Below are 124572 nucleotides of genomic sequence, written 5' to 3' on the forward strand. Positions count from 1 at the left end.
GCATTGATCAACCCCCACACCAAAGCCATGGTTAAATGCTTTGGATTCCAGCTCTGTCCCAGAAGATCGTGATTCTGTATGCATGATCTATGTAGGACAGGAGGGAACCCATGCCTTCACGGCATGTTACTTGTGGGTCCAGAATCTTTTGATGGTCTGGGCATGAATCTGGGTCACATACCTGGCATCTGGGCATTCAGATATAACTCTCTCAGTGGCATACTTATTTGGGCGCCTCAGAGGGGATGAGGGGCGGTGATAGTCACACTTGTGGCTGATTAAATAATGATATCAGGTTACAGCTAGTGAACAAACATTTACTGAATGAAAACTACCAGCTCAGGACACTGCTGTGGCATTGCAGATACAGCTGTGGATAACACAAACCTCATCATTCATTAATCCATCAACGAATACTTATTGAGTGTCCACTGTGTTTTATACTCCAGGAACACAAAGATGAATAAGACATAGTCTGCATCCTCACTCCCAGAGTAGTTGGGGAATTACACTAATAACGGTCTATATAAAGTGCTATGGAATTGAATTTCTGCTTGATGAAATTCAGGAAAGGCTTCAAAGAGGAGGTGACAATTGAGCTGGGTTGTGGAGAACGACTAGGGGTTCACCCAGCAGGGAGAGGGAGAAGGGTATTCCAAGCAAAGGTATGAAGGCACAGAGGCATAAAACATAGGGTAGTACTTTGGGTCTACTAGGGTGGGGTGTGGGGGTAGGAAGTAGTAGAAGATAAGCCTGGGAAGTTAGGGGCTAGATTGTAAAGTGTCTTGAAAGTCAAGCTAGGGAGGTTGTATTTCATCTTGTAAGCAACAGGCATTCATAGAAGTGTCTGAGGCAGTTTCCTGCATACTTCTGGGGGACAGACATGATCACGTAGGGTGAACTAAGTGAACAGACAGCCTTCACTGAGGCAACTTGGCCAGGCAGAAGTGTCTTTCCCACCTCTCTCCTGCCCTCCTCCTGTAGGAAGAGGCCATGACTGACATTCCCACACTGTGTCCTACCCCCCGAAGCCCCTTGACAGCCCTCAGGGGTGGGAATGGTTCCTTCAGCCTCTTCCTCTCAGATTCCTGATGTCCAGAGGCAACAACCTTTTCTCTTCAGTCTCCTTTGTCTGTTTTATGATTAGCGGGGGATTAGGAGCCCGGATGGGTTGGATAGTGCCTGTGGCTTGGCAAGGCAGGATACCTAACATTTTCCCATCCCAAGATTCTCCCACTTCAGCAAAGGTAGCAGATAGAATATGGAGAAAAGCATGGCAACGTATCTTTACTGTTACACCATTCTCCATCCATGCTGCTCACCTATCCCCAAAAGGCTGACTTTGTCACCCCTGATCAGTCCGCCCCCCCCCCCCCAAGTGCATGTGCACACCACCACCAGCATTAGGTCAAGCCACAAGCAATGTTGCCAAACACCCCACTGGGTTATGCAACCAGCTTCCCGAGTAGGGCGGGGTGGGGAGAGGTGGAACCAGGGGAGGGCCATGGGTCCCAGAGGGAGATGGCTGCCTTGCTTGCTTGCCTGCTGGTCTGACCGCAGTGGCCCCAGGGGGCGGGGGCAGGCCTAGCCCTTTATCAGTGCCCTGCAGGGTTGCACCCGTCACCCCCTGGCTTCCTCTCTCAACAGACGGAAAGGGGAGGCAGCCACAGGAGGCAAGGGGAGGGCTGGGCGTTATCCTAGGCACCAGAGCCTGGCGGTTACCCCGGATGGCTGGGGGAGGTAGTGGAGGGGGTCTGGGACCTGGGAATAGTTGAGGCCCCTCTTACTAAAGTAAACGGAGGCCCAGGTATTGGAGCCAGATCTCCTAAGCCATCCACTGGGGTTTTTCGTTCTAGTTTGGCTAAAGAAGGATAAGATTTTTCTTAAAAAGTGTTTGAGGAGGTTGCTTTCCAGTGATAAGAATTCTTAGAGGATTGACTCAGGGATTGAGGGGGGACTGACCCCACTCTCAGACCAAAAAAGCTTGGGGCTTATGGGTCCAGGGACTTGGGTAAGACTGAAGTTCCCAGATTCTGACATCTAAGAGTTATGCCCTGCTAGCAGAGCCTAGCCCTGAACCCAAGTGGATGAAGGCTGATAGATGAGTCCAGAGTAGCCCAGAAGAAATAACCCGTGAGGCTTCATTCTAAATCTCAAAAGAGACGTGGGCATGGTGTATATAGCAGAATAAGGGAGGACAAAATATCTTCAACCTGGGCTTGAGTCTCAGCATTTCCTGCCTACATGGGCTTGGGTTGCCCGAACTTTCTGAGCTTTCTCTTCTCACCTGAAAAATGGAGTTGATGATGATGATAATACCTATTTAGTGGTGTTGAGAAGATGAAAAGAAATCAATAGGAAAGTGAGTCTGTTATTATTAGGAGATGGAAGAAAGCCTGGAGGCCAGAGCGTCTCAGGGGCTTGAGGAAAAAGACCAGCCTATCTGGAGGCCACACTCCTGTGGGAGAGACACTCGGAACAGAACTGCAGCCAGCCAGTGGGCAGCCTGACTCTGGGAGAGATTCAGGCCTCGGACGCAGCAGCTTGTGAGGGCGGGTGGCAGCCAGACTTCCAGGAACTAGCCCTCAGGCCTTGGCTCTCCCACCAGCACTGTTGGGCGGGGCCGGTTTTAGCCACACAATGGGCACAGGGCCAGCCTTATGGGCTTCAGTCACCTTCCAGGAACCCCAAACCCCTACCCCCAACTCCCCATGTTGCAATCCTTTGCAGGGGTGGAGCTGCCTAGGAAGCCCCACCCTCTGCTCCTCAGAGGATGAGACTTGATGCCTGACTATTTTTTTAATGTTCTTTTTTTTTTTTTTAAGATTTTATTTATTTATTTGACAGAGAGAAAGACAGCCAGCGAGAGAGGGAACACAAGCAGGGGGAGTGGGAGAGGAAGAAGCAGGCTCATAGCGGAGGAGCCTGATGTGGGGCTCGATCCCAGGATCCCGGGATCATGCCCTGAGCGGAAGGCAGATGCTTAACAACTGAGCCACCCAGGAGCCCCTATTTTTTTAATGTTCTTAAAAATATTTTATTTACTTATTTTTCAGAGAGACAGTGAGAGAGAGCCCAAGCAGGGGGAGCGGCAGACAGAGGGAGAAGCAGGCTCCACGCTGAGCAAGGAGCCCAAACCGGGACTTGATCGCAGGGCCCTGGGATCACGACCTGAGCTGAAGGCAGATGCTTAACCTACTGAGCCACCCAGGCGTTCCTTTAATTTTTTTTTTTTTTTTTTTTTTTTTTTTTTTGAGTTAAGTAAGCTCTGTGCTCAGCGTGGGGCTGGAACTCACTACCCCAAGACCAAGAGCCACAGACTCCACCAGCTGAGCCAGCCAGATGCCTGACTATTTACTCCTTTTTTTTTTTTTTTTAAGACTTTATTTATTTGACAGAGATAGAGAAAGCACAAGCAGGCGGAGTGGGAGAAGGAGAAGCAGATTCCACGCTGAGCAGGGAGCCCAATTCGGGACTCGATCCCAAGACCCTGAGATCATGAGCTGGTCTGAGATCATGACCTGAACCGAAAGCAGACGCTTAACCAACTGAGCCACCCAGGTGCCCCCTATTTACTCCCTCTCAAAGCCATCCTGCTTATTCCAGCCTTCTATCTTTGCTCAAGCCACTCCCCTCCACCAGAATGCTCTGCTTGGCCCTTTCTACCAGCCTGAGGCAGTATGGAGAGATGTGGGTTTGAGTGTCAGCTCAACACAGCACTGTGTATTTAGGCAAATTATTTAACCTCCTCAAGCCTCAATTTCTCCTAAATGGGGAGAATAGAGCTCCTGACACAGGTGATTGTGAGGGATCAGATGAGACGATGTTATGTACAGTGCTTAGGCAGAAAGTCCATGAGTGTCGGTTCTTTACATGTACCAAATAATTCATAAACCGATTTAAATGTTTTATTTGCAAATCAAGCCACATGATTTTGTGTTTTATTATATTGCCTTGTAATAGTGATGTACAAAACTTGACTCAGGCCCTATAGCACAAAAGCTAAGAGCATAAATTTGGGGGGTGCCTGCCTGGCTCAGTTGGAAGAGCACGAGACTCTTGATCTCTGGCTTGTGAGTTCAAGCCCCATGTTGGGTGTAGAGATTATGTAAATAAATAAATAAAAACTTAAAAAAAAATAAAATCTTAAAAAGTGTTTTAAGAGCCTGAACTTTGGAGTTGGAAATGCCTGTGCTCTGACAATCACTTTGAGATCTCAAGCAAATTCTTTAATCTCTCCAAGCCTAATTTTACCCACTCAGTAATCTGTGGGATAATAACAATACTTACATGTTATTGTGAGAAGTAAATGAATTAAAAACCAGGTATGTGTGTTTAATTCAGTGATTCAGTGCCTGGGATATAGTAAGCACTATTAAATGATACATATGTGGCACATCTAATATTATTATTAAATATATTAAATTATTGCATTAAATTGTTGTTAACTAATAGATAAACTTATTGAGAAGGGTTGCATTTTATGTTTTGTCTTTTTTATATATACCTTAAGGTGTCTAGTTCTGAGTATAAATACTGTCACTCAATCAACAAATATTGATAGAGTGTTTGCCAAATTGCTAAATTTGGAGGATACCGAGATAACTAAGTTGTGATCTTTTGCCTTTGAGCACTCACAGTCTAATGGTGCAGACACATGTATAAACAGATAAATGGATATGGCCAGTGATGTGAGAATAGATAAATTAGTTTTTTGGGGGGAACGCCTGGGTGGCTCTGGGGACACCTGGGTGGCTCAGTCAGTTAAGCATCTGCCTTCAGCTCAGGTCATGATCCCAGGGTCCTGGGATTGAGTCCCACCTCAGGCTCCTTCCTCAGCGGGGAGCTTGCTTTTCCCTTTGCCTGCTGCTCTCTCTGCCTGCTGCTCCCCCTGCTTGTGCTCTCTCTCTCTCTCTCTCTCCCTCTCTGACAGGTAAATAAATTTTTCAAAAAATCTTTAAAAATAAAAAAAAAATTTAAAAAATTAGTTTTGGGGGGAACAAACAAAAAGAAGGAACGGTCTCAGGCTTCAGAGAGGAGGTAACCTTTCAACTAGTCTTGAAAAATGGAAAAATCTGAATTTCCTAGGAGAAAAATGGGAGACAACATTCTGAGCAAAAGAAACAATATATGTAAATGCCCAGTTGGGGGGGGGGGCGCGAATCCTATAAGATTTGACCAGTTATAGTGTATGGGATCCCCACTGTTATAAAAAGAGGTTTGGGTGGAGAGGAAGTTTCCTGAAGTTTCCTGGGACGGCAGAGTAGGTCTTAGTGAGGAGTCTCAGGGCCCACTCCCTGCCTGGAGTCTAGTTGCCAATCAAAGTTCTCAGATAGACCCTTCTCTCCAAGTACCCTGGGGCAAGTTGGGATGACCTACCCTGGGAAACCTTAATAGGGCTTTACTGAAGTTCTTCCAGTCTCTAGGACTGACCATCTTGGCCAAAACTGACAAGGGCTCACTTCTATATATGGAGACACCGGATAAAGGTTGTCTAATTTTCCAAGTGCCTCTGGGCCCCTTCCCGAAGTCTCGTGTTTAAAGCTTCTTCCAAAAAGCCCGTCTCTACACGAGGGCCTCACACTTCGCCTGTCGGCAATTCTTGTCCGTATTCTCTCTGGTTGCAGCTGAAACCATGCTTTTAACCTGCTTGCTGCTACTGCGGCCATATTTTCCCCAAAGAGATCACTCGGCAGAGAATGAGACACCCACAAGGAGGAAGGTGTAGAGCTCCTGACCCCATCTTTCCCCAACCATCAGCTTTCCTTCTACATAATGAGAGAGAGACAGAAAAAGAGACAGAGATCCATAGTGAGGATTGGTGGAGAGCCAGCAGCTCAGTTACCCAGACAAGAAATGAAAAGCAGACTTAATTGTTTCTTACTCTCTGGTGGGAGGAGTGGTGGAAAGAAGAAATAAGGAAGAGCAACGGTTGGAAAAGAAAAGAAAAGTGGGAACAATTTAGTCCAAATAAAATCCTCTGAAATGTCCAAGTACCTTAACTTCTGTTCACCATTTCCTGCCTTTTCTTCTCACACCCTAACACCTCGCCTCCCACCCAATTATCTCTTTTCCCTTAAGGTTTTCTAAACCATTTATACTACCTTTTTATTTTACTTTTTTTAAAAATATTTTATTTATTTATTTGACAGAGAGAGAGCGCAAGCAGGGGGAGCAGCAGAGGGAGAGGGAGAAGCAGGCTTTCCGCAGAGCAGGGAGCCTGATGCGGGGCTCGATGGGATCATGACCTGAGCAGAAGGCAGACGCTTAACTGCCTGAACCACCCAGGTGCCCCTTTATTTTATTCTTTAAACAACCCATCCACTCCCCTTCATATCCAGAACTATAAACCTGCAGACACTGTTAACTTCCTTGACCCCTTCCCCCTCCACTGAAATTTCCCGGGGTGGGGGGAGAAATCAATTCTAGGGTGCCTGGCTGGCTCAGTCTGTAGAGAAAGTGACTCTTGATCTTGGGGTTGTTAGTTCAAACCCCATGTTGGGTGTAGAGATTACTTAAGGAAATTTTTTAAAAATCAATTCTGGTTAAATCCAACAATTTAGCTTCTCCACAGCTATACCTGGGCAGGTAAATATTGATAGAGGAAATGCCATATTCTTGCTGACTAGGATCACTTTAAATTTATGACCCCAAAACTCAACATTGCCTAATACTACATTTCCCTGGTAAATTCTCATTTCTACTGTGCTCAATAATTGTTTCACACCTTCTCTCTTCTAAAATCTCCAACACCCCCTCCACTTCTCTCTCAGCAGATGACCTTACCTCACATTTCATTGATAAAATAGATGCAGTTAGATAGATTGTCTTATTTTTTCAATACCAAATCCACCATCTTACTTGTGTGTATTTCCACATGCTTGGCCTTCTACCTTATTAAGATGAGAGAAGTATCCCTGTTACTAAGGCCATCCCCTTGCAGCTCTGCGAAAAGATGAGAAAATTAGATTCCTCTGAGTGCATAGCTAACGTTCAGCCCTGAACCACAAACAGCAAGGCTGCTCTCTGTACAACTGACTATGTTGTTCCAGTCCTAAGGAAGAGTAATAAAATAATTCAGAGGTAGGGCTGAATTGCAAGGTGGCAGTCGAAGAGTCCATCCAGGCGGAATTCCCACCCACTCTCTTGCATGAAAGCAGCAGCTCTATAACCCCGGAAGCTTCCTCTTTGTGGTCTTGAGTGTCATCACAGTCATATGTCCCGGAGACACTGCCTACACTTCAGAGACAAAGCCACACTACTGTTAGGTCAGAAAGATTCTACCTTCTTCTCTTGTCTCCCCAAGACCTGTTTCACTGTCAGAAAGTACCCCTACTGAGCACCCAAGAATCTCGGTGTCCTTACTAGTCATCTTGTGGAGGGGACGTGCCCATATCTCCAAGTCATCAGCTGTGGCTGCTGACACTCCTCTGTCATTCCCCGTTTGTGCTGTTTTCCCGTTCTGTAGAAACAATCAATGAGTGCTTTAGCAAGGCGCAGAGTAAGCTCTGGGCTGGGAGCTGGAGCTTTTAGCACCTAATCTAGGTGGACTATGTGCAGCCCTAGGCGACCTAAGCACTTCCGAAGTCCACGTTCCACTCTAAAACGGAAAACCAAAACAACAAAAACTCCTCTCACTACCTCTCTGAGTACATGAAATAAGGCTCCTTCCAAGCCTGGGTTGATGTTAAAGTGACAAGAGATAGAAACGTTGTTGGGTTTTCTTCTTTAAGAGGATCTGAGCCTCAGCTTGAATGCTCAGAGGTTGGTTTTGTTCAATTAATTCGTCCTACGAGAACTTATTTATGCTGACAAAGCTCAAGAGAGCATGAAGTAGAAGCCATATGGTTTATTTAATGTTCCACATGTAACTTACAGTGGCCTCGACAATCCTATTGACCAGTCAAAATACTTGACAATTTGGGAAGTCAAATATTATAATTAGAAGGCTGCTTAGTGAACAAGCGAATTAGTTGGATGCTTTCAATGACTAATAGAACTATATCCATCTTCTTTATAAATATATAAGATACTCGTGCAGGCCAAACAGGGAATCTTCTTCCCTAAATGTCACTGGGGAAAGATTCACTTTTTTTTTGGTTGGGGAAGGGGGAGTTCTATGCAGATTATTTCCCCCTTTGTGAAGACAAGGTACAATTCAATTGATTGGGTCTCAGCTCCAGCCAAGTTAATATAATTGATTCTGTTTATGTTCACTTCAGCCATTTTATTAGAATTGATTAGGTTAGAGTTTGATTGTGTTAGGGCTCCAGCCATTCTACTTTAAGTGATTAGGCTGCTAGAGCTTTAGATATATTGATAGAATTATGCTTTCCTGAAACTACACCAGGTCATTTGCTCCTTCTACAGATGGCTAATCTCATCCATTGCACTTTGACTTTTCCTAATTTCACTTGTGGTACACAGTCTTCTGGGGGGTGTCTTCCCATTGCTACTATTCTGTGCTCACTGCAACCTGAAGAACTGGAATGGCTTCCCAGTTGGTCTTTCTGCACGTCATCACTCCTGGAGTCCTTCCTACACACACAGTTGTCAAATTAGTTGTCTTAAAATTTCTCTTATACAACCTACAAAATAGGAGAAAATACTTGCAATTCATATGTCTGATAATAGTCTAGTATCCAGAGTATATAAGGAACTCTTAGAGCTCAACAACAAAAAGACAAACAACCCAATTAAAAAAAAATAGGTAAATGACTTGAATAGACATTTCTCCAAACAAGATTTACAAATGTCCAATGAGTACATAAAAAGATGCTCAGATCATTAGTCATTAAGAAAACGCAAATCAAACCCATAGTGAAACACCACTTCACATCAACCAGGATGATCATTAAAAAAAAAGACAGGAAAACAACAAATGTTAGTTATAACGTGGAGAAATTAGAGCCCTCCTACCCTGAACAGTATAATGGTACAGCTGCTGTGGATAATAGCTTGGTGGTCCCTCAAGAAGTCACACATAGAATTAACATATAACTTACCAATTCCACTCCTAGGCATTTAAGCAAAAGAACTGAAAACAGGTACTCAAATGTTTGTAACGTGAATGTGCATAGCACTACTATTCTATTACAATAGCCAGAAGGTGGAAACAACCCAAATGTCCATCCACTGAATGGATAAACAAAACAGGGTACATTAAACAATGGAGCGTTACATGGCCATGAAAAGAAATGAAATACTGATACTTGCTGAGAAATGTATGCGTCTTGAAAACGTTGTGCTAAGTGAAAGAAACCAGATACAGACGGTCACATATGGTATGATTCCATTTATCTGAAATATCCATAGACATAGAAAACAAGTTGGTGGTTGCCAGGGGCCAGAGGGAGGGGAAAATTGGGAGCGACTGCTTTATGGGTGTCAGTATTTTTGGGGGGGGGGTTAATGAAAATGTTTTGAACCTAGATAGAGGTAGTGGTTGCACAAGGTTGTGAATGCACTTAATACCACTGAATTGTATGCTTTAAAATGGCTAAATTTTGGGGGGTGCCTGAGCGGCTCAATTGGTTAAGCGTCTGCCTTCAGCTCAGGTCATGATCTCGGAGTCCTGGGATCGAGTCCTGGGATCGAATACTGCACTGGGCTCCCTGCTCAGCGGGGAGTCTGTTTCTCCCTCTCCCTCTGCCTCTCCCTCTGGTCATGCACTCTCTCTCTCTCTCTCAAATAAATAAATAAAATCTTTTTAAAAAATAAAATCACTAATTTTTTGTTATATGATTTTCCTCCAGTTAAAAAAATTGCTTCCAGGGTCACCTGGGTGGCTCAGTTTGTTAAGCATCTGCCTTCCTTCAGCTCGGGTCAGGATCCCAGGGTTCTGGGATCGAGTCCTGCATCGGGCTCCTTGCTTAGCAGTGAGCCTGCTTCTTCCTCTGCCTGCTGCTCCCCCTGCTTATGCTCTCTCTCTCTCTCTGACAAATAAATATATAAAATCTTCAAAAAAAAAGATTTAAAAAATTGTTTCCAAAAAAAAATTTCTTCCATAATCTCATGCCTCTGCTCAGAAGTGTTCAATGGGTTCCAACTATTTATAAGGTAATGATAACAATGGTAGAGCATTTAACAGTTTATGTACATGTTTATTATCTCATTTAATCCTTACAACTTTATCTCCATTTTGATATTCTCTTATTTCTTTGTTAGTTTTTAATTATAAACACACGCTTGTTGTAACAAAGTCAAATAATACCGACATATATAAAAGAAAACTATTTAATTAATCCACTCTTTCCATCTTGCCCTCTAGGGTAACATATATGTATATTTAGCTTTTTTCTTTTTAAATACGCCTTTATTTATTTATCTGTGTATGTAATCTCTGCACCCAAGATGGGGCTCGAACTCATGACCCTGAGATCAGGTCACATTCTCTCCTGACTAAGCCAGCCAGGTCCCCCTAGGGTAACATATATTAATACTTTTCTTCCACATTTCCCCCTATGTGCTCTCTTTCTTTTCTAAAGATTTTATTTTTAAGTAATCTCTACACCCAACATGGGGCTCAAACTCACAACTCCAAGATCAAGAATCACACGCTCTACAACCGAGCCAGCCAGGCGTCCCCTCCTCTAGGTTCCCTTTGCTTAGAATGCTCTTGTCCCGTATATCCACATCATTCATTCCCTTACTCCTTTCAGATCTTTTATCAAATATCCCCTTCTTTGTAAGGTCTTCCTTGATCACCCTACTGAATTTCCACCCTGTCCCTCACTTTTCCCCAAGGTGAATGGTACCACTCCAAATTGTGCAACATACCAGAATTGCCCCCTAGCCTCCTCTTCAGTTTTAATTTTCTCCCTAACACTTACCACCACCTAAACGCCTATACAATTTACTTGTTTCTTCAGTTATTGTCTGCTCCGGCTCCCCAACTAGAATGCAAGCTCCATGAGGGTAGGGATACTTGTCTGTTTTGTTCACTGTTATATACCCAGTGCTTAGAGTGAGTGGCTGGCCCACAGCTGGAATTCAATAAATATTTCTTGGATGAATAGAATAAAATAGAATAGAACAGAATAGAAACATTTACAAATATAGTTATTCATGATTAGAGTCTTATATTGTTTTAAATTTTAAAAATTGCAGGGGCGCCTGGGTGGCTCAGCTGGTTAAGCGCCCAACTCTTGATTTTGGCTCAGGTCATGATCTCAGGGTTATGAGATCGAACCCGAAGTCTGGCTCCGTGCTGTGTGTGGAGCCTGCTTGGGATTCTCTCTCTCTCCCTCTCCCTCTACCCCACACCCCCCTCTCCCTCTTAAATAAATAAATATGCAATCATACCTCATAAATTCCTCTGCAACTTACATTTCTCTCTCTCTCTCTCTCTTTTAAAGATTTTATTTATTTATTTGACAGAGAGAGAGCACACATGAGCACAAGCAGGGGGAGTGAAAGGCAAAGGAGAGGGAGAAACAGGGTCCCTGCTGAGTTGGGAGGCCAATGTGGGGCTGGATCCCAGGATCCCAGGATCATGACCTGAGCTGAAGGCAGACGTTAAACTGACTGAGCCACCCAGGCGCCCCTGCAACATTTTTCACTTAACAAGCCTCTTACTACTTCTCCAGGTTAATGCATACAGCTAGAACATATTTTTCCATTAGTTACATATTATTCCACAGTCTGGATGTACAATAATTTATTCAACTATTCCCTTATTTATACACAATATCATTTTTTGTCATTGTAAACAATGTTATGATAAGCGTTCTTGTATTATCATTATATACTGGGTTATGTTTTTATTTCTCTAGGTGAGGTTGTACTTACGTTTAATTTTATACGATATTGTCATAATACTTTCCAAGAGACTGTAACAGTTCCAACACCCACGATCATCTGGTCCCACTACAGCAGCCACCTTGGTTTGCATTCAAGGCATTTCCCAATCGGCCATAAGGTACTTTTCCAGTTTTATCTTCATCTTCTTCTTTATTTCTTTATTTGAATCCTCTGTGCCATCAAGTCAATCCCTCGAACATTTCTTATACAACGGTGAAGACATTATTCTGAGCGAAATAAGCCAGATACAAAAGGACAAGTATTATATGATTTACTTATAGAAGGTACTGGAATAGTCAGATTCATACAGACAGAAAGTAGAATAGTGGTTACTAAAGCCTGCCAGGGGGCCAGGAGGGGAGAATGCGAAGTTATTTAGCTTAATGGGTACAGAGTTTCAGTTTTGGATGATGAAAAAGTTCTGGAGATGGATAGTGGTGATAGTTGCACAACAGCGTGAATGTACTTAATGTCACAGACTGTACACCTAAAAATGGTTGAAATGGTAAGATGTGTGTTATATGTAAAATAAATTAAAATATGTTACACTATTTTACAATTAAAAAGTAAAAAAAAAAGAAAAGGAAAGATAAGCTTTCTTACACATCCCAACCTCCATACCTTTATTCATACCAAACTCTAAACTCTACCTGGCATTTCAGCAACATATGGCTGAAGTAAGGCCTAACTCAACACCTCCTCTTCTCCCAGACCTTGACGACCCCCTGCCCCAATCCTGAAGGATCACTCCCTTTTAATATCTGTGCTCCTTATTAGTCTTTTAATCCTCAACTTCCCTTTGACGCTGTTCATTCCTCTTTGTATCTTACATTTTCACAAATGTTCATTGCACTCAGTAAACACTGTTTGAATGTTACCATTTGAGGGAGAGGGCCTGAGGAAATAAATGAAAGGGACATAGACGGCAAGTCGAGTGCGTGAGATCTATGTGTTACAACATGGCTATAAGTAGAGTCAACGATGGCAACAAAGGGGAAGCGTTCAACTCTACCTGGGGACATCAGAGAAGGCTTCATGGGAAGAAGTTGATTTTGTCCTTTAAAAAATTGCTTATTTTTCTCCTTCTAAATAGCACGCACACATTTTAGAACACCCGGAAAATATGGAAACACTGAAAAAAGTCCTAGCTCTTAAAAAAAAAAAGGAATCTCAGGCAGACTCCCCGCTAAGCAAGGAACCCCAAGCAGGGCTCAATCTCAGGACCCTGAGATCATAACCTGAGCCGAAATCAAGAGTCAGACCCTCAACTGACTGAACCACCTAGGTGCCCCCATTTGATTGATTCTTAAAGGTTTTCCAAGTGAAGGAGATATGGAAGATAAAACTTTAACTCTAGATAGCTCTAGTCTGGGTTTTGTTTTGTTTTTTAATTTTTAAGTAATCTTTATCCCAAACATGGGGCTCAAACTCACAACCCTGAGCTCAAGAGCCTCAGGTTCTATGACTGAACCAGCCAGATGCTCCAGAAGGCTCTTGCTTATTAAGTCCAAGTCACAACAAGAATTAACGTCTCCATCAAGCCAGTTGTCTTCTCCCTACAGCACAGTCACCTAATAGGCTGGAGAGCTAAGAACGAGCCATCTTTTGGAACAATGTCTGATTGCTAAAATTTGTCACTTACTCTATCAAAGGAAGAGGACCCCCCCCTTACACATTTTTCCTCCTCATGGTCCTTATAGCACATCTGGCGCTGGAGTACGGTACTTCAGGTAGGACTGGAATACACAAGAGGCTGTACCACAAGTTAGAAGAGTGGATTGTGGGTAAGAACATGGTTTAGAGGGGCGCCTGGGTGGCTCAGTCATTAAGCGTCTGCCTTCGGCTCAGGGCGTGATCCCGGCGTTCTGGGATCGAGCCCCACATCAGGCTCCTCTGCTATGAGCCTGCTTCTTCCTCTCCCACTCCCCCTGCTTGTGTTCCCTCTCTCGCTGGCTGTCTCTATCTCTGTCGAATAGATAAATAAAAAATCTTAAAAAAAAAAAAAAAAAGAACATGGTTTAGAACCAGACCTCCTATGCTTGAATGTATGGCTGCCAATTAATCATTTTATGGCTTTAAGTAAATCATTTAGTTTCTCTGAGCTCTACTTTCCTCATCCATGAAATGGGAGCAATAACCATCTACTTCATACAGATTTTCTACAAATATTAAATAATGGGCCTTGGGGTGGCAGGCAGCTGGGGGAGAGGGGGTGGCCCTGGAGTAGGGGCTGTGGCGGTGCGTGGGGACCCAGCACGGTGGCTGCAGGGTTGGCGACAAACTACTAAAATTCCCGTGGAAGCAAAGTAGGATTTAATAAGAACATAATGGGTGGAGAAGAGAAAACCTATCAGGGGCTGTGAAGGCCCTGATGCCATGTATATCAAACGGATACCTTTTGATGGTCATGAATTTATTGTATAAAGGGAACACGCACTAACATCAGGACAATAATAGCCATGTTCAGTGGCCCAGGTTGATTTGCAGAGAACAAAACTTTTGAGGGGTACCTGGCTGGTTCAGTCGGTTAAGCCTCTGACTCTTGATTTCAGCTCAGCTCTTGATCTCAGGGTCGTGAATTCAAGCCCTGCATTGGGCTCCACTCTGGGCCTAGAGCCTCTTAAGGAAGGAAGGAAGGAAGGAAGGAAGGAAGGAAGGAAGGAAGGAAGGAAGGAAGGAAAGACGAAAGGAAACAAATGAAGTCAGTTTGAGAGACATCTGTTCATATGTGCTATCAAAAGTATGCATGTATTTTACTTACAATGTTCACTACACTAACAGCTCCACAGAGACATTCCTGAATTCCCAACTGCACCTGAAATTGCACTGGAACTGCTGATGACTGTGAACTTCCTAGATCGTTAAATAAAATAAATTATAATAAACGGCTAACTTTTTTAGTATTTAAAAAATAAATACATAAAAATGTTAAATAATCTATTCAAAGATTTAGCATGTGCCTGGCACATAGTAGATGGTCATTAAATGTTAGTTTTATCATTAAGGTGCCAAGCCAAGGACAACTTTGTGATGCCAGGCACAATGCTAAATGTTTGAATAACTCCCCATTCAGAACAGATAAAGGCTAAGCCCTTACTTGCTCCAGATACGAGGCTTGTCACCGGGGACTTTACCAGAAAAACAATTACCCTCCTTCATACCATATATTAACTCTAGTTTTGTATTGTTCTAGACTTTTCTCTTAGGCCCTCTGGCTCTACTCCTAAATTATTAGAAAAACTCCTGGGTAGGTTTGGATGCTCTTCTTGGAGAGCTCCTGAAGACGCAATTGTCAGAAATGGGAAAAAAACAAAAAACAAACCCAAAAAACCCACTCTTTAGAGATAATATAAGGCAATAGGTGTCCTTGACCTAGGAGGAGTCGGGACCAACGAACCTAGGGGTAGGGGAAAGCTAAACTTCATCAAAAACCTTCCATATTGTGAAATCCCTGCATTCTGTAAACTTCTCTTTTCTCGTTTTGCAACAGCTTGTCCCTACTGGAAAACCGCAGACCCTGTTCCCTATGCCCTTCCTTATCCTGGACCCTCTACCCCTTTGTCCCTCCTACTCTCTCCTATCTAGTCTCCAAAGCTCTAACGTCCCGTTTCATGCCTGGTCAAAGAAAATCTGCTTTAGAAATTCTCTGGCTTCTTGTCCTTCCCTGTGCCCAGCAAAGCCTGGGACTCCATCTTGGGGAGATTGTTACTGTAGCAATTAACACCTGGCAGGCTTGTTTTATCTAGTTAATACGCTAGGCATCTCTTGGCTTTATTCGATGGTTGTGCAGACTTTGTGAGGATACTGAAGGGATCTCAGCGAGTCGGAGGAAAGGGCTAGCAATGTTTGATAAAGCAACCTTGGATACCCAGGGCCTAAGGGGGGCTCTTGGAATGAGGATTAGGGTAGGATTCCGTCAAGAGCTGCCAGTGTTGAGGGCTAAGGAGACACAGCGCCCCCTAAAGGGAGTGCGGATTAAAGTTGCTAAAGCGGACCGACGATATCACGTGTTCTCCTCTCTGCCAATTGAAAATTAATAATCGCTTCCTCTGTTCCCCATGGAAACAACCCCGCCCCACTGACTCTCCCGCCCCAGTCAACTGTGAGGGTTTGGCTTTTTATTGAGTGTTTAAACTGACAATCAAATGCCCGCGCTTTCTGGCTGGACCCCTTGCTTCCTCTAAGCAAGTTAGTACACTGATTGGCCAATAGAGCAATAGCTGGTACGATATAGTCCAATAATCCTCCTCTTGGGCGGGGTCTAATGAGAACGCGGGACCAATCAGCGGCGGTGTTGCTTTTGCGGCTCCACGTCGGCACCAGCTGCGGGGCAAGATGGAGGCGCTGATTTTGGTAGGAGCCGGAGGGGCAGCGGAGATGCTGTGGTGTCCAGAGGGGCCGGGAGTTGGGGTTCAACCTGACTGGGAGGGGGTAGAAAGGGGAATTCCGGGTAATCCTCGGGGACCGAAGCTTCTGCCAGTCCCTGAAATAAGTGTGTGGCCTAGTATAGGAACTGTAGGAGCTAACGCCTCGGTTTAGAGTAGGAAGCTCTTCCGGGGAGAGGGCAGAATCCGTGGAAAGTTGAAGCGAGCACATGGAGTCCTTAGGATGCGTAGGCTCATAAGCGTACTGGATCGGGGTCCTTGAGGTTCCCCCTCATTCTGAGCGTTATGGATGATAGCCTGGTTTGACTTTCTCCGAACCTTCAAACTAGCCCCAAATTGTAAGACTAGACTGCAGGTGTTTGTCATCACCGGGTTCTCCTCATGGCTGTCACAGCTTGACTGTCTTTTGATAATAACGTTACATTTCTTCCAAAAATGGTTTTCCTTTTACTTCGGTCTCATGTTAATCCCCATTATGTAGGTTTGTCATGGTGAATGTATTCCATCAAAGTTCTGGAATACCTGATAGAGTTAGCATGGATTATAAAATATTTTTTCCAGACTCCTTGTTCTGTTCTTTTTTTCTCCCTACTAAGACTTTAGGAATTCTTAGTGCAGGATCTGGGATGCTAAGTCTCCCTCTGGTTTTATGAGAATTTTGGTGGCGAAGGGAGTGTTTTAGATTCCTTGCCCATATTATCCCTTTTGCTTGTTAAAACAAATAAAATACTTATTACCCGTTCTTTGGACTGGACTAGAGGATCTCCCTCTCAAGTGCTCTGTTGTGCAATCTGGGTGTTACCGTGTGTGTGTAGGAATTTAGCTCCCAGCCTCCTTCCTGGATTGAGTGGAATTCCATGATCTTTCCAAAGACATTTTCTTGTATCTTTTCCTTCAGCTCTAATATAGGTGCACATCCCGATTTTTATCAGGTAAAAGAGAATAACAGGTTTGATTTCTTTTCTTACAAAATGGTAAAGATAGGGATAATTCCTTCTGATCGTATGGATTGGGCAAGTCTAGGCAGCAAGCTTAAAATCTGAGGGTTTTTTATTTTTTTAATTTTTAATTTTTTTAAAGTAATCTCTACACCTAGTGTGGGGCTCAGACTTGTGACTCAGAGATCAAGAGTCGCAGGCTCCACCAAGTGAGCCAGCCAGGCACCCCCTGAGTAGTTTCTTTGTTTTGTTTTGTTTTGTTTTGTTTTGTTTTGTTTTGTTTTGTGTTGTCAGAGAGAGAGAAAGTACAAGCAGGGGGAGTGGCAGGTAGAGGGAGAAGCAGGATCGTGACCTGAGCTGAAGGTAGATGCTTAACTGACTGAACCACCCAGGTGTCCCAACCCCTGAGTAGTTTTTAATAAGATGTTTTCTGTACCAGGCAGTTAGCCAATATTCTTAACCAGTTAACAGACTAGGATAAATTCCAGGGAGTTGGTTTCTTTGGAAGTTTTTAGGAGCTTTTACAATGCTGTCTACATCTGTTTACAAGGGAGCCTGCTTAGAGGTGTAGGACTGAGGGACATGATACTTGGGGAGCCCTCTTAGTAAGGGATCTGTGTGTAGTGGTGAGTTGAAGGAGGTATATGTGAAAGTCTCTCACTCGTTTTTTAGTCTCTGCTTCCTCAGTGAAGTCTGTTTCAATCTGCTTCTTCCTTATATCCATTTTGATCTGTACCTAAGATGCCACTTTCACAGATTCCTGCAAAACTGGTCAGGTACCCCTGAACTTCGCTTTTAAAACCATACTGATTCTTTGTCATGAGAAATCTATGTAATGGGGTTAGGGGAAACCAAATTACAGGAAAAAGGGATTGCTCAAGGAAGCACATGTCAAATGAGGGTTAAATTTTGATTCCTCATCCTCCCAGACTGAGTCTTATGTTACTGTAGGTTTTCTCATCATGGACTTTCTACCTCTTCAGTATGCGGAATTGTACTTTTAAACGTCAGTTATATAAAGCTTTTGTTGGGGACAAAGTACTAACAGGTATCAATACGTGTGCTGGTCTCCAGAGTTCTTATGATATTAAACTAGTATTTTCCTTCCTCTGTGTCAGCTCTTTCCAGCATTTTTTTTTTGAGGGGGGCTCTTTACAATTTCATTATATTTTGGGCCCCCAAATAAGAATTTGTATATCTTTCTCACCATTCCAGTCTTTTCTCAACCAAAGTTCTAGGAGAGAATTAAACCCTAAGGCATTCATTAATATAATGAATCAACTTCTCTGTATCCACAATGGTACTAGTTTGTACCATCCTTGGGAGAAACTAAAAAAAAACAACAACAGTCATTTAAATAGTTTTCAGTATTCAGTGCTTCAGATGAGGAACCCTAGTTGAGAATCAGGTGATACTTCCTAAATTTTTATTTCTCTCTACCCTCACAAACTGGCCCATGAAATTTAGCCCCATCAGATTCAGAATCACCTTCCTGCATTGGTCCTTTTTCACCTTATCCCCTCCTCTGTTTACTCAGCGGCATCTGATTACTTAAATTGCCGTCTTCGTTGTGAAAAGTATGAGGAATTCCTGGATCTTACCTTAGCTCTCTACTGAACTAGAGTTTACTGTACCGTGATAATATTGAACGGACCACTCCTTAAAGAGGGCAGACAGCTTCTAAAGTTCTTGTCGGATTCCTCCTTTCACGTTTCTGTTTCCTGGTTTGGCTGGACCTCTGAAGAAATCTGATCAAAGTGTATTCTTCTATCCTCACCTCTACAAGGCACACAGCCATAGGTTATTGAGAAGAAGGGAAGGGTAATCTAGAGGGGGTCAAGAAGAAACATCTGCCGAAGTTTGATCTGATTATGGGAATTTCTAAATACCAGTAGTTTCCCTTCATTTAGGTACTTTACAGTGGGTCACATTTCTTTCTTGAAGTAAGTAATCTGGCTCTAGGTTTGTTTTTTTTTTTTAAGATTTTATTTATTTATTTGACAGAGATAGAGACAGCCAGCGAGAGAGGGAACACAAGCCGGGGGAGTGGGAGAGGAAGAAGCAGCCTCCCAGCAGAGGAGCCTGACTTGGGGCTCGATCCCATAACGCCGGGATCACGCCCTGAGCCGAAGGCAGACGCTCAACCACTGTGCCACCCAGGCGCCCCTGGCTCTAGGTTTTGAGCAGATTTGTCTAATCTTTCTCAGGTCCTCTTGTAGTCTCTAAGGAAAGAGACCCTTTCATCACTTTCCCTTCCCTGTGCTTTATAGTGCTCCCAGCGTGCATCTTTGGACTCAGCTTCCTCTCTCCTGCTGTTTTCTGCCGGGCTCTCCCTTTCTTAGCTGTGAATGGAGAGGGATCTCTGCAGGTCACCATTCTCCGTTAATAACCAATGAAATCTTAAAGATAATGACGTATCTCCCCTTCCTCCTTTCCCCCTTTACCTTTTTTTCTGAAAGCTGAATTACTTTAGCAGTCTAGATCCTTAAATCTTTCCTCATAGGTTTCATTTTTCCTAATCCTCTCTAGATTAACTGTGTTTTTCCATTGTTTTTCCGACTAGACTTAATTCTATCCTTTCTCTCCCCTTAGTAAACGTTTAAATCCCAAATTCTAAGCCTCATTCAAAAATCAGGGCATCCAGAGTGCACAAGAGTATGCGTATTTATGAAACTATGCAGAATACATCAATGACTTAAAGGTTGATATTGCTCTGTGGCCTTCGCTTCCTGAATCATCTTAATGGGGCTTTTGTTAAATTCCTTTGGCACTAACAGTAGAGGTACTTGGCCTAAATGCCCCCTCCCCCTGCTCTGGGCAAAGGTATCAATTACATTAAGCCCCCAAAGCACTCCCGTCTCGTTCCTGGCAGTCCCTTGTGCCCCTCTCCCAGCTGCGTCCTTGTTGGTGCCTGGCCCCTCCATTTAGTTAGGAGAAGCAATCTCCTCGTTCCTGCACTGTGGAGATATATTTCTCAGCTAGGGCGCGAGCAGTGCCAGCACTGCCCCCGGTGAGGTCCCTGGCAGCCATAAAAATTTTTATTGTGATTATGTTGGTGTCGGGGTGTCCATCTGGGTTATTGCACACCTAGTTTAATTGATTGAAGTTTAATTTATTGACACTTCAAATTAAATGATCAGAATAAACTGTGCTGTTACTCTGGCCGGCTTGTTTTAATGGTTGATTGCTGGAAGCAGACCTCGGCTTGAACTAAAACCCCCAAAGAGCAATTGACGCTGCTTCTAACTCTCTCCATGTCTTGCCCTCCAAGAAGACCTCGTTATAGATTTCCGACGTATTTATATATTTTTTTTCCCTCTCCTTCACAGTGGTGGGAAAGAGTTGGTCCCTGGCAAGGTATAAATTATATCAGAGGTCTAGGGGAGCTGTCACATGGTCAAAAGAGGAGGAGGGGGTCTCCATGCGAAGAAAGCCAGATCTTTGAGAAGCCAGGTCTTCCCTGTGAGGCAGAGGATGAATGCAATTATCCAGATATTTGAGGGACCCTGTGGCAGATTTAGGGTCTTTTTCATCTAGATATTTGCTACTGTTTTTTACTCCATTGACACGACTTGATTAGAGTTAGGATATTGACAAGACAACTAGTTATGGAAAGGAAAGGGAAACTCGAGAAGCAAATAAAGGATTGAACAGGAGTAAAGAATCATTGCCTACCTATCCACTTATAGTAGAGTAATTAGAAAGACAGGGCAGAGTGCCCTCAAGCAGCTGACGAAAATGAACTGGGAGATTCAGTCCGTGCACGATATAAGATGCTGGTACTGGCAAAGGCCCTCTCATTCTGTCTTGCCTTTCTCTCAGATAGGACAATTAGAGGAGTTCTCTTATCTTTAGATTTCCTAGCTTTCGGTGTTTGACCACGTCCATCTCTTCAGAAGTCTTTCCTGTGTCACCTAAGTCTCAGGCTGCAGGTGAAGTGTGTGTCTCCCTATCTGGCTGTTTAGTTTTCACACTGTCAAGGCAGATATCCCCACCTACAGTCACAGGTTTGGATAGCTCTACTGATTTTCTTAACTCCTTTTCTATTATTTGTGGACCTGTTAGAGGGACACAGACTGGAGCAGAGGATAGCAGGTACTCCTCGGGATGTGATTTTAAATTTTGGCTTGGTAGACTGAAAGATGAACACAGAGGCTGTCAACTCATTCTCTTAGACTATGGGGCAGCGGGGGGTGGGTTCGGATAGCATGAAACATCATAACCAAGGACTTGGCAGAAATAGATCTAGTTCCATTTGATATTTCCCCTTACTGACTGGTGTTTAAATGAGAGCTCTTGGATTACCGAACTGGGAAGGCAGGAAGTTCTAATGTTGCTCTCAGGCCTTGGGTGTGGAGTACTCTGATTTCTGCTTGTTCAACTCCTCTCTCTTTCCAGTGCTGCTTGGTTTATCCTGCCTTTCTGTAGTTCTTTCACTTTCCTAAGAGTTGGAGAATTGACTATGTGGCCCCTGGGGAAAAATTCTACAGATAGACTTTCTGAAAAAAAAAAAAAAAAAAGTTCTGGGCCCAGTGTGGGGCTCAAACTCACAACCCTGGAACCAAGAGTTGTGTGCTCAACCGTCTGAGCCAGCCAGGCACCAGGCTTTCTGAATATTAAGAGAGGACCTGAGATTTTGCATTCCTGAAGAGTGTGGTCTTGGTTACCTTTGTCCTTCCTGTCTCACAGCCACCAGATTTAGTCATTGAAAGGTGCTGACCTTTGCTCGCCCTGCTGGCTGCGTTAGTTTTCTCAATCATATTCATTAATTTATGAAGGCCACACACACGTATTTATTGAAATCATTATTTGGTGCCAGGCAGAGGAGAGGGGGTTATTTACAAAAGTATCACTCATTTCCCCTTTTTTTCCTCCTCTCTCCAGACCATCTTATTATCCTCCCAGTATCATATTTAATTCTAACTGAGCTCCTTGAAATCATAAATTTGTGAATGTATGTTTTTTCTGGGAACGGGGTCCATAGATTTCATCAGCTTACCAAAGAGGTCTTCTGTAACTTAAGGTATTAATAACTTTAACTGATCTGGATCAGGCCTCTCATTTCTCTGATGAAGAAGCAGAGTCCCACAGAAAGGTAGAACTTGAATTAATGGCTGATCCAGATTATAATAAAGGATTTTAGGAGTTTAGAAACATTTTCTCCTGTAGCCTATGAGTTCTTAGTAGTGACTGTGCTTTCACATTTTGTATCTGTGTCAGATAGGAAGATTCTTCCTAGGTCTCTTCCTGACATCACTTTCTTCCTTCCTAAGATTTGTGTGCAGTTTCCTCTTTATAGCCAGTATTTGGTCTCATGGCATCTGGGTTATGTTCCGTGGTACCTGTGGCTCCTCGTCTTTCCTGACTTGTGCTTGAATCTAAGCAAACCCTTGGGTAGTGTATAAAAACTATGCTTCCTTGTCAAATCCTTGAGTTAATTCTTTTCGTTTGAAGTCCCTAGGCTTGTGGCTGGCAAATTGGAACCCTCAACCCCAGAGGAGCTTTTCATTTTGAAGAAGTTGGCACAGAGGGGCCCTTGGGTGGCTCGGTCATTAAGCGTCTGCCTTCGGCTCAGGGGTGATCCCAGGATTCTGGGATCGAGCCCCACATCGGGCTCCCTGCTCCACTGGGAGCCTGCTTCCTCCTCTCCCACTCCTCCTGCTTGTGTTCCCTCTCTCGCTGGCTGTCTCTCTCTCTGTCAAATAAATAAATAAAATCTTAAAAAAAAAAAGTTGGCACAGAATCAGGGAGCAAAATACCTGCTTAGCCAAGTGGAGCTGGGAGTGGTATCTAGGAATTTTTCCTTCTAGTTTATAGTGTTTTGGTTTTACTTTATAAATAGGGTTGAGGGAAGAGCATCTTGTTTCTTGTTGTTCAGAACCTGTTGCCAAGCCAGGGTACTACTTTTGGCATGGCCATAAAGATTTCTTTATAAGTGGAAAATGAAGAACTTTCTAGGAATCTCAACCGGATTCTTACTTGTGCCCTTTCAGCTCTGTGGCTAACATCCTCTAACTCCATAAAGGCTTCTTGGTCGTGTCCCCTTTCCCCCGTGAATTAAATAAAGTAACCAGTCTTAGCCCTCAAATATCCTGTCTGCCTGCTGCAAAGACTTAACCCCCCCACACCCAGTCCTCTTCTGGTGGCATTCCATGATCTTATCCCAGAGTTCCCTCTTACTGTATACATTGTGAACTGACTTCATTCAGTGCTTTTTCAGAGCCCATCTCCCCTACTTTGACTTACAAGACACAAAAATAGCTTTTATCCAGAGCTGCCTTTTTAGTTATTTTTGCTGACTATAATCGTGAGGAAGTGCTGCAGGTCATTCGAAGGCCCACAGGGGGCAGCACTAGGAATGACTTCCTCCTCTAGTCCCCTCTGTGCTGGGGGCGGGGGTACTGGGAGATGATGTTTTTCACCAGGCTTCAGAAAGCTCTCTGATTGAGATCAAAGACTTCTTTGCAGCAGGCTAGTTGCTTGTTCGGTGTTGTTTCAGCTCTCCTGAGGAGCCCAGTCTAGTTTTCTTGATAATAAAAATATGCAAGAAAATCTGTCTGATACCCAAACTCCCACAAACCAGTCTGCCTACATATCATTTCCAGGCACTATTAGCATTTGAGGTGAAGTTCTGTTATACACTCAGGCTGTGGCTCTCTGAAAGTCAGTGCATCACAGAACTTTGTCTCGAAAGCTTTCTAGCAGCTACACATTCGGGAGTGGGGGGCAAGAATAGACCTTTTAAATCCTTTGAACATGGCCCTAAGCTTGTAGGGTCTTTTTCAGTAATCAGCATTTAATGTCTTACAAGGTCAAGCCTAGTCCATTGTCCAGGAGGCTCATTTCTCAATAGCTGGGAGTTATTTATAAACTTGCCCTTTGCAAAAACTTAAGATGAAATTACATTATCAGTAATGGCTTCTGGGGCCTTTAAACTGGCTGGTTTTATGGTATGAGAGGAACTCTTGGCCTCCCCACTCCTGAGGGGTAAAGGCCCCGGATGAAGTGGAACCGTCTGTAGTCAGGAGGTGGCAGGAGAAGTAAAGGAGAAGCTGCTGGCTCCAGCTGTAGCAGAGTGGAGAATTAAAACAGAATTTAGACTCACGCCTAAATTCTTGGCTTTATTTAGTACGGTTATCCCTTTGGCAGTTTGAAATGACCAGCCTTTTCTCTAGTGCCTTCTTACCTCTTTCAGAGCTGTAGTAAGTCAGATCTGGTCTTCTCCCTGCCTTCCTTTGCCTGTCTTTTATCCTTTCCAGTAAGGTCCACTTCCTATTTTGGGGGTTTCCTTGATAACATCTCCTAGGAAGCCAGTGAGAAAAGCTAGGAGCGGAACCCAGGGATCTGTTTCTTTCTTTGCCAGCAGTTTTAGGCACTCATTCCTTGTTGGCCACAAAGGGCATTGTTTCTCTCCTAGTTGGCCGGTGGCTATAAGGGTTTTTCTTTTCTTTGGGATCCATCTTATTCTTTCTAAGGATGCCAGGCTCTGTGGCTGCAAGAACCAGTTACCTATTGCCAGACCAATGCCCAGTTTAAACCATTAGGAAGCTCTCCAAGATTCCTGTGAATGTGGAGAGAAGAACAGAGCCAAAGATTTCCAGGGAAAAGGTTGTAGAAAAAATTATGTCTTCTAAATTTCCTTCCCTGTGGGCTTCTTTTCCTCTATTAAGGAAACTCATTCCCATTGGTGTCTCCCTTTTGGTGAATCGAGGATCCAGGTGCTATAGAATTGAGTCTGCTTTATGGGAAGATCTTTCTGTGTGGTATAGGAGTTAGGAAACCTTCTCTTTGTGACCTTTTAGATGATATTCTAGGGGACTTCCTTCCACTAGACACAGAGTTCTTTAGTTTGAGACAGAGTATTTACTCCAGGGAGTAATGTGTATGGGGCGGGCATCTCTAAGAAGTGTTTATCAGAGGAGAGATAAGTTGGTAGTAATATCACCCAAAATGGCCACACCAGAACATCTGCCTATATTTGGAAGTCTAATTATTAGAGGGTCCCCTAGATGCTTACTGGTTCAAGAAATTTTACTTTATTCTCAAACTTCATTAATTCTCATAATCTATTCAAATACTGAGAGTTTAGTGTGTGTCACACATTGTTCAGGACACTTGGAATAAATCAGTGAACAAAACACAAAAATTGCTGTTCTCAAGAATTCAAGTGGGGAAAGCTTACATTCTTCATCACCCTGTTGTCAGAAGACTGGGTTCCCTGTACTCTCATTCTTAACTCCCTGAGGCGTAGGGTTGGTTCTTTGCACGGAACCATAAGCCTCCTGGAGCCTCATGGGACAGTTTACCTTTGTAGAGGTTGCAGTTTCTGGATCCTTGGCAATAATTCTTTCATCCTCACTCTTGGGTCTTTACTAAACACACGCTTGGAGATTATATTTAGCCCCTGTGAGGACTGCGGGTTTCCTAAGTAAGGCCAGGAAAGGGAGGCAGCAAAGCAACAGCCCTTTCTCATAGCACAGGGGAGGGATATCAATGGTAAGTAATGCTGATTAGAAATTCAAGGAATGTGAGGGGCACCAGCTTGCTCAGTTGGTAGAACATGCGACTCTTGATCTTGGGGTTGTGAGTACATTGGGCATGGAGCCTACTTAAAAAAAGAAAAGAAATTCAAGGAATGTGGGCCTGCAGACACCTTCCATACACATAACACTGCCTCCCTTTCCTTCCTCTTCGTCTCCTGATTAGCTGGTTCCCTAGAAGTTGCGGGAGTAGAGGAGCTTTTGTAGAGTGATACGTTTTGCAGTTGTTTGAGTGTAACCATTAAGACTGAGGCTTTGGTTCCTTTATGAGAGCCATTATCCTCAAAATTTGATTTTGGGTAGTAAAAGAACACTCCCCTTCTGCTCATTATATCTAGGCTCCAGGCTTCTTAGATCCTCTTCTTTACTACTTCTTAATTCCCCCAAAATTCAGATTGGTTTATGTCTTGGGAAGTTAAGTGGTAGTGGTTGGGGGTATAGTAGAATTGGGAGCGCAGGGGAAGTCTTGGAAGATGGATGTCTCACTGGGCTGCGTTCAGAACTGGTGTATCTGTGAGCATAAGTGTGTGCACACGCATGCGTGCTCATTTCCCTCTGCTCAGTGTGTGTGGGTGGTTTAGGGAAGGCCTGCTTTATGCCTCTGCATTGCTACTGCATTGGGACTGCAGAAACTTCCAAGTACACTAGGGCATTCAACCCTATTTTCAGATAGCCTCGTGCAGTGCCTATTAATTAATCTGGTCACTTTTGATACCTACCTGTGCATGGGAGACCAGGGAAGGAGAGTAATTTGGAAAATAACTGTAGCATAATATTTGGAAATAGCAGCATGACCTACCTTGATTAAATCCTCTGTAAGTCTGGCTCAGAGAAACTGTTTCTCTGATGCTGCTTTGGAGTCCTTTGTTGAAATGCCCCCTCCCTCAATTCAGTTCATTCACCACTTGATCATTCTCAGTGGGAATTACCTAAATCTAACCAGGTTGGGCTGGGGGACATACAGAGGCACCTCTGTATCCCCTTGCAGGCCCAGTGGGACTAGGGGAAGGTGTCTAGTTTGCCAGTGGTGGCAGGAGCCTTCAGGACTGAGTATGTTCATATCTCTTCAGGAACCCTCCCTGTATACTGTCAAAGCCATCCTGATTCTGGACAATGATGGAGATCGACTTTTTGCCAAGGTGAGATTCCCTTTGAAATTCATTTAGGAGCAAGACAAAGACTTATCTGAAATTTGGATCTTGGGACTGCCCCTATTGTCTCATATTCCTTGATACTATAATTTTGAGAATTCTTCCATTTTCCTGTGCCAACTCCAGATAAAACCCAAACTGCTTCGGTATCTTAGTTGCCCTGCTTCCATACTTGCCTCCCACAGATTTCGACCTCCTTTATTGTCAGCATCAGAGCAGGGAAAAGCTTGGGAACCTTGGTTCCCGAACAATACAGTGCCTGGGTGTGAGAAGCAGGCTGCCCGTGCCCGTCACTCCTGTCCCTTTTCCTTCTGCCTTGTCACCCTGCCTGGGTTTTTCCAGGGAATTCTGCATTTCCAGGATCCCAGCCCTAGGTCTGCAGTCACCACCAAGCTTGTACCTCCTGACATCCCCCGTGTGATGTTTCAAACTTTGGATCTAGAAAGAGAGGAGAAAGGACACCCCTCTTCTCTCCATATTCTCCCCCTCCTGTGGAAATTTTTTCTGTCCCTGGTGTATTAACTCCGGGCAAGCACAGCATAAATCAATCAGCAGGTAGAGATTAGTTTAGAATTCACCAGCTGTTCCTCCCTGTAATTGGATGTAACTATGCAGGACACCTTTTGAAACAGTTATCCAGTTACTAAATGCCAGACCTGTCATAGGTCTTCAGCTGACTGCGACGGATTAGCCCCTAAAGAGCAGAGCGATTTAGCAGCCTGTGTCTCCACCCCGTGCCAGGAAGAGCTTGGGAGTGGGCTCAGCAATGTGCTAGATTGTCTCCTGCTTCTTGCAGGTTGCAGAAAAGAGAGCTGAGGTATGAGAGAGATTGGGTAGGGTTTGCCTTTCTTTAGAGGGGGTTTATGCAGCCTCTCCCCATTCCTCAGCTTCATACTGTGAGTGAGGGTCTGAAAGAAGTGTTCTGTGCTTCTAGTGCTTTTTATGTTCCCTAGCACTGCTCCCTGACATGGGGTAGCTCCTACGGAGCATTCGGTGAGAGTAGTCTCGAGATTGCTGTCCTAGAATGCAGACAGGGGCACAGCTTCATCATAGGGCATGTAGGCCTCTGCCCCTACAGTCTTAGAAATGTGAGGTGGGCATGCTTACAGCAGGGTCTTTAAAAGGATTTTTTTTTTTTTTTTTGTATTTGCTTACTCACTGACCATTCCCTGCCTCCATAGTTCTTCCTTCTTCATGTCAGTATTTTTCCCTCACCCCATGCCTTGAAGGAGAGAAATCCAAGATCCAGGGCAAAACACAGACACTAATCATTCTGGGCTCCCAGCTCTAATGACTCAACCCATCTCCTTTCTTTCTGACCAGTACTATGACGACACCTACCCCAGCGTCAAGGAGCAAAAGGCCTTTGAGAAGAACATTTTCAACAAGACCCATCGGACTGACAGTAGGTCATTTTCCTTTCACTGCTCCCTGTGTTGGGGGAACCATGGTGGGCAGCGGGTGGCAGCAGGACTGCAGAGAAAGGATAAAATGACTGCCTCCTTTTTTTCTTTTTTCCTCCTCCCCTCATATAATAAACTCTTCAGAATGTAGTGGGGAGGTGAGTGTACCTCACGCGGGAATACCGTGCTGGCAGGTTGGCTGTTAGCTACCTGTCTAGTCCCTGGATTTATGAGCCTCACTTGACAAATTTAACTGCAGCTCTGCTTATTGTACCGCATCCATTAGGGCAGGTGAATGGCAGTCTGTAAAGGTGACCGCTCTGCATTTTCACCTCCGAAGGATCGACTAGTATCCTGTCTCATATGCGAGGAGGGAAATAAGGGTAGTTGGTGGGGAGGTGGTTAGAGGAGAAGATACATTTTGATTTCCCCAAGTGTACTTCCCTTCTTCTGCTACCACCCGGAAAGAAAAAGCAGGTCAACTTTGATCTTTGGGGGTTATTATGACCTACCTTACTTTAGCCTGAACAGCTGGATGCCAGGAGTTCGTAGTAACTCCTTCTATCCTACTTTCTTATCCCGGGCCACCCACTGTTTCCACCTTCCCCTCCCCCCAGGTGAAATTGCCCTCTTGGAAGGCCTGACAGTGGTATACAAAAGCAGTATCGATCTCTATTTCTATGTGATTGGCAGCTCCTATGAAAATGAGGTGAGAATTCCACCCTTTTTTGCTCTCTCTGATCCCACTTCCTAAACCATGGGCAAGACACAGTTACTGGTTCTGGACCCTATGAGTGCCCCGTCCCTCTGGCTCCTGACTGGGCTAATGAAGTTGTCAGAGATCCCTGCTGACCTCACAAACATGGCCTAGTAAACAAATCAACCTAGAGTGGAAGTTTTCCCTAATTGCTCTTTTTCTTTTTGATTTTTTAAAGTTTTATTTATTTAAGTGATCTCTACACCCAACGTGGGGCTCGAATTCACAACCCCGAGATCAAGAGTTGCATGGTCCTCTGACTGAGCCAGCCAGGTGCCCCCACCCCCAGTTGCTCTTGCTCTTTTATCTCCGTGTAGGAGACACCACATATATTTTAATACATACTAACATATATCAGTGGCCTTCCCTGTATAGAGTTTTTAAAGATGTATTCCTTTTTTTTTTTTTTTTTTTTTTTTAAGATTTTATTGAGAAAGAGAGTATGCGCGCACATGCACAAGCCGGGGGGGTGGTAGCAGGGGGTGGATAGGGGCAGAGGGAGAGAGAATCTCCAGTAGACCCTGTGCTGAGTGTGGAGCCTGACACAGGGCTTGATCTGACAACCCTGAAATCATGACCTGAGCCAAAATTGAGAGTCAAACACTTAACTGACTGAGCCACCCAGGCATCCCTTAAAGATGGATTTCTGAGGTTTGGTCAAGGTTCGGGGGATGCTTGCTTCTGCTATGAAGGGTCCACACTTGACTGAGTTTGGGTCAGTTAGCCAACATTTGGGGTCATGTTGAAGCCATACATTCTGAATGGATCAACTTGAGAAGACTGTGGGTATAGTCCTAACCTGCTTCCTATGCCCAGGAAAAGCTACTTACCTCAGGTAGCAACGTCTAGGAGAGTAGATAAGTAAAAATAAGCCCCCATATAATTTGAAACAAAAGTAAAAGTTTGAGAGAATCAATTCTTCCGAAACTCTTACTACCTTAAGTGCTTTGTAAGGTACGTTGTTATCTAAATCTTACAGCACTTCTGTGAGTTGTGGGCATTAGTGCCTTTATTTTATAGATGAGGAAACCAAACCATGAGGAAAGATATGAAATTACTTGCATATGCACTGTTGAACTATAGACGTGGCAGTTTCATATGGTTCAACCTAATAACTTTTCCAGGGTCACACATCTAGAAATGGCTCAGCTGGGATTTAGCCCAAATCTATCTGACGCCAAAGGCCATGCTCTTTCCACTAACCCTCTGACCTTAGCTATTGTTTGGTTAATGATTTCTTTACCTAAGATATCAGGTAACACATATACAGTTGGCAAAGATATGTAGAGGATTGTGATGGGAAAATTTGAACAGTCGGGTCAAAGAGAGGCCTCAAATTGTGAGATTGTGTAGCAGAATTTATTTCTGTGAGAAACCACAGGTCCTCTTCCTGTTTTGCTCTTACTTCCACCTTAGGCTTTTGGTCCTTTGTGAAAGCCTGTGTCTTTTGATGCTTAATGAATTAGCGGGTTTGTTGTTCAGGTAGCAGTTTTCAGGGTCTTGAACCTTATCCTTCTGCTTCTTCTGTCTCCCAACAGCTGATGCTCATGGCTGTTCTGAATTGCCTCTTTGACTCATTGAGCCAGATGCTGAGGTGAGCAGGCCATTCTTGACATCTGTTTGGGAGAGAAAGTCACTATTCATCAGGCCCAGGGGTTTGTGGGGGAATTAGCAGAGGCTCCAGGGAATTGATTTACCTTGAGAAGTTAGGCTAATTATTTCAGAGTGATTCACATTGATGAGGAGGACTGGATGGAAAGTATGTCCCTCCTGTGGGATAATTCTCCTAAGAAAGGGGACTGGGAGGGAGCAATGTCTCTCTACTCTCTTATTACCCAGTGGCTCTGTCAGAGTTCTGAGCACCATTAAGGTGCTTTCGTAGACTTCATTAGAAGGTAGGGGCAAGGCAAGCATAGGGAAATGTCCCAGATGTAACATAAGTACCTTGGGAATGGAGGCAACACTCCCAGTTTTCAACTTTAGCCCTTAGATTTTCCCTTCTTTAGAACAGGAAGAATACGCCATTTACCCTCTCCTCCCTTTCCACCTCCCCAGCAGCCCTCTGTTCCCACATAGATGGGCAACAGAAGAGATATAAGATACTTTTCCTGAAAACATCCAGGAGTCTGAACTTCATTCCCCCAGCAGCTCCCAAGTGAACCCAGTACAGACAGCCATCCGCCATCCGGAGCAGAACAGCAGGCGCTCTCAGCCCCACAAAATCAGCAGGGCGAATGGCTCAGATTTCCTCAGGAAGGGGATGATTTATTTCTTAGCCAGGTGAATGCGTAGACTTCATTTCGGTGATCTAGTGAAAGAGTCAAACTGACGGATGTGACTGGCCACAGGCACAACCACCGGATCTAAGGCTGGTGGATGAGGGCCTGACCGTTCCCAGCCCCTAGCTGGGCTTCTTTTCAAGGCCTGTGAAGAGCTGGGGAGGGAGGGGGAGGAGGGGGGAGCGGAGAGAGGCCTCGAAGGTTTGTCAGAGCTTAAGTGCAAATAGAGTTTGCACTCAACTCCTCTCCACCTCCTGCCCCTCCAGGTTGAGTTTAGCTGCTTATTCCCTTTCCCGCCCACCGGTGTCAGTGTTCATGAGCAGGGTCGCTAGCAGCGTCACAGTAGGTGGGGAGAAACTAGCTCTGGATAATCAACTCTTGAATAGTCAGACATTGCCTGTAGTTTTTGAATCTCTTTCCTGACATTCCTGATCCTTACTTAGCAACTAAGAGTAAGAAGAGGTTTAGAGTGGATAAGCCAAAAAGTTCTTATTTACCTTTTAGTCTGTGTGGTTGGTGGAGAGAATTGGTACAGTTTTGAGTCCCCAGCTCAGGCAATGTCCTAGGATTCCTTTTATGCACAGACTGGTTTTTTTCTCTTCTTTTGGGGACTCAGGAAAAATGTAGAAAAGCGAGCTCTCCTGGAGAACATGGAGGGACTCTTCTTGGCTGTGGATGAAATCGTAGACGGAGGGTGAGTTTTCTGATCTGCCTGGACCTCCTTGGATTTGGGGTGAGGGGGTGGTGTAATTGCCTCTATCCTAGGCGAGTGGCCTGAGTGACCAGAGTATCCCCACAATGAATGAGTTTGTCTTTCAGGACAGAGCGAATGATGGTTTCTTCTTTGTCTTCTTAGGGTGATCCTAGAGAGTGATCCCCAGCAAGTGGTACACCGGGTGGCATTAAGGGTAAGCAGGAGTGTGCCCCTACATCCCCATCTACTCACGCTCCAGGCCTGACCTGTTAGTGCGTCTAAAGGTCAGGGATTATAGAATACATACAGCCTTCCCCTTTCCTTTCAAATTCTCATTGTCTCAAAGACGGGAAGCAGAAGGAGCATATTTTTGCCCCTTCCCTGGTACCTAGCATCCCATATAGTCTTTGCACAGAGGGAACATTTAATACATACTTAATTGAATCAAAGATGAATAGAAGAAACTTCAATAGTAATGGTTCTGAAACTATAAAGGAACTTGAGGTTGACTTATACTTCCTTTGGGGATGGATCCCAATCAGGTGAGTCAGGAGAGTGGCTTCCTTGTCTTAAAGTCTGAGGACAGCACCTCTCTGTCAGGAAGCATTTATTTGCCAGAACCTCAGTCCTCTTTTGGTGGTAGTAATATCAGAAAGGGGCCTCTGAGTTAACCGTAGAAGCCTCCAAGTCTGCTAGGGAGATCATGGTGGGTATAGAGAGAGCCCACCAGCAAGTGGTGGGGTGCCTAGATGTTTGAGCAAAGCAAATCTCCCCATTCATAGAATGTCCCAGCTCTGACCTCCACAGAGTGAAGGCTGACAGTGTCGGGTAATGGGAAATCTTCTCCCTTAACTGCCATGGGCTCCATTTGCATAGTTTAATCTTCTCCTCTAACATATGTCTCTATGTGGCAAGAGAGAGGGTCCCCCCTCCACCCACTCCCGCCTTCCCCTTCTCAGGCTGCTGTTGCAGCAGTTTATTTCTTCAAATTAACATGCTGTCGTTACCCATCAGGCCTTGCGGGATCCATTAAATTACCCCTGGCTTCCCCTCATCCTTTCCCTAGTGATATTGATATTCAGGGAAGGTCTTCTCTGACTAGGGAATCAGGTCCCCCACCCCCAAGTTGAGGATCAGATAACCTGCTGATTACTTGGAATGGAATAAATCTTTTAAGAAGTCCTCCTGCCTTAAAACCGAGGATGGATGAAATCACCCTTTTCTGCTTACAGTCCCTCTGGCCAAGAAAACTGTGGCTGTACTACCTAGAAGGGACTGAGAAGCCAGGCATCTGCCTTTTGCTTCAGTTTAAAGGACCAGACCACCTTTTCCTTCTCCACTACTAACTTCAGTGAGGTCTTGCTCCAGCTTTCTCCCATGTTAAATGCTTCTCTGTCTGTGTCATAGGGCGAAGATGTCCCCCTTACGGAGCAGACCGTGTCTCAGGTATGACTTTCTCTTTTCTTCCTCTCCAGAAGGACTGGGCCACTAAAGAGGCTAGAACAGCATTCCACCCCAGTCCAAGTTTGAATGAGTCTAGAGACTGAAGGCACATGTTTCTTGGCTCCCTCTTATTCCAGAGAACTGGGGACACTCATACAGCCAAACACTCCCTACCCACCCAACTCCTGTCCCACATTCCTGTGAGCAGTGGCTGTCAGCCTTGCTCTCTACCCTTCAAACCCTCCCTGCCTGATTCCTCATTCAGTGATTTATTCCCCAGCAGAGGCTTGCCTTAAGCAGATGGTCTGTGTGTGTGCACACACACGCATACACACACACACACACACACACACACACACACTCTCTCTCTCTCTCTCCTCTTATTATTCAAATGAGGGCTAAGCTGGAAATGCATATTCTAGAATAAGCAGGTTTTGCAGATCCATCCTGCTACTTTGCGGATAGATTGTCTACCTAATGTGGGAGGCAAGGGAGGGATTCTGTTTTCTACCTACTTGGAATTCTCACCAAGAAGTCCATCTGGATGTGGTAACCCCTCCTTTCTAACATATGTCCAGTAACCCCCAGTTTTTTTCTTTCCTCCCAGGTATACCTCTTCTCTCTTCATCCCCCCAGTGGATTTGAATTTTTTTGGAATTTCCCAAACTGACAGTCCTCTAGGGCCTTAGAGAGCTTCTTCCCACCCCTCCACCCTTGGGGACTTTGTATTTGCCATTCTTCTAAGGACAGGGAAGGCAAGTGAGGGAAGGAGAGCCCCAGTCTCTATCCTTGCCCTGCCCCCATCCGGCCCCTCAACTGCTGCCCTTGTCCCTGCAGGTGCTGCAGTCAGCCAAAGAACAGATCAAGTGGTCACTCCTTCGGTGAAGACCTCACTGTTCCAGGCTCCTCACCCCCTCAAAAAATCCACACGTCTGCTGTGACTTCTCATCCAGTCCCCCAACTGATGCTCTCAGGGTCATCTCGGGGATCACAAGGGATCCTTAAATCTCCATTCTGTCTGTGATTGCTCCCCCAAACCTCCATGTATGCTTCCTATTCTTTCTCACTTTTTTTGTGGTCTGGGAGTAAAAGTCCAGCAGACTCTAAAGGCAGGGTAGGGGAGCACCCTCTTCCTTTGTACACCGGATTACGCTCTCATGCTCTCCTAGCCCCCATATTTTCTTCTCAACTTCTGTGCCCTTTGCTGCAGTTACACTTGAGATCAAAGCAGGAGAAAGAATGTGCTGAGTGTTTTCCTGCCTTTGCCATTACTGGGCCTTCATCCCAACAGCCCATATGTTAGCGAGGGGAGAGAGAGAGAGAGAATTCTTTTCTATAGGGTGAGTGGGGGTGGCATATCCAGTCTCAGCCACAGCCCCACTTACTGGCCTCAGCATTTCCTCCCATCCCTTCTTACTGCCCTGTCCTCTAGCCTTGGAAAAAAGATTGGAAACAGCTAATGGGCAGAGGACAGAGTGGAAGAAGCAGGGATTTAAATTTTATTGGATAGGGCTTATAAAATTCTGTATTTCAGTCACAGCTGCATTCTTTCCCCTGATCCTGGCTTATAGCTTCAAAACTGCTGTGCTTTGTAAGTGTTCACTGTAGGGGTGTCCGTCTCCTGGTCCACTACCTTGACTCTCCACCTTCCCTACCCGTGGGATCTTTGCCTGGCTTGTCCTTGCTGTGCCCCGGAGCAAAGCCAGTCCCTGAACTAAAACTCCATTTTAGTCTTGGGAAGAAGAGTTTTTGCTCAGAACTGGGGAGGGGTGGGATTTATGACTTGGGCCTCTGGGCTCTGTCCCCTTTGCTCCCCCACATGCATCTCACTCCTCTGCCTTGGGTCTGCAGTCTCTGCCGCTCAGCCCTGTCTTCCCTCTGCCTCAGCCTTACATCCAGGCAGTAGGTCTGGGCTCTTTCCCTCCCTAGGTCGCTGGGAGAGGTGCCTTTCTTCAGAAAACCTTCGGGATTCGGATTTCCCCAGGAAGATTGAGGTTGGAACACCCGCTCTTGGGTCTAATCATTCCCCTTGACCCAAAACTTCCCACAAAAAATGTCTAAAAAACCTTCCTGAGACTTAAGCCTTCTGTCCCACCCACTAACTGCCAGTTCTCCAAGACTGAAGTGGGGCGAATACCTGGGCATATTTGAGGGGGCATTTTTGTGTCAGAGATGTATGGAGTCAGGAGATACTGCTTTGTGCAAAGAGGAATAAAACACATTTCTTTTTCCAAACTGCCTTTGTGTGATGTTTCTGTTCCTCTTCCTCTCTTTTTGGCAGCTGCTTCTATTCCTCCAGTGCCCCCCCATCACTCCCCATCTTATAATATTTCTTCCCTCCTACCTCAGAGACTCCCCAGCATTCCACCCCCCATCCCTAATTTACGGGGCTGTTTGCCTCCTTGGCATCTCTCCGTCCCTTCGCCTGGAAATTGGCGCCAGGGGTGGGGTGGGGGTGGTATTTTCTCAGTGGGAGTCCCAGGGAACTGACTGCTCCCCCCACCACCCCCAAAGCCAGCTGCCTGCTCCCGCCTCAGCCATTAGTAACCCGGAGACGCGCACCTGCGTGGGGGCTCTCCTCAGCCCCTGCTCCCTTCCTGCACCTCCCACTCCTGCTCTGAAATGGCGCTGAGCGGGTTATTTATCGGAGCCAGCGCTGCTCCAGAAGGTCAGGACGGTGGTGTAAATAACCTCTTCTCGCCATTTCCCCGTCCCTCCAGAGCCTGCTCCCCTCCCCCTCCTCCACCTTTATTCGCACAAATGAATGTGGCTGGGCTGGCGCAGAGCCTGGCCCTGCATCTTAATGGGGCGGTGAGCTCACAAGATGGATTTAGCTGGGGGTTTTATGGTTGCCGCGGCGACAGGAGAATGCTTTGGTTTTCTTTCCCCCTTCCTCTGCAGGATTTTAAGGAGGGGGGGAGTGTGGGGAGCCCTCCTCTGCACTGCAGTTTTGAAGGGTCTCCTTCTCAGTCACCTCTACAGCTCATAAGATGGGCCTGCAATTCCAGGAGTAAGCAGGAGAGACCACATTAGCACCTCAGGAAAGGATGAGGGAAGGAAGGTAATGGGAGTGGGAAGAGCCTGTCCAGCACCAAGACGTGAGACCGAGTTGTCCAGCGTTGCCTGCTGTATGAGAACCTGGCAATTAAGCTCAGCAGCTGTGGGGCCCCTCTGCCCGGGAACCCCCCTCAGCAGGTAGAAAAAAAAGAAAATGCTTGGGTTATCACCCTTGTAGTCCACTGAAAGTTGGGCTACAGGGGTCGGGTGAGGGCTAGGTATCTTTGTTTTAGCCTGTCTGAGAGGGGAAAGAAGCAGTCTCCAGGCTTACTGTCTACTGACCACCCAGCATTGACCCTGGTTGGGGAGGGCATGTGAATGTGAGGGGGGGGTGCTTTGCTGATCAGTGACAGTGTGGAAAATGGAGCTCTAACCAGTTCTCAAACTTGAAATTCTCTGAGCTTGTTTCCCCAGCCTGGCCTGGTTTGAACTTTTCCTGCCTTCTCGTTTCCCGCGAAGAACGGAACTCTGGTGCCCTGGCCTATCCAGTCTTTGGCCAGCAATTTTCTTTCAGGACTGTGAGCAAACCCTTCTCCAGCACTGACTAAAGCAGAGACTGGGGAGCAGGGTCTGATTATTTCCCTCCACTGGTCTCCGTCTGATTCTGGGCCTCTGGGTCTCTGTTCGTAAGCTTTTCCCTCTTCCCCAGGGGACCCTGGGAAGCCCCTCCTCCCCTCTCCCCCTTCCTCCCCTTTGGCTGGGAAAGTGACTGCAGCCTGAACAGTGCCAGACACCTGCCTGCCAGATGTGGCGATTCGCCATTCTTCTTTCCCCCTCCCCAAATGTCTATCCTTTACCCACCCCACTGAGCTCAGGCAGAAAGAGCCCCCCCACTGGGTGATTTAGTGCTGCAGCCCCTCTTCCTCAAGTGCCCCCCCATCTCGTCTCCCTCCCCCTGGTACCCAGGCCCCCCCCCTTTTTTTCTACCGTGTCCTGCAGATGGCTTCCTGGTACAGCCCCCTCCTACTCCACCCTGGGGTGCTGGCATGTATAAGCCCCAGCTCCTTGGCTGGAGAATGAATGGGTGGGGCAGAGGTGATTGGCCTCTCTTTCACCCATGGGAGAGTACATCAGCAGGGCTGAGGACAGTGGCAGCCAGAGCTGATGTCATTTGGGCTGGTGGTGAAGGGAGGTGTTAAGGGAGGAGGAGGTGAGTGGGGAGGGAACCAGCGCTCCAAGACTGCAGAAGAGAAAGAGGTCTGTGAGACCTTAGGTAGGCGAGAGAGCCCAGAACTGTGGCTGCCTGGTGGACATCACATCTTTGTTTCTCTGGCTGGGTCTCCATATCCTGTTGCTGGATCTGTGTCTCACTATGACTCAGTAGATGCCCCTCAGCTCCTCCCATTCAGACTGACCCAAAATACACTTAAAGGGAACCTTTAGTTCTTACCCTCCTCTCCGTAGTGTTTGCTCTTCTGTGTCTTTTCTCTTTTCCATCCTTCCATCTTTTCTCCCTGGTCATATGGCTTCCCTGTCCCCCCTTCCCATCCCATATCATAACACAATATGGTCCCAGACCTCCCACCAAAGCAGGGCCTCATGCAGAGCCTCTTTTTTCCTTCCCATTACTCTGAGGCTCTGGGGTGGCAGTTGAGGTACCAAGGAATTGTTGGGCTGAAGAACAGCAGAGGCAGGACAGATGGAGAGTCCAAGGAAATGGGGGGGGGGGGGGGGAGTAAGATAGAGAAGCCCAGTGAGAGAGAAAAAGTGACTGAGAGACAAAGAGGCAGAGGCTGACAGCAGAAAGCCAGCATAACGAACTGGGAGAGTAAGAGAAACTGACACAAGTAAAGAGCAGCAAGCCTGGGAACAGGAAAGAATGGAGAGATGGAGATGGTAAAGTCACAGCAAGAGAAGGCAGCTGGGGAGGGGCCAGCCCAGGGGCAGGCTGGCTCTCCTGGGCTCCCTCATACTGACGGGCCATAAATCTTGGATGTGTACATGCATGTGTGTCTGTCTGTCTGAGTGTGTGCGTGCACAGCACATATGTGTAGGGGGCTGGTGGGGGTAAGTCTGATTCTCACAATATTCTCATTCACCCATTTCTTTCAGCAGCTTCCTTCCCGAGGCACCCCACACCAACCCCCATCTCTCAGTATTGCTGATTTCCCAGGGGTCATTCCCAAGGTGCTTCCACATCGTAAGAATCCTGGCTTGCTTACTCAGAATGCTGGCTTGCTGGAATGTGCAGTCAGGATCTGTAGAATCAGGAGGCCCCATCCCCTCGCTGCCCACCCCCAGTGCCTGCTCACCAGCTGCTCCTGTCCATCTTCTCCTCCCACTTTCCTTGTGTCTCTCCCCCCTCCACCCTCCATGCTGACCCCTCCCCCAGCCGCTGACCCCCAGCCGCCTGGGGCCCTGGGTTGGAGGGGGAGACAAAGACAGGATTTATCATCAGGACAGAGAAGCAGCCAGAGACCAGGGCTGAGGGCAATGGCTGACCTCCCTGAGATGGGAGGGAGTGCTTGGCCAGATGCTGGGAGGCTGGAAGCCTGGGTTCCAATGGCTGTGGCTCACAACATCCAACTTTTCTCACTCCAACCTTGCTCTCTCCCTAGTCCCTGAAGACTTAGGAAACAGAGAGAGTATGGCCTCAAGGTGATCTTAGGCCTCTGAAGTAAAACCTGGGAAGAGGGAAGAGAGGGTCTTTCTCTTATGGATACTGTGGAGGATTTGGAAACCAGAGAGCAATCAGGCAGCAGTTGTTTCCAGGACTAGAAAGGAGTTCAGGTTTAGCCCTGCAACAGATGAGCTAGAAAGGGACTTCCTCTAACATAGAAGGACTTCTCCAGAATAGGCCCTGACTGCCAGTAGAGAGAGAGAAATGTCATTATGGGTCTGAAAGACTTACTTGAAAGTAAAGAAAGTCATGGAACTCCCCAAGGGTTATTAACTCCAACCCTTGTGAGAAGGCCTTCGTCCCTGAGATCCCCAACTGCCTCCTAAGAGGTATGAGGAGCAGCTGGACGCTGCCGTTACAATAAATAGACTATTGGCCCGAAATTGTCTCTACTCAGCAGGCAGGGTATTTGGTCAAGGAGAGGGAACAGTATGATCCAGGAGTTTCCGAGAAACCAAACCATATATCTTTCTGTGGACAGCTCCTGCAGCTTCCCTAGCTGCCCTTGGAGGCCCACTAGCCCCTCTAGCATCTCAGTGTGTCAGAGGGCTCCACAAACCCAACTCTGAACCTCTCACACTCATTCCAGCTCCTGGCGCCCAACATCCTACTTCCTGCCTTTACTTTACTGTCCTGGGAGAAGGCTGCTAGAGTTACCTCCAAGTGAAAAGAGGTGGAAGGTGGAAGGAAGAGAAACTGAGGCAATAGGGAGCTTCCAGCCTACTGGCTTCTCACCACAATCCCACCAACCCATTCCCATCCAGTATTTGGTGAAGGAGTCCTTCTTGTGGTTTCCTTCTACAAGCTGAAATTACTACCTCAATTCCTGATGGAAAGTCAAAAATTGGAAATTTTAGGGGAAAGGGGTCATGGATTGGAAGAGGACAAAGGAATTGGGGTGGAGGATGGCACAGGTTAAGGAAAAAACAGGAAAAGGGAAAAGAGCATCTCGTTTTTCCTCGCTCCCCCTTCCCCCAATTGAGAAGGCAGATTTACAGCCTTGGTTTGGTGTGTGTGGGGGGGTGAGTATAAGGAAGACAGATCTGCAGTTCTGCCCTCTGAGTGTCTGGGTACTTAGCTTTAACTCCCCCATTAGCATCAATCCCCATCTTGCTGCCCATCTGTCTTCTGACATCAGCTCCTTCCCCTCTGAAAGCCCAGGCTTTCTGACCCTAAGTGGCTCTTAAAGGGCCAGTCTAGACCCTTCTCTCCCTCCCTTCTCGCACTCCAGGCAGCAGAGTCTGGTGTGTGTGCTTGCATTCATGCACTATGGCTATCCTTGCTAAAGCCATAGTGAATGGAGGGCACAGTGTGTGGGGGAGGGGGCAGCTCTTCTCCAGCTCTCTCTGTTCTCTTTAGACACCCCACCCCCGCCATCCCACTGACCCCTACCTTTGTTCACTACCTACCTAAGCCCAGAGCCAGTCCTCTGACTGGGGCGGGGGTCACAAACACATGGTTCTGGGAGCTGAGGGCTGCAGAAGGCATGTGGATCACAGGACAGATCCTCTCCCTCATTTCCTGGAGGCCCAGGGCAGGGAGTATCAAGAACTACTGGCTGTTTTTAATTCTCAGCCAGCAGTGGGGGTGGACAGGTTGGGGGCTGAGACTCCTTGGAGATGCCCTGAGCCCCACATTCCTAGCCTCCTTTCCCAGGGACCCAAGGTCTGTGGGGGGGTGGGGGATTTCAAATCTTCCTCTCCCAATGAGGGAGGTGACATGCCAGCCAGAGAAACCTGCCTCTGAATTTCCTGGCTTCTCGCCCCTATTTCTCAGCAACTGAACTTAGGGGGGCAGAGGGGAAACTGGCTTCTCCCCATTTCTCTCCATCTTCTGCAGAAATGCTGTAACTGCACTCCAGGGGCTATAAGAATGCCAGGATACTTGGAAAGTTCCTCCCCCATCTGCCTTCAATCCTTTCTGCTGCAAAGATCTGCAGTCCTCTGAGGGGCTCTCCAGGGTAGTCAAACCCCCTTCCTGATATCTGAAACCCATTCCCCACCTCCCTCAGCGCTCCCTTCTCTGGCTGAGGATGAGAGGGAACTGGTGGGTGGGGGCCTTGGGAAACTGGCCACGCTAAAAATAGGAGCCCCCAGCTGCACCCCCCAACCATGGCCCCTTATTTATCACCTTCCAAACCTCACTCTCAAAGAAGCATAAATATTCCTAATTCCTGAAGGCCAGCCCTGAACTCATAAATTTAACTGGGGAGGTGGGCAAGGGGGAGGAGTGAGGTGTAGGGAGAGGGGAGCCCGCCGCAGCCTTGAAGTAGAACACGCAGGGGGGAGGCGCGGACTTGCCCCCATGCAGGCGCCCGTGGGTCTTCTTAGAGAGGAGGAGTAGGCGTTATTTCTCTCAGCAGTTCCTCTGGGGATTCGTCTTTTCTCACTACACGCCCCCACCCCAACCTTAGTTCTGTCTTCTCCAGTAGTTCTCCATCCTTCTTCCCCTTTTCTTCGTCCTTTCTTTCCAGTTCTCCTTCCTTGCCCCTCTCTCACCTCTATTGCGCCTTCGCTCCTCTAAGCCTCTTCCTCTTCAGAGCCATTGTCTGAAGGGAAATTTCAGTCTCTTACGCAGTCTGGATAGTGAGGTTTGAAAAGAAGTCTCCCAGTTCCCGGATCTCCCCCGCTTCAGCCCATTTGCCCCTTCAAATGCGCCCTGTCTTTTCGGTCTCTCCTTTCTTCTCAGATCCCCTTCTTCCCGTCCCTCAGTCTCCCCTTTCGCCCCAGCCTTCGTTTTTTCCCGTCACCCCTTTGATCCCGTTTCCCCTTCATTCTCTCTCCCTCTTCAATCTTCTCTCCCTGCTCTACTGTCACCCCACTCCTACCCCTCAGATCTCCCCCGCCCATGTTTACCCCGCCAGCTCCCATCCTCTGTTTCGGATCCCCCGCCCCTCCCCACCCCAATTCTCCTCCCGAGGGATGAAAAAGAAGGGAGGAGGGGGCTTGAGAAACAGGTACAGTGAGTGCGGTTCCTTGAGGGGAGGGAGAGAAAGAGGAGAAAGCAGGGGAGAGGGAGAAGGAAGCGGTGGCGAGGGGAGGGGCATCTTCACTCCCCAGCGGCGCCCCCCCTTCCCCGCCGCCACTGAGCCATAAATCAGCGCCAAGGCTGTTTGGCCAATGGTAGAGTGACTCGTAAATCGGCCTGTCAAGCTCAGCCAATGAGAGGAGGCGTTAAATCAAGTCCTGTCAGCGTTTGGCCAATGAGAAGCCCTGGGCTGACCATAAATCTGCCTGTGAGAGACAGCGAAAGAGAGAGAGCGTGCGAGCGAGCGAGAACGGCCGGGGCGGGGGACTGGGGAGGGGGCGCGGGGAGAGCGGGGAGGGGAGGTGGGGTGGGGGGAGGAGGGAAAGAGGAGTTTAGGAGAAAAAAGACGGTAACAGAGGTACGAGAGATGAAGGCAGCCTACGGGAGAGACGGACAGATGGAGAGAGACAAAGAGAAGCTGTGAGAGATAGCGTCAGAAAGTCAGCGATAGCGCTCGGGCTCGCGCGGGAGACTGACAGAGATAAAGAGACAAAGAGAGACACTGACTCACACTCACGAGGGCCCCCAAATACAGACGCTCCCCCGAGACACGCGTGAGCGCCGCACCGCGAGGGACCTCGTGCGTGGACACAGACGCGCCATGCACACCCACAAGCGAGAGAAAGCCGGAGAGAGAACCTGGCTTTTCTTCCGCCTCTTTTTCCTAGGTTTTTATCGAAATTAGAGGCGGCTGTGCGTGCGTGGGCCGTGGAGGGTGAAAGGGAAGGGGGGTGTTTTCTTGCTAAGATCTGGCCTCTCTGGTCTCAGACTCCAGGGTTTCCTCCTGTGTCCCGTGAGTCGTTTTTTTCCGGAGACCACTACTCGGGAAGTCCCTCCTTAGGTCTAACTTCAATCTCTATTGCTGCTCCTTTCTACGTGCCAAAACTTTTGAATTGCCTTCAAGGAATATGAAAAGTGAACCCTTTTACAGCCCCTCAGGGAATTGTCAACTTTCAGAATCTAAGAAGGCTGAGCAGGAAGGACCTTTAGGAATTATCTGTTAACTTGATTCTAGGTTTAGAAAGGAAGTTGTCCTGTAGTGGTTAGACATGTGGGCTGAAGTGTGACTCTGCCCTTAAATCATGGTCATACCACGTATTAGTTCTTCCACTTTGGATAAATTGCTTAACCTCTTTGTGCTTCAATTTTTTTCATTTGTAAGAATGAGATTATAATAAATACTTCATGGTAAATTTTGTAACAATTACATGAAATAATATATTTACAGGGTTTAGGACAGCACTGGGCACATGGTAAGATTGCACCCCACTCTGAACTTGGTACACATGATAAAACCTGTGGCCCCCATGGTCCAGGATCCTGCTCAAATTCACAGAGCTAATTATTCCTTGACTGGAACCCTGTCTCTACGCTCTCTGGCTAATGTTCTTTATTGGTCTTGCTGTTCACCCCACCTGTCTGGACCCCTGCCTCAGTAGTCTGAGCTTGACTCAGTTTAGGCTGCTGCGATTTTTGTGGAAGAAGAACTCTCAGAAATACATGTTCTGGATTAGGACACAGGATTCCTGGGACTTGGAAATGTATTGAATGTGAGGACATTGATCTGTCTACCCTGCCTCTGCTTTTTTCTGTCCTTGTCTGAATCTCTCTGGGCTTCACTTTGTTTCCCTCAAACCATGGGCTCAGGAGCAGGGAGGGGACAGCAGGTGGCCAGAGCAGCATTACTGTCAACATGAGCCTCACATTCCAGTGCCTGAACAGTGCCCACCCTGTTCCCCCTAACCCCAGCTAAACAGACAATAAATATCTCATGAATAAGAAACATCTAATTTGTTACTTTTCCCCCTAAGCTTTGGGGAAAAGAGAGAGATGCAGATCTCTGGGTCATCACCGTTGCTGGCTGGGTGGGAGGTGGTCTGTGGGCTCCCAGTCCCTCTGATAACCTTCTTGTCCTCAACAGGGACACCAAAAAGGAAACACAGAGAACCAGCGTCACCTGGTGGCCACAGGTACTTTCTTTAAGTTCACACGTGTGCATGGCTGGGACGACAGGATATTGGCCATGCTAGAGGAAGGGAATGGGGTCTCCCCTCAGCTGGACCCCTGAAGTCTCTTAACTAGAGTCTCTGCTCTGCTCTCGTAACTCAGGATGACAAGAGAAAGTCTGGGGAAAGTGAGGGGCCAGGACTTCAGCTGATTTAGCTCTGACCAGTGTGACTGCTGGGGTAGCTGGGACCCCTCCCTGTCTGCCATTGCTTCAGCTTAGCTCAGTTCATTTCCACAGAGCAAAGAGTCCTCTTCCATGACCATTGTCTTTGGATAGGGCAAGGGCCAGGGGGCTGGACTCACTGGAGCGGCTGTCGAAGCTGGATTACAAAAGTTTTCTGAGCTGAATAAACCCTTTTGTGGGGACGGAGGGGGGCGATCTTGGCAGCAGTAGTTAGGGTTAGGGGCCGTTTCTGGGAAGTTAAACAAAAAGACAGGTGGATCCTCTTAAACCAGCTCATGTTTTATACCTGGAAACCCTTCAGTTGAAGTCTCTGTCCTAGGCCTACTGTTTCCTAACTCTGCTGGACCTAGGTCCCCCCCAAACTCTCAGCTATTAGTTTCCAGCTGCAACCAGTCCTGGCCTCTTATTCCCCAAAGACCACACCTGAGCATTAAAAGGATAGAATTCATTTATTAATAATAATGCACCTTGGGCAGCCTAGAGCTGAAGCATTGATCAAGGGATGGAAAAGCCTGGTTTGGGGGTGGGGGGAAAGTTGTCTGTGAAAATGCCCACAGGTCTTACTTTCGTCTACTCCCTACCAGCTGGTCACTTTAGTTCTGGAGGAGTCAGTCTTGGATTCTGCTGACTGGGGACACAGTTCTGATGGAGCCTACGGAAACACTGGGACCCTCGTTTTAGGAGGGAGCCATAGGCTTGGCGGAACTGGCGGTTCATGGCTGCATAGAGCACGGGGTTGATGCAACTATTGAGCCAGGTGAGATTGGCAGCGAGCATGTGGACAACCCGAGGAGCCTGGGCTTTGACGTCCAGGATGTTGAGCAGCAAGAAGGGGATGTAGCTCAGAGCGAAGCAGAGGAACACAGCAAAACACATCCGAGTTACCTTCCCAAACTCGGATGGAGAGTCCGGAGTTCTCTGGGCTCTTTTAGTTGGCCTGGTCTTGGCTGGTGCTTCTGGATGGCTTTTCTCTGCCATCTGCTTAGCTACCTCCCTGCTGTGCTGGTTCCCCACTTCTGATGAGTCCCATTCCATGGTCTGGGTGGTGACAGAACTGACTGGCTCTGATGAAATCCCCTCACTGGGCCTTTCTGATGCCAGCCTGCTGTCCAGCTCCTGGAAACGACCCGGTATAGCCTCTGTCCCAGCCATGTGGTTGGAGTGGACACTTGGCTGCTTGTACTGATCCAGCGCCTGTGCTGCTCGCTTCACTTGGTGGTAGATGAGGCAATAGAAGATGCCAACGCTGCTGAGCCCCAGCACAAAGTAGATGCCCATGAGGATGGGGGCGTAGGTCTGTTCTTTGCTGCGTTTAAAACTGCAGGTGCAGACTACAGGCACCAAGGTATACGTAGGCCAAAGAGGGGCAAAGCTGGCCATACCCACCACCCAGGTGCCCACCAGTGCCAGCAGTATCCCCTTGGCACTGAAAACTTGGGGAAAGAGCATAGGGTGGGCAATAAGGAGGTAGCGTGCCAGGGCAATAAGGCAGAGGGTGAGGATGGAGACAGCATTGGATGCAAAGAGGAGGAACCCAAAGACCTTGCAGAAGGTGGCGCCAGTGCGCCACTGCAGGTGGAGGTAGGTGTCCACAGAGAAGGGCTGAAGAAAGGTGCAGTACAGGAGATCGGCCACCGAGAGGTTGGCGATGAGCAGGTTGAAGTGGGTACGGAGCTTGGGCTGGACGGCCAAGGCCAGCAAGGTGAGCACATTGCCCACGGTGCCTGTCACAGCTACCACTACCCCCCAGCTAACTGCAATATAACGATAGCCCAGTACAGACGAATGGTAGCAGGAGAACGTGGCACTGGTGTTCTGCATGATGGAGGCTAAAGAGGTGGAAGGAATAAGGGGAAGAAGGAGTCAGAACCTCACCTTGGACTTAGATCTCCTGAACAGCTCTGGGCCCCTGGACACCTGAACTGTTTTGGAAGCTCACCAGCCTCCCGAGCCATTGCCAGGCCTCCGCATCCTCTACCCTTCCTGAGATTCTCAACCCTCTCCTTGGGCTCTCTTAGTCCTTTCCCACTCTCAAAGATTCTATCTAATTCCCCTAAATCCTTATCTAAATATCTCTCAGTGTCTGTCCACTCCAAACTCCAGGCCTCTTCAATATCCATCCAGATATTCTCAGTAACCCTAACACCCTCTGACTTTCTAATCTTTTCCCTTTCCCCTAAGACACCCAGGAGTCCCCTCTCTCTATTCAGGGTGCTACTGTAGTCTCCCCTGCCTTTGTCTGCTACACACACAGGCCTCAGGTTGTTTTGTTTTTTCTATTTTTATCACCCACTACAAAAGTAAAAGTCTACCCACTACAAAAAGTACTCACCTGAGTCTCCCAGCCTTCAATTCTCACTCCAGTGGAGAGAAGTCTAGCTCACTCAAAGAGCATTCTTTTCTGGTGGACAGTCAGGCTTCAAGACATGGTCTTATACTAGACTGAATGAATAAGAAATTCCCCAGTTACCCAACCTCAGCCACTTCCTCCCTTACCTCCCCTTGCTTTGGGTAGTGCAATTTGGGCCTCTCTGTTGAAAATCCCCTGCTACTTACACCAAAGCTGTTTCACTCCTTCCTAAAGACCCAAGCTCTGTTTCCTTCCCCTCTTTGCATAGCAGGACACCTATAAGTTCATTGCCAAGAATTGTCCAGACATGGAGACAGACCATCAGAATATCTGGGCCACTTCTCTAGGGGCCAAGGAGAAAACCAAGTTTCCGGAGCAGCTCTGGACATCCTAGAAGCCTTGAGTTTGTCAGGAGGGAGCACGGCCTTTCTTCTCTCTGGGACTCAGAGATGGTTCAAATCGGGGTGGGGGGGGTCTCATGTGATACCCTAGCACATCTGATAAAAGGAGCCAGATGAAGAAAGGTGGGAAAAGAAGCATCCAGGATTCTGGCTTCACTCCACACAGGGGCACAGGCCACTGTTGAACCATTCATTCATTCATTCATTCATTCATTCATTCATCTGTTCACTCAGCTAACACACGTTGAGTGCCTACTATGCACTGGACTCCAAGCTAGACACTGGGGATAAAGAAGGTATGACACATGGGCTTGCACATAGTCTAGCAGGGGACATAGATTTGTAAATATATAAATGTTTAATTGATTCTCTAAAGTAGGGGTCAGCAAACTTCGGTTTATGCACCGAATCTGGGGTCGCCATCAGTTTTGTTTTGTTTTGTTTTTTAAAGTAACCTCTATGCCCAACATGGGGCTTCAGCTAAGGACCCCTGAGATCAAGAGTTGCATGCTCTACCAACTGAGCCAGCCAGGCGCCCCCCTCCCCCGCCCATCTGTTTTCGTATGGGCCATGAGCCAAGAAGGTTTTTTTCCATTTTAAAATGGTTATATAAGTACCTACATAGTACCCTCCCTCAGTTTTGTCTCTTGGCTGACACAACCTAAAATAGTTACCATCTGGCCATTTAAGAAAAAGTTTGTTGACCCTTACTCTACAGCATATCAGGGGCTTAGAGAAAAGGAGTGAAACTGCTAAGGAAGAGGGCAGGAAAGGGTTCACAGAAAAATATCTGAGCTGGGCTTTGAGTGATGAACAGGAGTTTTTTTGGGAGGAGGTAAGAAGAAGGACATTCTCGGCAAAGGGAACAGGATGCATAGAGTCACAGAGGTTTAGGTAGAGGTGAGCAAAGACTGGGAGGTAGGGAGCAACAGAGAAGATCCTGGAGAAGTGAGCAGGGCAGTGATCAAGGAAGTCCTTGTGCATCATGCTAAGGAGCTGGGGTTTTATCCTGAAGGCCATGGGAAGATTTACACTCAAGTAGCTGTGAATAAGGAGCGGAAGTGTGCAGGCCAGAACTGAGAGACCGGGAACACCCGGGTGGCTCAGTCGGTCAAGCGTCTGCCTTCGCCGGTCATGATGATCCCAGGGACCTGGTGTCAGCTCCGCATCGGGGAGCCTGCTTCTTGCTCTGCCTGCCGCTCCCCCTGCTTGTGCTCTCTCTGTCTCTCTCTGACAAATAAATACAATCTTAAAAAAAAAAATAGAAGAAGTGAGAGAGACCAGTAAAGAGGCACCAGTTCAGACAAGAGTGAGGCAGGGCCTGAGCTGGGGCCAGGACTGGCTTGGTGCGCTATGTGTAATCACACAGGGCCCTGCACTTACATGGGGCTGGGGTTGGTTTAACACTCCACACAGTCCTAAGTTCCATTTTGAATAAGTGGCCCTGCTTTTTCATTTGCACTGGTCCCACAGCCTACGTAGCCAGTCCTGGTTAGGGCAGTGGTTGTGGGAGTAGAGAGTAACGATCAGGATGCATGGGTCATTAAGAGGTCAGATAGGATTTATCTAGTGCTGCGTTGGATGAAGGGTTAGGAAGAGGGAAGACTGGATGACTCCCAGTTTTCCCGGTGGATGGTCGTGTTCTGCGTCAGTAGGATGGGGAATGGTCAGAGCAGCAGGCTTAGGGGAACGGGGTAAATGATGAATTCATTTTTAAACCAGGTTGGAGGTATGTATCCCAGCCCCTCTCACTCCAGTTTCTTCTAGGTGCTGTCTCTATCCCCACATGTGACCCAGCCCCTGCTTTTCACCACCCTCTCTCCTAGAGGGCCACTCTTGCCCCCCAGAATTCTGGATCTCGTCTTTGCATTTTTTTTTTTTAGCTGGATCTGAAAAAACAAAAAACAAAAATCCAACTACTCCTAAACTCCTTGCTGGGTTCCATTTCTTTCTTTCTTTCTTTCTTTCTTTCTTTCTTTCTTTCTTTCTTTCTTTCTTTCTTTCTTCTTTCTTTCTTTCTTTTTCTTTCTTTCTTTTTTTTTTTAAGATTTATTTATTTATTAGACAGAGATAGAGACAGCCAGCAAGAGAGGGAACACAAGCAGGGGGAGTGGGAGAGGAAGAAGCAGGCTCCCAGCGGAGGAGCCCGATGTGGGGCTCGATCCCGGAACGCCGGGATCACGCCCTGAGCCGAAGGCAGATGCTTAACCGCTGCGCCACCCAGGCGCCCCTTGGGTTCCATTTCTAAGCCCACAGTGAAGTCCTACCCCCAACTTCATAATTGACAAACCCAGGAGGCCCCTATTTCCCTCTCCTTCCTCTTTGACAATCATCATCTCACCTTCCCTCCCCCTTTCCTCTGAAAAACTGGGAAGTGGGTGGAGAGGGGGAAGTGAGCAAAGGGGATGCAATTCAGGGGGACCCTTGGGGAGATGCTTGGTTCTGGTCTGGCCTTTTTTGTTTGGCTTTCTTGCCACCCAGCAGGGCTAGAGGGGAGGGGTCACAGTCAATACTGCTCTTGGGAGTGTGTGGTTGAACTGAATTCTGGAGATAATGAGGAGCCCCTTCCCCCACATCACGTGGGAGGCAGCTGAACAGAGTGTGCTTTGCTGTCCCACAGACCATTTAGGGGACCAGGAGAGAAGGTATTCCAGTATATCTGCATATCTGTAAATGGCACAGTCCCAGTTCTTTAGGCGTGGAACATGAAGTCTCAATGAAGTTTTAAGAGAGCCAAATCTGCTCATTTTGCATATGGGGAAACTGAGGTCCAGAGAGGGGAAGGACTAAGTCAAGGTCATTGTTTACATGAGGCCAGCAGTGCCTAGAGTTCAGATTCCTAGTCCCTGCCCCGACTTCTTTCCATTCGTTGCGTGTTGCTGGCGTGGATTCCCCACCAGAGTGAGGCACAAAAGCCTGGATTCTTTCCTTTGTTTGAGCCTGGATCTAGACCTGTTTCCCAGAATCGCGAGACACACCACCAGTCTTAGCTTAGGGGGACTCCTTTTCCATGTCGTTGGCGCCGCCTGGTGGAGTTGTGGAGAATCCTCAGCAGCCGCGGCTGCAATCCTAGACCTGGACTCGAAATGATTCCCTAGGGACAAGTTTACCTTTGGGTTGGGCGGCAGTGGGATTGGGAGCCTCTGCTCGCTCTCCACAAGCCTCGGATCTTGCCTTCTCCCACTGCCGTCTTTCCGCTCCCTCCTCCTGGCCCCCTTTCCCGTGTGCCGGCCCCCCTCACCATACAGATCCATCTCGCATTGGAATAGCTCCCATATCAGGGGGCCAAGATTGAGAGTCTGAGTCTGGGGGACGGAGGGCAACGAATCCAGACTTTATTGTCGGGGAGAGGGAAAAGGGAAGACGTGGGTGGGGGGCCGGGGTTGCTACATCGTCAAGCATAAAGAGTTGATGGGGACGGGAAGGCCAGTGGGGGCCCGTCCCCCTCCCGGTCGGCTGCTGTAAGGGCTGACGATACGGAAACCACAGAGAGGGGAGGGAGGTCACGCCCCCGCCCGAATTGTGCAGTGGAGGTGTTTGGTGGGAGGGACAGCCATGAGGTCTAGGAGCTGGGACGGGGGAGGCTACAGACTCAGCGAATCCTGCGGAAAGGGGAGGGGCGGGGGCGAGGCTTCTATTGCTTTTTGCTCACAGTTTTGCGGAAGGCGAGGCGGGGGTGGGCTTGGACTGGACACCCCTTGCCCCCCTCGGTACCCCTTGGGCGATGGGTGCTGGTGAAAAGAATGGAATCCAGACTGGGGAGGAAGAAGGTGAGGGAAGGGTCTGTAGGGGCATCTACTTGGTCCCACCCAAGTGCCAGAGATGCCCCCAAGTGCTGCCCCCTAAGATGGGCCCAGCTAGACCTGGGGCTGGGGCATGGTGCGGGGCGGGCACAGTGAGGTTGCAGGCGGTAAAACCAAAGTGCTTTTGAGGGACCCAGGATCCCGCCTGCTCCCCTCCCCCTGCGGAGGACGGGGGTGTTCACGGAAGCGCTTCAGTTTGGGGGCAGGGGGCCGGAGTCCCAGAGTCCGCTTATTGCCAAGAAAATCCATTTCTGCCCCCCGGACTCCGACCATGGCTTGTGAACCCCGTTTTGTGCTAGGTTTGGGGGGGAAGGGCTGAATGGACATGGCTTTTGGGAGGGGGGGTGTCTCCAAGGGGGCTCGGGGGTGAGACGGCCCCCCCTTTTCTAGGGGAGAGGGAAGGGCAGGGGGCGGGGTTCCCTGAGATCTGGGGTGTTCCCCCCCTTCTGAAGCCCCCCTCCCCCGCTACCCCTCCCCTTTCCTGGAACCCCGTACCTCGGGGTGGGGGGGAAGGAGAGAGATCATTCAGGGAGTGCCGGGAGTAGGGGCAGGCTTGGAGCCTGGAGGCCTGGGTCCCGGCTGGAGGTGGGGGGGTTGAATGGGAGGGGGTTTGGGGTTCAGGTCAGTAGGGGGAGAAAAGGATGGGTCCGTGCGCAGTTCGGATGGGCCCGGGGGCCGGGTGGAGCAAGGGGTGGGTGATGGGCGGTCCCTGGAGAAGAGGTGCAGCTGGGGCCGGACGCAGGGACAGCGGGGAGCCTGCTGCCGCTGCCATCACCGCAGCCACCGCCAGGGGGCTGGGGAGCAGGCCACCGGCCAGGGACTTGGGCAGCTCCTTGGAGAAAGTCAGCGTGCCCTGCAGGGGGGAGAGGGGCGGGGAAAGAGAGAAGTCATTCTGAGGCCCGAAAACCCCACCTCTCCCCGGGCCCGCTCGCTCCCCCCCCCCCAGTTCCGGTCCCCCCGTGGCCGAATTCTCCAGCGCCCAGGCCTCACCGCCAGCTCCCCGGCGCCCCTAGGCTTCTTGTGACGGCTCAGTAGCGGGTTGGGCTTCCCGGCCACGCCGTCTCGGTGCCGCCGGCTGGAAATGTGCTGTGAGGGCGAGTGGATAGTGGGTTGTGAGCCACCGGGAAAGGAGCAACCGACAAGCCGGTAGGCACACCCCAAACAGCTGACTCCGCCCTTTCTATGGCACTAAGGACAGACCCTGAAAGAAGCGCCCTCACCCCAGCTCGCTGTTCTCCTCCCCACTTAGTGAGTAGAGCTTCCTAGAGTTCCTGGGAAAGGCCTTGGACCCACCTGTTTCAGTTGGACCTCCGAGTTGACCTTGACATTGCAGATCTCACAGTGGAAGGTTCGGTCCTGGGCAGGGGCCTCTGGTTCCCCAGGAGTGGGAGGCCCCAGACGAGGGTAAGCTTTGATGGGGCCCAGCCCACTTCGGGCCTCCAGAATTGTCTTGTGCTTAGTACCTGGAGCCCACAGAGGGCGGAAGGTAAGGGGTGGAGGAAAAATTTTCCAGGCCTACTAGGTGACAAATACATTCCCAATTAAAATATGGTGGGGGAGCATCAAGTGTGGGGTTTTTCCAAGCCCCTTGGGATGCCCCCAGACACAAAGTGGGTCAGGGGAGAGTCACAGGTAAAGAAGTTAGGTAGAGGGGGAACTGAGGAAGAAAGTGGCTAAGGAAGGGGGGACATGATTTAGGAGGGAGATAGGCTGATAAGTCTTGGAGGGTTCAGGATGTTGGAAACCAGGGGAATTAGGTGGTAGGGAGCAGAAGTGGGCTGAGGACAGGGGAGTAGGGGTGGGGGTAGGAGAGTCCATACCTTTGTTATGAGCCTCAAGCTGGGACAGGGAGTTCACTGCCACCTTGCACAGAGCACAGTAGAGCAGCCGCTTGGCCTTTTCCTCCTCTTCCTTGCTGCCCCCAGGCAGGGAAGCTGGGGCTGGAGTCCCCCCTTCACCCTTGGTTGTACCCTGACCAGTCTCCGGAATGCTGGGAGGGGATGGGGAGCCAGGCTGTTTCTCTGGGGATCCTGGAGCTGGACCCAGTCCATTCTCCATGGAAACTGTTGTTAGGGGAGAAACATAGGGGTCACCCCAGATGGTTTTTGGAGAAGATTCTTTATGTGGAGGAAACCCACCCCCATTTCCTGGAGGGCAAGGGCCCAGGAGTCCCCACCCTGTGACAACATGCATGCTGTCATGCCCTGGGCCAGAGCCAGATGTGGTCTAGCCGCTACAGGCTGGGTGTGAGGCTCCAATGCCTGGCTCATTCTCCAGAGGCTGGGAAAGGTTGAGGGGTCCAGCCCCAATGGCTTCCTCTTCAGGGTGAAGCTGGCACCCAGCCTAGCGATAGGGAGAGGCATGGAACAAGGATTCACCCCTCAATGGCCTACCAGCCAGTCTGGGCTTCCTGCCTGGCCAGCCCCTTCCCAGAGTCCTGCCCAGTCCTCAAGGAGGCATGCCAAGAGCTCTAGGAAGGGGCAGAGGCAGCATGAGGAGAGGTCGGGGAGAAGCAGTTACAGACACGGCAAAAGGGAAACAGAAACAGCAGAACCGGAGAGGGAACAGGGATGCAGGCTGCTCTATAATTCATGGCTTGATTAAAGATGCACAGGCCCCAGCCCTCAGCGCTGGGTTCTGGCCTCTGTACAGGGGAAACTCTAGCACTCCCATTCTTGCTCCAGCGGCCGATCCAGTTTCCCAGTCGTGGGGAGGCTGGCGGTGGGGGCGGGGCACTGGTGGGAAAGGACCTTCTGACCCCTGCACGTATGCAGTTGCTTGCCCGTCCTGTGATCTTTCCCTTTACTTCTCGTGCTCATTTCTGTCATCCATTACCTCCGTTTCAATCCAGATAGCACAGCCACATCTCAATCTGGACAGGGCTTCACGGTTTACAAAAGTAGGGCAGGTATCATGATCTCCTTAGAGATATACCAGCGGGACTAACTAAATGAGGTAATATACGTAAAGCACCTAGAACAGTGATATTGAAGACATGTTAGCTACCACTACCGCTATCATCATCACCCCATTTTACAGAGATGCTGCCAAGTTTAAAAACAATGATCAGGTAAGAAGCAGCCAGAGCAGAATTAGAACTCAGCTCACCTGCCCGCCCTGTCTGTGCTTCCCTGTGGGATGTGCGTGTGCGTGTGTTGAGAGTGGGGTCCTGGTTGCAAAGCTGGTGTTGCAGATGCCTGGTTCTCATTCTACTTAGGGTGGGGCAGAAAGGACAGGCAAGGATAAGAGGAGATGGGGATATTCAGTCTCTCTGGAGTTGGTCATGACTGATATCTGATGTGGTAATCCCAGGGTGGGGTGGCTCATATCTTCCTGTCTTGATATTCCTTCCTACCAATTTCTTGGCTGGGAGTATGACTGAAGATGGCCACAAGCCATGAGGGAGAAAGAATCTCAGTTGTTTTTTGTAAACCTGGAAAAGACCTCAAACATCTTAAAGTCTCACTCCCAGGAAAGAAAACTCTGGCCCAGTGAGGTGAAAAGATCAACCAAGATCATCCAGCGAGTTGCTTGAGTTTCCTGAGCTCTCAGTCCTCCCCAAGGGGAACCCCAGAGGGCAGGCCCTGAGGTGTCCTGATTCCCTCCCTGCCCCTCTCCCCAAGATGAAGGAGCCTCTCCCTGGATTTGATGGTTCCTTTTTTCTTGAGGAAGTTTGCCAGGTGGCCTCACCCTAGCCCCTCTCTGAGTCACTGGGCGGTGGGGAGGACAGACAGTGGGACTCTGTCGAGAGGAGCTGGGGCGGGAGTGGGGGTGACAGGATGGAAATTTTGTATCACTGTGCTTGGCTCCAGGACTCACCTTGGGTCATGGTGGGGTAGGGGCTGAGGAAGGGAGAGGAAAGGAGAGGAGAATTCTAGGAAGTGAGGAAAGAACAGAGGAGACAAGATCAGTTGAACAATGTGGGGGGGGATTCAGACACACCTGGACGGGGGGCTACGCCATCCCCGTTTTGGGGGGTGCTGCCCGGGGGAGCTGGGTCTCCAGGTTCCCGGACGCCAGGCTCCCGGCCTCGGGTCTTGGCAGCCTCAATGCCTTTGACTCTTCGGGCATGGCGATTACCCTTGTAGTGTGCCTCAGCCTGGCTCTTTAGGGATGAAGGAAGAAAATGGAATCTGAGATCACCTTTCATCTGACCATTCTCCCCGCTGAGCCCCTTCAGGTCCTGGGGTGGTCTAAGCAGGCTGTAGCGCGTCTCTTACTGTACCAGGGAGATGTAAAGCCCCATGCCAAGGAGTGCTGATTATTCCTGGGGTTCAGACTAGCTTCTCAAGCTTGAGAGTAGATGGGAACCCGGATCGTCACCCAGCCCAGGCTCCACCCTACCACCACACCCAGGGCCTGGCTGCTGACTCGGGCTTCTCACCTGGGTGAGGGACGGTTACCCCAACCTATAATAGAATCCTAAATGGGAGGGTCCCAGCAATCCAGCCAGCCAGCCAGCAATCTCTTGGCCCCCTGGCCTTCTTTGCCTATGTCTCCTGGCCCTGGGATCGAGCCTTCACTGCTCCTACACTCAGGCTGGGAGTCCCAAAGAGCCCTGAGGTCTGGGCTCTATCCTGACTACCCCCCCCCCCCCCAGTTCTCATTTTTCCTGAAGCCTCTGTGGACACCCTGGAGGACCCTGGCCCCAAGCCCAGCTCTGGAGATAGAGACAGCAGCAGAGACAGCTGTCAAAACAGAGCCACTTGGGGGAGGTGGGGGAGGGAAGGAGAGGGCAAAAGAGGGGAGGGCTGCCTACTATTGGCCCCCTGCCCCTCTAGTCCTCTACCTTCCACCAGTGAGTGGAGCCAGGGTTGGGGGAGGGGATGCCTGGGATTAAGGTAAAGGAAAGAACTAAAGCAGGGTTGGTCCTGGCTCGACCCCCACTCCCATGTGCACCTCCTGCTAAGAACATACAATCCTGGAGCCACAAGGTCACCCAGACAGGGATAGAGTAGAAATAAAAAGTGTGGATGGGCAGGAAAAGAAGACTGACAGCCCAGGGGTGGGGCAGTGGAGTGTGGAGCCTGGCATCACGGTATGTGTGTGTGTGTGTGTGTGTGTGTGTGTGGACTGGGTAGAGAAACAGAACATGCTTTATTTCCCCCTACTCAGCAGAATGAGGCTCTGCTGTTTTTCCCCAAGGCTCTCAGAACTTGCACCCCACAGAGTCCCCTCTAGACCCACACAGAGGTCCCAGGGGAGCCTCAGAGGGAGGACAGCTGGGAGGCCTGACACCTAGGTTCTGCGTTTTGGGTGGCCTTCTCTCCAGGGGAAAGTCCCCCATTGGAAAGGGCAGAGAGAGGAGAAAGCCAGGAGGTTAGAGTGAGGTGGCTGGGCCAGGGGAGGAGTTTAGCAGAGGCCATGGAGGGCACGGGCTCTGCAGGGGAGTTAATGACCTAACTCAGCCCAGTGCCCAAGGACTAGTGGGCCAGAGGCCCCTCTCCCACCCAGACACGATGGCTACTTGTGTTCTAAGAAGTTCCGAACCAGGGAGGCATCAGTCACCAAGGAAGGGAGAAGTCAACCGCAGAGGACTGGCCTACTTCATGTTGAAATATACAGCCAGCTCTTGTCCCTCTCAAGTGCCTTCCATCCGCCCCTGCCCCTCCTGCAGTATCCCCATTCTCTGCTCTTCCCCTGATATCCCCTTTATCTTTGCCCCCCACCAGGGCTCCCAGCCTCCACCCGCCCTGAGATCCCCTGGCTATCGCTGCCCCCCCCCCCAGCAGTTAGGCTTCTTACCTGAGAATTGAAGCGGATCTGACAGACATTACAGGAAATGATGGGCCGCTTGGTCTTGAGCAAGGGTCCCCCAAAAGTGTGGGACAGTACAGCCTTCTGCACAGGGTCCATCTGTGGAGGCAGGCTGGGGTGAGCCAGGAACCCCAGCACAAGCTCATGTCCATCATCCCCCACATTGGTAGCAGCTGGGTTGAACCAAAATCCCCAGAACCTCCTCTCTATCCCTCAGTTTGCCTGAGGGCTCTGAGCCTCAGTCCCCTGATTCCCTCCCAGCTGAATCTTCACAGCGCTGGAAGGGACCTGAGGGATCAACTGGCCCCCTGCTCCCATCTGACAGAAAGTAGAAGTGGTTTGCCCAAGGTCACACGATGAGTTAATAGCAGAGCTGGTACTTAAACGTGGACTGCTGTCTCAGTTCATCACACCATGATGATCCAACTCTCTTTTTGACCTACAGCTAGGCCAATCCGCCAGAAGTCCACTGATGGGAAGTCCCAAAGCACCCCAGATCCTAGGTCCTTCAGCTGAGGCCTTTGAACTCTTTTGGCCCCACTCTGGGACAAGATGTCTACCAAGCTAAGCTTCTGGTCCCAGGAGACAGACATTCCCAGCTTCCCATCGGGCCCCGAGTTGCCCTAACACACTCCCTAGACCTCTTTAAGGCAGCAGATCTAAAGGGAGTAAAAGAACTCAGGAGAGAGTATATGGCTGTAGCACATAAGGCTGAATTAGTGGGGGGAAACTAAGAAGCTGGGCTGTCCTGAGGAAGCCGAGAGATCTTCTGAGCTCTTTCTCTGGGGCAGGGCTGTGGGGCTGGGCGTGATTAGGAACAGTCTCTGCCCCCACCCTGGGTCAGCAGATGTCTTTGCAGTCTCCTGCCAAGAGTTCACATGAGGAGGGGAGAGGATGGGAGTTTCTCTCTGAGGCCTTCAGCTATCAGGGGATGAAGCCAGGGGCCTAGAGGCATGAAAACTGCCTCCCTGCACAGTCCTCCTCCCTTCTGGCCCCTAGGCAGCCAGGGAGAGGCGAGACTGGAACGGAGCCGAAGCTGAGGAGAACTGAGTGATGGCTGGGACCTCTCATAAGGATGGAACCAAATTAGAGTTGAAGCCTTGTCTTCTAGGTGGAAAGATCGAGTGCAAAATAGTTGCTGGGCCTTGGGGTTCCTTAGTTCCTCAGCTGAGACCCTTCCCTGCGCCCAGGTCTTCGTGGTTCCCAGTAAGACACCGGTGAGAGACAAGAACATGAAGCAGGGGGAAGAAGGTGGTTGGAATCGGGGAAGTCCACACATCCTGGCTCTCCCCAGTAGTCTCACCGGCTGGTTGGGGGTAATGTCAGGAAGGGGGCTTTAGATCCCTGTGAAATGGGCTGCCTCATTTGGTAGTAGTAGAGGCAGGAGCCATGACCAAGTTCAGATGACTGATCTGACTGACAAGTGTCCCATCACTTGGTCTGCCTTTGGCGGGAAGCAGCCCCTTTCAGTAGCTCACTTTTCACCTCCTGGAAACCCAGGTCCTATTCAAAGAAAAGCCAAACGAGGGAAGAATGGGTGTGCCTGTGTGTCTAGGCAGGCTGTGATCAGTCTGTGCATGGGTGGGGTGTGAAGGAGTGTCCTGTGCTGTGTGTACATCACTTCTGTACCAACAGTTCTGTGTCGGGGGCTTGGCCGACGCCATGAATGGTCAGGTTGTGTAATCTTCAGCTGTGTGTTTATCTGTGTGAACGTATGATGTGTTTGGCAGAAAGAAAGACAGACCAAGTTGGAGACAGGCTTTAATCAGAGAGACAGACGACTGCTCTCAGCTCCCAGTCTCCAGGCGTCAGTCCTCCCTATCCAGAGACACCCCCCGCCCCCTGCCCCAGTGTTCTCCTCAACCCCTGGGCTTCCTCACATGCTGGGTGGGGAATGGAATTCAGCCTAAACAGAAACCCAATCTGGGCCAGGAAACCTAAGTCGATGACAGCAGTAGGGAGAGAGAAGTGGGATGGAGAGGGGACAGCAGAGGCCCCAGTTCTGTCTCTGCCCCAGCCTGCTCCGCAGAGTGCCCTGAGGACGACCTGTGGGCTGACCATCCCAACGTCCACCCGGGGAGAATGGTCCCTGCCCCACTTAGGTCCCTCCCCCAGGATGAGAGCCTTTTCTCTTCCACACACCCCTCTCTCACTTTAAGTCCATAAATACCAACTAGGGGTGGGGGTGGATGGGCAAGAGGGCACCAACCCGGGGCGTGGGTCCTTCCCACCCTCTCCTCCAGGAACTGAGGAGACACCAGGCTGAAGGTGAGGGCTCCTGGGCCCAATCCCTGCGCAGGTGGAATGTGAGCCACTGAAATGCCGCTCCAGGCCAAGGTCAAGAGGCCCTGGTGACCTAGATGAGGGCTCTCTCGGGAGGGGAGGAGGCCAACATCTCCCACAGCCCATTCCACTCCAGAGCCCCTTTCCTGGGATTTTGGCCTAGACACTGCCTGGAAAGGTCCACAAAACATTCCTCTCCTACCTGCCCTCCAACAGCAGACATGAAGGGGAATCACTCCCTGAAGCTGGGGCAAAATGAATCAGGAAGGGCAAGGGGGAGGGAAGGGAGGAAACCAGATCAGGAACACAAAGGGGGGGGGGCATGATTATATTTCCTTCCATTGCCCTTTATCTGATGGAAACTGCCCCTTGTTTGACCACCCCACTTCCCCATCCTCCACACCCCCCCCCCCCCAGTAAAGGTGAAAAGGGAAGGAGGGTGGAATCTCAGGGATGGGAAGACCTGAGGGACAGGAAGAATTGAAATAGGAAAGACAGCGAGCTAGGGGGTGTCTAAAGAGCAGGTGGAAGCTGGTGGGGGAGGGATGCTGGGAAGGGGAGAGATGCCAGGATGGGATAAGAGGGATCTAAGCGGCGTGGTAATTTGAGGGTACATGTAAGACCTGATGGAAGTCTGAATATCTGGGGGACTCCAAGGATCTGAGAAGCAGAGGTGGGGGTATCCAGTATGGTGGCAGTAGTCTGGGGTTGCCAGCTGGGATCCAGAGATTGGTTGGGACCGCGCCAGTTATGGGGGATGGGCCAGATAACCCGAGGACCAAGCGAAAGGAGAGGTAGCCCGCCCGCCAGGGGCGGGCGGGGATGGGGTGGGGGGGCGCTGCGGCAGCGGCAGGAGCCAGGGAGAGAGGAGGGGCCGGGTGGCTTACCCTGCGGGACCCCGGGGGCCGCGACTCCATGGCCCGGGGTGGCGGACCCGGGCGGGGCACCCGAGCCTGGCCGGGCCGGGCAGGCCGGGGACGCGGCGCTCGTTGCCCGGGTGGCTCGGGGCTGTGCGGCCGGGCCAGCCCGAGAAGGGGAGGCGGTGCCGGCCGGGACCTGAGCCCGCCCCGGAGGCGGGGCCGGGGGCGGGCCGCGGACGGGGGCGGGGCTAGGGCGCCTGAGAGGGATGACGGGGGGGCTAGGGTGAAAAGAGGAGAGGAGGGGGTGTCCGTATCCAGATACTCGTTCCAGAGTGGACCTTGTCCTGGCGAGGGGCCCGGCCACCCGCTATTGACCAGCTGACCTCGCCTTCCTGCACTGAGGACCCTTACTGGGTCCAGTGTCCCCACCAATCCTATGGACGATTCTGTTTCTCTAGCTCGGACGTTTCTTCCATCCCTTCCGCCCTGGCCCTCGCTCCCTTGCTGACAACCTCTCCTCCAGGTTCCCAGACGACCCTTCTGTTCCCTCTGCACACGACCCCTTTGCCCTTTTTACATGTCACTTCCCCTACTAGGGAGGGGAAATGGAGCCCAGGTACCTAGGTGTCAGGCACTGCTCTCTCAGCGACTCCTCTGAATGGTGGAGCTGGGGGGACGCCCAGAGCAGAAGCGACTTCAGATTGGGGACATCGTCCCAAACCCCTTCCCACCTCCTCCCCTCGCCCGCCACCTGCTGGACAACCAGGTTCCCAAAAAGCTGATGTTTCGTGCACTTGCTGCCCTCTGGCGGTCGAGTAGGGGCAGCACTGGGGGCTGAGGAGCAGGAGGGCCGAGCAGCCCCCTTCCCCAGACACCTCCTTATCCTCTCTGGACAGGCCTTGGGTTTCCCACACTCCCATCTCTGGATCTCATCCTCTCCCATCCCACCTAGGACAGGGAGATGAGTGAAGCAGGGGACTGGATGTAGAGAGAGGTTTTCTTTGGGAGACAATGAAGGACGTCCAAAGGCAGAGGAAAGCATAATGTGGCAAGGGGTTTAAGAGGTAGGAACTGCCCCAGGAGGAGAGAGATCTGGAGGTCTTAGTCCAGGGAGGGGGAGACTCTGCGATGAATAATAAAACCACCACCACCACCACCACCTACTAATGTTGATTGAGTCCTTGGAATGTACCAGCCTCTGTACTGAGCTCTTTGCATGGAATATCTAATTTAATCTTCACAACCACTATTCAAAATAAGTACTATTATTATCTTCATTTTATAGATGAGGGAACTGAGGTTTAGAGAGGTTAAATAATTTGCCCAAGGTCATAAGCTAGTAAGTGGCTGAACTGGGATTTGAATTTAAACCTGGGCAGCCTGACTCCAAAGCCGTGTACTTAACTGCTGCACAGTACTGCCAAAGGCCCGTCTGCAGCTTTTCTGCAGTCCTCATTCCCCTGCAGAATTTGACACTATTGATGCAGCCCGCCACACTCTCTCCCTTGGCTTCTCGAACTCTACAGGAACCAGGTTGCATCCCCACCCCCTCCAGTGGCTCCTCCATTTCCTTTGCTGGAGCCGCCTCCTGTTCCCGCTGCCTAATTCTGCTTATTCCAAAAGGCTGAGGCCTTGGCCATACTACCTTTCTCTCTCTGATCCTCTCTTAAGTCAAATAATAGCAATAACATACTAATCATAGCAGCTTACACTGAACACTTTGTGCTAGGCATCATGATTACACAATACAATTCTCACAAAAGCCTCGTGTGTTGGTACTATTACTATCTTGTTTTACAGCTGGTAAAATTCAGGGTCAGAGTAGTGAAGCAATTTGTCTAAGGTCACACAGCCAGTACATCTGGAATGTCAATTCAAACCCTGCCAGTCAGATGCCAAAGTTGGTGCTGCTCCGCGCTCCGCTGCACTCGCCGAGCTTGTCAGTGCTCCTGGCTGTAAATAGCTGGTCCCTACTAGAGGCAGTGGAGCCATGGACACTGTGGGAGTCAGAAAGCCTGAACTATCCATCTGAATTGACCAGCTTTGTGACCTTGGGCAAGTCATTTAACTTCTCTAGGTCTGTGTTTCCTCATCTATAAAATGGGGAAAACGATGCGAGACCCAAAGGTAAATGTAAATGGGGTGTGTAGATGGGGGAAAGTAGTTCCAGCCAGCCCCTTCTGCGCTAGTCAAACTGAATCAACTGCACTTCCTCAAGTGCTCTTTTCTAGCCTTTGTTCATGCTATTTGCTTCAGCCTGGAATGTTCTCTAAGGTCCCTTTTAAAATCCTGCTAATAATTCTTCAAAGCCCAAATCATATGTCACCTCTAGGTTCAATCCCTTTTTCCTCTGTTCTCTTTCTCCTTTTCAGCTCTGGTTGGTCCCTTAGGCACCACCTCATTCAGCAAGTCTTTCTTGCCACTCGCTTGGGCTCCCATACAAGCTAAAGCCTCTGACACAGCTCTTTTCACACTACAGGGTAGCTGTTAACTTGTTATCTTTCCTACTAAGCATGAGCTCCCCATGGGCACAGACTGAGTCCTGTACCCCTCACACTTGCTACAGTGCCCGGCACACAGTAGGTGCTCAAAACGTTTTTTTTTGTTGTTGTTCACTTGAACCATTGTCAGTGTCTTTGTCACAATATTTATAACTCTTGCTCTGTTTTGTGTGATAGATTGCTGCCCAGATGTCGATGTTTCTCCCCTGAATATAAAAGGTCTTTCAAGATTGGACCTTATCATGTTTGCCCTCGTGTCTCCACTGTATCTAGAACAGTGCCCTGCTTCTAGTCAGTGCTCAGTTTTCTCATCTGTACGACAGGGATAAAACAACAGCTTCCCTGTAGGGTTGGATCATACCTTCGGCACATACTGTGTCAACTGAGGTCAATCACTAAACCCATCTGAGCTTCAGTTTCTGCCTTGCTGTATGGGAAAGTCCGCTTTGTTGGGGTGTGGTGAAGATGAAGTGAGATCAGGTTCCGAAACACCTACCGCAGCGCCCGGTGTGTATTGGATACTCAGTCCGTGTTTGTAGCTGAGTATGGTTTGATGGTGGGTCAGCTGAATAAAGCTGACTTCCCCCGAACCTTTAGCTCAAGCCCACTCTCCAGGACCCAAATTCCAACTGTGTGCTGGACATCTCTGGCTCAGTGTCCCACTCCTATACCAACTCACCATGTCCTAACGTGAGCTCAGTAGCCTCACCCTAGACCAGCTTCCTCCTCCAAACCCCTGCCCCTGTTAAGGTGACTTCCTCCAGTCACAGAGGTTTGAATCCTGGAGTCAGCCTTTACTCATCCTCTCTCTTCTCCCCCACCCCCAAATACCAGTTGGTCACCATGGCCTAGGAATATTTCCTTGGAAACACCTTGCCCCTCCTCCTTCCTATATACTCACACTGTCCCTGCCGCTGGCCCAGTTTGGACTTCCAGGTTTCCCTGCAGGCCTGCCTTGGTGGGAGAGCCTCTTCTAGCCTCTGCTCCCTTTCATCCAGCTGTCCCACCCACCTTCCTCAAACACTGCTCTTACCCAGTCACTTTCCTGCTCAGGAATGGATAATGGCTCCCTATTTCATACTGTATTAAATTTAGACAACTTTGCTAGCCCCCTAAGCCCTACCCCATTGACCCTACCCACCCAGATGTGGTTCCAGAGAGCTAGAATTTACAAACAGGCAGGCTTGTGGCCCTGCTTATTCCCTCCTTCTGGATTCAGCACCTGTCCCCTTCCCAAGTCCCTGTAGTCGCAATCACCACTCTAGGTCTCATTTCTTCTCTAGATGGTGGGCTCAATGAGAGGATTCATATAAAACACGTAGCACAGGGCTGGCTCATAGTGAGACCTCAGCAAATATTAGCTCTTGTTATTGTTGTTAATACTATACCAAATAGCCAACAATGCTTGTAACCGACTAGAAGTCAGGGAGATGGGGTTCTCAGAAGAGGTAAGTAATTAGAAACAGAGGAGAAGAGGGCAGGGGTGGGTTGGAGGGAAAGAAGGAGCCAGGGTCTCAGGAGGGTAGGGCAGGCAGGCAGGCTGCTACTCACAGTGTTGTAGTTGCTGAAGAGGCCCAGGGTGGGGGCCGGTTCCAGGGGGAAGGGCAGGATCTGCTTGAGGTCCAGTGGGGGCTGCATGATGGGGGGCTGCCGAAGCAGAGGGAGGGGCCCTGCCCGGCTCAGGCTGCCTGAAGGGCAGAGAAAACATTACGTGGGGCAGGAAGATTGAAGCTTGGGAGCCCCACCCAAACCTGTCAGTCCCACTCCCCCCAGCTGGGGCCCCCACACTCAGAAGTGTGACCCCCGTGGTGCACACACTTCCCCTGCTTGCTGTCTCCGGAGCAATGGAGCACAGTGCCCTGTGGGCCCAGGGGAGGGTGCAGACCAGTCCTTCCCTTCTGGGTGGTTTTCACTTCCCCCTTCTCCAGCCTCCCTCCCACAAGACCTTTAGGCATTTTTACAGACCCAGGAAGAGCACAGACCTTCTCTGCTGGATCAGCAGGACTCGGAAGCCCCATGGCTCTGACCACTCCCTTCTTCTGGTTTTGTTTTCCCCCAAGGAATCCCAAAGGCTAGGTCTCACCCCAGGGAGAACAGAGTCAGGTGGGTGATTCATCCCACTCCCCAGAGGGGAATATTGAGGCCTAGGTTTGGAGGAGGGCTACTGAGTCAGGCTGCCGAAAGAGCTGTGATTTGTCCCAGCCATAATTCCTAGTTAATTGTCAACATCTCTGGGGGTAGGTAATAGGTGAGTGGCATTTGCTCTGGGAGGCAGACCGCCTGGGCTCGTTCTCAGAGCCCCTTTCCCCAACCTTCCTGTCTTCCCCCATGCCCCTTTGTCTCACTGGGAGTGCTCAGCTCCAGCCCTGCAGGAGGAACCGCCACCCTGGCCTCTGGGAGGGGAATGCCTGGGTCTGACCCCAAGGGGAAATGAAAGTCCAGGCTAGCCACTCCACTACCCACCCACCCCTGAGACCTTTTTCTCCTCCCCCCAGAGCTATAGGAGGAACCTTGCCAGGCTCCAAAGGGGTGGGCCAAAGGCCCTCAGGACCCGTCTGGGCTTCTGCTAGCTCAACTCCCTTCTGCGACCTAGCTGTCCACCAGTCAGGGAGTTCTGGCTGCCCTTCACTGCTCTAGCAAGCCCCTGCCAACAACAGGGGTTCCCAGGAACAGAGGCAAAGCTAGGAGGCTGCAAGCTTGGCCCCGTCCTCCCTTGACCTTACTGGGGCAGAGGGTACCCGGGGATCCTTTCCTGCTCCCTCCATAGAGTCTGCCCCTTTGCATACCTTCAGTTTCTGGTGCCTGCTGCCCCCAGGCAGTGGCCTGGCCCTGGCCCCCCAGGGGCCTGGGCCTGACAGCGTCCCCTTCCCTTGGTTCTGCCCCCTGCCCCCTCCCTTGCCAGCCCCCTCCCCCCCAGTCCAGTCAGTAGAATCAGCCAATCAGAGTCCTGGAAAAGTGGGGCAGAGGGGAGGGCGGGGGAGCAGGGATTAGGGAATCAGAGGCGAGAGGGAGGGGGTGGGGAGGGCTCAGGCACAGCTGGGGGCAGGGAGCTGGTCCAGAAAGGTCTGGAGGGGTCTGTCTCTTCTGCCAGGGTGGGTGGCCACGGTACCCGAGGTCAAGGCTGCTGGGAGCTTGGGCTTTAGATGGCTAAGGGCTGAAGGAAAGGGCAGGATGCTTGGCTTTGGCCCTTGGGCAGTTGGGGGTCTGTAAACCCTGTGTGCATTCCCTCCTCTGCCACCTCAGAGTTGGGATGGGATGGGGGAGAGGAGAGACAGACAGACAGACAAAAGCCAATGAGAGAGAATGGGAAAGAATGACAGAAGCAGGAGTAAGTGATTGAGAAAAAAGACATAGATACTGAGAGAGAAAGGAATAGTGAACAACCGAGAGATGGAAGAGAATGAAATGAGAGAGAGAAAAAGAGACTCTGCTGAAAAGCTGGACACAGAGCTAGAGACCAGGGTAGAAAGACTGAAAGAGAGCAGAAAGAGCAAGTAAGGGAGAGAGAAGAGAGGGACAGACAGTCTGAGGGGCAGTTTGACCACCTCGCCTTCGTCTGTCCTCTCAGGGCTTCTCCCCTCTGCGTGCACCGCTCCCCCCGCCCCAGCCTGGCACACCAGACCAGGGCAGCCTTAACGAGCCCCGGGCAGCATCAGGAATGGTGAGAGAAACCTGAGCGCTCCCAGAGTCCCAGGCACCCAGCACCCACCCCTACCAGCTGGTTTGGGGCTGGCACTTGCCCCGCCCCAGAGCAGCTCAGCAAATTGACCCTTTCCCCAAGTCTAGACTCTCCGAAGCCCCCACCACTCACACACCCATCTCAAGACAGAGATGAGTTCTGGAAAAGGCAATAGAAAAAAAATGTAGTGTAGAGCCACTGTGTGCCAGGCAATGAGTTCTGAGTATTACCACATTTAATCTCTGAGGCAGCTATGATTCTGTGGAGGTAGCTGATACTATTTTCCCCATTTCACATATGAGGAAACTGAGGCTCAGAGAGCTTAAAAACCTTGGCTGACGTTACATAGCCTGTAAGTATCAGGGCTGGAATTTAAATCAAGATCTGTCGCACTCTGTAGCAAATTCTTTCGCAGCTAATAACCCCGGAAGGACTCTAGTCTCACTTGGAAGGCATGGAGATCCAAGCACAGGCTTCCATCTTGTTCAAGGAGAGGAAGGGGAGAGCAAGGTCCCTGCACTTCCTGGGGTTAGAGGAAAACAAACAGTAGCCATTCAGTTCCCTATGGCCAGCAACTCATCTTTTCCACTGACAGGAGCCCTGTAGGGAAGGAGGAAGGGGAGGGAAGTGGGAGCATGGCTGAAATGAGGCTGGAGTGAGGCGAGGAAGCAAGGTGGGCAACTAGAGATCCATCTGGCTTCTTCCCGATTTGGGGGTCTACTGTGCTATGAGATGGGCAGAGGGGCTGATGACAGCTCATGAGCAGAGTGGGCACAAGCAGGGCTCTCGTTTCAGGTGGCCCAAGCCTCAGTCCCCTCTCCCCTTCTCTGAGAATAATAATAGTTGCCACTTTTTGAGGGCTTACTCTATGCCAGGCACTGGACATCCACGATCTCCCTGAGGAGGAGGGCTCCACTCCTCAGGAGCTGGGTGACTAGCTCATTTGGCAAAAGAGAACAACAGTACTGCCTCCAGGAGTTGTTGAGAGGATTGAACGAGTCCGTGGAAATTGCTGGCATGCTACAAAGGGAGCTCAATGTTTGCTAAATAAATGAGTCCTTATCTAATCGATGATGACAATCAGCTCTGAGAAGGGAGTTACTTGACCAAGGTCACACAGCTAGTGAGGGACTTGAACCTGTCTGTCTGGCTCCAGTGACAGGGCTTTCAAGAGCTACGCTTTTGTGGGTAGACTTGGGATGGGGTGTGGGGGTGGGGAAGGGCAGGAACATAGTGAGGGCTGGGGAAGCAGGAAATGAGGTGGGAAATCCAGGGCTTCTGACATCTGGCTAGGTGAGGGCTGCGGGCAGGTTTGGAGGGGGTAGGAGAGCGCACTGGAGTGTGTGCATGCATGGCACACAAGTCGGGCAGGGCAGGGAGGAGCTTGGGCCTGGCTGGGGCAGGCCGCTCCAGAGGGAAGCTCATTAGAGTAATTACCTCCAACAGATAGCGCCCCACCCAGCTCGTGCAGGATTGCCAAATGCTCTATTAGAGACACTTCCCAATGCACTTTAGAGGGGATGAACTCTCAGACCCTTGGATGGATGTCCACCTGTCCCTTTCTATGTGCTACCTAGCCCCAGGCACTTTGATCCTGCTCAGGTTTCCTCTCCAGCACCGAGCCACAACCAAGCCACATCTAACTCCTTCCATCCCACTGACTTCTGGTCTTTTCCTTCCTCCCTTCCCCAGAAATTTTGGCCAGGTCAGAGTGCGAGCCCCTTGGCTGTCTTAGGTCAGGCCTGGTGCCTCAAGCCCTTGTGGTGAAGAATGGGAGTGTCTGCCCTGAGCTGGCTCAGGGAGTGGTCATGTCTGGTAGGAGCAAGAGTCAGGAAAGGTGTTAGGGTAGGGCCGTGAGTTAGTGTTGGCCTTGAAGGTTGCGCCAGGATGAGAGTGAGATGAGAGAGAGGTTTTGGGATTAGGGTTGCAGGTAGTATTAGGGCCCTAATACTACTTGGGTTAAGATGGGAATTAAACTCTGGGGCCAAGGAAGGAACCGGATTGGGGTCTGGACTGGGTTCTCATCTCTAATCCAACTTTCTCTTCAGGCCTTTGGGCCTCTTCTCCCTCCCCAGCAATGCCTAAAATTGGGGTTTGAGGGGAGAGCCTCGAACCCCTGCATCTTGACTTCTTGACAAAATCCCATGTATATGTTCCCTTCTGCCTCAACTTCCCCCATCCGGACAGGAGGCATGCTGAGGGCTGGAAAAGCTTTGAAGTCAAAGATGAAAGCAACAAGGGGATGATTATGAACAACTACTTAAAACATCATCCTTAATAACCCTAGGGTGGATGTAGGTGGGGCAGGCTAAAGGGAGGAGGTGGCCAGGAAGGGAAGAGAGAGAAGATCCCTGGGAAATCTTCCCAATCTGACAGGAAAGGGCCTCTTTCAATGCCCCCTCCCCCCAAGGGGCTAGTTGGAGAGGACAGTAAGAAAGGCCTGAAACAGGGAATTGAGCCCAGAACCACCATCTGCTTAAACCTAGGCCCGCAGTCTAGATCTTGAGCAGGTAGGCAGGGGCCCCACCTGCTGGTCAGGGCAACCAAGCTCATGGACTCAGTAGACCTCAGCATTTGGAACAGAAAACCTTACTATGGGCCCTGGGGTGTGGCCTGAGCCCTGGCTGGCAGGCTTCCCGCCCCTCTGTTGGCGGGCACAAGGAGGGAGTTAACTACAGGGTCCCCTAGGAGATGTGGTGGGGGTCCAGTTGGTGGACCCAGGCATTTTTCCTGTGGTGGAGTCTTGGTCAGGTTTGAGCAGGTCCCTGAGGTCGTCTTTTGAGCCTACTGACCACGGAAAGTGCTGCTCACACTGGCCCGTTCTGGATAAACAGGACGCTGCCTCTGGGGCCCGTGCCCAGGGTGGAGCCCACATGCAGGGATTGCACAGGCTGGAGGAATGTGGAGCCCGTGCTCTGGGGGCCTGAGTCCAAGATGTGTCGGTGAGGGTCACTTTAGGGTGGGGACAGTCTTCAGAGTTGGGTGAGGAGTCTCTTTGCTGGAGATACTTGCAGGAAGGAGGCAGGCAACCAGTCATTCAAGCCTCCGTTCCCTCATTCATCGAATAGGTATGATGGAGCGCGTAACATGGTGAGAGAGGGAAGAGATAACAGGGTGGGGAGAGAAAGATGGACGAAGGAGGGCGGAAGGGGGGAAAGATCACTGGTGGGAAGTCAACAGGGGTCAAAGAAGGAAGGGAAGCTAAAGAGCCAAGGAGGCAAACAGCAGAGGGACCCAGCAGAGGGCTGAGGCAGGAGCCAGGCAAGCCCTGGGGCGCCAGCATGGAGCCAGGTGTCCCCAGTGGAAGGCAGGGAGTGTGTGGGCCTGGTGTGGGTAGGTGGGGGCTCTCCCACCATAAACAGGGCCCAGGAACCGGCCTAACCAGGGCAGAGGTCAGAGGTCAGAGGACATAGCAGGGCTGAGACTATTGTGGAGGCAGGGGCCTGGAGCCCCTGGAGCTGAGGAGGAGTCCCGGCGCACAGCTAGTCCCTCACCTCCCCCACCCCGGGGCTCCCTTCCGATGTAGGTCATGAGGATGGGGTGGCTGTGGCTGGAGGGTTGTCAGAGCCCCGCGGGGGCTCCCCTCCCCCATCCCTACTCTCTCCATTGCCCCTTGTCTCCTGGTGCCCCCGGCCCAAGGCAGGGGTGGGGGTGGGGGAAGAAGGAAGAAGAAGGAAGCCGGGAAGGAAGGGCCCAGGCAGCCAGAGCAAGGAGAGAGCGGGGCAGGTCCCGGCGTGTTGGGGCAGGATGGCTGCGGAGGCAGGATCGGAGCCGCAGGGGCCTGGGATGGACAGTTTCCCACCCCTGCTTCTCCCCAGCCCCCTTATCTCTGGCCCTCAGGTTCCCACCTCCCACCACACACACCTCGAAGCTACACCCACCATCTTTTCCCCGCCCGCCCCCCACTTCCTCCTTTCCCTCTTATCCTGGGCCCAGAAGGATGTCGGAGTGTCTGAGCTAAGGGTGGGGGAGGGCGTGCGTGTGGGGGGACGGGTCAGAACCTTTCCCTCAACTCCGTCAGGCCCACACCAGCCCTCTCCCCCAGGCTCTCGTAGACCGTCATATAATATTCATGAGCCTCATGAATACGCAATGTCCTCATTATGGGGCGGGGGTCTCGCCGGCTCTGCTTTCCCCTTCAGCACTCCCTAAATTACCCCGAGAAGCGGCAGCTTGGGGAAAAGGGGAAGAGGGGACCCCCAGATGTGGAGCCAGATGAAGGGGGAGGGGGAACCGGTTGCTGACGGGCGGCCGCAGCCACCGCGGTGCCGGGAGACGGGGGGTGGCCTACTGAGAGGGACCCAGGAGCCCGGAGCCCAGAGCCGCAGAGCCCACTCACCGAGGATCATGCTGGGGACCCAGGCGCCCGGGGTTCCGCGTCGCTCTGTCCCGGGGGCCGTTCTGGCCGGGCTGGGGGTACGGGGGGAGGAGTCGGGGGAGGAGCAGAGGCCGGCCCAGGCGGAGCGGGGGCGGAGCCCGCAGCAGGTGAAGACGGGAGGAGGGGGAACCCGGGCACCCTGGGCTCCATGAGGGGGCGTCTTGGCGGCTCCTTGCCCCTCCCGCTTTCTCTCCCACTTGCTGCCCCGGGTCTCCTGGATTTACGGTGTCACTGCAGCCAGGGCTGGGGGAACACGACATCTACAAGGCGGTGTGAGGTGATGGAAGAAGAAGCTGGGAACTGAGATGCCTGGATTCCCGGGAAGGGCTGAGTCTGAGGACAGGAAGTCTGGTCATGAGCTGATATGGGGCGAGGGATCCCTAAATACTCTGGGGAGGGATGGGGCCTGGGTTGGGTGGGACACCTGGGTCCTCTTCAGAAATAGGCTGGGCAGGGTAGGTGTGGAGGAGTGCAGAGAATGTTAAGGTCGTTTGTCTCTCTGACTTTGGAGCAGGATATTTGGGGGCTGGGTTTCAGAGGTGAAATGGGCTGACAGTGGATCAGGCTGATCTCTGGCTAGGGTTCAAATGCCTAGGTCCTTAGGGAAGGTCTGAGTGAGGAGATTGCAATCAATGGACTCAAAGAAGTGGAAAAAGAAGCTTGCAACTGTGATCTTTAGGGCAACCAGAAGATGATTCAAAATCTAGAACTGAGGCTCAACCCTGTACAGATGACCTGAATTGGGGTGGGGATAGGAGCATCCATCAGGCATCAGGGCCCAAACCCAGGGCCTTCCCCATTAAGGTGAGCTTGGATTGAAGAGGACTAGTTGGGGTGTTGGTGAGGTGGAGGGGAGGATGGAGAACAGGACAGAATGTATGGGCTGGGGGGCACCTGGGTGGCACAGCGGTTAAGCGTCTGCCTTCGGCTCAGGGCCTGATCCCGGCGTTATGGGATCGAGCCCCACATCAGGCTCCTCCGCTGTGAGCCTGCTTCTTCCTCTCCCACTCTCCCTGCTTGTGTTCCCTCTCTCGCTGGCTGTCGCTATCTCTGTCAAATAAATAAATAAAAATAAAATCTTAAAAAAAAAAAAAAGAATGTATGGGCTGGGGAGAATGTCAGGGGGCCGTGCAGGACATTAGATGTATTTTGGGGACTAACAGGGTGACTTGATTAGAGGTAAGCAACTGGGACCCCAGCACGAGGCTGGAGTCTGGAAGTCTGTGAAGTGTCTGGGCGTCTGGGGAAGATGCCGCTGCTACAGCCTGGACCTGTCTCTACCTGCCCCAGGAGGGAAGGCGGCAGGAGGACTTCCCAGAATGCCATGCAGCCAGCTTCAGGCCAGGCCCAGCCACAGGGAGAGGAGGTGTGACTGGGAACTAGAACGCTTGGGATTTACGGAGGGTGGAGGCAGGTAGGAAAAGGTTGGTGGAAGGGTGGCAGGACCGGAGTCTCGAACAGTCAAGGAGGGGAAGGGAGATTGGGGACTGGCATTCCCGGGTTCAGCAGGGAAGTGGGACTAGATGGCTGATTAAGGTACCAGAAGTTCAAGTTCCTGATTCTGGACTTCAGCAGTCGCTTGCCTTTACCCCACTGATCTGCTTTGAAGAAAAGATGTTCCAGCTCAAGGGCCAGACAATGTTGGGGGTTCCAATGCCTTGGTCTTGTTCTGATCCAGAGGCCCAGCGATCTCAGGGGACTGTGGCTTTGCTGTCCAAATCCGGCCTTGGAGGAGAATGTAGGGTCTCCCAGCCAATCAGAGGAGGTCCTCTTACTCCAGCTCCAACCTGCCACCACGTTGTTCAGCCATCACAAAGCCTGCTTCTCCCCAGGCCCTGTTATCCAACCTACGTCCTGCACTGCCCCCCACCCGGACTTTCTTGCCTCTTCCTATTTCTTCCCCTCCTTGGTGGACCCAGAACAAACAAGAGTCAACAGTAGGTGTGGCTGATTGGTGATAGAGACCCCCTGGCCCTCCGCTTTGTCAATCCTCCCGCACTGCCCCCAAGGACTCTGAATTAGGGAGGTCTCAGAAGAGGGGTTGCTTAACCTACCAAGGTGAGGCAGCTGGCTGGAGGGCGGGGTGACCTTGCAGGCAGGGCGGAGGGGGGGCAGTTGTGCGGGGTGAATTCATTATTGATGAGTCCTGCACCCCGGGCTACTAATGAGCCCAGGCCGGTTGCTCTAATTGATGTCAAGAAACTTGAGACCCCCAGATCAGCTTCCCGCCTGCCAGCTGCCTCTCCTGAGCCCCCTCCCCCTCCCTGCACCCCCAGCTGCTCTGTTCCCTTCCCGGGCCTCCTTCCCATCTCTGCACAAACAGAGGAGGAGAGGGCTCAGTCCTCCTAGCCCCCTACCCTCCTGTCCCTCTGGATGGCTCAAGTCTCGGGACGAGAGGCAGGCATCCTCTGGAGGGGCTGGGAGATTTGGAAGGGGAAACAGACCAGAGCCTGAGAAGTACCGTTCAGGGGCAGGAAGGCAGGTGCTAGAGGCCACTGTGGCCTTTCTGAGCCCAAGGAATTCCTCTCTTATACTGCGTACCCTCAGGACAGACCTTGTCACTCTGAGAACCAGGGGTACAGGCACTACAGACACACCCATGACACCAGCCCAATACCCCGCACAGCTCGCTTCCCTTCCTCATTTCCTCCTGCCCGTAGTGTAAGAAATCTCAGATCTGGCCCCTGGAGTTTGGCTGAGGCCAATCCCACCCCTCCCCCAAGCAGGGGAATATGAGATTTCCTTCCTTGAGAATTCCCAGTGCCTTGTTATGCATCAGCTGCCATCCTTGGAAACACTGGGCGGCTCTTGGCCTAACTAGGTCTCTTCCTCCTTATCAGTCCCTCTTCATTTACAGGTTCTGGAAAGAAGTTCTGAGGTACAATTATCGAGAAGTCACAGATGTGAGTGTGCAGCAGCCCTGGTCTCCCAGGAGAGGTATGTTTAAGGTGACGCAGGCATTGCTAGGCAGAAGCCTAAGTTTATAAGAATAGCCCAGGTGAGGGGGGAAAGAGGAGATGGACTTCAGGCGCTCCCCGCCCCAAATTCCCATAAATCTGTGGGCATGCTGCCCTCTGGTGGCCGAATTCTGGTCTAGCATGACATAGCCATCTTTGTCTCCAACAATCCATTAGAATTTCAGCACCCCTCTCCTTCCTCTTGTGGCACATTAGGACTGGCCTTGAAAAGACAGAGGACCCCGAGGGGCTCCCTCACTTCGATTTCTCTTCAAAGACCCTAGGGCTTGTTGGTTAAGAATGAGGGCTTTCGCGGTCAGTCAAGGCTGAATTAGACTCTGCTCTGGCACTCACTGGGTGACCTTGGGCGAGTTATATAACCTCTCTGGACCTCAATTTTCCCTTGTGTAAATGGGGTTAACTGTACCTACTTCACAGGATTGATAGAGAAATGAAATAACGTATGTAAACTATTTAACACCCTCTCTACCTACCACTGTACAATGAGCAATAAAAACAAAACAAAACAAAACTCTAACTGGCTTTCTTCTGATTTCATTTTGTGGTTTCTTCTCTCAAGCCATTTCATTATTCTGATGTAGAGAAGCCCAGGTGAGTCTTCTGGACCATCTTCCCCCATCTTCAACTTGGCCCTCCCGCTTTGCATTCTTCCCTTAATGCTTAAACCCAAGGAGAAGGGATTCTTTTTCTTCTCTCTGGGAGGTGCTGGGAACCAAATCTGGTGGGGCTGGATGATGGGCAGGAGTCAAGCCCTCCTTTCAACTCTTCCATCATCTCTTTCTTTCACCTAAGAGAAGGGAACCCAAAATGTAGTTCCATAGTTCCTGGGGGTCATACTCCTGACTCCTTAAGGAAAGAAGCTGTGAAAAACAGACATTTCCTATGCATCAAGCCATCTGGTTCCAGGATGGGTTTGCAAAGAGTAGGTAGGACACAAATTCCAGCTCTGGTCAGTGGGGGCACCGGGCCGGGTTTATTGCACTTGCAACAGAGTTTAAATAAGTCCCGGATGTCCGGAGCTGAGGTGAGGGGAGGTTGGGCAGGGAGAAAGGGGCAGCGTCAGTGCAGCTAGTAGGCAGAACCCAAATCCTGCAGGCCCAGGACAGTGGGCTCCCCTTTTTCTGGGGGACTGGGAGGGCCTGCGCCTGACCAGGCTGAGGTTCCAGATCTGTTACCATCATGGCCCCTTCAGGGTCCTGGGCAATTCCCGACTACTTCCGAGACAGAGGTGGATTGGGCCTCCAGGCCCAGGTCTGCAACAGGCTCAGATGTAGTCCTGGATCTGCCTGGTTAGGTTACCAATGTCTGAGTCTGGGTCCCAGATCAACCCCAGGCCCCAGGTTCGATCTGGCCCCATTAGAGTTCTGAGTCCCCTTGGAGCTGGTTCTGAGCCAGCATGATCCTTGTTTGGGATCTGTCCTGAGCTGGGCCTGGGGCACCATCCACAGTTAGTGTTCCTTGTTGGCCCACCAGGGTGGGGGCCGTCCAGAGCTTCCAGGTCTCACTCCCTGGGTTCCAAGTTCTTAGCTGGGGGCTTCCTGTGTATCTCTGGCAAGACTGAGGATAGATCTTTGCAGGCTGGAGCTGGACAGGAAGTCCTGGTGGCACATCTGGCCCAGAGAACTGGGATTGGATTCCCCAGGGCTGGTTCCAAGTTGTTTTCAGGAAACTTTCTCCAAAATGCAAAGGCTACAGGGAGGCTGGGGCCTCTATCCCTGGATCTGAGTTCCCCTATCCATGAGGAGGGCGTGTGTAAACGAGGGTCCTTCACAGTGCATGGGGGGAGGGGATCCCCAGCTCCTCACCTCCCGGCTCTGGCCCTTCAAGTATGTCTCTAGGCTGGGGAGAGGAGCTTCTCCCTGGCCCTCAGCACCTTCAGGAAGTGCCCAGCCCCCTCCCTGTCAGTAGACTGAGGGTGGGGGGACTGGGTCTTGAGGATTGGGAGTCTGGGATCGGGACGAGTCAGGCATCAGAGGTGGCTGGTGGCTTGAGTTGAGCTTTTTCCATGGCGGTGCCGTATGGGAGAGAGCGTTTGAAGAATCCGAGCTGAGGAGGGGGTAAGGAGGGAGAGTTGAGATATTCTGGCTTCCATTTCTCCCCAGTTCTTATCCCAAGAGGAAATGAAGAGGATTCTAGTGCTTCCAATCTCCCCATTTTGCAAAAGTGGCCTAACCCTGGCTGTTGAGACTACCTCTCCAATAGGTCCAATGGGCCGGGAGAGCTAAAGTGCGGAGTGCTTTCGGCACACAGGGCTCTTTCATCAGTGCTGCAAAGTCGCCCCCAGTCAGGCCAGGGGTGCAAACAGGTTTGAATTCAAGTTCTACATCTGAATGCTTAGTAGCGGCTGCCTCTTGAGAAGGATTCTGAGGCTACTACCAGGGTATGGCCAATTAGTGAAGGCTGCCATTAGTTTTGGGGGGAAGTGATAGCACTAATGCCACACGTTTGCCACCTGTGAGTGGCACTGATTTGCAAGTCTTGGCGAACATCAGCTTGAGTCAAGAGACTCCTTCTAAGCTAGGGGCTGTCGAATGAAGGGCAGGATCCTACAGGCAGGGTCAGGACGGCATGCGAGTGGCCAGGGCAGAGGAGGGGGCGTGTGGCTGGAGAACTGGTCTGGGGATAGATGCCGGGGACTATGCTGGGTTCAAGGCAGAACCTGAGGAGGGAGTGGCCTGGTCACAGGAGGACGTGGCTGACCTTGTAGAGGACATAGATGAGCAGCCCGAGGAGCAGGAGGCCAACGAGGACGGCTAGGATAATGATCCAGAGCGGGACGCCGTGGCTGCCTTCTGCCTTGGTCCACTGCACCGCCGTGGCCACCTAGGGAGCAAGTCAGGAGAAGTCACCGAGAAGCCATTAGTTCTCCCCACCCTACACTTGGCTCCCACTTGCCATCGGACCTAAACCACCTCTCACCTCCCATGTTGGGCTAGCGGAAGTCTGAACTTCGAAATTTAAATTCCCAAGATGTGCATTATTATCTCTTACTTTTGGGTCTTCACACCTGCTAATTCCCTCTCCCCAGAGAATATACCTTTCCTGACTGATTAGTCTGGTAGTTCCTATTTATTCTTCAGGTCTCAGCTGAAACACCACTTCTTCCAGGCAGCCTTTCCTGCCCCTGCAAGACTGAGTTTAAGTGTCCCTCTGATGTGTTCCCATAAATATCCTGGCACTTGTCACACTGTGTTCTCATTGCCCGCTAGCCTGTGAACTCCAAGAGTGAAGATACTCTGTTCACCTTGCTTATTGTTACATTCCCCAGGACCCAGCACAGGCCCCGGCACATGGGAATGCTCAGTACGTGTTTTTTACAATAACGAGGCCAGCCTCCACCCATGTCCCAGTCCTAGTGCCAGGCCCAGTACTCTGAGCCTTAGCTTCCTTGGCCCAGATCTCTGGCCCAGGTTCACCTGAAGTTCCTTTCGGGGAAGTTGCTGCGGCGGGATTCGGTAGGGCATCTTCAGGGCTTCATACACGGCATCACACTGCAGGCTAAATGGCTGGTGTTCCCGCTGTGAATGGGGAAGAGGTGCTCAGGGCAGCCCCTCTTGGGGGCTAGAGGACAGAGGGCTCCCCGTGATCTGGCTCAGGTTGTGATCTCTCCCTATTCTGGATTCATCCTCTCCTGAATATCTGTGTTCCTTATGTGAGACAACAAGTGTGTAATTAAATACTTATAACTAAATAATGGATAATTAGATGGCTACATGTTCAATAAAAATTTTTTTTGAGTCATTAATGTGGGTCAAGCACCCAGGACACTGTCTGGCCCACAGCGTTTGCTCAATAAATGACTGCTCTTTACTATTCCTACATCTGATTGTCTCTCCACTATGGATTCATCTTCCATCTCTCTGTTTTTTTTATCATTCTCTTCATGCTGGTCTCCCTCCAGTTCTCCCTCCTCTGAATGGGCCTGGAGAGGGAAGCTGTCACTCCCAGTGTGGCCACTAGGTGGCATAAAGGACACACAGCCTTGTCTAAACAAGGGTGAGGGAGGGGAGCAGGAGTGGCTGGGTCCCATTCACCAAAGGAGGCGGCTGGGGCAGTAGGGACAGGGAGGGTATGATCAGGCCAGCCTGAAGGTCAAGGGTCAGCGTGGAGGTAAGGCTCCCTCACTTGCAGGAAGGTCTTGGCCCAGACTCGGAAATGCAGTTGCAGACTTCGGCTCTCTTGCCGGTGCAGTGGCCCAAGCTCACAACGCAGCCTGAAACACTCCACCTCGGGGCATTTCTGGGAAGAAAGAAGAGGCTTGAACCTGGAGTTCTGCCGTTCTGGTGGCCCTGAGAACCTAAGTCCCAATCTGACTTACCAGGACCTGAGGTCCTGGGGAGGCTGGGCTGCGGCCTGGAGCTTCCCGTCTTTGTAGCTGGTGGTGCTGGGAACCTTCCGGATCCAACTGGAAGAAGGAAGAGACCATTAGCTGCTTCTCCACCTCGTCACAGCACCCAGGTCAGCCAGTAGCTGGGCTCCAGAGCAGCTTCAGCCTGCTCTCTCTCTCTCTCTTTTTCTTTTTTCTAAAGATTTTATTTATTTGACAGACAGAGAGAGAGCACAAGCAGGGGGAGAGGCAGAGGGAGAGAGAGAGAAGCAGGCTCCACACTGAGCAGGGAGCCGGATGTGGGCCTCGATCCCAGGACCCTGAGATCACGACCTGAGCTGAAGGCAGACACTTAACTGACTGAGCTACCCAGGCACTCCTCCCCTTTCAATTTTAATTATTATTCCCTACTACAATGTAAGCTCCATGAGAGTGGGGACCTTGTTCGTTGTGTCCAGTGAGGTATTTCCTGAGCCTATAACAATGTTCAGTGTAGACACTCATTTACTCTAATGTTGCCAATGCGTAAACAAGCTTTAAACCAGGCATTAGGGCCCAGGGAAACAGGTCTGAAGATGGCTTCCCAGAGAAGGTGGGACAGAGACGGGCCCTAGAAGTCTCCCAGCGCAAGAGGTAAGGGAGGGATATTTCAGGCAGTGTGTAAAGGAGTCTTTTTCCCTCCCGTAGCCTTGAGGTGTCTGTGGTTCTTCTGCCCCTCTTCCAGTCTAGCTTCAGGCACATCCTTTTGGCTCTTCCAGGCCTCCGGTGACCTTTCCCAACCTCCCCAGCCATGGTCCCTCCTCCCATGCCAGTCTCCAGGCCTCTCACCTCCAGGTTCTGTGGGTTGGGGGGGTGACTGGCGGTGCAGTTGCCAAGTCCTGTCACCCTGGTCATGTAGAAAAGCTGCTGACCTTCCAGAGTCCGGGGACAGCTGAGCTCCAGCATGCCCCGGCTAATGGAGCTGGGGCCCTGGTTGATGAGCTGAGGAGAGGGGAACACAACCGTCCTGAGGAGGAGAGGAGGGCTTCTGCCCTACTGAGACCCTGGGTCACCATGGCCCACTATCCCCTGCTGCATGTCTCCTATCTCAGAAGTGAAGGAGGAAATCAGTAGGTGAGGATGAAATCCTCTCTAGCCCCTCCACTCCCAGCAGCCTGCCCTGCACCCAGCCCCCCGGCCTCTACCATTCCTCACCTCATAGACGTGGTGGACAGCAGGGCCCACGTCTCCCTCTTCCTGAGGCTGGTCTCGGGGATGCCAGTCACTCACAGGGAATAGCACGGCCTCAGGCTTGGAGACACTAAGGAGGAGGCGGTTTAGAGGACGGTGGAAGGGATCCTATATGCATCCTTTCCTAGAAGTGTCTCCCTCTCAGAAAGGCCCCAGTGTGCCTGGGCACTTACCCATTAAGGGAGACCTGGGCGTGAGCCTCCACTGAGAGCCGGAAGGAAACCACTTCGCTTTGTGAGTTGTTGAGATTCTTGCTGAGGACGGAGGAGAGACTGAGGTGGTGCTGGAGCCCAGCCAGGGACAATGCCCCCCTGCACCAGGCTCCACCCCGCCCAGTCCCATCCCCTCCCTACCTGAGAATCTGGAAGTCAAACTGGATGGTTTTCTTCGTGTCCCGGAGGTGAGGGACTGTGAACCGAAGGCCACCCCAGATCTGTGAGGCAAGGTGGGGGGGACAAAGGAGCCTGTTAGACTGGGCATTTGCCGCACTCCAATTCCAGCCCCCTTCCCTATTCCACCGCTGTGCTCTGGACAAGCTGTCACCGCCCTCTCGGATCCTCTCCTGTGCCAGACTTACACTGGCTCCTGCCTTCATGGGGTTGCCCAGGTCACACACCAGCAGGCGGCTCTGGTTCACAGCAGAGTAGTCACAGCTCAGGCTGGAGAAGTTCTGGAGGTGGGGTGGGTATGGGTGAGGTTTTGGTGCCCCTCTGGTAGGTCCCCTCCCAAGCCGAGTCTGAGAGCTCTCTCTTACCCCTGGGTTTCTGACGAGCCCGGAATACTCGGCCTCTGGAGGGGCTGTGACCCGAAGCTCGGCCTCATAGGCACCGCCCTCACCCACATTCTGGGCGTGGAAAGTTAGGTTCAGGGAGTTCTTGTCGCCCAGGTACACGTGGTTCTGCTCCCTGGAGGGGAAACACGGGGTAAGGGACATTAGGAAATTAATGCCCAAACCAGGACAATGAGCCGTAATAATAATATAATAATAATAGGTGCCATTTACTGAGTTCCAACTCTATGGAGTTCCAGCACCAGGCCAGATGTTTTATGTAGATTATTTCACTTAGTCCTTTCAAAAAGGCAGAGAAATTGATGCTATCATTCCCACTCTACAGACCAAGAAGCTAAAGCTCAGAGAAGCTGAGTAACTTCCTAAGGTCACACAGCTTTGCTGGTATGTCCCTATTCTCTTTTTTCAGGCGCCAGGTGCTTCCAGACTCGACATGTCCTACCAAGAGATCTTGGCATCTGGAATCCCCCAGCCTGATGTTGGCCTTCACCTACCCAAACACTTCCAGCTGTAGGTCTGGCACACAGATGTTGTCTTCTCCACAGTCCAGCAAGATCTGAGCCTGGGGAGCAGGATAGCCTTGAGTGGGGGAGTTCAGACCTCCTCCTGGGCCGAAGGCTCCCCCCTCCAGGGCCCTGCTCCGGGTACCGGGGGCTCTCTCCTCCCGGGTCTCGTCTCTCCCCCACCTCTCCTCACCTTGTCCTCTATGCGGCTCTTGCTCTGGTAATGTAGGACTGGCCGGAGGCCATGGCTGTCCACAGGGGCTTGAGGGTCCAGCGAGAAGTTGAGGGCGATATGAATCGGGGAGAGCTTATCTCGGAACTCTGACTCATTCTGGGGGGGCGGGGAGAGCGTTCGCTGTATCAGAGGACACCGGGGACCTAAGGGTCCTGCTCCTCAGCCCCTCACATCTCTCTTTGTCCACTCAGGGCCCTCAGGAATCCAGGCGTCCACATTTGACCATTTTCTTTGCTTCCGAGGCCCTGACAGCCTGGTTCCCAGGTCCTCAGAAAGAAGGGCCCCTTTCCTCAGCCCCCAAAGTCCCAAGCCTCTCACTGGGATCTCCCCATGTCTTTTCTTTGAAGAGGGGCCCCAGTTCTATGTGACACCCTCCCCAGGCCAGTCCGGTCCCCGCCCTTGGGGCCGTACCCTGAGGTAGATCTTCATCTCTCTGCACTCCTCCCGAGCCCCATTCTGGATGAGCAGGGTCTGGGTCAGGGTCGCCTGTCTGGAGGCCAGGAACAGTGCCCGCCGCACTCCCCCCTTCTGCTTCTGCCAGTCCAACTGGAGCTCCACCGTGAAGCCTGCAGCCAGAAACAGAGGTTCAGGAGAATCTGTCTCTCCCTCTAACCCTATGCAGGGAGAAGGGAGGTGCCCAAGTCCCCAGTCCCCCCCCATCCCAAGGCCTCAGAGATTCTGGAAGTCTCCCTCACCAATGGAGTCAGGAACGTGTTTTCCAGAAGCATTGAGGCAGAAGCTAAGGTTGATGCTGGAGGAAGACCAAGAGGAAAGCTGGTGTAGCCAACGAGCTGGCATCCTATCCCCCACCTACTCCCAGGCAGACCCAGACTGGGACACCCGCATTTGTCCCCTACCACAGACCTGGTTTCTCTGCCCACTCCCAGGCACGGACTGAGGTATTTCAGACTCACTCCCTGTCACCTCCCGGGCCCCAGCTCACCAAGCCACAGGGCTCCCCTCCAAGCTGCAGCTGCGCTCCTCTGGGTTGAACATGGCAGGGAAGATGGCGAGGGAGGCACTGGTAGAGACAATGGGGCGGCCCCTGCCAAGAGTGGATACGGGGTCAACAGAACTGAGACTTCTCTGGAATCAGGGCACAAGAAGCTGATGCGCAAGCCCCAGGAAGCCAGTGTCCTTTGCACACTTGCCCAACCTCAGCCCTATTGAGAAATTCCCCAGTTCCCACTTTTCCCAGGCCGCCCCCTCGAATTCATACCTATACACCACAGCCTTGTCCACACCGAAGGACCCCACGATCAGATCTGCAAGAAGTCAAGAAACTACCCCTTACAGCAAGCCCCAAATCAGGATCCTTCCTTCCTAACCCCCTTCTGTCATTGCTCGGAGGAGGCCCAAGTGAGGGGACAGCACCATCTGGTGGCATTATTCTAGAACTGTACCCAGGAGCTCAGGAAAGTGCAGAGGAGGGGGAGGGGTCTGTGACCTAGAGAATTCTGAGGTGAAAGAGGCCTCAGCCACCACTCACCAGGGTATCCATTGCCATCCAGGTCTCGGCCTCCTCGGAGCGCAGAGCCAAAGAAGTCCGGCGTGTGGCCAGCCGCCCACAGGGGCAGCAGAACCTGGGATGGCTTAGAGCCCAGCCCCCCAGGACCCCCAGGGAATATAAACACCACTCCCTGCTGGGTCTCTCCACCAAAGGGAGCTCCAATGGCTACATCTGCAAGACACACAACACACACCAGTCAGGAGGCCGGGAATCCAGGAGTCTGAATGTCTACCACCAGACCCCAGAAGCCAGGATCCTCCTTTTCCCCATCTGCTATTCCCAGTTTTCTAATCTCTTCAACTCCCAAGACGAAGACATAGGGATTAGAGTTTACACAACCTCCCTGGGGAGTCACTGGGGGTCTGGGTATCTTAGCTGACAGCCACTGTCTCCTCAGATTCCTTCTGACTCAGGCCCCAGACTCCTCCTCTGCTCCTTGTGCCCATGGCACTTACCATTGTAGCCGTCCTGGTCCAGGTCCCCCAGGGGGGTCAGGGAGCTGCCAAATCGGCCAAACTCATCATGGCCGGTGAGGGTCAGGGCGGGTGTGGGCTCCATGCCAGCTGGGTGCTGCAGATAGACGTACACCCTGCCCACCTCCTGAGGCCGCCCGTCCGCGGTCCGCTCCATGAGCAGAGGAGCCCCCACCAGCAAGTCATCCAGCCTGAGGGGAGGGGGAAAACCCAGGTGTCCCGACACCCTGCCTTGCCACCTCCCCTCCCCAGTCCCGCTGCCCGGAAATCCCAGGCATCCTGGATCCCAGGCTCCCTCCCACCCGAGTGAGATGCCCTGAGGTCTTTAGCTCTCAGCTCTCTCCTTGCTCCTGAGCAAGGGGAAGGCAGGCACTGGGGGAGAATCCAGAGAAAAAGCCTGGAGAAAAACTCCGCTTGTATTTTTCTGTCTCACTCCCACTCTTCAGTCCTGGATCTGGGAAGGGCATCGCACCGTGCCCCTTTCCCGCTACTCACCCGTCCCCATTGATGTCTGTGGCAGCCACTGCATAGCCGAAGTAGGAGGCCATCTGAGGTGGGGGTCAACAAAGGGGCAGCTTTGGGTCAGAACTAGGGGGGTCACGCGACAGGATCTACAGGGACTGTGGGGGGAGGTCAGAGACTCCAGGGAGCCTGAGAAGTTGGGCTGAGCTTACTGGATTAGGGCTAGGACTTGTTGGCAGAGGGCCAAGCTGGGCTGTGTGTGGGGGGGTGTCCTCACCTGTTCCCCTGAGAAGTTGTAGAGGGATCGGATGTCTGAGCCATTAAGGATGGTGACCTGGGGACGACGAAATACACCCATTGGTCCTGGACTCCCAGACCATCCCATGGGTGGAGGACAAATGGGTGTGGGATTCCCCGGGGGGGGGGGGGAGGCATTTGTTAGAGACACCACTTGTCTCCTAATTCCTTCCAGACTTTGCCTCCACGTTCCCACCTCTACGCCAGGGAGCTCCATCACATAGCAACTTCACTAGTTTTCTCCATGTCACTGGCCAACTACAGACAGATTTTATATTTATCTGTCCGTTGTCCATCTCTACCCACTAGGATGTAAGATCAGTGGGGGCAGGAGTTTGGGTTTGTTCTTTGCTTTCTCCCCGGAGCCTGAAGCAGCACTTGGTGAGCAGGAGACAATAACCATTAGTTGAATGATGAACGCACGTGCAGACCTCAGTCATTCCTCAACCCCCAGCCCTCCCAAACCACCAACACTCCTGGCTCCCCTCTGCCCCCTTAGTGACTGGCCCTTGACTCCTTGCCCTCTTCCCCACTCTCGCTGCTCTTACTCTGGTGGGACTCCTCTCCCAGGACTGCTGGCTGGCCCCCAGCTGTCTCCCTGCCTCTCGGCACCCTGCCTCCAGGGCAGCAGATGAACTGATGGTCCCAGAGTGGATGCAGGAGGCACACTTCTGGCTTGGAAATCCACAGCAATTCCCTGCAGCCGTTGCCCAAATTCTCAACTTCTTGCCTGGTCCTCTGAGGCCCTGGGGAATCTGGCCCCAACCTATCTGTTTTCCTCAACCTTTCCTTACTCTCTTCATCCTTAATCAGACCACGAGTCTGCTACAATGGCCTTTCTTTTCCTTTTCTTCCATGCTTTTCATGCTCCTGTCCCAGATGCCCTCTTGGCTCGTCTCCACGGATCCTTCATAGAACCGTCTCTGGTCCGTTCCTGCCCTAAAAAGAGGTTACTCCTTCCCCTAAACTGCTATATCCTCTTAACCACCTTTCTGAAATTTATCACAGTACAGAAAGAAGGCGGACTTTGGAATAAGACAGATCTGGTTTTAAATCTCTCTCCGGCCACTTACTAACTGGGTGATCTTAAACCACTTGCCTGGTCGCAGAGCCTCAGCTTTCTCATGTGGAAAATGCGCATGGTATTTTCTAGCCCCATAAGCTTTTGTTGTGAGGAACTGCTACCATGAGCGGGCAGAGCCTGCTGCCCCAGGGGCTGGGGAGTACTTGCTGCCCCTGAGATTACAGCTGCACCTGCCCCTTATCTTACAGCCTCCATTAGAAGCACCTTAGGAGAGGGGGTACAGTGTCTTATTCATCTTCTCATCTCTTACCTTGCCTTAATAAGCGTTGTTAATTGAATGAACTCCTATGGCGTTCTTATCTATGTCCTTTTTAAAGCACTTGTCACGGGCTAATAATAACAGCTACCAGTTGTACGCTGCCTAAGAGTTCACAAGTGCTGTCACTGGCATTATCTCATTGCAGCCTTACAAGAGCCTTGTGAGGTCAGAACTATTATTATCCCATTATACAGAGAAGAATGAGGCTCAGAGAGGCTAAGTAGGTTTAAGGATTTTACGGAATGAAGTAGGGTATGAATAAATAACAGAATGATTCATCCAGAATAAGTGCCACTACTTGAACCCAGGTCTGCCTCCAGAGCCCGTGTTCTGATCCATTTTTTGAACCCTCACAAGCTGCCATGCAGAGTTCTTTGTGATCAGCGAGGGGAGGGGAAGGGGAGGGAGGGAGGGAGGGTCAAGCTGCGTCTTACATAACCATAGGTGAGGTTCCCTTTGGGCACGCCAGCAACAAAGTCTGCAAAGAGAAGAGAAAGTTGTGGGCTAAGGGTGGGGAAAGGAGAATCAGACAACGAATGGGGTCTCAGCTCCTGTGGCTCCAGGTCCTGGGTCTGCTCCATCCATCCCCTCCCTTGGCCCCAGCCTGGGGACACACTCACCTTCTGTGTCGTCACCACTGAATTCGCCCACAGCCACAGAGTATCCTGGGGGACACGATGAGTGGATGTAAGTGGGGACCCCTCTGCTGTGGCCCATCCCCCAGTTCCTTCCCCACCCCTACAGGGCCTTCATAGGTGGCCTGCATACAAGTATGGAGGAGGGACTGCGGGTGCCTGAGTGGGAGAAGAGAAGTGGGGGGAGTCGGGGCAGCAGTCCCTGAGGTCTCCCCTGTAGTTCCCTCCCCAGCTGCTCGCTCACCCAGGTAGCTGTCATCGTAGATGGAACTGGCCTGGCGGGTCTGCAGCTGCCCCTGCACCAGGTTGATCAGATACTCAGGGTAGTAGGATTCTGCAATCTGTTCCTGGGTGGCAGACAGGATCTGGCCTGGGGAAGGGCACGAGGAGTTGGGTGGACGGAGGAGGAGGTGGCGGGGAAGGGGGGTACTGGGAGCCGACGGGGTGGCGCTGCAGAAATGTGGTTCAGGGAAGGGAAGCTTGTGGAGGATGGTGGAAAAGGATATATACTTTCTCGAGAAAGGGAGAGGAGATTCGGGACAGGGGCAGGAGCGGGAAGGACGGTGACCTGAGGCGGGAAGAGGGACGAGAGGCTGTGTGCCAGGGGACGAAGGGAAAGCAGAGGAAGGACTTACCTTGCCAGAAATAGCTCCCTGGTCCACCGAGGACCACACGTCCAGTCTGTAGGGGGAAGGAGAGGAGTCCACATCTGGTCCTGACCCCTGTGTGACACGACCCGCGGCCACTTCCCTCCCAGACACCCTCTCACCTTGGTGAACTCAGCACTGAAGCCGCCTTGGCAGTAACCCTGTCCTGCTGCCCAGCTGAAATCTGTGAGGGGAGAAGGGGGTGGGAAGGAGCCCAGCAAAGAAGAGAGAGCTTGGGGAGGGAGGGAGCTGGGGGCACCAGAGAAAGGACCTCACTGGACCGACGGCGATCAGAAGGGCTAACTGGGGTGGGGCGGGGACTCACAGAGAGAAGGCAGACATGGGGCACGTGCCCCTCTTGCCCTACCTGAGCGGCAAGGCGCATACTCCAGAATTCGGGTGAAGTTGTCTGTGGAGAGGTAGCAGGTGCCCACGGGGTCACTCAGCGGCTCCTTCTCCGTGCGCCAGCTATACAGAGGAGCACAGGCCTGGCGGGGCCCGGAGGACGGGCTTCAGGCTAGTCCGATGGGGGCCTCCCCTCTCTCCCTCAGGCCTGCGCTCCACTGTAGTCACCCACTGCCCGTCCCCTAGTCACCACACCGCCGAGCCCGCCGGGCCTCACCAAGATGGAGGAGCCGTGGGCTCGGACTGTCGCTCCGAACCACTGCAAGGACTTGTACTCCACAGGCTCCTCTCCCTCTGGGCCGGACACCAACGACTCCAGGATCCGAGAGCCTTGGAGAAGTGAGAAGAGGGGGTCATGCTGGGCTGTGGACGGCTGAGACCTCGAGTGGCCCCCACACTCAGCCTGGGAGCGCCCAGGCACTTGCAAATCCTGAGCCCCACGTCTCACTGGGAGGAGTGGGGAAGGGTCTTCAGAGTCTGCTTTGTGCAGCCTGACTCACCCCTTCCCCAGACACATGTGTGCGCGCACACACACACACACACACACACACACACGTGTACACAGAACCTAGGCTTTCTAGAGTTGCCCCCCGCCCCCGTGTCTCCTTACCCGGCTGGACCAGGGGCGCCTGCGGTAAGGTGCAGGCAGGAGGGTGGCGGGGGAGGAAGGCTATTTCCCTCGAGGGCAGTCCTCTGGCTCCCCGTATCCAACCAAACCGGGGTCTGTGTCTCTAACAACACCTTGGTCCATCCCCTTTCTCGTCTGGGTCTCTGTCCCCTTACGTCTTTCTCTCTCTCTCTCTCTCTCCCTTCATCTGTCTGTCTGTCTGTCTCTCCAAGCCTTAGCTCTGCCTCTCCAGGACAATTTTTTTCTTTCCTTTGATTCTCATCTGTCTTTCAGGTTAAAAAAAAAAAAAAAAAAAAAGGCAAGCCTGTTTCATGACCTTCTCCTTGCCCCTGCCATTGTCTCGTCTTTTTATCTCTCCTCTTTTTGTCCCCTCACCCCAGTCTTTACCTCTGGAGCCAGGCTGTTCAAGTTCATGTCCCCGCTCCACCACATAAAGCCCCACGGCCTTGGACAAGTTACTTAACCTCCGCTTCCCCATCTATGAAATGGGGATAGTACCTCACCCCGGGGTTGCAAGGATTACTCGAGTTAAAGTGTGCAAAGTGCGCCCAACAGCGAGCCAGCACTCTGGAAGCGTCAGCTGTTACTTCTCTCTCTCCTCCGGCTCCCTGCGCCTCGCCCCCACCACCTCTGCATCTACTCCAGACCCGCGAGGGCAGTGGTTTCATCGCGTTCCGGTCCCCGCAGCACGGCCACAGGGCCTGGCATGCACCGTCACTGAGTCAGTGCTTCGTCGGATGAACTGAAAAGTCTGTGGGACTCTCCCTGTCTTTGTCTGTGTTGCTGCCCCGGCCTCCCAGAGTTGTGGGTGATTCAGGGGAAATGAGAGCCACATGTTTCTGAATCATGCCCGCCCTCCCTGGGCTGGGCTGGACTGGGAACGTGGTATGAGTGCCACGGGGAGCCGCTGCACGGCTGCTCCACGGAGCTGAGCCCCCGCGCGCCAGAGCGCTGGGACGGCACGTGGCCACCGAGCCGGGCAGGCTCCACCCCTCGCTCCGGGCGCCGCTCGGCCCGCCCCCAAGCTGCAGTCCCACCCCCAGGCGCTTTCGGAGCTTCCCCGCCTACCCAAGGGGGTTACCTTTACTGTCAAATTCAATGGGTGTGCAGTGTACCCGGCTGGCGCCCCAGGGACAGAGGTAGACAGCACCACCCTGCAGCACTCCTGGCTGGCTGGTGTTAGCCTTGGGCGCTCCCACCAGCACGCTGACCCTGCGGAGGGGAAAGGAGAGGCGTTCAGAGGGACTCCTAGGTCTCCTCCAGTCTCCCCAGGCCTCTGGGCCAGGGGCGGGCTGGGGGTGGGGTAGATGCCCCCTGGGTTGTATTTATATCTCAGAAGATGCCACAGATGCCAGAGGCACAGGCTGGAGTCAGGTGGTCCCCATGTGCCGCTGTCACTAACACAACCACCCCCCTCCACCACCTTCCCTTGTTATTAGAGAGAGGAGGAACCAGAGTCAGTTCTGGGAAGGGAACAGGGGCGGAAGGCCTGTACCCCAGCTTCTCCATCTCCCCCATGGATCTGTCAGGATTGAATACGCAGCCCCTGGAGCTCCGGGGTCCTCCCACCTAGCTTCTACCCTCCCGTCCCAAGCCAAAGCCCTTCTCCGGGCCAAGACCCAGGCATCCGGCTGCCCAGCCTTGGGGCGTGTAGGAGGAAAATGTGAGTCTTGGAAATCAGTCAGTAGAAGTGGAGAGAGGAGCTTGGGAGGATGGTGAAGACAGATTCTCCTGGGCCTGCCTGCCCCTGGGCTCTGGGGAAGACCTCCCCATCTTGGCTAGGTTTCTGCTCAACCCCAGAACCCCTTTCCCACACACCATCCCTACGAGTCTGAATTCAGATCTTGCTCTGCTGGGTCTTGATTCTGAACACGGTGCTTCGAGACAATGAGGAGAAAGTTGCCTTTGCCGGGGGCGCGGGGGGGGGGGGTCCTATGTCACGGGTGGTCATGGTTAAGGTCCTGGGCAATCTTTCCTGCCTTTGGCTCTGCCTCTACCACAGGCTTTGAGGTCCCTTGGCTCCAAGGCCTCCGTGCAGCCATCAGCCCTGCTGGTTTCCTCCTTCAGGGTCTCCCCCAATGACCGCATCTGGCAGCCTGGGGCAACTGGACCCAGTCCCTGGGGTCAGCAGCGTCCCTGCCAGCTTGGCCTCTATTCTCCTGTATCCGCTCTGGCACTGCACCTCAGTCTCTGTCCCTTTGCCGCTGTGACTCCTTGCCTTCTTCGTTTCGGTTTTTTGAGTCCTCTGTCTCTCTCTCGATCTCAGATCCTGGGCTTTTCCATCTCTACTGGTTTCTGGCCTCTTTCAGCTTTCAACATTCCCAGTACTATCTCTTCCCTGATATTTGGGTATGTTCCCTAGCCTTCCTTACCAGGAAAGAGCCCAAGTGGGTAAGTATGGTAGAGGTCCCGAAAGCTAGGGGTGTCTTCCAAGAGGACCAGGTGGGGCAGGGGTGAGAGGCATGGGGTTCAAGAGGAACAGGGGATGGGGCTACCAAGGAGGCAGGGCCACGGGACTGACGTGGGGAGTGTGGAGTGGGCAGGGAGGGCCGGAGGATGAGAAGAGAGGAGGGAGAAGGCAGGGTCCAGAGGAATAGGAGGGGGCCAGGGAGGGAGAGTTCCTGGAGTGAAGGGGGGTGGGGTGCGAGCCCTGGTTACCCTGGGGACAGGAAATGTTTACTGCCTGTGGCTTCCTGTCTGTTTCCAACCTCTCACTTCTCCCTTCGTCTCCCACCCGCCAGGCCCCACCCCTCTCACTCAGGCATTACATCCAGTTGGGGGGTGGGAGCTGGCTACTTGGTAGGTACAGCGACCCAGTCAATTGCCAGGCCCAGTGTGTGAGGCTGGTGGGGGGCAGAGGTCGCACTGTCCCAGGACTGGGTGAGGAGAGAGGGGTGCAAGCCTCCCTCAGCAGGCGCAGCCCCAGAGAATAGCTGTGGTACAGGAGGCAGTGAAAAGAGCACTGGACTAGGAGTCAAGAGCTCTGGGTCTGGCACCAGCTCAGTGTGGACTTGGGTGATACCCTTTCCCTCTCTCTCTAGGTGAAGAGGTTGAACAGTTTATTTTATTTTATTTTATTTTTAAGATTTTATTTATTTATTTAACAGAGGTAGAGACAGCCAGCGAGAGAGGGAACACAGCAGGGGGAGTGGGAGAGGAAGAAGCAGGCTCATAGCGGAGGAGCCTGATGTGGGGCTCGATCCCATAACGCCGGGATCACGCCCTGAGCCGAAGGCAGATGCTTAACCGCTGTGCCACCCAGGCGCCCCAAAGGTTGAACAGTTTAACTGAAAGCCTCCTGAAGCCCTGATATTCCATTTCCAGGAGAGCACAGGGTGGCAGCCAAGAGATCCTGTGCCCACTCCCAGTTTTCCAACACCCCCTGCTCTTGATGAGGACCTGAGCCTTGGATGGCTTGGAGAAGAAGCTTGGAGTCTGGCAGGGCTGGAAGGTGAGAGGGGCCTTACAGAGCCTATGAAGCCCACAGGCTCATGGGCCAGGGGTGTATACGCTGTGCTGTGCGGGAGTGCAGGAGATCTGGCATACGGGCAAGGGACACAGACTCGGGCCCCATCTGGGACTTACACCCGCGGGTGCAGCGGCCTTTGCATCCCAGTAATAGCGCCCTCCTCCATGTGCCAAACAAGTGCCTGGTGTGAGAGCAGCCCCGTCACCTAGCTTATCCTTGTTCCCCCATTCCTAGTTCTTGCTTCCTAAATCCTGCGGGAGTTGGGCTCTCCTAGGGGTCCACAAAGGTAACGATGGAGGGTCCTTGGGCTATTTTCAATATTTCAGAAAGCCTAATGGAAATCGTGCATTCACCTGATAAGGTGGCGGGCTAATTAAAACCTCAAGTGAATTTGCTTTTGGCTAAGATTACATCAACATGTGGGGAAGCTGGTTATCACGTATTGGTCAGAAGCTCTGATTGGCAGCTATAGCTGTCTTCTTGTTCTTTTAGTTGATAAAAAACAGGAAAAAGGAATTAATTATGCCTTACTAAAAGCAATTTGGCAGATAAATTCTTCTAAAATGTAGAGTTCATGGGAAGAAAGAATTGCCATAATTACTTTTGTCTAGAATTGGCTCGTGGAGACACAGGCTACTACAGCTGCGAGGCACCACCGAGGGCAGCCCGTGGTTTGAAGACTGTCCTGTAGATGCCTCAGGCTGGCCACATGGAGTCTGGGGAGGCCGGTTTGGTCCCGACAGTCCTCCCCATCTTCTTCTAGAGCAAGCTCTTTCCCCTAGAATGCCCTGGTAAGATAGTGTCTGAATTTACACAAAAACAAAGGAAATAAAGGAAAAGCTTGAATTAAAAAATTGCTGACTTAGCTCCATGCTCTCATTTTACAGATGGGAAAACTAAGTCCCAGAGAGGTTAAGTAACATGTCCAAGGTCACTCAGAATCCTTCCTGACACAAGGGCCAGAAGCTAAGAATCCTTCTTCCTAGGCCAACATTCTGGTCTACCCTGTTGCCAACGTATCCCCTTCTCTCCCCTCTACTATCTCCCCAGCCAGGCTTCTGATTAACCAAGTTCCTGTTCAATACATGGTTACTGTTTGACTCTGTTGGCCTGGCAAGGTCGGGGGTGGGGAGTAGCAAGTGGACCAGGGCCCAGCTCCGGCAGGTCCTACAGTCGCCCTGGCCAGGTCAGAGGAGGACATCTAGATCCCCCAGTGCATTCCCAAGAGATATGCCCAGCTGGCTGGCGAGGAAGAGTTGTTCTACTTGGGGCAGTGCCGGTACCAGAAGAGAAGAAGGAGCTGGGCGAAGAAAGCTGGGCACCTTTCCAGCTTATGACTTGGGCCAAGTCACTTCTCTCCAAGCTCTGGATTCTCTCCCCATAAAATGATGGGTTGCCCTTGAATGGTCCCTAAGCCAATTTCGATGATTCCTGAAGTTTCAGCTTGTATGTATGTACATAAAAGAGCACAATAGTGTTTCCTATATCTAATGCAAGGATTTTTGTTAACAATCCAATGGAAAAATTGATATGACAGTGTAAGGAATGTGAAGGACCATTATTACTATCAGTACTATCAATAAATACTAGAAGCAAGTAAGAAATGGGGGAAAAGGGGCGCCTGGGTGGCACAGCGGTTAAGTGTCTGCCTTCGGCTCAGGGCATGATCCTGGCGTTCTGGGATCGAGCCCCACATCAGGCTCCTCCGCTGGGAGCCTGCTTCTTCCTCTCCCACTCCCCCTGCTTGTGTTCCCTCTCTCGCTGGCTGTCTCTATCTCTGTCAAATAAATAAATAAAATCTTAAAAAAAAAAAAAAAAAAAAGAAATGGGGGAAAAGTCAGACAAAGAACCAGGTGATATCCAGGGAGGAGAAAACCAGAAATAGAGAAGAGCTATCCTGGAAAAATCAAGCCTCCCATGTACTGATCAGCTTCTATGGACCAGGTGCTTTTCGTATATATTGTCTCACTTAGTCCTCAGAACAGCCTCATAAATTGGGTGTCTGATTTTCACGAAACACCACTAAACACAAAGCAAAAGTAACTCACCCCAGGTTACACAGAGAACAAGTGGTGGGGCCAGGATGCATCCCCCCAGCACTGTCTGACTCAAAGCGTGGCCCTTTCTTACCATGTAACCCGTCTCAGGCTCACCCTGCCCTTTGATGCTGTCTCCGGGCCCCTGTGAGAGCTGTTGCAGGGACAAGAACACTGAGGTCTGCCCTCTCTAGCGATGGCCCCCAGGTCGGGGAGCTGTGTTTGTCCCCTGTGCACAGGAGGGGGCTGAAAGCCCAGCTGTGGTGGAAGGGAGGTCACTGGGGAGGTGGATTGTTCAGAGTCCTACTCTAAGGGTGTATTGTAGGAGAAAATGAGAGGGGAGGAGTGCAAGCTGGACACCTGGGTTCTCTTGGGAGGGGAGATGAGCAGAGGGGGAGGAGGAGGGATGAGAAGGCTGGGTCCTGGTTTAGAAGACTGCTTTAGGGACTGTAGGATCAGCCCAGGGGCCAGACACCTAGGGAATGGGAGTGTGTGAAAGTCCAGATGTTTTAAAGGAGTCTTTTAAAAGGGAGATGACATTTTAGCTAGGTGGGGGTGGGGGTGGGCTATGAGGAAGGTTAAGAGCCAGACCACTGGATTTACCCTGATAAGGGGGGAAGATCCCATCTCCTCCCTGCCTCTCTCTTGTCTACTCCATTAGGGTTGTGGTAAGCAGTTTGAGGGGGCCTGGGGGAGGCCAGGCCTGGCAGAGGCTCCAGGCCAGGGTGATGCAATGGGGTTTGGGCAGGAGGCCAGGGGGGTGGGGTGGGGGTTGGGTGGGGACCTTGAATAGCGCAGAACCAACAGCTGGGGCCTAACCATCTTTCTTTTTTCCCATTCCAGACAAAGGAGAAAATTGCCCCCCCATTGAATTAGCTAGATTAACCCCTTTTCTCCAAAAACTAAAGAAAATGAGTAGAGCTAAATTAACTGTATCATGTATAAAAACAGCTCACCTCTGGCAGAGGTCCTACCAAACCCCGAGACACTATGGGTTGGGGTGGTGGTGGTCGGGACTAGTGGGAAGCTCAGAGCCCAGAGACGAGGAGAAGGAGGATTTCCCAGTTACTGTGGAGGATCAAGAATCTGGCAGCTGGGAGTCCCTGGCTCGGCCCAGGGGCAGCTACCTTCTCCTCTTGCTTCCCAACCCCCCACATTTAAACAAACACCCTTGTTCCAAGGTTGCCGCAGCTCTAACTCCGGCTTCCCCAAGTCTGTGGGCTCCCCATTATCCGGGCTCTCAGGGTCCGGACGGCTTGTCACCCTGCTGAGATGGGAACGAGGACCCTCCTTTGAGACTTCCCCAGTCCTCGATGTCCTATGTTGTGACGCTCTTGGGCCCAGCAAGCCCGCGTCTCCCCAGCTTCCGACCCCAGCCCTTGAGTCCAGTCTCAGTTCAGCTCCAGCCGACAAGCTACAGGAAATCGGCATTTCTCTTCCTCCCAAGAGCTAGAGGAAGAGGGAAACCGCCCACCCCCCTTCACGCGCGCACACACACCCCTCCCGACACATCCGAGCACCCGCCCTTGGCCAAGCCCGCCCTAGCGCCGGCGCCCCCAGGGCCAGGGTCCCGGGACTCTCCCCAAGTTCCCGGGTCCCCTCGTCCGAACGGAGATTGGGGGTGGAGGGCGGAGTAGGGGCCCGAGGAGAAAGGGGAGGGAGCCGCCATCCCCCTCCCGGGTCTTTCCCAGTTTGAGCGGAGGGGGGAGGGGAGAATGAGGCTGGTCCCCATTTAACCTCTGGACCCCCTCAGTCCCCGGCTCCCCTCTTGCTACACACGGCTCACTCTGCTTCGACCCGTCTTCCCTCCGCACAACGGCCCTCAGGGGTCCCGAGGTCCCCCAGCGCTCCAAAAAGCCCTTCCCGGCCTCCGCGCCCCTCTCCGCCAGCATCCGCCTCGGGTCCCGGCAGCTCACAGATCTCAACCAGAGACCCGCTGCTCTCGGCTCGCGCGTCCTCCTCTCCCTTGGCCCCGAGACCCTTGCCCGGACCTCTCCGGCTTCCAGCTTCGTGTCCTCTCCCCAGCCCACACACGTCTCCCCACTGATCTCAAACTGCAAGCGCCCGGCTCCGCGCCGGCCACTGTCCCCTCCCTACTCCCGCGCGGGCCCCCAACTCCAGCCCTAGTCCTTCCAAACTCCGCCTCTCAAACTCAAGCCTTGGTCCCCTCCATACTCCAGCCGCGCCCCCGTCCCCAGTCCCCAGCCCCCCAGCCCCCACCCCGCCGCCAGCCCTCCCCACTCACCCGTCTGTTCCCGGCCGGTAAAACTCCACCGAGAAGCCGAAGAAGGAGCCCGGGGGCCCAGAGAGTACAGCTGGGGCCTCGGCGTCCAAATTGAAGCCCCCGACCCTGGGTGGCGGCGGCAGCAGCAGCAGCAGCGGCGGCAGCAGCAGCAGCGGCAGCGGGGGTCGGCGCCGGGGGCCCCAGCGCAGTTGCGCGGCGTGGAGAGGGAACCCTGGTGCCCGGCTCCCCATAGCGCCCGCTCTTCCCTGTCCTGGGGCCACCGACCCGGAGCCGCTTCCTAAACCTCCCAGAGGCGAATGACTCAACGCGGGGAGGAGTTTGCCAAACTCCCGGCTGAGCCCTCGCCCCGCCTGCCGGGGGGGCTGGCGGGGGGGCATTCCTGGGTCCTTGGAACGCTGAGCCCGCGCCCCCCACCCCGAAGGGGCGTGGGGGGGCCGCACCTCTGCACTCCCCTCTCCCTAGCCCCAGCTGGAGGCCGGTTGTCTGGACTGGGTCAGACTGGGCGGGTTGGGCTCTTCCCCCTCCTTCCCTCTGCTTTCCCCTCCTTCCTCCCCCTCCTTTCCAGATGTACAACGTAAACGCTCGGAAAAGGAGTCGGAAAAAGGGAGCGGAGAATTTCCTAATGAGGAAAGGAATCACCTCTGGAGGGAGGAGGGAGCCTGTATATGTGTGTGGGGGTCTCCCTCATTCCTTCAGGAAGGAGACTTTGGGGTCTAAAGAGATAGGAGACACCTCTGGCATCTAGCCAACTGGGATTCCCCCCTGCCTTCCCCGGCCACTGGGTGCCTGGGTTCCCGGCTGCATTTGGGACCCAGGAGTTGAGGTACAGAGCGCTCCCAGGCAGCCTGATCTGATGGAGGACTTTCCCCAGGGCTCCTTGAGTTCTGCTGCCCCTTCACCCCCTCCCTCCAAGCTGCTGGAATTGAAAACCCAGGAGTTTGGGATCACTCAACAGGAGATTCTGCTCCGGGACACCCCCTGCTTGGTTGTAGGGTATGGAAACCTCTGTTGAGACCCTCCCTAGAATCTAGCAGTTGACCAAGAGCCTGGGAGTGGTTGGGAAGGGGTGCTTTGGCTCCTCAGCGTCTTGCTGATCAAACTGGCCAGATTCCTACAAACCTGAAGAACTGTAGAGTGGGGTAGGGTGGTGGTGGTGTCTTGCAAAGGGGCCCAACCTTTAGGTTCTGGGAGCTGGAACCCAGGACCCCATTATGCCCTGATCCCCTGTGGATGTAGAGGAAAAGGAGTCTTTAGCACGGGAAGGCGGTGACCCCCTGCCCACCCCTTCCCCCAGCCCTGGCTCTGTGTGATGAGATCACCTTTCAGGATTCTAGTCTTTATCTTAGTCTGGGGGAGGGGGACCAAGGGGCCTAGATTCTCTCCTAACCTTTCCTTCCCAGCCCCCTTCCTGCCTTTCCCCCCCCAGGACTTCTCCCCTTCTAGAATAATAATCCCCCAAATCAAACCCTGCCCCTTCTCTTCCCCAGGCCCCTGCCCCACTGTGGCCTGAAGGACTCAGAATGAAAGTGCCCAGAATCAATGCTTTTTCCTTCCACACGAGTCTCCTCCTCATTCTGCTACTCTACTTCCTGTCTCAAATCAGCCAGCTGTTTTTTTAAAAGCCCCTCTTCAGAGCCAGCTGCAACCCAAGGGAGAGGCCAGCTGGTCAGAAGGTGGGGTGATGCTGGCCCCCATCCCACTGTCACCTCTGTAGGTCCTGAGCCTTTCTTAGGCGAGGAACCCGAGGAATCTCTGGGACAGAATCTAAGCACGCCACTGCCGCCAAGGTAACCTCTAGGTGAAAACTGCTCAAGCCAAGGGCTGAGAACCCCTTTTGGGAGGAGAGGGGCTGCAGCCTGACTGCCGAATAGCCCAGCAAAGCACAAGTGTATGAACCCAGCTCTTTCTTTCTTTCTTTTTTTTTTTTTTTCCAGCCCCGGCACAAACTCTTTAGATTTTCCCAGGATTTGGGAGCTTGGGGTGGGGGTGGGGAGGGGCATAGGGAGGGAGGTGTGTGACTCAGCTCCTCCCAGGAGCCCTGGTGGGGGACAGGGGACATAGTGTCCTGCCCCAGTCCTCCTCCTCACTCCACGCCCCCAGCCTTGGCCAACTCAAACAGGCCCCCTCCCTGTCCAGTCCCCGCTCCTGTTTATACCGGGAGCCCCTTAGTCATTCTCTGGCTGGCTTTTCTACTCTCCCCAATATCCCTCCTCTCTTGGCTCTCTCTGCCCTTATAAGTCCTCTCCCAGTGGCCCCAACACCTCCTGCCTTTCCTCTCACCATGTCTGCCTTTGCCTGGCTCTGCTTTCCTCTGCTTCCGGGTCGGGCCTGGCTTGGGGTTCCCTCCTAGCTGGAGCTGCTTCTGCACAGCCTTCCCGGTCTGGAAGCTGGCCTAAAAAGGTCAGGCAGGAGGGGATTAACCTAGAGGTTATCAGCCCAACCCTCTCTTTCGAAGAGGAAATGGGTGTAGACAGATGAAGTGACTTATCCAAGGTCACACGGCTAGCCAGTCAGGGGTGAGTCTAGAACTTAAATGTTTTGACTCTAAACCCAATGCCCTTTCTTCTTAGCTAACTGACCTCTAAATGCTCTGTCTCCTCTCAGCTTTCTCTCTTCTGTATATCTCTCAGCTTGTCTCTGGCCTGGCCTGTATGTCTCCAAGTGTCACTGTTTTGTCTCTCAGAGCTGACCTCTCTGGTACCCTCTGTCCCTTCATCGCTCAGTAGGAATGATTTGCTGTGATGACTATTATTAATCACAGTCTGCTTGGCAGAGGGGCAGAAGGGGTGAAGGGCAAGGGCAGGACGCTCACCAGGCTCCTGCCCTGAAGGCTGGAGCCTTAGAACAAGAAGGGGACATTTTCAGAGACGGTCAGGATAGAGGTGCAAGTTTTTAAGCCAGGGGCCGTGCTTAGTTTCAACAGGGTGGGAGAGGGATGCGGAGTATTAATGGTTTATTTCGCATGTGCTATGTGTCTGGTCCTGCACTTGACCTTTAACCTGCCTTTATCCCATTTAATCTTCCCAACTGTCCAGCATCGAATGTATCATGATCTTCATTTTACTCTCAAGAAACTGAGGCCCAAGGAGTGAAGCGACTAAGCCAAGATCAACAGAAAGAAGGGGCCGAGGTAGAATCCCAGTTCAATCCCAACGCATTCCAAAGTCATTGCTTTTCCCACTGTACTGTCCGTTTAGCTCTCTGTACTGGGCTGGGTTTCTATAGGGGGAAGATTCTGGAGCAGGGATCTCGAACCTAGATCCACTGTCTCCAGGGTGGGGTGGGGGCAATAATGGGTACACAGTCCATTAGTCCTCTGAAACTGGATGGAAGTTGGTGTGCGTATGCATGTGATTTGTCTGGGGTGAGACCCACTTGTTTCTTTTAGATTCAAATGCCTGGAAATTCTAAGAACACTGAGGCTGGATGTCCTGATTTCAAGGAATAGACTCAAGCCCTGTCGGGTCTATAAGAAGCCAGGTTGTGTGGTTTGGGCTGAGTGAGGTCTTCGTGAAATCGAACTTCCTCACTGGCGTGTGGTAGCACAAACAGGTGGGCTGTCGGTGTGGTGAGATGGTTACCGGTCCCCTCGCCCCTTGTAGCCCAGAGACCTGGGCCTGCCAGAAACCCCAGGCTGGTGGTGGCTCTCGCTTACTCTGGGGGACTGCGCAAATACCATGTTTTCAATGTCACTTGATACAAACAAGACTGGGAAGCGTTTGCTGGACAAAGGGGCCAGAGGAGTTAGGTGGTTTGTGGCTCCTGGCTTTGGCCTGGGGGTCCCACTGCTTCTGCCCTGCGGTGGGGAGATGAGTGGGAGTCCTTCTCAGAAAGGGAAGGAAGGAGGGATACTTAGGAAACTTGCGGAGCTGCAGGGGGATCTCTGGAAGTAGAGTTGGAGCCCAGTTACCCCAGGAGTCTGGGTCCAGAGCCTGCTAACACTGAGACATTGCTCTGAGCGTGTGTGTCTAAGAGAGAGTAATTGGAAAGTACAGGAACAAGCCATCCGAACCCTTGGGCTCCGTCACTGCCCTGACTCAGGTTGCAGCCTAGAGGAACTGATGGCTCCATCATCTGTGAGTCACCACCCATCACCCCCACTCCCTGTCTGGTGGGGAGAGCCCCCTCCCCCATGTCCTAGACTTAAAGTAAACCCAGACTACCCTTCCCTTTCCACCCCCACTTTGCTCAGAGCACAGGAGGGGTGGATGATGTCTGCTAGGGTGACAAGACCAGTCCTGGGAGATAGGATGCTTGAGTTCTCTTGGTTTCTCAGGGCTCTGAACCTAGGGGTTGAGACTGTCACCAGATATCTCTGTAGGAACCAAACTTGGAAATTTCCCAAGCTGGGCTAGGTTGGGGAGAGACAGAGGGACGGGAATTAGGGGAAGGACACTGATGGGAGAGAAGCAGGGTTAAGGAGACACTGGGGTAAAAAAAAAAAAAAAAAAAATAAGACCCAGGGGTGCAAAACAAGCAGATCAATGGGAAGGAATTTCCTCCATCCCAGCTAGAGTCTTTTCTTCCAAACCCTCTGCAGTTTTTCTGTTCTTTCTTTCTGGAACAGAATTCTACAGCAAAATGTAACAACCCCAGATAGGAAGTTAAAAGGGAAATACGATTCTCTGGGGTGTTCTAAACGTTGACCTCATTTTATTTGCTCATCCACCCCACCCCACCCCCATTACTTTCCATCCTTTTTCTCCCCCTTGCTGCCCTGTACCTACCTCTGGAGAGGAAAGGAGTGCCTGAAGCTTCCGTGCTCAAAAACCTGGGGGCTGGAGGAGTGATCCATCCGGGGTGGGAGCTGTGGGCGGGAGCGTCAGTTTCCTGGGATGGCCTTCCCAGATGTAAGCACATCTGGAGCCCATCAGGGAGGGACCTGGAACACCAGGATTCCCAATACACATCCGACTGGGGCTGTGAGGGGCTGAAGATGAGCCAGGCATTCCCTCCCACCCCCATAAGTTTGCCTGCCATTTCTCGCCCTCTCCTGGGAAGGATTACCAATCCCAGACAGGAAGTTAGGGCATTGGAAAGGGTTGGGAGCAGAACAAGAGATCGCAGGGATTGCACCCAAACCCAGACAGACTGTTTCATTAGCTTCAGCCCCTTCTGCTGTATGAGATGACACCATCTCTGATCAGGAAAGAATCAGGGTGTGTGTGTCTGTGTGTCTGTGTATATAGCATAGGTATGACTTTCGTCCTTAACAGAATAATAAACTTGCCCTGGCATGAGGCTGGGGATGGGGGCCAGCATGCCCCCCTGCTTGCTTGTCATGAAAGGACAGAAGTCCTGCCTGTGAGTCTCTGGACCTTTTGCACTCCTCACCTCTCCACCCCCAAACAAACACACGCACTCCTTCCTTGGCTGCAAATTCCTCCCTGTCCATCGTCACCTTGTAATGAGCACATTTGTTTTCCAGGGATCGTGTACGGCTAAGAATAGGTCCATCCCCTTGCCCTTCCCCTCAGGGAGATCTAACCTGTTGGGATGCTGAATTTGGGGGGAAATGGGGTATACGGTGAGCCCTGCAAGGGGTCCAGGTGTCACCAGCAGCCTGCGCCTAAGGGTAAAATGGAAAGTCTCAGGAGTTCAGTGATACGGAGCCCTCCTGGGGAGTAGAGCCCTCTCCCTTTCTCCTATAGCTATAGCTTGATGGGGAACCAAACCTTGAAAGATTCTTAAACAACCTCTGGACTGCACGGTTGTGGCTTACTGAGATAATAATATAACAGAAGGTAGTGCTGCATACAATTCACGAGTGCAAAACTCTATGGGGGCTTCCTGCCTTACCTGCGGTGAAGGTTCAGTGGGCTTTGCCCTTTGAGCCTCCACCTCGTCTCACCTCTGGCCTCAACCCTTGATTGGACTTGGAAGCCCCAGGGGAGAAGCCAAGGGGAGGAGTTCCCCAACCTGTTGGCTCAGATCCCTTTCAACAGCTATCCAGCAGCTCAGAGGCTGGGCCCCGGAGACCTCCCTGCCCCCTGCTCCCATCTAGGCTTGGCTAGGGGTCCCAGTGGACAGACCTGTGGGGTTGGGGGTCGGTCTCTAAGACAGAGGCCTGTGTGATAGAGGTTGACCTGGGAAGAAGGGAAATGGGGTCTGGTAGAGGCTGAATGGCTGGGGGAGGGAAACGGTGGGATGGAGCTCTAAGCTTTCACCTCAGGGAGATCGGCCCTTTCTTCAGACCACACCCTCACACCCCGCCTGCCACGGCTCGGCTGGCCACACCCCCACAGCTGGCTGGGAAGAGATCACAACCCTACCCCCCCTTCACAAGCGGATTGCTTACAGATGTGCCACGAAAGGGGGGGTTGGAAGGAGCTTGGGTGGATGGGGGTGCAGGGAAGGAAAACTGAAGAAAGGAGGGGAGATTCATGGAAGGGAGAGAAGGAGACATTATGGTCACGTGAGGAAGTCCGTGATGAGGAAGAGTCAGAAGGAGACAGAGAGGCAGAGGGGAAAGGAGAAAAGAGGGTCTCATTCCCCCTGCAATTTGCCCTACTCACTGCAGGCAAATTAATCTCCTTAAACCAAAGCTCTGATGAGGCTACTTTGCAGTTCAAAACCTTCCAGGGCTCCGGCCTTTTAACAAGTAGAGGTCCGTCTACTAGAAAGTGCTGGGAACCATGCAAGACACATAGGAAGTATGGTTGACCCAAGTCAGTATACCTTTTGAGTGCTAACTATGTACGAAGTTCAGTGGGCCACGCTGGGGGGGGGCGATAATAAGGGAGAAGAAGGAGGAGGGGGAGTTGGGCTATGATGGGGATAGAAAGGAGCAAAGGGATGGACAGGGAGAGGCCACGGAAGGAGAGAAAAGCAGAGTGATTCAGGAGGCAGAGCCAGGAGAACGAAAGGGAAGGGGTGGAGGAGCAGGAGAGAGGGTCCCGGAAAGATGGGTGAGAGGAGGGAAGGGGAAAGGACTAGCAAGGAAAGAGGTAGGGGGAAGAGGGAGGATGTGGAGGGAGGCGTGTGCAGGCATGGTAAGTGGGAGGTGATAGCACTGGGTGGGCGTCCTTTCCTCCTTCTGGGTTGGGGACTCTGCTGGCCACCAAGAGGCACTTTGGAGTGGGCAGGAAGGCTGCAGGCTGCCTGGTCTGCTCCCCACCTGCTTCCCATGTAGGACCCAGCTTTCTCGGTCCCTCGCTATTTTGGGGTCCTCAATTGACTATTCTTTCACTGGTTCCCCGTCCTCCTCATCCCTACCTCTTGGGCACCGATTTCTGAAGTGAACTTCCTCTGCACTCATCACACTGCAGGCCAGGCTCTTGCGTCCCTCTTCTCTGGGTTTCTTTCCCTGAAGTGGGTGGGCAGGGGTGAAGCGGACCTGGAGGTGCTTCCAGCTCTGGTCTGCTCTCCACTCGGTGTCCCCCCACTCCTCTGCCAAACCCGTCCCGGGCTGAGACATCTGCGTCAGAAGTCCCTTTGGCCCCTTTCCTGCTCCCGAATCCCTGGGGTGGTGTTTGGGGGTAGGAGGAGGGGTGAGGTCCGAGATGGAAAGTCTGACGCTGAGTCCAGGCCCCCAGCCCCACTCAGACGGGCTGAGCTCATCTCTGCAAGCAACCACAGCTGGACATTTTCCATGTGATCACCTCAGGGGTGGGGGCTGGGTTCCAGAAACCCAGACAGAGCTGACTGAGTTTCAAAGCTGGCAGGCTTGGGGTTGGAGCACCCTCAGGTGCCCACCTCTGCTGTGCTCTGTAGGGAAGGCCCTGGGGGAGAAGCAAGACCAGAGGCCTGGCGAAGAGTCAAAGCTGGGAGAGGTTCTGGGCCCAAGTTGGCCCAGGTTTTTGTATCCCTGCGTGAATGTTCACCTTTTGTGCTGGTTGGTCTGGGAAAAGGTCCTGTGTGCTGTGAGTGTTTACACGAGGTGAAAGCCTGTGTGTGTGTGTGTGTGGTCTGGACACCTGAGCATGCTTGTGTCGGTGTGCACATATGCACATGGGAACATCTGTGTCCTGAGGGGTCAACGGGCCACAACTGGAGTGATCTCTTGCCCGTGCGGGGTGGGGGTGGGGGGTGAGCTAGTGGCCTGAGGAATGAGGGCTACCCGCTTTCCCCACCATCCCGTCCCTTCTCTAGCCAGTGGCCTTCTCTTTCAACCACAGGTAACTGGACGGCCAGAGAAAGCAAGCTATAAAACAGAAAGAGGATCGGGTCGCTTTCTTCCTCGGTGGAAGAAATTGGGGCGAGGGGCTTCAGGGACTGGCTGAGGTGGGGGTGATCACTCAGCAGTGGGTGCAAGGGTTGCCGTGAGAGTGGCCCCGGGCCCCCTGCCAGGAAGGCTGCTGAGCTGGAAGCAGCAGACGGTGTCCAGCGTGGGTCTCCGCACCCCTTTCCTCCCTCTCTCCCAGGCCCTGAGATGTCGGGACCGCTGGAGAGGCTGGTGGGGAGTGTTAGGCGGGGAGGTAGGAAAGAGTGGGCAGGAAGCACTTGGCTGTTTGTTCCCTCTCTTTCCTGACTCCTTTGTGGCGGCAGACTGGCTTCCTTCCTCGCCAGGGCACCTTGGCTCCCAGCTCATTTCCTCTCTTATGCCCTTAGCGTAGCTCTCAGCTGGCACAGTGGGGTTTTTCCAAGCTGAGTCTTCTGGGAACAGGGACCCCTAGATGAGTGGAATAGGGGCTAAGGAATGCAAATGACATGCCGGTCTGTCCCTCTCTCAACATGTTCAAGGTCCGCAGCCCTGCCTGAATGAGCTGTGGGAGGCGCTCATGGGCCAGAAGATGGGGAGCCTCTGAACAGAGCAGGGACCCAGGTATTTGGTTACCTGGGGCCTGCCCCTCCTGCAGCCTGGGATGTGGAGAGAGCAGGGCTGAAGAGATTGCAGCCTAGCTTCCTTCTCTGTGTCCCTACTTGGCTGTCCTTGCCTCGGTCTGCCCTGCCCCACCTCCCACCTCCATCCACTGCCCTACAAGTCAAGGAATGTAAGTTTCCTCTCTCACTCTCTCATTGATTAGTCATGGGCACCCCGATCCCCGCGGGAACCGTTACTCACCCTTGGGCCCCCCTCACTGGCAGTGGTCTCCCCAGAACTGGCCGAGTTCCTGTGGGAGGAGCTCACAGTGTTGGACATGAACTGGAGGTAGTGGGGGTTGTGGGTGATGGGCAGTGTCCTAGAGACAGCCAAAGCAGGAGCCCCTCCCTCTCCCCAACACTCGGGTGCAGGGAGGTCCTCCTCCTGGCTCTGGTCACTTTATTGGCCACGGGGGTTTAGGCAGAACGGGTAGGATTGGGGTAGGGGCTGTGTGCTGTGACTGTGTGGAGAAGGGGCCAAAGCAACTGGGCATCTAGTCTCTTCACCGGAGCTGGCTTCGGGGCCAGGCCAGGGCCTGGGGCCCACTCTTCGGACTTGGCCGAGTGCCCAGGCCTGGCCTCTGTCTCCCAGAATCAGACAGGGGCCTTTCCCAATAAGGAGCCTCCCAACTCTGGGTCTACTCCCCTGCTGCCCCCACTCGCTCTCCCCTCTAACAGCTCCTCTGCCCTAAAATGGCCACGTTTTTCCCTCCTTTCCTCCTTCCCTCCCCCGCATCCAGGTTTGGGCCCCAGGGGAGAGAAGGGGGCTAGGTAAGGGTAAGGACTGCCTAGGGGCCAGGTGAACAGGTTTGGAGAAGGGTAATGGGATCCCAGGAAAAGAGAGAAATCAGGCCACATGACCCAGGTATATATAGGGGTGGGGGTAGAGACAGAGCTTCCTGGAGTCACTGTCTTTTCCTATAATAATAGCCTATAGTATTATATATACTATAAAGTATATACGATTATAAGTATTCTAATACATACGATGTATTCTTTTTTTTTTTTTTTTAGATTTTATTTATTTATTTGAGAGAGAGAAATCAAGAGAGGGAGAGGAAGCACAAACAGGGTAAGGAGCAGAGGGAGAAGCAGACTCCCTGCTGAGCATGGTGCCTGATGCAGGGCTCGATCCCGGGACTCCAGGATCATGACCTGAGCTGAAGGCAGGCGCTTAACTGACTGAGCCACCCAGGCGCCCCTCTACGGTGTATTCTGAGAGCTTTACCTGTATGCACTCATTTACTTGGCACTGCTGCTGGATGAGGGCGCTACTGTGATCTGTTAAGATGAGCGAACTGAGGCACAGAGAGTTTAAGTCACTAGTTCCCGTGTCCGTGGAAGAGCTGGGATTCAAACCCAAGCAGTCTGGCTTCCTTTAGGAGAAACCAACCCTCTGGCTTTGTCTGGGGAATATCTGAGCCTTGCTGGCAGCGGCATAAGGAGTGCCCAAGTGGCTTCTGGGGTGGTGTTGCTCACAGAAGCTGCCCGTCAAATGTGACCCATTCTGGACCCTTGGTATTTGCATGAATTCAGACTAAACACTCTCAGAGAGCCATTGGTCCATTAACAAAACAAAACAAAACACAACGCAAACAATGTGTTTGTTGAGGGACATGCAAATGATATGCAGGTTAGCACAGAAGCCAAATAAGTGTGACTGGGGGGTTGGGGTGGTGGTGGTGGGGAGGCAAAAAGGGGCCGGAAAGAAGAGGTAGGGATGTAAGATGGAGGAATGAAACAGAAACCACAGGGTGTGTGTGGAGGGACGTTTTTGAGCCCTTTCCCAGCTTTTGCTTATGTTCCAGGCATTTAAAAATAGTGATTTATTCTACCTACTGAGGTGGAGAAAAGAAGAGGAGGCTGAGAATTCTTCTAGCCCTGAGAGCAGAGAGGGACCCCCTGGGGGGGATCCAGGTGTCTGACATGGAAGTCCCAGCTTCAGTATGGCTCTGCCCTTCTCTGGCTCTCAGTTGTGTCTCCTAAACAGAAGGGACTGAGTGAGACGGTCCCTCAAGTTTCCATCTCCAACACATTCAGATTCCTATATAAGAACTCAGTGGGGGGAAAAAGAAGAACTCACTGGGGAAAACCAGCGTGGGGGCTGGAGTCCTTGTGTGTGCGTGCAGGGGGCAGGACTAAACAAACACTTGGTAACTAGGATGAGCTCAGGGCCCTGAGGGAAAGGCTCTGCAGGGGGTGACGGGAAGGAAGCCAGACCAGGCAAGGCCAGACCCCAGAAAAGTGAATGGGGGTTGGACTCACTCATTCATTCAACATTATACCTTCAGAAATCAAAACCTAGGAATCTGAGCTTCCCGTCCAAGGAGGCTATCATGAGACTAGGAGCTCTAAATGTCTAGGAAGGGCAAACTCTCAGGTCCCTCCCCAATTTTTGAGGTATTGTGGGAAAAATTAGCTAAGTTACCAAGTACCAGGTACAGAGCTCAGCATTATGCATATATTACCTCATTTAACCTCAAAATAATCCGAAGAGGCAGCACTTTTTATCTTTCAAATCCCTTTCCCGATTTCATCTTCCCAATAACCCTCTAAAGTTAACAAAGCCATTTGACTGACGAGGAATCAAAAAGCAGGAAAAGGTGAAATGAGATTTCTAATAGGACTTTTCTAATCGGTAAGGGTGGGACACCCTCGAGGAATTATGGGGGTTCCCACTTCCTGTGAAGATCTTTTCTACTCTAGGTTTCAGGATTGGCTTAGCTGAAGGAAGGCGGGGTGGGCTTTCCAGACCTTGAAAGACAGGAGATGGGGTTATGCACCAATGTCACCCGACGTGTTACAGGTTAGGAATAAGAAAATGGCACCCTGATACCTTTGATTTGTTCCTGAGAAGTCTTTAGACACAGAAACCATCACAGAGTTGGGGAATTCCTTGAACTCTGATGAGAGAGCCAAAGGAGCTTGAGAGGCCAGAGGCTGAATTCTGAGTTAAGTAGCTGCCCGTTGTTTCACCAGCTACTGGCTCAACCGCAGGATAGAAGGAAATTAGATATACAGAGGGACTTCCCTATTGTTTGAGTTGATAGGGGAATCTTGCCTCCTGTGAGTGATTGTAAAGTTAATAGATTCTTCCATCACCAGTCAGCAGGAGGTGGGGGTATGACTGGTAGTGGTGGTGGAAAGGGGGGATGGTAGTGGAGACGGAGTGTTTCGCCTAGGTGACCTCTGACCAGTTAGAAGAGCCTGAGATTTCTGAGGAAGAGGAGGAGGAGGAGGAAATTTGCCAAAAGGGCACTTTGAGGGGAGGGTCCCTGTGTTGGGCTCCAGCCTGGGGTGAAGTCAGAGACATAAATCACACCTCCCAACTGCCCGTTTCCGCTTTGAGCTCGGTTCCCAGCCAAAAGCCCAGCTATCCTGCCAGGGGAGGGGTGAGTGTGGGGATGGGGGAGGGACCAAGGAGCTGGAAGCCCGCGGCTGGGAATGGGAATCAGCTGGGAAGGAGCATCTGCTCTCATCAGAGTCATGAAATGGGCTCAGGGTGAGGGCTGGCAGGGCGGGAGCCTGGAGACTTCCACAGCCCTGGGCTGTAGGTCTCCATTCTACTTGGGACACGCCCACAGCCACACCCAATTTGCAGAATTCTCTCCCGCAAACCAAACCACGGTGATGTGCCTCAAGGCCAGACACCTACACAGACACACCCCCTCCCCGTTCCCACCGGCTGGTGCTCGCTTTTGTCAGAAAACCCCGATCTTCCGGGGACCTGCACTAGGACAGAGGGGTAGGGGTGAGAGGAGAGTGTCTTGACCCTCATGAAGGTCGGCAAACACCCTCCTCTAGGGATCCAGAGGCCGCCCTTCTCGTCCCTCTGGCCCTTCCCCGCAGGGGACAGGTCTGGCTGACCTTGGCTCTTAGTTTAGGAGACCCTCGGGGTCCCCGTCCCCTTGGTGTGCCCTGCCTCCGAAGCAGGACGTGGAGCGGGAGGCCTGACCCTGAGTCCGCCTCTTGGGTGAGGTAGACGTTTGAGGGCAGGAAGTCGAGAAAGCAACTCAGACAATGGCGTTTTCCGCTGGCTGGGTGCCAGGTCGCTGGGTTCTGTCTGACCCTAACAGCACCTCCCACCTCTTCCTTTGGTCAGCTCCCACTCAGTGCTCATTTGTGGGGGGAGAGAGGCAGAGTTCCATGGGAGAAAAGGCCTTTCCCCGTCAGCCCTTTTCCAGGTGACTGTTCTGGATTGATCAGGGATTTGGGGGCATAAGTAACCTTGTCCAGCCTGGGACCATCCCATCCGTGCCCGGTGTTCTCTTCCATGGAAAGGAGTTTGCCATGACCCCTCTATGGGATAGCATACATCTAAGGGGAACCATTATGGGGCACCTAGCTGGCTCAGTCAGTAGAGCATGCAACTTTTTATTTTTTTTTAAAGATTTTTATTTATTTGTCAGAAAGAGAGAGAGAGAGAGAGCACAAGCAGGGGGAGCGGCAGGCAGAGGGAGAAGCAGGCTTCCTGCTGAGCAAGGAGCCCGATGTGGGACTTGATCCCAGGACCCTGGGGTCGTAACCCCAGCCGAAGGCAGACGCTTCACCTACTGAGCCACCCAGGTGTCCTGAGCACACAACTTTTAATCAGTCTTGAGGTCATGAGTTCAAGCCCCACGTTGGGCATGGAAACTACTTAGAAATTAAAAAAAAGGGGGGGGACCATTATGCTTGTATTTTGGGCTAAGTTTGCCCCATTCTGTTCTCTGAATTATCTGTTTGCATCCCCATTAGACTGGAAACTTTATTTTAATTTTATTTTTAAAAATTATTTTATTTATTTACTTGAGAGCTAGAGTGAGACAGCGTGAGAACACAAGCAAGGGGAGCGGCAGAAGCCGACACGAGGCTTGCCCCAGGGTCCTGGGATCATGACAGGAGCAGAAGGCAGATTGCTTGGCTGAGCCTCGCAGGTGCCCTTGGACTGGAAGCTTTAATGGAACGAGGATTGTGTGTCCGTCAGTTGGTATGGCCCTCAGACCAGCATCAGGAAAATAATATATACTTCTTGATATGCAAAATGGCAATATGATAATATAGGAGGAGGAGAGGGAGATCTTGGGAATGCTGGAATAAATTATTTATTTATTTATTTATTTATTTATTTATTTATTTATATGTAAAATATATAAATATAAAAATATATTTATTTTATTTTTTTATTTGACACAGAAAGAGAGAGAGAGAGAGCTCAAGCAGGTGGAGCTGCAGGCAGAGGGGGAGGGAGAAGCAGACTCCCCGCTGAGCAGAGAGCGGATACGGGGCTTGATCCCAGGACCTGGGGATCATGACCTGAGCCAACGACAGGCACTCAACAGACTGAGCCACCCAGGTGCCCCTGGAATATATTTTTTCATAGGAAAGGGGAGGGCGTGAGGCTACAGCTACCAGGGCCACTTAAATGGGGAATAAATTGACACCGAAGCCTCCTTCCTCCCCCACCTGTGAGGACCAGGAGAAGCCTCTTCCCAGTACAACCTCTGTCAGCCACTTGAGTCTCAATGATTCAGTATTGTTTCACTGTGTGTCCAATTTATCTTTAGTCCTCTCCTGTGATTTTAGGGTCTGGGATGCACCGTCCCCTGTACCATTCATCAAGGCCTGAACACGCTTCCCCAGCGATTCTAACCCTCCGTAATGCCCCACTCTTCTGAATTCCTGCACTCACAGTCTGGACTACACCGTCTAGCACTTAATTATGCGGGGTATTTATAAAGCCCTTGTGCTGTTTAGAAAGTGGATACGTTTGGATGTATATATGGTAGAAGCAACAGTAAATATCTTACAAAAGCATGTTCCATGGAATTTTTAATGCTTACGTTTGCTTTTTGTTACTGTGCTTCTAAGCTGCCCAGGGAAGGTGTACGTCATGCCGGGAAGATGACCTGGGCTCGGACGCTGCCTTCCCTCGTTTAACAGATATGTGACCTGGGCAGGTTCCTTAACATCCCTGGGTCTCGGTTCCTTCATCTGTACAGTGGAACTCATACCCTCCTTGATCTGTTGGGAGAATTAAATGAATATAGTGTTTGTACGATTACCTGCCACAGTGCTTGACTACAAATACTAGAACTTCATTCAGTCCGGCTGATGAATCTGAAATCTATTCAAAGTCTGATATGCTCTTTGAATGAAATGGAATGTATTTTATTGGTCAGTTCTCAGCACGGACGTTACTTCCTCCAAGAAGCTTTCCTTAACCGCCCCCCCAGTTCCTCGGGTTTCTGGTCACCGCACCGGATCTTCTGTTTAACTGTCTCCCCCACCAGACTCAGCCCTGAGCTACGGGTCTCGTTAACTTCAGTTTTCCATTGCCTTGCACGTTGCTTAGATCAGTAAAAATTCTGTGAATAAATGGAGCTTTTTAAAAAAAGCAATGGCAGGGCCACCTGGCTGGCTCGGTAGAGTCTGTGACTCTTATCTCAGCGGCAGGAGTTTGAGTCCCACCCTCGGGGTAGAGTTTACTTAAAAAAGCAATGGTAAACGTAACAGTGATACTACAAAATTATTTCTGAACTGTGTGACAGATCATTTTTCAATAAGATCATCTTACAGCAAGATTGAACTTCTTGCTGTTCTGCTTTCGATGTACATGCAATTCCTGAAATGTGTCTGGAGACGAGGTCCGGCTGCTTGTTGACTTTGGGCGTCTGAGCTGTCCCCCACAGACTAGTTTGTAGGTGTGGCAGAGACCGCTGTCGCCCAGCATCCCGTTTCCTCTTCTTTCTTTTAGGAATATGACCCCTCCCCCGGCCACCCACACACCGAATCTTAGCGCAGTAGGTGGCTGCCAGCTAGACACTGCTCTGTCCGGCCTCTCTCTGAGTAGGGTGGCCACATAACTGAGTTCTGGTTAATGGAATGTGAATGAAGCAATGTGTGTAACTTCTGGGTCATGTTCTTAAAATGGAAAGGTGATTGTCCTCTCCTTCCTCTTTCTTCTCTGCTTGCTGAGACACGGTGACACACTGAGCAGCCACCTCTGACCAAGCCCTGCAAGCCTTTTCCACCAGTCAAGGACTGTCTACCCATGTCCTTCTGGTCTCTTCCTTTATTTGAACTACTCTGTTTGCAGGTCTCTTTGTTATAGCAGCATGACCTACATTCTTTGAAAAAAGACTAAGGGCGCCTGGGTGGTTCAGTTGGTTAAGCGGCTGCCTTCAGCTCAGGTCATGATCTCAGGGTCCTGGGATTGAGCCCCACGTTGGGCTCCCTGCTCAGAGGGGAGTCTGCTTTTCCCTCTTCCTCTGCTCCTCCCCCCTGCTCATATGCACTCTCTCAAATAAATGAATTAAATCTTTAAAGAAAAAAGATTAAGATCACCATGAAATCATGAAATCTCAGCCTACTTTGAAGAATGTTTTCAAGGAGTTCAAAAATAAAATTGAACCAGTTTCAAAGAAAATAGAATCTGCTGACGTCTATTTAATGGCATTTTGTGAAAAACTATGGAATTTGTTCTATCATGAACATATTCAAATTTCTTGCAGGTGTATAAACATCCTACCTCTTCTATTTAGCATAATATATTATTTATGATAACTTTGAAGTCCTAGACGGATTATGGGGTAGCCAACCTCCGAGACAGCTTAGTGATCTTCATCTCATGGTGTTCAGGCCCTTTCTGTGTTCCCTTCCAACACTGAAGCGTGGCTGGCCTGTGTGCCCGACACAGTACTGTGGAAGTGACGTGTGTAACTCCCAAGGCTAAGCAGTAAAAAGGCGTTTCAGTGTCCAACTTGGTCTATCTCTTGGATCACGTGCTCTGAGGGAAGCCAGTTGTAGGTCATGGGGATACTCAAGCAGCCCTACGGAGAGGAACTTGGGCCCTCCCCAAAGCCAGCATTGACTTGCCAGAATTTGAGTTCATTCATGTGAGTCACCTCGCAGTCCTAGGTGGCCAACCCTAGTCAAGCTTTTAGAGAACTGAGGTCCTGGTTGACATCTTGCCTGCGACCTCGTGAGAGACGTCAAGCCAGAGCCATCTAGCTGAGCTGCTCGTGAGTGAGCTCCTGGCCCACAGAAACTCTGTGAGACAATAAACGTTTATTGTTGTTTTAAGTCACTACATTTTGGGGGCAATTTGTTATAATAGATATGATTTGTTAGATATAATTTGTTATAATAGATATCCAATGTAGATTATAAATTCCTGGGAAGTGGGATTCGTGAGTTAAACCTATTTTACTTCAAGTTACTGCATCAACTACCCCCGTACTTCCACCTGGGAGGTTAGAGGTACTAAAATGCCTGGTGGGGGGCGCCTGGGTGGCGCAGTCGTTAAGTCTCTGCCTTCGGCTCAGGGCAACGCTGGGATCGAGGCCCACGTCGGGCTCCTCCGCTAGGAGCCTGCTTCTTCCTCTCCCACTCCCCCTGCTTGTGTTCCCTCTCTCGCCGGCTGTCTCTATCTCTGTCGAATAAATAAATAAAATCTTAAAAGAAATAAATAAAATGCCTGGTGAAATGTGAGAGGTGAAATGACATTCCCCTTGAAACTCAGCATAATGCGTGTAAGTGAGGAAAAACAAGATGTTAATCAATCTGATTCTTTTGACCATTTTTTTATTTTCTGAGGGTATTTAGGATTCCCCAGAGTGGAGGTGAGGACAAAGGAATAGAACTCAGGTGGCAGGGTGAATATTGGTGTTTGTCATTCTGGAATCACCCTAAAATCTCTGTTCTCAATTGTTAAGTGGAATATGTTCTTATGTCTGTGTATATAGAGAAGCTTTGGTAAGTGAGGAGTTTCCGGTATCCTGTGGAAACTCACCTGGAGAAAGGAAGTAAGACAATGCCTGGAGGGAAAGGAAAGGGTTGCCTCTCTTCACAGGATAAATCAGGCACAGGTCCTTTCCCAGGGACCAGGGGGACATGGCACAGGCAGCCAGAACCACCAGAGGCAGCCCGCTGTGAGTCTGAATGGGCAGGAACGGCCTGCGTGAGGAAGGGCCGCTCTGCAGGCAACAGAGCAGAGATGGGAGACAGACGTGCATTAGACCCAAACTCCATGTGTAGTAATACGGTGGTTCCCCCCCATCTGCGGGGGGCACCTTCCAAGACCCCCCCACTGGATACTGGAAACCGAGATGGTACCAAACCCTATACACCGCATGTTTTCCTATACATACATACTAATGATAAAGCTTAACTTATAAATCAGGCACAATAAGAGATTAACAACAATAATGAAATAGGACAAGTGTAACACTATGCTGTAATAGCAGTTCTGAATGTGGCCTCGCTCCAGTTATCTCACTGTACCACACTCACCCTTCTTCTCACGACGATGTGAGACAATAAAGTGCCTCCGCGATGAGACGAGTGAGGTGACTGACGTGTGTGACTACTGACCTTCTGACATGTTGTGAGAGACTCATCTGCTTCGGGACCGTGGTTGACCGCAAGTAACTCAAACTGGAGAAAGTGAAACTGCAGACTAGCAGGGGTGGGGGAGGGGCTACTGGACAGCGGATGTCCCCCAGAGGAGCGCCACTTTATTTCTGACAGTAGCTTGAGATTCTTTTGGTTGCAAGGTTGACCAGAGCCTCCAGCCTTCGAGGTATACAGACGAGGAGGTCCGGACCTATGATCTTCACATCCCCGGGGCGGTGGATGCCCAGTGTGGGAATAGAGATGGTGGGAGTAGGGACACCGGGAACTCGGAACTTTCACTTCCCCCCCTCTAGTACATGGTTCCCTTAGTGTAGACACCGCTTGTGCCTGGGGTCACACAGGGTTCTGTGGGTGCTATCCTGGTCACCCTCAACAAGGGAAAGTCAATCACTTCTCAAAATTAAATAGCAGATACTGAAGGAGGAAGCTATTCTAGATACCATCTAGCCCAATGTCCTTATTTTACAGATAAGGAAACTGAGGCCCAGAGAAATTAAATGAGTTGCCCAAGGTCATACAGCCAGTGTGGGGCAGAATCCGGGTATCTTTATACTAAGGTCTTTCCATCATGCCACGTTTGCCTTCACTCTAATTCCCACTTGCCCTACTGGCTCCCAACTTCAAGTTCTGGGTCATATTCACAAAGGTCCATTTCCAGACTTTTCTTTTGCAGTGGAGGGGTGAAGATGAAGAGCCTCTGCTACTGCTTCTGGATAGAACGTGATCCCCTTTCCCTGCCTCCCTTTCTCCTGTTGCTCTCAGTGGGGAAGCGAGTCTATTTCTCCATATGCAGGAGGGCTCTCGGAAGTTCTGGGCTCCATTCAGTTTGTGGCCGGGGAAGCTGATGGGCACAATGCCCTGGGATGCCCTCTACTTTGGCAGGGTGGTTGTATCCAACTGGTGGTCATGGCCTCGTGCCCACTGGCAGGGAGGGTGCCCACCCATGCATTAACTCGGGGCCTGGCATCCGGAGACGCCAGATGGCTGGCGGGATACCCACGCTGCATCTTGCCCAATCTACTGGTCCTGGTTTGTGTCACTTTTAGATTTGTAGATGTGCGGGAATTTTACGAGGGGGGGTCTCCCCATGGATTTAAGGTCAGACTGGCAGGAAGGACACTTCGCTGCCGACTAGAATCTGTGCTAAACAGCATGGACCTGGACTTCAGGAAACTCCTTCAAATGTCTCTGGGATTCCCCTCTTCCCATCTTTCCCCCACCGTAGAGCTTTTTGGATCCCCCCTTCCTAGCCTCATATCAGAAGCTGACAGGTCTTGGGGGTTTGGTTGGCTCAGTCAGATGAGTGTGCTACTTTTGGTCTTGGGGTCATGAGTTCGAGCCCCATGTTGGGTGTAGAGATTACTTAAAATAAATAAATAAGGGGCGCCTGGCTGGCTGAGCTGGTACTCTTGGTTTCATACCAGCTCAGGTCATGATCTCACGGTCCTGGGATGAAGCCCGGAGTTGGGCTCCCTGCTCAGGATTCTCTCTCTCCCTCCCCCTTCTGTCTCCCTTCCCCTCTACCCCTCCCTCCACTCACACCCTCACTCTCTCCCTCTCTCTCTCTCAAATAAATAAAATCTTAAAAAATAAACAACCAAACTTAAAAAAAAAGAAAAAAGCCGACAGGTCTTAGTATGAAGTCAAAGTCTCCAAGAAAGGGAAGTAAGAGAAACGGGGTGTAAACAGGTTAGGGTAGGTAGGAACTGGGAAAAGGCAAAGGTACCTTGCTTATTGTCTCCCTCAGGCTTCAGAAGACGCTGAAGTCTGAAGTGTATTGCGCTGCGTCCCAGAGAGCCTTAGACCGCATCTCCACCTGCTGGACACCAGGAGATCGACAACCTGTCTCCGCTTCTTCAGAACGTAGACTAAAACTTCACTGACACTCCACCTTTATTCCAAGGTTAAATTCTTCCTTCTCAGAATCCGTTGAGGCCACATTTTTTCTCTCTTGGAAGACTGCCTTTCCAGAAGACTGGATTCTAGGGAGAGCTGGGTACAATTTCCCACATTCACTGTCCTCTTCCTAACAAAAAATCTCTCAGAGGCTGGATGAAGAGCCTCCCCTCCTCGCATCAGCTGTCCTAGGTGTGGGGTGCTTGAAATCTATGCCTTTCTTCACACCTGTGAACTATGCCCACAAACAGAAAGCGGTGGATAGGTGGGGTTACGCTTAGGCAAAGATCACACGGTCCCTGTTAGGCCTTAGGGGCAGGGAGAAGGAAGAATAGAGAACGGCCCTTATTTGTCTCTGTCCTGTACCTGACTGAGATAAGGGTGTGTGTGTGTCCTCTCTCCTGCTGTCTTCATACTCATGGCTGCTCTCCTCTTCCCACGCCCACTAGGATAGACAACTCCTTTCAACTTTCAAACCCATTAGCGATCCCTCAGTCCATGTTGAAACCATGGGCTAGCTAGTCCCTGGAGTCCCTGGGCCACATCTTCAGAAGTGAAGATCATTTGTAAGTAGTGACAGCTCTCAAATGGATCCTCTATTGGTGAAATAGGACAATGTCAATAAACACCCTTAGAATGGATTAGGCTATACAGTACTATCAATCCACGGAGGGTATAGGGCTAGGACAACAAATGACGTCAGATCCAGAACCCGCTCTCCTTTCCCAGACTACGTCGGGCTCTACCCAGATTAAGTAAAAAGCAGTCCTTTCTTTTTTATCTTTTGGATGCCTGGCCTTGACTGAAAGGGTACCCTTTGTCTTTCAAATTATTTTTTTAGAGAAAGAGTGTGTGTGGGTGTGCATGGGCTGGGGGGCTGGGGGGAGAGGGGAAGAGGGAGAGAATCTCAAGTAGACTCTGTACTGAGCATGGAGCTGTTGGGGGGTCTCATCACAGGACCCTGAGATCATGACCTGAGCTGGAACCAAAAGTCCAGTGCTCAGCCGACTGAGCCACCTAGGCACCTCCCCAAATTTTTTATTAAAAGTTAGAAATCAGGACGCCTGGGTGGCGTAGTCGGTTAAGTGTGGGACTCTTGGTTTTGGCTCAGGTCCTTGTCTCAGGGTCATGCGAAGAGCCCCCATCAGGTTCCACACTCAGCACAGAGTCTGAGTTTCTCCCCTCTCCTTCCCTTCTGCACCCCCACCCGCCACCCCGTGTGCTCTCTCAAATAAATAAATAAATTAATTAATAAAATTTTAAAAAGCTTTTATTTATTTATTTGACAGAGAGAGAGAGAGAGAGAGCACAAGCAGGGGGAGCGGCAGGCAGAGGGAGAGGGAGAAGCAGGCTCACTGAGCAGGGAGCCGGATGTGGGGCTCAATCTCAGGACCCTGGGATCATGACCTGAGCTGAAGGCAGACGCTTAACCTACCGAGCCACCCAGGTGCCCCAATAAATAAAATCTTTAAAAAACATTTAAAAGGAAGAAATCAAGGAGTAAACACAATGTGTGGAGATACTCCTGCGCTGTCTGTGCTTCCTGTCATCTGTGTATCAGGGACCCTCAGTTTAGTCGTTACGGCTCAAATGCACCGAGTGCTTACTCCTCGCGCCGCTAAAAACTTTAGTGCATTTCCCCCATTTATACCTTTAAATGATCTTGTGATTCAGGTATGTTTCCTTTACTTCCTCGTGTTCTTAATCGTTACTATACTATCCTCTTTACTGTGTGATTAACGTCTGGAGTTTTTCAGGATCCATTAAGGACCTGGGTCCTTCAAAACTCAAATAGTGTCGTTATCTTCCTTGCAAATTCCTAAGAAGCCTTTATTCAAAGTAATATGTGGTTGGAGAAACTATATTGTACATACGAATGATAGGAGGTGTATCGCGAAAAACAGGTTCCTGGGCGCCGCTTCCAGATACTCTGATCCAGGAAGTCTGGACCAAAGCCCAGGAATCTGCATTTTAAAATAAGCACCCAGGGGCGCCTGGGTGGCACAGCGGTTAAGCGGCTGCCTTCAGCTCAGGGCGTGATCCCGGCGTTGTGGGGTCGAGCCCCACATCAGGCTCCTCCGCTGGGAGCCTGCTTCTTCCTCTCCCACTCCCCCTGCTTGTGTTCCCTCTCTCGCTGGCTGCCTCTCTCTGTCAAATAAATAAATAAAATCTTTAAAAAAAAGGGGCGCCTGGGTGGCTCAGTCGTTAAGCGTCTGCCTTCGGCTCAGGGCGTGATCCTGGCGTACCGGGATCGAGTCCCACATCAGGCTCCTCCGCTATGAGCCTGCTTCTTCCTCTCCCACTCCCCCTGCTTGTGTTCCCTCTCTCGCTGGCTGCCTCTCTCTGTCAAATAAATAAATAAAATCTTTAAAAAAATAAAATAAAATAAGCACCCAAGTAATTATGGTGTGGGTGATATTTGGATTATGCTTTGAGAAACAGTGCCTTTGACTATAAATGGCCCGAGGATAGGGCTGTAACTATAACCAAGCTTCATGTGTACACCCATTTAATTTGCCGCATGTAGCAACACACGTGACCCCGGAGGTTGTATCATCCGTGGCTGCGGACTAAACGCGCTCACGCTCATCTCATTTATTTTCTGCTCCACGGAGAGGCAGCCCTGCGGCCTCCCTGTGAGATGCCCTTGGAAAAGAGGCTGCGTTACGCGTTAAGAGGCCTTTTCTCTTGCTTATCTGCGATCTCTCCGTGCACAGGTTTGCTGAAGGCTGAGCGTGACACACTGGCCCTGGTGATTCTGCAGTCCCCACTCGAGAGGCCTGAGAAGCAGCTGTCATTTTTCTCTACGGTTTGAAATGCACGGTGCAGGGGGCGGGGTGAAGGGAGGAGAGCCGAGGGACTAAGCAGAGAGCAAACGAAGAAAGCACAGGAGCGGGGGGAAGTGAAGGGCTGCACGCGGAGCCCGGAAGAACACAGGCTTCTCTGAAGAAAGCTCCTATTTCGAAGGAAATAACTAAAAACAGCAGTGGCAAACCGGCCCTTGGCTACCATCTGAGGTTTGCCTGCAAATTGTGTTCTGAAAAGAAGTTTACATGAGAGAAGAGAATGAAGGGCAAGTCTTGAAGGAAAAAAAATTGGGCCCAAACGACAGCAAGCACCTCAAATAGCCCCGAGCAGGTCACAGGGACGCGGGGAAAGCTCCGGTTAATCTCTGGCCTACCTGACGCAGCCTAGAGGCCGCTTTTCAAGCCCTTTTTGTAACAAGCCTGGCTTTGGAGGTTGTGAGGACTCTTTCTAGCTCCTAGAATGAATGATGGTTCTTGAAAGGATTTCTTTCGCAGAGCCATGAGTCTGTCATGGTTTGTCTCCCTCTCTGATTTCTTCCCAGTTTTCCCTCCCCTCCCCTATGACTCTCTGCACTATTTCTTATGTTCCACAGATGAGTGAAATGATATAATTGTTTTTCTCTGACTGACTTAAACTAAGGGCTGCCGGAGGGGTGGCGGGTGGGGGGTGGGGTAACTGGGTGATGTGATGAGCACTGGGTGTTACAGGCAACTAATGCATCACTGAGCACGCCATCGAAAACTAATGATGTACTCTGTGTTGGATAATTGAATTTAAATAAATTAAAAAAATAAAGAGATGATGTTCAAGGTTAAAAAAAATAATTTCTTTTCCCCATGACACCTGGGGGCAGATTAACCAAAACTCCAAACTGGGAAATTAGGGAACTCCTGAGTTGCTCTGGTGTGGTTTTATTTTTATTTTATTTTTTTTTTTAAAGATTTTATTTATTTATTCGACAGAGATAGAGACAGCCAGCGAGAGAGGGAACATAGCAGGGGAGTGGGAGAGGAAGAGGCAGGCTCATAGCGGAGGAGCCTGATGTGGGGCTCGATCCCAGAACGGCCGGGATCACGCCCTGAGCGGAAGGCAGGCGCTCAACCGCTGTGCCACCCAGGCGCCCCTCTGGTGTGGTTTTAATGCACTGCGTGCGATTCGGCCCGGCGAAGGAAAAAGCCTTCACTTTCTATGTTACCTTCTTCCCTCTGCTTCTCTCGCCTCGGCTAGATGCCTCAGAGAATATTTTAAGGTTGACAGGATCATCTTAGAGAATAATCAAAGGTAAAGCAAGCCCTAGAAATGCTTGTATAATCTTCCTCTTTAGACATGGTTTTCAACTGAATAACAAAGAAAACAAAACTCTAGGTTTGGCCGGGAACTTGGAGCTCATCTAGTTCAATCTTACTTTATGGGACACAAGAATGAGGCGCACAAAGTTTAACTGATGTTTCCAAGGTCACCGGGCTGGTCTCAGATGGAAGATAAGTGTGTACCGACTCTTAGTTCACGGTTACCTGTCTCCGCTGCTTTCAGAGCCACCGTTCTCCAGGAGCTGAGCCCACACCTGCTCACTTACTGCAACACGTTTTTGATTTTTTTTAAAGAGGGGGGCAGGTTGGCATATGGCACTTTTTTCTTTGAACTTTGAAAGTAACTGATTTCCTTAAAAAAAAAAAAGATTGAGCTAATCTTATTATAAAACGAATATTCAAAACTTCAACACACCCTAGAGCAAGCTCTCAATACTTCAGCTACTGATTGTCTAGTTTCCTTCTTCCTTCCACTGCTGACCGTGCATTTGGGTATTTACATCGGTCAATAGCTCTGTAAAAATCTGATACTATGTATGTTGTGGGATTGTTCGTGGCAGCTTCCTGACCCCTGGATTGTAGCTACGGTGCTGTGCTCTTAAACTCAGTATTCCAGGGGCCATCAGACACTGCAGTTCCCTTGGTGGGTTAGTTCGGTGGTGTTCTGAGTGTCACTCCTCGAGGTGCCATCTTAGTCTGCTTCTCCAGCTAGTCAAATGGTTTCATAAGCACTTAATAATGCTCGGTACTGTTTCCTTTTTGCTTAAAAATATTGAGTGTGTTTTTTTCCTGTTCTAAACCTTGACTGATACAGGCATTTAGAAGATAATTACAACACAACTCAATAAATGGGATTAAAAATAGTATGCACAGAGGACAGCGGGAGCCTAGATCAGAGAGCCTGGAATACTTACCCAAGGAGGGAGCGTTTGAGTTGGAAGTTGAAGGTGGAATATGCTAAGCAGAAAAGTGTTGGAACAGGGAAGAAGCAAGTGCATTTTAGAAAACAAGACGTGCCAAGGGATGGTCACGGAAGAGCACAGTGTCAGAGCGATGGTGAGTTCACCATGGCTCAACTCTGAGCAAAGTCAGGAGACAGCAGGGCTGGAATAAGTGTAAAATGCTGTGGGATTAGGAATACTGCCTTGAGGGGTAGCAGACCTGACTCCAGTTCTGGTTCCTCCACATAGCAATTAAGTAACTCTGGTCAGATCTCATATATTCTATTATCCTCAGTTTCTTTATCTACCAAATGGGGACTAATAATATCTACTCCATGGGGCTACGTGAAATTGAATATGACAACATATCATGTACTTTTTGTCCAGCGCTTGGCGCATATCCAGTGCTCAAAAAGCCTTTGCTGTTATCAGTAGGTAAATTGGGAATGGATTACTATCTGGGATGCTGTGCTAAGGCAGGTGGACGATAGACTGAAATGCGGAAAACCCTGTGGCTAGTCCAGGAAGGGGTGATGATGGGAAGTGAGGCAGTGGCAGTGGAGAGACAAGGAACTGGCTGGTGTCAGAAGTCATCTCTGGTACTGAAATGCCGGGATTTGGGGACTAACTGAATTTGAGGAGTCCTGAAAAGACCACTAAGCTAGATGAGTCAAGTATGAGGAAGAACATGTCTAGGTGGTAGCTGAAGCCCAAGGCTCTGAGCAGCTCCAGGTCCAAGGCCCATTTGAGGAAAGTGCCTGAATAATTCTTGTAGTTCTACTCCCTTGGGCATTCAAGGAGCAGTGGGTTGTTTCTTGTGATGCTTGTGGCTAGGAGCCGTATCAATGCCACTTCTTGAACGGGCAGCAGCTCCACGGAGGTGGCTTCCTACCTGCTACAGAAGCAGCAAAGCCTCCAGAACAGTCTTTGGGAGCTGCTTCGGAAGCCCGGTCTAGAGTTCGTGTCTTTAGCCTTCCCAGCGACTCTGATCCGGAACGAGTCCCTTCCTGCTTAGACCAGCTCAGTAGGTACTTTTACAACCGAATCTGGATCACTATGGGGGACACAGTGTGTGTTTATTTTTATGGATATATCTTGACACCCAATGTGGCGCTCAAACCCACAGCCCCGAGATCAAGAGTCGCATGCTCCACTGACTGAGCCAGCCAGGCGCCCCTATTTTTAAATTCATTCATTGGTTTGGTGCATGGGGCTGGGAAAGGGTGTGTCTGTGTTTTAAAGAACAAATGTAACCCCATTTTTGTAGCTTAAGCAGTTCAAGATTAAAGACTATTTATTAATGAAGAGTAGAACGCATATAAAGAAAAGAGTTAAAGAGAAATAAAATTAAGGTAAAGAGAAAAGAGCGAATAACTTGCGAAAGACAGTGGAGGATAGAAGTGCTGTGATAGCCAGCCTGCAAGATAGCCCCCCCGTGATCCTCGCCTCCTGGAACTCATGCTGTGAAATCCCCTCCGCTGTGTAACCAAAAGCATATTGTGGGAATGATGTCATATGACTTCTGAAGTTAGGTCATAAAAGAATTTACAGTTTCCATCTTGCTCTTAACTTACTCTGCAGGAAGGCAGTTGACATGTTGTGAAGACACTGGAATTTCTGCCAACCACCAAAACTGCTATGCCAAGCAAGTAAGCGAGCCACCTTAGAAGGAAATCCTCCAGCCTCAGGCGAGTCTACAGAAAACTGCAGCACCGCCTGACATTTTGACTGGAATCACACGAAAAACCCCAAGCCAGGATTACCCACCTAAGTCACTCCTGAATTCCTTACCCACAGAAACTGTGAGGGTAACATGTTAGTTATTGTTCTAACCCACTATGCTTTGGGGAAATGTGTTATGTATGTAGCAAAAAATAACTAGTACACTGGGATACAGGACAGGTAACGAGGAAGAAGCTAGCCTTGAGAGGAAGTGTACCCCTGAAATAAAGGTTGAAAATGGATGCTCTAAGAGTTCCGTCTAGGGATGGAAAAAAGAGGAAGTTAAGTTTGATGACCAGTATTTTCTCTAGAGAATAAGAGGCAAAGCTATCTGCTGAAACTAAGGATGGGAAGTAGGGACTATAAATTTGAGAACAATAAAAAGGGTGCAGTGGTCATCAGGTAAATCTGAAAAAGCCAAACAGGAATGAGTATCTGAATTAAGAAATCATACACCTGCAGTGGAGTCAGCTGCCATACCGACGTGCTTTTCTACCACTATGCTCAATAACCCAGAAGAGACAGAGTATAAGAGATGGTGAGTTTCACCTGACTGGCGAACTGGTGAAGCAGAGATAGTAAAAGAACAATGGAGTCAAGAAAACTCAGGGTGCTGATTTAGGCCACTGAAGTGACTGACCAGGAAGTCCAAGCTGGCAGACATGGAAATGAATTCAGGAGGAAACTCATAGCCTGGGAGAATGAGAGGTTGAGTGCAAATTACCATTTAGGGAAACAGGATGCGTCTAGAGGCCAAAAGCAGTAAATTAGAAATCAGAAGTCCCGAGATATGGTCACAGCCAGCACTAACAAGCCATGGATCCTCAGCAAAGATAACATTTTTGAGGCCTCTTTTTCTTCCACCCGGATTAAAGTACGTAAAATGCCAAGAACGAATAGTGGCTTGCCTACAGTAAGCACTCTGTAACTATATACTAATTGTTGCTAATGTCTTAAAATTTTATACTATTTAATACACACATATGAAGCATAATAAGATAAATACCAGGAGGGGTGCCTGGGTGGCTCAGTTGGTTAATGGACTGCTTTCAGCTCAGGTCATGATCCTGGGATCCTGGGATCAAGCCCCGCATCTGGCTCTCTGCTCAGCAGGGAGCCTGCTTCTCCCTCTCCCTCTGCCTGCCACTCTCCCTGTTTGTGCTCTGTCAAAAAAATAAATAAAATCTTAAAAAAAAAAAAAACCCAGAAACCTACCACCCAACTTATTGAACAGAATATTAATACGCTGTGTTTTTTCCTTATCCCACCCCCCTGGCTTCTCCCCTGAAGATAATCAGTGTCTTGAATTTTGTGTTTATCATTTTCTTTCCTTTTTTTTTTTTTACTGTTATGTTCCACGTTTGTACAGGGCCCGTTTCTTCATATGTAAGATGGAGCTTTGGATTACGTGCTCTCTAAGCTCCCTTCCAGCTCCAAGGGTATATGAGATATGATGGGTGGGCATCAAAATTACTTACCTAGTGGAATCATATAATAAATGCTTATTTTTCAAGGGTTTTATAGAGCTAACGCACTGACTTTTCTGTTGAAATCTCCAATTCAATGAAAGGGTATCTCAATGGAGTTTCTAATCTCAAGATCAAGACTTTCCATCACTTTCAATTTGCACCTCTGCTAGAAAGTTCTACCCTAGAGAAAACCAACACAAGGAGCTAAATAATCTAAGCCCCGGACCCTATCCAATGAAAACCAGAAACCCAAGACTGAGGAAATAGAACTGAAACAGTTGAACTAGGAAAGCATATTTATTTCAATGACAAGTACTTTAATAAAAGTGAGGAGGTATGTCTGGGTTCATATGCAATTTTTCATACAACCTGGATTTATTTCCTCCATAAAAATGTGTGTGCATGTATAAAATAAAACTAAACTTGTCTTCTTCATGTTTCCTCAAAGATTCTTATGCTATTTTAGTTTTTCTATAAAACAGTCTTTAAATAAGGCAAACACAAATGCAAATCTGCTGGCCATATGGTTGACCTCCAGGGTTACTGTCTGGCCTAGGATGCTATTTTTCCTAGCTGTAAACAACCTGAACTTTTCTATTTGTCTCACCAGGTACCAAGTTTAGGGGTTAAGTGAGTTGGGGCAGACAGTGGGACTGCTGTGTAAAGGGCAAATGCCCCGTTCATACGCAGGCCCGCATTTATCGGACCTCGCTATGGCTGGAATAGAACGTCACCTGAGACTGTGGGCGTGGCTAACAGGTTCACGTGTCTTCAGTGGCCTCTCAAGAGGCCATGCCTGTAAAGTGGGATGTGCATGTGTTCTGAACTTTAATGGTACCAGGAAGACAGTGATCAAAAGAATGAGTGGTCACTATAGAATCCTTCTCATGGCATTTAGGTAGTTTTCCTTATGCTCCCCACGGAACTGGCACAAGACCTTAAGGGTCACCTTTCCAAGGCCAGGCCTGCTTCAATCATTTAAAATACAGCATACAAATCACCTTGATTTTTATAGCCGCCTCTTTTAAAATGGCAACAATAAGCATAATGTCATCTCCTCAGTTTCTGCCTATATCGGAGCTTAATAGGAGCTGGGCGCGGTAAAAACTAAGGGCCCCAAGAATGCCGACCTATGTGTATACATTTTGTCTGAGGTCAGGACAGCCACAAGGAGCTACCTGTCTCTACCTCCACAATGAGAGAGTGTGCAGTGAGCTATTTAAGATTCAATCCAGATGCTCTCCGTGCTGACCTCACGAACAGCTCCCAAGACAGCTCGGCATCATTTTTACCGACATGTGTTTACTCCCGGTGAGAACATTTGCACATCACAATGGCACTTCTAGAACCCCTACAGAGAAAGGCAATCTTCCAAAAACGCAAATCCTCTCCTTGGGGTAGAGTATAGAGTATGGAGGCCTCAAAGGCTCTCTAGGCTAAGCTTTGAAACACTTCTGCATTTAACCTTTAACACTTGACTTTAACTGAAATTAAAGCAGAATATTTAGCTGCTTACTTGTTCACATTCCAAAGGGAGGGCATTCTCTGAAAAAGAGGGTCTCACAGGTAAATTCTCCCCAATTCTGATGGGACCTAGAGTCACTTCTTTATTCTAGTTTTTGGGAATCTCCAAAAATTGCCAACAAACTAAATCTCGACTAGTGAATTCTAGGCCCAATAAACATCCTAAGCAGTCTCTGAAAGATCCTGGACCAG

At 50.9% G+C, this 124572-nt stretch overlaps 4 protein-coding genes and 1 pseudogene across 11 annotated transcripts; 2 read left to right on the forward strand and 3 right to left on the reverse strand.

The window, feature by feature from the left end:
* Positions 1–14129: 14129 nt before the first annotated feature.
* On the forward strand, positions 14130–14667 carry LOC113257456 (elongin-C-like; annotated as a pseudogene).
* Positions 14668–16058: 1391 nt separating this feature from the next.
* COPZ1 (COPI coat complex subunit zeta 1) lies at positions 16059–35627 on the forward strand. Its single transcript, XM_026501672.4, has 9 exons — positions 16059–16155; positions 26736–26804; positions 28140–28221; positions 28837–28928; positions 30515–30570; positions 31872–31949; positions 32112–32163; positions 33357–33395; positions 34230–35627. The coding sequence occupies exons 1-9, from the start codon at positions 16138–16140 to the stop codon at positions 34275–34277; spliced, it is 534 nt and encodes a 177-aa protein (XP_026357457.1). The 5' UTR covers positions 16059–16137; the 3' UTR covers positions 34278–35627.
* Positions 35628–44875: 9248 nt separating this feature from the next.
* Positions 44876–46108, reverse strand: GPR84 (G protein-coupled receptor 84). The gene has a single exon (XM_026501667.2). The coding sequence runs from the start codon at positions 46106–46108 to the stop codon at positions 44876–44878; it is 1233 nt and encodes a 410-aa protein (XP_026357452.1).
* A 4241-nt stretch (positions 46109–50349) lies between these two features.
* ZNF385A (zinc finger protein 385A) lies at positions 50350–70444 on the reverse strand. Of its 4 annotated transcripts, none has more exons than XM_026501668.4 (8): positions 70261–70444; positions 63794–63930; positions 56587–56697; positions 54784–54946; positions 52662–52904; positions 52135–52304; positions 51832–51927; positions 50350–51694 (listed from the first exon to the last, which is right to left on the reverse strand). In XM_026501668.4, exons 1-8 carry the CDS (start codon positions 70268–70270, stop codon positions 51464–51466), a joined length of 1161 nt encoding a protein of 386 aa, XP_026357453.1. In that variant the 5' UTR covers positions 70271–70444; the 3' UTR covers positions 50350–51463. The 4 variants fall into 4 exon arrangements, with proteins under 4 accessions (XP_026357453.1, XP_026357454.1, XP_044241360.1 ...); XM_026501669.4 differs by lacking the exon at positions 70261–70444 and adding an exon at positions 65029–65131; XM_044385425.3 differs by lacking the exon at positions 70261–70444 and adding an exon at positions 64225–64914.
* A 3351-nt stretch (positions 70445–73795) lies between these two features.
* ITGA5 (integrin subunit alpha 5) lies at positions 73796–99322 on the reverse strand. 5 transcript variants are annotated; one of them, XM_044385423.3, is made up of 30 exons: positions 94513–95006; positions 87844–87974; positions 86352–86464; positions 86097–86217; positions 85852–85913; positions 85718–85763; positions 85327–85452; positions 85068–85112; positions 84882–84925; positions 83085–83141; positions 82841–82893; positions 82328–82536; positions 81852–82043; positions 81582–81627; positions 81306–81407; positions 81058–81113; positions 80774–80928; positions 80321–80458; positions 80119–80186; positions 79589–79739; positions 79412–79504; positions 79188–79267; positions 79008–79106; positions 78799–78904; positions 78433–78585; positions 77596–77682; positions 77403–77516; positions 76694–76795; positions 75978–76100; positions 73796–74064 (listed from the first exon to the last, which is right to left on the reverse strand). In XM_044385423.3, exons 1-30 carry the CDS (start codon positions 94887–94889, stop codon positions 74023–74025), a joined length of 3291 nt encoding a protein of 1096 aa, XP_044241358.1. In that variant the 5' UTR covers positions 94890–95006; the 3' UTR covers positions 73796–74022. The 5 variants fall into 5 exon arrangements, with proteins under 5 accessions (XP_044241358.1, XP_048072629.1, XP_057159286.1 ...); XM_048216672.2 differs by having other exon boundaries at positions 79008–79088; positions 94513–95004; XM_057303303.1 differs by lacking the exons at positions 73796–74064; positions 94513–95006 and adding exons at positions 74223–75323; positions 99240–99322.
* Positions 99323–124572: the final 25250 nt, after the last annotated feature.

This window comes from Ursus arctos, unplaced genomic scaffold (genome assembly GCF_023065955.2).
Source record: "Ursus arctos isolate Adak ecotype North America unplaced genomic scaffold, UrsArc2.0 scaffold_26, whole genome shotgun sequence".
Classification (NCBI taxonomy): Eukaryota; Metazoa; Chordata; class Mammalia; order Carnivora; family Ursidae; genus Ursus; species Ursus arctos.

What these genes read in the sequence shown, in the direction of transcription:
- COPZ1 (XM_026501672.4), top strand. An exon ending in GAGATCGACTTTTTGCCAAG is followed by an intron (nt 26,805 to 28,139) that starts GTGAGATTCCCT and finishes CTTTCTGACCAG; the next exon opens with TACTATGACGACACCTACCC. An exon ending in GCAGCTCCTATGAAAATGAG is followed by an intron (nt 28,929 to 30,514) that starts GTGAGAATTCCA and finishes GTCTCCCAACAG; the next exon opens with CTGATGCTCATGGCTGTTCT.
- GPR84 (XM_026501667.2), bottom strand. Translation starts at nt 46,108, where the DNA reads ATGCAGAACACCAGTGCCACGTTCTCCTGCTACCATTCGTCTGTACTG.
- ZNF385A (XM_026501668.4), bottom strand. An exon ending in CGGAGGTCCAACTGAAACAG is followed by an intron (nt 51,928 to 52,134) that starts GTGGGTCCAAGG and finishes TCGCCCTCACAG; the next exon opens with CACATTTCCAGCCGGCGGCA. An exon ending in GGGGCGCCGGGGAGCTGGCG is followed by an intron (nt 51,695 to 51,831) that starts GTGAGGCCTGGG and finishes TCCCCCCTGCAG; the next exon opens with GGCACGCTGACTTTCTCCAA.
- ITGA5 (XM_044385421.3), bottom strand. Translation starts at nt 94,889, where the DNA reads ATGCCCCCCCGCCAGCCCCCCCGGCAGGCGGGGCGAGGGCTCAGCCGG. An exon ending in AGGGAGCTATTTCTGGCAAG is followed by an intron (nt 85,453 to 85,717) that starts GTAAGTCCTTCC and finishes GCCCTTCCCCAG; the next exon opens with GCCAGATCCTGTCTGCCACC. An exon ending in CCAACCCACAGAACCTGGAG is followed by an intron (nt 77,683 to 78,432) that starts GTGAGAGGCCTG and finishes TCCTTCTTCCAG; the next exon opens with TTGGATCCGGAAGGTTCCCA.